Source organism: Gopherus flavomarginatus, chromosome 2, assembly GCF_025201925.1.
Source record: "Gopherus flavomarginatus isolate rGopFla2 chromosome 2, rGopFla2.mat.asm, whole genome shotgun sequence".
Lineage (NCBI taxonomy): Eukaryota > Metazoa > Chordata > Testudines > Testudinidae > Gopherus > Gopherus flavomarginatus.
In genome coordinates this window covers 198365042-198509220 of record NC_066618.1, presented here as the reverse complement: position 1 = coordinate 198509220, position 144179 = coordinate 198365042, and the positions used below count along the sequence as shown (strand labels likewise).

At 43.1% G+C, this 144179-nt stretch overlaps 1 protein-coding gene across 1 annotated transcript; it reads right to left on the bottom strand.

The window, feature by feature from the left end:
- Positions 1-64280: 64280 nt before the first annotated feature.
- Positions 64281-125216, bottom strand: LOC127045598 (uncharacterized). The gene is made up of 2 exons (XM_050941843.1): positions 124689-125216; positions 64281-65213 (listed from the first exon to the last, which is right to left on the bottom strand). The coding sequence occupies exons 1-2, from the start codon at positions 125017-125019 to the stop codon at positions 64309-64311; spliced, it is 1236 nt and encodes a 411-aa protein (XP_050797800.1). The 5' UTR covers positions 125020-125216; the 3' UTR covers positions 64281-64308.
- Positions 125217-144179: the final 18963 nt, after the last annotated feature.

The window sequence follows — 144179 nt, the reverse complement described above, 5'->3', positions numbered from 1 at the left end:
GGTGAATACCCACTTCCTCAGATGCATGTAATGGAAATATCCAGGGGCAGGTATATATATGTGTGCTAGCAAGCAAGCTAGAGATAACGAGGTCAGTTCAATCAGGGAGGATGAGGCCCTGTTCTAGCAGTTGAGGTGTGAAAACCAAGAGAGGAGAAACTGGTTCTGTAATTGGCAAGCCATTCACAGTCTTTGTTCAATCCTGAGCTGATGGTGTCAAATTTGCAGATGAACTGAAGCTCAGCAGTTTCTCTTTGAAGTCTGGTCCTGAAGTTTTTTTGCTGCAGGATGGCCACCTTAAGGTCTGCTATAGTGTGGCCAGGGAGGTTGAAGTGCTCTCCTACAGGTTTTTGTATATTGCCATTCCTAATGTCTGATTTGTGTCCATTTATCCTTTTCCGTAGAGACTGTCCAGTTTGGCCGATGTACATAGCAGAGGGGCATTGCTGGCATATGATGGCGTATATTACATTGGTGGATGTGCAGGTGAATGAACCAGTGATGGTGTGGCTGATCTGGTTAGGTCCTGTGATGGTGTCGCTGGTGTAGATATGTGGGCAGAGTTGGCATCGAGGTTTGTTGCATGGATTGGTTCCTGAGCTAGAGTTATTATGGTGTGGTGTGCAGTCACTGGTGAGAATATGTTTCAGGTTGGCAGGTTGTCTGTGGGCAAGGATTGGCCTGCCACCCAAGGCCTGTGAAAGTGTGGGATCATTGTCCAGGATGGGTTGTAGATCCTTGATGATGCGTTGGAGGGGTTTTAGCTGGGGGCTGTATGTGATGGCCAGTGGAGTCCTGTTGGTTTCTCTCTTGGGTTTGTCTTGCAGTAGGAGGCTTCTGGGTACACGTCTGGCTCTGTTGATCTGTTTCCTTATTTCCTCTTGCGGGTATTGTAGTTTTGAGAATGCTTGGTGGAGATTTTGTAGGTGTTGGTCTCTGTCTGAGGGGTCAGAGCAGATGCGGTTGTACCTCAGTGCTTGGCTGTAGACAATGGATCGTGTGATGTGCCCGGGATGGAAGCTGGAGGCATGAAGGTAGGCATAGCGGTCGGTGGGTTTTCGATATAGGGTGGTGTTAATGTGACCATCACTTATTTGCACCGTGGTGTCAAGAAAGTGGACCTCCCGTGTAGATTGGTCCAGGCTGAGGTTGATGGTGGGGTGGAAGCTGTTGAAATCATGGTGGAATTTTTCCAGAGTCTCCTTCCCATGGGTCCAGATGATGAAGATGTCATCAATGTAGCGTAGATAGAGAAGGGGTGTGAGTGGACGAGAGCTGAGGAAGCGTTGTTCCAGGTCGGCCATGAAGATATTGGCATATTGTGGGGCCATGCGGGTGCCCATAGCAGTGCCACTGATCTGGAGATATATATTGTCATCAAATTTGAAATAGTTGTGTGTAAGTATAAAGGCACAGAGTTCAGCAGCCAGTTGTGCTGTGGCATCATCAGGGATAGTGTTCCTGACAGCTTGTATTCCATCTGTGTGTGGGATGTTTGTGTAGAGAGCCTCTACATCCATGGTGGCTAGGATGGTGTTTTCTGGGAGGTCACCAATGCATTGTAGTTTCCTCAGGAAATCAGTGGTGTCGCGGAGATAGCTGGGAGTGCTGGTGGCATAGGGTCTGAGTAGAGAGTCCATATATCCAGACAGTCCTTCGGTGAGAGTGCCAATGCCCGAGATGATGGGGCGTCCAGGATTTCCGGGTTTGTGGATCTTGGGTAGTAGATAGAATAACCCTGGTCGGGGCTCTAGGGGTATGTTGATTTCTTCTGGTGTTAGTGTAGGGAGTGTCCTGAGTAGATGCTGTAGTTTCTTAGTGTATTCCTCAGTGGGATCTGAGGGAAGTGGCCTGTAGAATTTGGTATTGGAGAGTTGTCTGGCTGCCTCCTTTTGATAGTCAGACCTGTTCATGATGACAACGGCACCTCCTTTATCAGCCTCTTTGATGATAATGTCAGGGTGGTTTCTGAGGCTGTGGATGGCATTGCGTTCTGCACGACTTAGGTTGTGAGGCAAGCGATGTTGTTGTTCCACGATTTCTGCCTGTGCACGCCGGCGGAAGCATTCAATGTATAGGTCCAGGCTGTCATTTCGACCCTCAGGAGGAGTCCATGTGGAGTTCTTTTTCTTGTGCTGTTGGTGGGAGGGCACCCGTGTATCAGTGCACTGTTCAGTGTTGTCCTGGAAGTATTCTTTGAGTCGGAGACGGTGAAAGTAGGCTTCCAGATCGCCACAGAACTGTATCATGTTGGTGGGGGTGGCAGGGCAGAAAGAGAGTCCCCGAGATAGGACAGACTTTTCTTCTGGGCTGAGTGTGTAGTTGGATAGATTGACAATATTGCTGGGTGGGTTAGGGGTACCACTGTTGTGGCCCCATGTGGCAGGTAGGAGTTTAGACAGCTTACAGTCCTTTTTCCTTTGAAGAGAGGTGAAGTGAGTAATGTAGATCTCCTGTCTTATTCTAGTGAAGTCCGTTTGTATAGAAGTTTGGTTATTAATGAGAGTCTCCAGGTTGGAGAGCTCTTTTTTGATGTTTTCCTGTTTGCTGTATAGGATGCTGATCAGGTGGTTCCTCAGTTTTTTTGATAGAGTATGGCATAATCTCTCACTGTGGTCTGTGTAGTATGTAGATAGCAGTGGATTTTTTACCTTTAGTCCATTTGGTATGATGTCCATCCGTTTGCATTTGGAAAGGAAGATGATATCTGTCTGTATCTGTGCAAGTTTCTTCATGAGGTTGATGGATTTCCATTCCATACGGCTAAATGCAGTGCCTTGCATGGTGTCAAGTATCAGAGGGTAGCCGTGTTAGTCTGGATCTGTAAAAGCAGCAAAGAATCCTGTGGCACCTTATAGACTAACAGACGTTTTGGAGCATGAGCTTTCGTGGGTGAATACCCACTTCCTCAGATGCATGTAATGGAAATATCCAGGGGCAGGTATATATATGTGTGCTAGCAAGCAAGCTAGAGATAACGAGGTCAGTTCAATCAGGGAGGATGAGGCCCTGTTCTAGCAGTTGAGGTGTGAAAACCAAGAGAGGAGAAACTGGTTCTGTAATTGGCAAGCCATTCACAGTCTTTGTTCAATCCTGAGCTGATGGTGTCAAATTTGCAGATGAACTGAAGCTCAGCAGTTTCTCTTTGAAGTCTGGTCCTGAAGTTTTTTTGCTGCAGGATGGCCACCTTAAGGTCTGCTATAGTGTGGCCAGGGAGGTTGAAGTGCTCTCCTACAGGTTTTTGTATATTGCCATTCCTAATGTCTGATTTGTGTCCATTTATCCTTTTCCATAGAGACTGTCCAGTTTGGCCGATGTACATAGCAGAGGGGCATTGCTGGCATATGATGGCGTATATTACATTGGTGGATGTGCAGGTGAATGAACCAGTGATGGTGTGGCTGATCTGGTTAGGTCCTGTGATGGTGTCGCTGGTGTAGATATGTGGGCAGAGTTGGCATCGAGGTTTGTTGCATGGATTGGTTCCTGAGCTAGAGTTATTATGGTGTGGTGTGCAGTCACTGGTGAGAATATGTTTCAGGTTGGCAGGTTGTCTGTGGGCAAGGATTGGCCTGCCACCCAAGGCCTGTGAAAGTGTGGGATCATTGTCCAGGATGGGTTGTAGATCCTTGATGATGCGTTGGAGGGGTTTTAGCTGGGGGCTGTATGTGATGGCCAGTGGAGTCCTGTTGGTTTCTCTCTTGGGTTTGTCTTGCAGTAGGAGGCTTCTGGGTACACGTCTGGCTCTGTTGATCTGTTTCCTTATTTCCTCTTGCGGGTATTGTAGTTTTGAGAATGCTTGGTGGAGATTTTGTAGGTGTTGGTCTCTGTCTGAGGGGTCAGAGCAGATGCGGTTGTACCTCAGTGCTTGGCTGTAGACAATGGATCGTGTGATGTGCCCGGGATGGAAGCTGGAGGCATGAAGGTAGGCATAGCGGTCGGTGGGTTTTCGATATAGGGTGGTGTTAATGTGACCATCACTTATTTGCACCGTGGTGTCAAGAAAGTGGACCTCCCGTGTAGATTGGTCCAGGCTGAGGTTGATGGTGGGGTGGAAGCTGTTGAAATCATGGTGGAATTTTTCCAGAGTCTCCTTCCCATGGGTCCAGATGATGAAGATGTCATCAATGTAGCGTAGATAGAGAAGGGGTGTGAGTGGACGAGAGCTGAGGAAGCGTTGTTCCAGGTCGGCCATGAAGATATTGGCATATTGTGGGGCCATGCGGGTGCCCATAGCAGTGCCACTGATCTGGAGATATATATTGTCATCAAATTTGAAATAGTTGTGTGTAAGTATAAAGGCACAGAGTTCAGCAGCCAGTTGTGCTGTGGCATCATCAGGGATAGTGTTCCTGACAGCTTGTATTCCATCTGTGTGTGGGATGTTTGTGTAGAGAGCCTCTACATCCATGGTGGCTAGGATGGTGTTTTCTGGGAGGTCACCAATGCATTGTAGTTTCCTCAGGAAATCAGTGGTGTCGCGGAGATAGCTGGGAGTGCTGGTGGCATAGGGTCTGAGTAGAGAGTCCATATATCCAGACAGTCCTTCGGTGAGAGTGCCAATGCCCGAGATGATGGGGCGTCCAGGATTTCCGGGTTTGTGGATCTTGGGTAGTAGATAGAATAACCCTGGTCGGGGCTCTAGGGGTATGTTGATTTCTTCTGGTGTTAGTGTAGGGAGTGTCCTGAGTAGATGCTGTAGTTTCTTAGTGTATTCCTCAGTGGGATCTGAGGGAAGTGGCCTGTAGAATTTGGTATTGGAGAGTTGTCTGGCTGCCTCCTTTTGATAGTCAGACCTGTTCATGATGACAACGGCACCTCCTTTATCAGCCTCTTTGATGATAATGTCAGGGTGGTTTCTGAGGCTGTGGATGGCATTGCGTTCTGCACGACTTAGGTTGTGAGGCAAGCGATGTTGTTGTTCCACGATTTCTGCCTGTGCACGCCGGCGGAAGCATTCAATGTATAGGTCCAGGCTGTCATTTCGACCCTCAGGAGGAGTCCATGTGGAGTTCTTTTTCTTGTGCTGTTGGTGGGAGGGCACCCGTGTATCAGTGCACTGTTCAGTGTTGTCCTGGAAGTATTCTTTGAGTCGGAGACGGCGAAAGTAGGCTTCCAGATCGCCACAGAACTGTATCATGTTGGTGGGGGTGGCAGGGCAGAAAGAGAGTCCCCGAGATAGGACAGACTTTTCTTCTGGGCTGAGTGTGTAGTTGGATAGATTGACAATATTGCTGGGTGGGTTAGGGGTACCACTGTTGTGGCCCCATGTGGCAGGTAGGAGTTTAGACAGCTTACAGTCCTTTTTCCTTTGAAGAGAGGTGAAGTGAGTAATGTAGATCTCCTGTCTTATTCTAGTGAAGTCCGTTTGTATAGAAGTTTGGTTATTAATGAGAGTCTCCAGGTTGGAGAGCTCTTTTTTGATGTTTTCCTGTTTGCTGTATAGGATGCTGATCAGGTGGTTCCTCAGTTTTTTTGATAGAGTATGGCATAATCTCTCACTGTGGTCTGTGTAGTATGTAGATAGCAGTGGATTTTTTACCTTTAGTCCATTTGGTATGATGTCCATCCGTTTGCATTTGGAAAGGAAGATGATATCTGTCTGTATTTGTGCAAGTTTCTTCATGAGGTTGATGGATTTCCATTCCATACGGCTAAATGCAGTGCCTTGCATGGTGTCAAGTATCAGAGGGTAGCCGTGTTAGTCTGGATCTGTAAAAGCAGCAAAGAATCCTGTGGCACCTTATAGACTAACAGACGTTTTGGAGCATGAGCTTTCGTGGGTGAATACCCACTTCCTCAGATGCATGTAATGGAAATATCCAGGGGCAGGTATATATATGTGTGCTAGCAAGCAAGCTAGAGATAACGAGGTCAGTTCAATCAGGGAGGATGAGGCCCTGTTCTAGCAGTTGAGGTGTGAAAACCAAGAGAGGAGAAACTGGTTCTGTAATTGGCAAGCCATTCACAGTCTTTGTTCAATCCTGAGCTGATGGTGTCAAATTTGCAGATGAACTGAAGCTCAGCAGTTTCTCTTTGAAGTCTGGTCCTGAAGTTTTTTTGCTGCAGGATGGCCACCTTAAGGTCTGCTATAGTGTGGCCAGGGAGGTTGAAGTGCTCTCCTACAGGTTTTTGTATATTGCCATTCCTAATGTCTGATTTGTGTCCATTTATCCTTTTCCGTAGAGACTGTCCAGTTTGGCCGATGTACATAGCAGAGGGGCATTGCTGGCATATGATGGCGTATATTACATTGGTGGATGTGCAGGTGAATGAACCAGTGATGGTGTGGCTGATCTGGTTAGGTCCTGTGATGGTGTCGCTGGTGTAGATATGTGGGCAGAGTTGGCATCGAGGTTGGCATCTGCCCACATATCTACACCAGCGACACCATCACAGGACCTAACCAGATCAGCCACACCATCACTGGTTCATTCACCTGCACATCCACCAATGTAATATACGCCATCATATGCCAGCAATGCCCCTCTGCTATGTACATCGGCCAAACTGGACAGTCTCTACGGAAAAGGATAAATGGACACAAATCAGACATTAGGAATGGCAATATACAAAAACCTGTAGGAGAGCACTTCAACCTCCCTGGCCACACTATAGCAGACCTTAAGGTGGCCATCCTGCAGCAAAAAAACTTCAGGACCAGACTTCAAAGAGAAACTGCTGAGCTTCAGTTCATCTGCAAATTTGACACCATCAGCTCAGGATTGAACAAAGACTGTGAATGGCTTGCCAATTACAGAACCAGTTTCTCCTCTCTTGGTTTTCACACCTCAACTGCTAGAACAGGGCCTCATCCTCCCTGATTGAACTGACCTCGTTATCTCTAGCTTGCTTGCTAGCACACATATATATACCTGCCCCTGGATATTTCCATTACATGCATCTGAGGAAGTGGGTATTCACCCACGAAAGCTCATGCTCCAAAACGTCTGTTAGTCTATAAGGTGCCACAGGATTCTGAACTACATGCTATTTTCCACTTCTTATAACACTGTTTCTCAGAAGCTTGTATATTAAACATTAAGGCCTAAGAAAAGTTTGGAACTGGGATAACTGTATCCACCTCCAGCCCCTTAGATGGTTGTAAAAATTTTCTGCTATAGAGAGCATAACTTCTTAAAAATTAAGCTACATTAACGGAATGCTGGACTCTCAGAAATTCCATACCAAAGATAATGGTATGGTTAACATAGTAAGTGGTAGAAATCAGAAGCAGCCAAGCTAATGTATACTGAAATCAAAGGGATTAGGACCCTGAATTAGCACAGCAGTTTTTCATATGCTTAAATTTAGGCACAAGTGTAATTCCATCCCTACTGGACAGATGATTAAGTGCTTTGCTGAATAGGGATAGTTTTACTCAGATGCTTAAAGTTAAGCGTATGGTTTCCTGAATTGGGACCATAAAGAATGTGTGTGTAGCAGAGTGGAAGGTATTTGAAGGAGAGTGTCGTGGGTCAGGTATACCTCATCACCCCTGGGGGAACAGGAGAGGGGCAATGTAGTCCCATGACCAAGTCCAAATAACCTCCCTTTTCTTCAGAGCAATATAATCTAATGGTCAGAGTCAATAGCTTCGGATTTCAGTACAGGATCATAAAGCCAAATGGCCAGTGTTTGTGGGCACCTGCCCCTAGATTCAGGGCAGTGCAGCCCAGTGGCCAGAATCAGTAGGACTGCCCTTGGTCTCAGGGCAATATGACCTAATGGCCAGAGTCAGTAGGATCACTCTTCGATGCAGGGCAGTATGTGCCAGTAGCCAGTGTCAGTATGGCTGCCCTTAGCCTCAGGGTAGTATTGCCTAATGGCCAGAATCATAGAACGACCCTTCTAAGTGGGGCAGTGGGGCCTGATGGCCAGACAAGGTGGTGGGCTACTACCCAGGGCTGGGTCAGCAACCAGGATAGGGGTACCTGGGCCTTTCCTACTCCACCGAGTCCCAACTCAGGGCCCTGATAGCAGTGATTAGGTCAGTGGGGATCCATCTGAAACACGCTGACTCTGTTTCCAGTTCTACAACCCAGAGCAACATAGGGTTCCCCTAGGTTACTTCCTATGTGGTCTTCCAGTGCTGTAGTCCACAGGTCCTCTGGGATCACAGGCTGGTGAAGCCCCTAATGACTCCTTCCCCTCATGGGCTTCAGCAGGCAGCCAGGTATCCACCTGGGTTTCGGCACGTTTGGGCTCCATGGTCTAGGGCTCCAGCTGCTCTCGGGAGGGAGCCTGCAACACATGTTCTCTCCCCTCAGCAGTCAGCCCAGACTCAGCTGGCTGCTCCTTTTATATATTGTGGTTCCAGTTGAAGCATGCCCAGCAGGGATGAAAGGGCGTGGCTTCTTCAGCTGACAGTATGGGGTTAACTCATTCTTGTCCAGTGTGGGCATCTATACCACATCACAGAGAGAGATTTATGTGTTGACAGTAGGGTTCTTAACTTTGAAACACACAAAAGTGATCTAAGCTTATAGTGCTTGAAATACAATATTGTTGTCCTTTTGCCTGAGCAGCTATACAGGATGTTGTTTCTGTTAGGAGTAGAAATTCATGGTAGGGCCAGGTATTTCTTTGGTGCAGTTCTATTTCCCTCAACACGTTATGAACAAACAAAATTCAATCACAGATGGATTTTTTTTCTAAAAGATATGCTCTAGGAATTATTTTTGCAAAAGTTCTATATCCTTTGTTATAATGGAGGTCAGATTAGCTGGTCACAATGGTCCCTCTAATTCATAGATTCCAAGGCTAGAAGGAAGTTTCTTTGTTCATAGCCTCCAAACCTTCGTTTAGAGCCTGCCTATGCTCCAAGGATGTCTGTATCTGTTCGTGTCAGGTCCACACTCATACCTATTTCTCTCATTGTCTGCTGTTTCCCGCCCGCCCCCCTTGCTTTCTGGATTGCTTTCTTCCTCTGACAGCAACAGATACACAGCTACAAGCAATCCATCTCCTAGCTTCAGTGTTTGCAGTCAGTCACCATAGAAACAATTCTGCCCTAATGACATAGCTGCTGATTGGCCTTGCATGTGGCTTACTGCCTTGGGCGATGGCTTCTATTATCTCCAATTATCTTATTTCATAGAGGTGGTTAATCACTTCTTCTATGTATCCTGAAGGATGGATGGATAGCATGCCCATGAGCTTTAACATGGTCTGTAATTGCCTTGGCTCGAGATCAAAGACATTCTTGGTGGCAACCATTAACACCTTCCAGTACGACAATATACTTTATTTCTCCTTACCGCACAATGGATTGCAAACTGTACCAGTAACCAAATGAAAATAAAAAACTAATAGAACTGGGCAATTTATATGCTGCAAATAATTTCTGTCATGAATTTTTCCTCACACAAATTGCCATTTAACAGATTGTTTTCCTTGAATGTATTTGTGAGAGGGTTCACTCACTCACCTTATGGTGCCTCTCGCACTGTCTTGTCCTGCAGACCCGCCTTAGTCCAAATACCTCAGCATCCTCTTAATGACTCTGCCTTCTGGTCATGCCACCATCCATATTTCCCCCTTCCGGTGGAGAAGGTATCAGTCCAATTCTTGCCATTTCCCCAGTGGCAAGTAGTGGGGACCTAGGTCTGCCCACTATTCTGGGCAGCCTCCTGCTGTGCCTTTAACTTCTATCTCCACTGCTTCAGTTCCGTGGACCACTTCCCCAGCACAATTCTTCGCACTCTTCTCAGGGCCTTGAGCTAGCTAGTCCTAGCAGCCAGCCAGGATCTCCCTTTTGCTCCCCAGGTACCTGTTAACACCTGCTCTGTTCAAGGTACTCCTATTTTCTCAGCTTTTCAGGGACACAGTCCTCACTCAGAGCACCCACTGACCCTGCTCTGCTCTGAAGATCTCTTTTATGTGAGCCTAATTGGCCCTGATTGGCCACAGTGTGCAGCCTTCCTCCAAATGACTGCTTCCTGTGAAGCCTCCCTAGGCTGCTTGGAGGATTCATTCCTACTGCTTCTCTCTGAGGGTAGGGAGAATTTGGGAATTATTTGCAAGCAGTTTGTTGTGAGTAGAAAAATTATGAGAAACAGCAACATTCACTGTCTGAAAAGCAGATGCTCACTTCGTTTATGATCAAGTTGCCACTTCCACCTTTCCCTTCAAGTTCCTATTTCTAGTTCTAATTTTTTATTTGTAAGACAAGTAGAGACATCAAGGGTAGGGCATTTTACTTCCATGAAAAAATATAACTGAGGAAAAATTAAATACAATTTAGTTTGGCATACAATTTGAATAATTGCCTGTATAGTTTATCTTTAAACAATCATTCATATTCCATTCCTTCCCCCATGTATTAACAAAACAAATCAGATTTACAGCTCTTGAAACAGCAGCAGTTCACATCACCTACAAATTATAATCAGGCCACCATTACATGACAAGTTTGGTATGAGACATAGGTTTGAGAGTAAAGAAACGTGGGTTCTATTTTCACAGGTTCTGCCACAGAATTACCATGCAATCTTGGGAAAGTCACACTGGTGCTGCAGATTACAATGCAGGGGGAGACCTGAGTGCCCTTTGGACTTGATGGAGAAGGGTGGCTTAAAACAATGGACCATGTTCAAAAGTGACATAACCAGGTGTTTTTTTGCAGGAGTACTTGGGCTGCGTTGAGAATGGATATAAATTGTTTAAATTAACAGTCAGAATTAAGTAGGTCAGAAAATGGGTGTTTGAGTGTTAATCTGAGGCTTCACAGATTCACAGTGGGTGTAAAACAAATTAATTTAATGGACACACCAAGAGGGTGGAGATGTGGAGTGTTGTAGCTGTAAAAAAACACCTGAGAAATGGGTGAAGTATAAAGTCAGGAGAACTTGTATTTTCAAACAAACTTTCAGACCCAACATTTAAATGCTATTATGGTGTGCTTCTCTACATAAATTGGTCATTGTCATAACCTAGTCCCAGATTTGGACCTTAGTGTCCAAAATATGAGGGTTAGCATGAAAACCTCCAAGCTTAGTTACCAGCTTGGACCTGGTAAAGCTGCCACCACCCAAAAAATTAGAGTGTTTTGGGGCACTCTGGTCCCCCCAAAAACCTTCCCTGTGGACCCCAAGACCCAAATCCCTTGAGTCTCACAACAAAGGGGAATAAACCATTTCCCTTCCCCCCTCCAGATGTTCACTCCTAATTTCCAGTCCTGGAAACCGAAGTGCTTCCCTCTTCACCCAGAGGGAATGCAAAGTCAGGCTAGTAAATCAAACACACACAGATTTCCCCCTGACTTCTTCCTCCCACCAATTCCCTGGTGAGCACAGACTCAATTCCCTGGAGTTCCCCACTAAAAAAAAAACTCCAACAGGTCTTAAAAGAAAGCTTTATGTAAAAAAGAAGAAAAAATACATAAAAATGGTCTCTCTGTATTAAGGTGACAAATACAGGGTCATTTGCTTAAAAGAAATATGAATAAACAGCCTTATTCAAAAAGAATACAATTCAAAACATTCCAGCAACTATACCATGTAAATACAAAAGAAAAAAACAATAACCCCTATTGTTTTATGATCTCTGTACTCACAACTTGGAAACAGAAGATTAGAAAGCAGGAAACAGAAATCCTCTCATAGCCGAGAGAGAGACAGGCAGAAGACCAAAGAACAAAGGACTCACACACAAACTTCCCTCCACCCAGATTTGAAAAAGTCTTGTTTCCTGATTGGTTCTCTGGTCAGGTGTTTCAGGTTACTTCTTTCCAGGTGTAAGAGACATTAACCCTTAGCTATCTGTTTATGACACACCCCCCAAATTGCAGACAGTGGGGAAGCTCACTGGTGGCGATTTCCTCCTAGAACTTTAAAATAAACAGATTAATACAACACATGCACCTTTACATATACCACTAAGCATATAACTAACAGACTTCTACATTTTAAGAACACTTTTTAACTACTGGATTGTGGGAAACTCTCACGGGAGAGTGCATCAGCTACTTTGTTAGAAGCTTCTGAGATGCGCTGAATTTCAAAATTAAAATTCTGGAGAGCTAAACTCCAACAAAGAAGTTTCTTGTTGTTCCCCTTGGCAGTATGAAGCCATTTTAGAGCAGCATGGTCAGTTTGTAGCTGGAACCGCCGTCCCCAAACATATGGGCGTAGCTTTTCCAGGGCGTACACAATGGCATAGCATTCCTTTTCACTGACTGACCAGTGACTTTCCCTGTCAGACAGTTTCTTCCTGAGAAACACGACAGGATGGAAGTTGTGATCCATTGCTTCCTGCATGAGCACTGCTCCTATACCACGCTCAGATGCATCCGTGGTTACTAGGAATGGCTTGTCAAAGTCCGGGGCCCTGAGCACAGGGTCAGACATGAGCGTCGCCTTAAGCTGGGTAAAGGCCTTTTGACACTCATCAGTACACTTAACTGCATTTGGCTGGGTCTTTTTGGTCAGGTCGGTCAGTGGGGCAGCGATTTGGCTGTAGTGTGGTACAAATCGCCTGTAGTACCCGGCCAAGCCTAAGAAGGATTGGACCTGTTTCCTTGACTTTGGGACAGGCCACTTTTGGATAGCATCCACCTTGGCCTGTAGGGGGTTTATGGTTCCTCGACCCACCTGGTGCCCCAGATAAGTCACTCTGTTTTGGCCTATTTGACACTTTTTGGCCTTAACAGTTAGTCCGGCCTGTCTGATGCGCTCAAAGACCTTTTCCAGGTGTAGTAGGTGTTCGGGCCAGGAGTCTGAAAAAATGGCCACATCATCGAGGTAGGCAACTGCATATTCTCCCAGTCCTGCTAGTAGACCATCTACCAACCTCTGGAAGGTGGCGGGTGCATTTTGAAGCTCGAAAGGAAGGACATTGAATTCATACACCCCCGCATGGGTGACGAATGCTGACCTTTCCTTGGCAGGTTCATCTAGCGGTACTTGCCAGTACCCCTTGGTTAAGTCTATTGTAGAGATGAACTAGGCACATCCCAACTTCTTCAATAGCTCATCGGTGCGTGGCATTGGATAGTTGTCCAGATGAGTTACCGCATTTAGCTTACGGTAGTCCATGCAAAAGCGTATTTCCCCATCTGGGTTGGGTACCAGAACCACTGGAGATGGCCATGCACTGGTAGATGAGCGGATTATACCCATCTGTAGCATGTTCTGGATCTCCCGTTCTATAGCAGCTTGGGCATGAGGAGACACCCGGTAGGGTGGGGTTCTAATTGGGTGAGCATTACCTATGTCAATGGAGTGGTATGCCCGTTCAGTCCGTCCTGGGGTGGCTGAGAAAAATGGGGCGAAGCTAATGCACAGCTCCTTGATTTGTCGCCGCTGCAGATGTTCCAGGGTGGTTGAGAGGTTCACCTCTTCCATGCCATCGTCTTTTTTCCCTTCGTAGTAGACACCGTCAGGCCACTCAGCATCATCTCCCTGGACTGTAAACTGACAAACCTGTAAGTCTCTGGAATAGAAAGGCTTGAGAGAATTAACATGGTACACTCTAGGCTTTAGTGAGGAATTGGGAAATGCTATGAGGTAGTTTACAGTTCCCAGGCGCTCTTGGACCATGAATGGCCCTTCCCGTGATGCTTCCATCTTATGGGCCTGTTGCGCCTTCAAGACCATAACCTGGTTTCCTACCTTGAACGAATGTTCTCTGGTATGTTTGTCATACCAGGCCTTTTGCTCTTCCTGAGCATCCTTTAGGTTTTCTTTAGCGAGGGCTAAAGAGTGTCGGAGGGTGCTTTGTAGGTTGCTTACAAAGTCCAGAATGTTAGTTTCTGGAGAAGGCATAAACCCCTGCCATTGCTGCTTCACCAACTGTAATGGCCCCTTAACCTCGTGACCATACACAAGTTCAAACAGTGAAAACCCTAAACTGGGATGTGGTACAGCCCTGTAGGCAAACAGCAACTGCTGCAACACTAGGTCCCAATTATTGGAGTGTTCGTTGATGAATTTACATATCATGGCCCCCAAAGTTCCATTAAACCTTTCCACCAGGCCATTGGTTTGATGGTGGTACGGGGTGGCAACCAAGTGGTTCACCCCGTGCGTTTCCCACAGTTTTTGCATGGTCCCTGCCAGGAAATTAGATCCTGAATCAGTAAGGATGTCGGAGGGCCAACCTACCCTGGCAAAAATGTCTGTTAGGGCCAGGCACACAGTGTTAGCCCTGGTGTTGCCTAGAGCTACTGCTTCCGGCCATCGGGTAGCAAAGTCCACGAAAGTCAGTATGTACTGCTTTCCTCTGGGCGTCTTTTTTGGGAAAGGGCCCAGAATATCCACAGCTGCTCGCTGAAATGGGACCTCAATTATGGGGAGTGGCTGGAGAGGGGCCTTGACCTGGTCTTGGGGTTTTCCCACTCTTTGGCATACCTCACAAGACCGGACATACTTGGCAACGTCCTTGCCCATCTCCTCCCAGTGGAAGGACTTCCCCAACCGGTCCTTGGTTCTGTTCACCCCAGCATGGCCACTGGGATGATCATGGGCTAAGCTTAAGAGCTTCCCCCGGTACTTAGTTGGAACCACCAACTGTTTTTGCGGCTGCCATTCTTCCTGGTGTCCACCAGAAAGAATCTCCTTGTATAAAAGTCCTTGGTCTATAAAAAACCAGGATCGATTAGAAGAGCTGAGAGGCGGTGGGGTGCTCCGTGCCGCCGCCCAAGCTTTCTGAAGACTGTCATCTGCTTCCTGCTCAGTCTGGAACTGTTCCCTTGAGGCTGGGGTTACCAGTTCTTCCTCAGACTGGGGACTTGGACTTGGTCCCTCTGGAAGCGATGTAGGTGATGGGGTTGTTTCCGTTGCTGGTGAACCGCTCTCCGCTGGTGCACCTGAGGGTATTTCAGGCTCTGGCTGAGCCTTTTGGGTATGGGTGTCTGTTGCTTCTGCCAGTTCTGGCTCGCTGGTGCCCACTGGCGTTGAGTTTGAAGATGTGGTTGCAATTGCTGGTGCTGGTTGCTGTTCCAGTTCCAGCCCTGGGACTGGAGGTGCTGTGGCTGTTTTAGTGGTTGGCATGGAATCCGGGTCAACTACCTCTGTCTGGGTCTCTGGTAACACAGACGGGGCGCCTGTGGATGGCTTAGGAACAGGAATGGGTTTGAAAGCTTGCCTGATTTGGCTATGTGTAACCATTCCCACTCTCTTGGCCCGCTTCACCTGGTTGGCCAAGTCTTCCCCCAGTAGCATGGGGATGGGATAGTTGTCATAAACTGCAAAAGTCCACATTCCTGACCAGCCTTTGTACTGGACAGGCAGTTCAGCTGTAGGCAAGTCTACAGCTTGTGACATGAAGGGGTAAATTGTCACTTGGGCCTTTGGGTTGATGAATTTGGGGTCGACGAAGGATTGGTGGATAGCTGACACTTGTGCCCCCGTGTCTCTCCATGCAGTAACCTTCTTTCCGCCCAGTCTCAAATTTTCCCTTCGCTCCAAGGGTATTTGAGAGGCATCTGGGCCTGGGGACCTTTTGGGTGATGGTGGTGTAATGAACTGCACTCGGATGGCGTTCTTTGGACAGTTGGCCTTGATATGTCACAGTTCATTACACTTAAAGCATCTTCCATCTGTTGGGTCACTGGGTCGAGGTGAGTTACTGGAGACTGGTGAGGTGGAAGAATAGTGTGTCTGGGGCTTTACTTGGGTTGTAGGTGGGGTTTTTGGCTGCCCTCGGTTGTAGGGTTTATGGTCGGTGTGCCCTCTGGGTATTCGTTCCCCTTGACAGTACCTTTCTTGCTTTCTGCCACTTCCATCCATCTGGCTCCAATCTCCCTCGCCTCGGTGAGATTTTTGGATTTTCCATCTTGTATGTACCGTGTTATGTCCTCAGGAACATCATCCAAGAACTGCTCCATTTGAATGAGGAGGTGCAGTTCTTCCAAGGATTTAACATTGTGTCCTGATATCCAGGCCTCATAATTTTTTCCAACGTAGTAGGCGTGTTTGGGAAATGACACATCTGGTTTCCACTTTTGGGTTCTGAAACGCCGACGGGCATGATCCGGGGTTATCCCCATTCTGTATCTGGCCTTGGTTTGAAAAAGTTAATAGTCGTTCATGTTCTCCTTAGGCATTTCAGCTGCCACCTCTGCTAAAGGTCCACTGAGCTGTGGCCTCAATTCTACCATGTACTGGTCTTCAGGGATGCTGTACCCAAGACAGGCTCTTTCAAAATTTTCCAAGAAGGCCTCGGTGTCATCACCTGCCTTGTAGGTGGGAAATTTCCTGTGATGTGGAACCATAATTGGCGAAGAGTTGTTAGGATTGGCTGGAGCATTCAGCCCAGCTTGCGCTAAGTCCAGTTCATGTTTTCTTTGTTTTTCCTTCTCTTCACTTTCTTTTTCTTGTTTTTCCATTTCCCGGCGGTAGGCTACCGCTTCTTGTAGTTTTCTGTGGTGGGCTGCATTTTTGGCTTCTTCTTGTTTTTGTAGCCTTTCCATCTCTTGTTTGTGAGTTGCCTCATCTCTGGCCATCTGTGTTCTGAGCAGTTCTATCTGTTTTTCCATTGCTTTGAGCTGTACTGCGTCTGGTTTTCGTGACATCTTGTTTTCTTGTGTTGGGGTGCCCTCCGGTGTTTGTTGTCTGAACTGCAGGTTCTCTGTTGCCTCCTGGGGTGTGCCCAGCAACAGTGCCTTTTTCCCTTTCTTCCTCTAGCTAATCTTTTAAATGTAAAGTAAACCAGAAAAACCACTTTATTTGCATGTGTATTACTGGATACTTGTCTCACAATGGGAGTGCTATTGTGTGACAAATGACCCGTAATAGTCCCTTAATGGTTCCTTGCTTAATATGCAAGCCAAAAACTGCAAGAGAGAGCAGAGAAAAAAAAATTCTCTCTGGTTCCTTTTGAAACCAAACTGTTTCTCTCTGCTTAAAAGCCTCTAGCAGAGAAAAGAAAAATATAATATTCCTACTGGCTTCTGGATTCTATCTATCTCACCACTGCCACTCATGTCATAACCTATTCCCAGATTTGGACCTTAGCGTCCAAAATATGGGGGTTAGCATGAAAACCTCCAAGCTTAGTTACCAGCTTGGACCTGGTAAAGCTGCCACCACCCAAAAAATTAGAGTGTTTTGGGGCACTCTGGTCCCCCCAAAAACCTTCCCTGGGGACCCCAAGACCCAAATCCCTTGAGTCTCACAACAAAGGGGAATAAACCATTTCCCTTCCCCCCTCCAGGTGTTCGCTCCCAATTTCCAGTCCTGGAAACCGAAGTGCTTCCCTCTTCACCCAGAGGGAATGCAAAGTCAGGCTAGTAAATCTAACACACACAGATTTCCCCCTGACTTCTTCCTCCTACCAATTCCCTGGTGAGCACAGACTCAATTCCCTGGAGTTCCCCACTAAAAAAACACTCCAACAGGTCTTATAAGAAAGCTTTATGTAAAAAGAAAGAAAAAATACATAAAAATGGTCTCTCTGTATTAAGGTGACAAATACAAGGTCATTTGCTTAAAAGAAATATGAATAAACAGCCTTATTCAAAAAGAATACAATGCAAAACATTCCAGCAACTATACCATGTAAATACAAAAGAAAAAAACAATAACCCCTATTGTTTTATGATTTCTGTACTCACAACTTGGAAACAGAAGATTAGAAAGCAGGAAACAGAAATCCTCTCATAGCCGAGAGAGAGACAGGCAGAAGACCAAAGAACAAAGGACTCACACACAAACTTCCCTCCACCCAGATTTGAAAAAGTCTTGTTTCCTGATTGGTTCTCTGGTCAGGTGTTTCAGGTTACTTCTTTCCAGGTGTAAGAGACATTAACCCTTAGCTATCTGTTTATGACAGTCATATTGGCAGAAATTCATCAGTGAGGTAAACAGGGTAAATTACATCATGTATCAGAGCGAAAGTAATCACCTTTTCTCTTGATGGCCCTATCCACTACTAGTGTCCGCTGTCATCACGACATAGATAGTTCCCATATTTACCTCCCTTCCACCCACCACGCTGTCCTGCATCTCTCTCTCTCTCTCTCTCTCAGAGCTTTTCTTCGATATCTCTTTGTCATCTTTAAACACAACATAACAAAAACAGAACTCTTCATCAAATCCTTCCAACCCTTCTCCCTTGCCCACCACAACACAGCTCCACAATCTTCCCATTCTCTAAGCCTGTACATTCAATTTACTTCTTGACTTTTTCCCCTCCTTTTCCCTCCACATTCAGGATGTTGCTAAATCCTACCACTTCTTCCACTGCAATATATTCAGAACCTGTCTTTCCTTTTCACTTTGACTGCCTAAACACCTTCCCAGGCCCACCTGAACTACTGTAACCTCCAGTCTGGCCTTCCTGAAACCCACCTGGCCTCTGTGCACATATTGCAGAACATTCTACCATCTCTCCTGGCCTTCCTGAGACCATTTATAATGAATTTTCAAAACCTGCAGCACAACATTGGCCCACTGTGGGGTGGGAGGGGGGAGAGAGAGCTTTGATTAAATTTCCCGTAACTCCCTTAACTTCTCAAAATTTCCCACATAAAGAAATAACTTCTTTGTCGTACTCCATAAATCCCAGTTCTAATTCTTTTCATCCACCTATGCAAGGAAGCAGCAGGGTATATGAGAAAAATAGCTCTGGGGCCCAGACTATGTCAGATAAGAAGTAAGTAAAAATCCTTAACTGAAAATGCTGAAAAGGGCCTTCATCCCTTTTCCAGTCCATGATGTGTTTTTGCAAGTGGTGGTATTGGAGGTGGGGGGTCTGCTCCGTCTATGTCTTACCCCATCCTGAGTCTCTCATCCATTCAGATTGTGAGCTTTTGGGGGCAGGGATTTTCTACGACTCTGTGTGTAAAGTGCCTAGCACAGTGGGGCTCCATTCTGATTTGGTCCCAAGGAACAAGCAAAATAAACATAATTAATAATGATTATGATCTACTTATGTTGGGGGAATTCATTTCCTGCCCCATTTAGTCATTGTCAATGTACCAAGGCACTTTTTCAAATATAATCAGGAAAAAAAATACTAGAGAAAAAATGGGACTATTCATAAATAAGGAGGCAGAGGATGTTGAGCTTCTGACCTGCTTTTCAAAGCTGATCTTTAACAAGGTAAATAAGAACAGGTAAGGACAGCTTGGAAGTAATGATGATTTTGCCAATAAAGCATTGATATAAAGCACATGTGGGACTACTTGAGAAAAAATGATGCTTTGCAAATCAGTATGTCTAGGTAGACTGAAAGAGAGCCAGCGTGGTACATATTTTTTTTAAAGGAAACAGTCTGGGTATCACTGCTCATTAAATATAACTCCAATTGCAAATAAAGTAAAACAAATACTACAAGGAAGAATCTGTATGCATCAGGAAGATAACTAGTCTATGAGCAAACAACAGTATGGATTTATAAAGAATAAATTACAGCAAAAAAAATAAAAGAACCCTTTGAGATTATTTTTTTGCTCAGTTGACAAAAGTAATGGACAAAGGAAATGCAGTAGACATATTTGAACAGTAGTAAAGTATTAAAATACTGTGCATGTCAAAAAGTTTATTAGAACAATATAATCCAAAGTGGCTTGATTGTAAGCACAGAAAACTGGCTGAAGGACCATAAACAAGCGATAGCAATGCATCAAATGGGGTATGGATAGGGGGATAGATATGTCCACTGGAGTACTACAGAGTTTTCTGTTAGGCATCATCTGGAAGGAGTAAATACCACATTAATTACATTGACAGCTGATACTAAATTGAATGATGTGGTAAATACCAGAGAGAACAGAGGAATAATACAAAAGAACCTGGAGAAATCAGAATATTAGAAAGATAGTCAGGAAATAGCCAAATGCGAATCAATTGGGCAAATGCCAGCAACTACATAAATATTTATATGGGGGGGCAGGGAGGGGAGGGAGAGACACACTTAGCAGTAATGGCAAAAAAAAGAGAGAGAGAGAGAGAGGCACCTAAATATGGTGAGAAAGACAGGGAAACAAAGTGCAATTTTATACTGTGCTCCCAGGAGCATCACATCACAGTCAAGGAAGCATTTTAATTTATGTCTTTGTAGCCTCCAGTTACAATAAGTAACCTCCACTTTCAGAGATTTTCAGATACTTGGGCTAAAGCCTAGGCATCTACAACACAATTTTGCAGCCCCACAGCCCACACCCCATTCCCCTTGAGACCAAGTCTGCTGACTCAGGCCATCTGTGGATGTTTAACTGCTGTGACTAAGGGTAGGTCTACACTAACAGTAGGCTCTGGTAGGTACTCCTGTTACTGTTACATGACCGCACAGTCTCCTCCTTGGTAGGTTAGCACATGCAGGCAGAGTGTCTGAAATGATGACAGAGGCATGAGCTTAGTAAACATGTATTGATTACTGGAAGGGGTATGACAGCAGCTTCCCTTTTTCTGCTGGTCCAAAACAATTTCATTTTCTCCTCCCAGCAGAAAACCCACCCACACTCTCAATTTCCACTCAGTTACTCCAGAGCCAGGGATCCTTTCTGTCTCAGAGAAGCCATCCCCTTAAAGGGCTGTTTGTGGATGTGCCACAAATGCAGATCTAGCCAGCACATGAACTGCTTGTATTTCTTGGTGCTTCAATACCAGAAAAACTATGGTCATTCAGAGTGAATTCACAGAATAAAAACTAAAATGAAGATTCTGAAAGGACCACATGGTGAGGAAATGTCGAACTATATATTCAGTTCTTTTGATTAAATGTTGAGGAAGGAGATATAACTGTCTAGATACAGCTCCTGGGGATCAACCAGGATGTCTGCTTATCTTAGAAATGGAAGGAAACTGAGATATGGAATGTATACCATCAGTTATCCTAGGTGGGAAAAATGTTCATCAATGAGTAGTAAAAGCCCCTTTTCTAGAGTGGTTTAAAACCTGACAATCAAACTCAGATTTTCAAAGCCCTTTAAAACATGAAAACCCAATTGCTATTAAAATGTATTTATCCTTTCCAGCTTCTATGGGATGGGCAATGGATTTAATAATGCAGCATTTCGACAGGTCCATAGGCATTAAGATCAGTGATTTCTTGCTCTCAGACGTTGACTATGCTGATGACACTGTTCTTCTAATACAAAGCCCTGACAGGTTCTGAGAGGCACTCCAGCAAATGGAGGAGTCGGGTAAGGTTGGCCTTCATGTTTCAAGGTCAAAGACAAAGCTGCAAAACCTAGGATCATGTCTACCTACAATTCCAATCTCTTTGAATAATGGATCTGTTGAAGCAGTCTGCAGCTTTTGCTATTTGGGTTCTATACTCATCAGTTCCTCTGACTCTCATACAGAGCTTTTTTACGAGATTGGCATTGCGGTGTCTGCCATGGGTCATTTACAATGAATATGGAGTCAACATCATCTCAGTATGACAACCAATTTCAGGATTTATTCAAGCTGTATCATCTCTGTACTGCTGTATGGTTGCAAAACATGGACACTATGCTGCTCAGCCTGGGCAAAACTGAAGGCTTTCCACATAAAATGCCAACATTGTGTATTGGGCATAAAGTAGAATGACTTAATTTGTAACAGACTTTTACAATCGTTCTGGTCTGTAGACTACTGGGGTTATTGTCTGCAGCCAGCATCTTATGCTTTTTGGAAATGTCGCCAGAATGCTGCAAGACATTAGAAGCCACTTGGAGAATGGCATTTGCTGGAATGTCCAGGATAAAATTCCAACAACCGAGGGGTGGAGGCAGCTCAGAGGCAGACCCTCTATTACATGGATGCATCAAGTCTGTTCTAGCATTGGACTATCAGTCCATCAAGCCCTTTCAAGCCACACAGGAACAGACCAAATGGCGAATTATCTCTATGGCTAATTGTTTGGAGAGGAGGAGGAGAAGAAGAATATGTAAGCAGGGTTAGTAGAGCCATCAATTATTAAATTTGGCTGACACTAACCTTTATAAGATCCTGTTTTCTGTTACTTATAACATGGAAAATTTCAGCTAGGTGTCTGCCTCAGGCTGAATTTTTGCTTGTTTTGGTTTTTTGGGTTTTTTTGGTTTGGAAAATTTCAGCCAAAATGGTTTACTGTGTCAAAGAATGAGACTAGGCATAGATATTTCCCCCCTATATAAGGAGTTCTGGGAAAGTTTTCTTTGAAAAGAGCTAGCACCCCCATGCTTTGGAACAGGGGCTCGATATTTGGCATGGGATAACCTGTGTGTCAGGAATGTACATTTTGCCCTCCCTGAGAAAATCTGTCCAAATGTCACTACCTCTGGGCGGGGGCAGGGAGAATCATTTTGCACATGTTCAGTAGAGATTTCTCAGATTTTAGTAATTAAATTCCCTGAAGATTCCAGTTGCACTGGGAATGCTCCAGCCAGACAATGAGCAAGACTCTGGGCTGCTGCAGGCTTTGCTCAGTCTGCGTCTGGGCACCTGAACTGAGAGCAGTGAGCCTGTGTCTCTTGTGCTCACAACCTCAGGCAGCATGAAGGTGTCATTGACCTGTAAAGGAAGATTGATATAATGATTCTAGGAATGTAGGAGGAGAGGAAGAAGCTGGAACTGGAGGCAAGTGGAGGAGTGAACGGGAAACAGGGAACTCGTGGATAGGGAGACTGGATAGACGGAGACTGGGAGCAAGACCAGTGAGATGATGTGGGGAAGGAAAACAAATCTGACAAGGAGCTGGGTGCAGGGGGGGAAATGGGAGTAGCTAGGAAAAGAGATAGGGACAGGGAAGACACTGAACGTGAATGAGACTCAGGGGGAGAGATTGGGACTGGGAACCAGTGTAGATGATGAATGTGGCCAGGGTGAGGTGGGGAGAGGAGAGAGGAGCTGGAATGGAGATGGAGAAGAGACAGGACAGGACAGTCTTGGTGATTGACTTGAGACCCTAGGATCTGATTTGCAGAAGTCCTGAGCATCAACAGCTGCAACTGAAGTCAAAGGGAGCAGTGCTGTGAACCTATAAAGTCAGGTATAATGCTAGCTACTGTAAAAAAATCAGGTTCTCAAATGGGCCCCAAAATTAGTGGATAATTTTGACCTTAACTGCTCTCTGCTACAAATGCTTCTGTAAAATGCCGACAATGCCCACTCATCTTACAGGAATGTAGTAAAAATAAATCCTTTAACAGCTGCGATGCCCTCCATTACTATATTGACAAGTGCCATAGAAAAGTCATAAGGAAAAGCTAATAATTCGAGGCTTCCGAGCAGGGTTTGAATAGTGTACAAAATAAGGCCTGGGGCCACATATTGAACAAAAAAGAGAAAAAAAAAATATCGAATTGGTGCTCATTACTTTAGCATCTTCCATCTTGTGCACTGAATGAGACAAGGTCCTACGGAAAAAAACAAACCAAAATATATATGTGATTTCAAAATGTGTACACACAAGCGGGCCAAATTCATGTTCCACAAGAACCTTAGTTCTAGCATTTCTTAAAGAGTGAGTGCTTGACATTGCAACCTTAACAATGTTGTTTTAATGAAAGTTTTTTTCCCCATGAGTATCTATAAATGTTTTACTTTTTATACCATAGGTGTAATGTGTGCTTCACAGTAGTGAAAACAAGCAGAAGTGGGTCCCTGTTCTTCAGTCCTTAATTAAACAAAAAACTCCCATTGATATCAACATGCCCATAGCACATGGGAAAATCCTTTGTTGGACATAAAAAAAAAACAAAAAAAACCCCACACCTTTTTCATTTCTAACTTATATGATTCACCACAACATGACTCAAGCTTTAACAGTGTTCGTTTTCTAACACTTCACAATATAAAGACAGCCATCCTTATGTTGCCACTGAAGGGTCCCTAGTGTTAAAAGGATTTCTATTTGTATGCAATAAAAACAATTTCAAGATCTTTAGTTAATTCTCTTTCATGTTTACGAGTGGTTCCAAGAAATCCTGATGCTAAAGTTATTTGCTTATACCACTGTTAATCTGAAAATTACATTTTGAGTGCACCATTGACACAGAATATATTAAGAGCAAAACAAACAATAGCACATCTTCCCATCAACTCTCTGTAGTACTGACAGCTTTGGATAGGATGAAAAATGCAATGGGATATAGAAATAATACTGAATGGTCTCTTTTCATTTTACATGTTTTACTTGTTCAGCCAAGTGCAATAAAGGCAAGATGAGGCAAAGTGACCCAGAGTTCAGATTTATTTCGTACTTTTCAAAGTTCTGATTTGTTTCACATCTCTCTATCAGAGAAAGAATAAAGGGGAATGAAACAATGCTTCACTATGCTAGGAGCTAGTCCCTAGATCATAGCATCCTTCTTTCATAAAGCTCCATTAGAATTGCTGTTTTCTCTATAGTATGTAATAAGACAAATCCTTATGAGCACGTTTTCAAAGCACTAACCAGAGATTCAGTCTGAGCTATGCAATTGCCACTAATGTTAATGGAAGTTGTTTACGTAATTTCCATTAATGTGCATCTGGAGGGGATGGGGGGATGGACCCTAGACAAGCATGACAGTAAGCAAGATTATGGGAATCACAGCCCTAACACATCCATAACTTTTATAGTTTTTTCCTGTATGCAAGACTATTCCTAGAGATACGCAAACAGTGTCAGCAGCTCCTATATGTCTCAATGGCTAGATTTCTGGATCTTGGAGCAGATTTGATTTCTCAAAAAGATGGAAAAAGTAAGAGCAGCAGAATGTTCCCAGGGAGGGGAGTGAATAAGGGAGTGCTGAGGAAAGGGAGAGGTTGAAGAAACTGGAGAGTCTATCTGAATCATCCTTGGTCAAGCTTATCAAACCCATGGACCTGATTCTCAGTCAGTTCCATCCCTGTAGAGGAGTTAAAGATAGGCCTAAGAGAGGGGATAAGTTAGGTTAAAACACCTTTTTGCTCCAGTTATTCTAGTGATGACGAGAACCCTGCCTGCCCTTCCTATAATTTAGAGCAGCTTCAGGGCTGCTCTAACTCATGATGTGCTTCCCATGGCTCTCTGTGAGCTCTAAGAAGCAGAGAATAACCATAGTACAGGGCTCTCTCATCACACCCTGTCCCTGTTTTTGGGGTGGCCTGCACACATCTATGCCTGGGACTTTTAATAAGACTCTTATAAAGACCTTAAGACAGCTCTATACTGACTAAGGAGACCCACTACACAGGATATATTCTCAGGAGATTTCTATCACCTTTAAGTGTGCTTTACACTGCCAGAATGGCACAAAGGAACCATAGCATAATTAGGAATCAAGCCCAATGTGTTTAGTTAAGGATCCAGAAGCACACACTCTTGAAAACCATTGCTATGCTTATAAGAAGAATGTGGGATCTTTTTCAGGGGAAAAGGCAATCCACCGCATTTATTGAAGGTACATCTCTCACACACACACACACACACAGAGTCCCACCAGTCGAAATTATAGTTACCAGTCCAGAGTTCAGTTCAACCTAGTGGCCAGCTAGGTTGATCATGGGTAGGGAAGAGCCGGGTTCTGTCGGTCACGACACAATGCTCCAGGGAAGTCTCGGTAAGGCACCCTGTTTATATAATGATTTTCCTTCATTGAGACCAATGAGTTTTGCTCCATCATGTTTTTTTAAAATTGTTCTTCTTACTCATTATTCTTATTTTTTTTATTAAGTTCCTTAGGGAGTTATCCCATGCTGGTATTGTTCACAGCTATCTTTTCCCCATTGATAAGTGCCTGTCTTATTTTTAGAGTTGTTAATTTGCCCTTCTTTGACATTTCCATGGGGCATTCCACCTCGACGCCCTTCTGACTGAGAACCAGGATCGGCAGCAGGCGGCGCAGGCACGACGGCAAGAGGAGCAGCAGGCTGCCCAGCTTCAGCAGCAGCAGCAGCTCGTCGAGCAGCTGGGGACTCAACAACGCCAGCTGATCCAGGACCTGGTTCAGCAGCAGCAGGAGTTCCAGCTGAAATGCCTCCAGCACCTTGCAGCGGAGCGGAGGCCCCGAGAGGGGGTCCAGTCGGGAGGCACCGATGGCGGCCCGGGGCCCCGCCCACCGATCCGACTGACCAAGATGGGCCCGGGTGATGACCCGGAGGCCTTCCTGGTCACCTTTGAGCGGGTGGCCACCATCGCGGGGTGGACCCCTGACCACTGGGCCTCCATCCTGGCGCCGTACCTGACAGGAGTGGCTCAGGCAGTCTACTGAGGCCTGTCTGCCGAGGCCGCTCAGGACTATGGGCAGGTGAAATCCGCCATCCTGGATGCCCTCGATGTGAGCCCGGAGACGTTTCGACAGCGGTTCAGGGGCCTGACGTATCCCACGGGGGCCCGGCCTCGTATGGTGGCCCAGGAACTGCGGGAGACCTGCCGGCGGTGGTTGCAGCCCGACCGTCGAACGTCGGAAGAGCTAGCCGAGCAGGTGATCCTCGAACAGTTCACCCACATCCTGCCACCACAAGGAAGGGCCTGGGTCCTCCGTCATCGACCGGCAACAGTGGCCGCCGCTGTCACCCTGACGGAGGACTTCCTGGCGGCAGAAGCCCCGATGGGCCCGACAGGCCGACCAACCCCACCAGGACCAGAACGCCCCGACCCCGGGAAGAAGGTGACACCCACCCGGGCTGCAGCCCCACCAGCACGGCCGGCCCAAGCCCCAATGCCCGCTCCCCGGAAGGTGCCCTGGAACCTCGCCCAGGACTCCCCGAGGACCCGGCCCCGAGTCGGACGACCCGACCGTGGCCCTCCTCGACTCCGGTTGCGGACAGACCTTAATCCGCAACCACTTAGATCCACCAGCGGATGCACGCCTGGGGGAAATTCGTTTACAATGTATCCACGGCGACGTATGGCCGTACCCCAGCACCTGGGCCCAACTGACAATAGATGGGGAGACCCAATGGATGGTGGTAGGTCTCGCACCGAGTCTGGCGTATCCAGTAATCCTGGGCTGGGACTGGCCCGGGTTTCCGGCCATCCTACGCCGACATGCCGGAGACAGAATGGGTCCTGTACCAGCCTTGGAAGGAGAGGCCTCAGAAGAGAAGGACGATGAGCGGGGGCCCCCAGAAACGGAGGAGGATGAGCTGGACCCCCCGGAGGACCCCGCCACCGAGGATGGGGACGATGTTTCCCCGGGCGAGGCCAGGGATCCCTCGGCCCCCACAGACTTCTGCCGGGACCAAAGAGCTGACCCCACCCTCAGCGAGGCATATGAACAGCTCGCCGCCGTGGATGGAACTATCCTCGATCCCGGGCACATTGCCCAGTGGCCACACTTCGAGTTGCGCCAGAACCGCTTGTATCGGGTCGAAAGGGACCCACACACCAGGGAGCCCCGATCACAACTCCTCGTACCCCGCTGTCATCGGCGGGCGGTCATGAAACTGGCCCATGACGTCCCGGCTGCCGGACATCTGGGTACCGAAAAGACCCTAGCCCGAATATTGGGGCGCTTCTATTGGCCGGGGATATACCGCGAGGTGAAGGACTATTGTACCTCGTGCCCGGAGTGCCAGTTTACCGCGCCGGCGAGGACACCCAAGGCATCACTGGTCCCGATGCCATTAGTCGAGACCCCTTTCGAGCGGGTGGCCATGGACCTGGTGGGACCCCTCCCCAAGAGTGTTGCGGGGTTCCAGTACATACTCGTGATGCTGGACTACGCCACCCGGTTCCCCAAGGCGATCCCGCTCTGTAACATCACCGCCCGCACCATCGCAGGCGAGCTGGTTAAGGTCTTCGCCCACGTTGGCTTGCCCCGGGAGATCCTCACGGATCAGGGGACCAATTTCACCTCGCGGCTGTTGGAGCAGGTGTGCAGGCTCCTGGGGATCAAGCAACTGCGAACCTCGGTGTACCATCCCCAAACCGACGGCTTGGTAGAGAGGTTTAATCGCACCCTTAAGGATATGTTGCGAAAATTCCCCCCAGAAGACCTCCGCCGGTGGGACCAACTACTCCCGCCCCTGCTCTTGGCGGTGCGAGAGGTCCCCCAGGCCTCAACCAAGTTCTCGCCGTTCGAGCTATTATATGGCCACCAACCGCGGGGCCTGTTGGACCTGATGAGGGAGACCTGGGAGCAAACCCCCTCACCCGCCCAGGGTCTCCTGCAATATGTGATCCAGCTCCAAGAGCGTCTCAAGCAGGCTGGGACCCTGGCACAAGCAAACTTAAAAGCCGCCCAAGAGATGCAGGCCCAGGCGTACAACCGGGATGCGCGCAACCGGGACTTCCAACCTGGAGACCGGGTCTTACTCCTCCTCCCCTCCAGCAAGTCCAAGATCCTGGCTCGATGGCAGGGCCCGTACGAGGTGGTGCGAAAGGTGGGCCCCGTCACCTATGATATTCGTCAGCCCGGCCGGCGGAAAGAGCTTCAACGATATCACGTTAACCTCCTTAAACCCTGGTGGGAGCGAGAAGGATTGCTGATCAATCCCTGTCCACCAGAACCTGAACTCGGGCCCCAGGTACACACTACGGAAGACCCCGAGGGACCCCAGCTCGGGGAAACGCTGACAGAAGAGCAGCTGGAGCAAACCCGCTGCCTCCTTCAAGCATTCCCTCGCACTTTTACGGCCCAGCCCGGGTACACCTCCATGGCCTATCATCAGATTCAGATGGAGCCGGGAATGGTGATCCGGGCCACGACCAGACCCCTGCCGTATCACCGAAGGCAAATCGTTGAAAACGAGGTACGGGCGATGCTAGACCTGGGAGTAATTGAGCCGTCACAAAGTGAGTGGTGTAGTCCCATCGTCCTGGTGCCTGAACGCGATGGCTCCCAGCATTTCTGTATCGACTTTAGGTGCGTTAACGCCATCTCCAAATTTGACGCCTACCCTATGCCCCGAATAGACGAGCTGCTGGCCCAGTTGGGAGAGGCCCGCTATATTACGACCCTGGACTTAAGCAAGGGGTATTGGCAGATTCCCCTGGATCCAGCCTCCCAGGAGAAAACCGCGTTCGCCACGCCGACCGGCCTGTACCACTTCACGCGGATGCCCTTCGGCCTTCATGGGGCACCCGCAACGTTCCAGCGCTTGATAGACCGCCTCCTCCAACCACATCATGACTACGCCGCAGCCTATCTAGATGACGTGGTCATCTACAGTCGGCAGTGGGAGACCCACCTGGACAAGGTTGCCGCCGTCCTAAGGTCCTTGCGGGAGTCTGGGTTAACGGCCAACCCTAAGAAGTGTCGCATCGGCTGGCGTGAGACCACCTACTTGGGGTATACCGTTGGCAATGGACAGGTGAAACCTCTTGTGGACAAGGTTCAGGCCATTGCCGCCTGTCCACCGCCAACTACGAAGCGCCAAGTCTGCCAGTTCTTGGGGCTGGCGGGATATTATCGGAGGTTCATCCCCCAGTTTGCAGCGGTGGCCGCCCCCTTGACCGGGCTCCTTACCAAGGACAGCCCGCGACACGTATGCTGGACCCCCGAGTGTGACGAGGCTTTCCAGTCACTGAAGGCAAGCCTCTGCAGCAAGCCAGTCTTGTTTAGCCCGGACTTCCAGCGACCATTCGTCCTACAGACAGATGCGTCAGAAGTCGGGCTCGGGGCTGTTCTCTCACAGGAGGTGGATGGGGAGGAGCATCCGGTTCTTTATGTAACCCTTCTGCCCCTCTAGTTGGCAGCAACAAGGGCCGGGTTCAGTATCCAGGGGTTCCGTTTCAGTAACACAATGCATAACCGGCTCGAGCCCCCACCCAGTGACCTGGGACACTCACATACCACACCCCCCTGGGCGCCTCTAGGAGGCAATACTTCCCCTCTCGCAAGCACGGAGTCTGAGTGTAGCAAAATCTTTTTTAATAAAGGAAGGAATCAATGCGGCATCCCATTGGAGAAACACCACAAACAGGGTTATAACACAAACCATAAACAAAAACCCACCTCCAAGTACGTTTGGCACTGTCCTTTTTCCGCTTAGGGTTTTAAGTCCAATCACCCCAAAGTCCAACAACCCAAAAGTCTCTGGTCAATGCCACCCCAGAGTTCGAGAGTCTATCTGTAGAGGTCCCTCCCCCCAGCCTGGGTAGAAAGGGGCACCTTACGTGGTCCAGGGCCAACTGCCCTGCCTCTCCGTGGGTTCGGCTTCCGCCTTCTCCACGAACTGCTCCGCTTTACCAGCTGCTCCACTCTGCTCCTCCAGCCGTCCTCAGGAACTGCTCCGCTCCACCAGCTGCTCTGCTCCATGAGCTGCTCTGCAAAACTGCTCGGCTCCGCTCACTCTGTGGGCTACTCCACTCTGCCAGCCGCTCTGCTGGCACCAGCTGTCCCGTGATCCACTCCAGCCATCCCCACAACTGCTCCACTCCACCAGCTGCTCTGTTCCACAGCATATCTTCAGGCTCCCCCACTAGTTAGCACAGTGCTCTCAGCTCAGTCATTTCAGCTTTTTTGTGATTTCAACTCTTAGTGATCTCAGCTCTTAGTGGGGGAGCCCCACTGCTAGTGCACCATTAGCCCAAAGTGAGTTCAGCTCAGTAACCTGTATTTAGATTCTTGAGGGAATAAAAAAATCAACTCTGACATTCCACAGTGGAGAGAGGAGGGGGTGCAACTGGTGCTTCTGGCTCCACAAGGAGACTGCACCACCAGGCACAGATACCTGTCCCCAGCCTCTCTACTTCACTGGGTTTTGGAACCCATGTCCCTTGTCTAGCAAGTACCACCCAACTGAGGGTGAGTCATTTGTCATCGAGCAGTCCCACCGCTCAGCAGCATGGGATAGGGTAGGCGTGCCTATGCAAATACACTCTCTGACATTCTTTCCACCAGATGTCAGGGTAGAGCTTATCCTGACTCTGCTTACATTTACATCAGCCGGAAGCTGTTCCCCAGAGAACAAAACTACGCAGTCGTCGAAAAGGAGGCCCTCGCTGCGAAGTGGGCCTGCGATGCTCTGCGTTACTACCTCCTTGGGGCCCCGTTCACTTTGGTCACTGACCACTCCACCCTCCAATGGCTATACCGGATGGAAGACCACAACGCGCGGCTTCAACGGTGGTACCTAGCCATGCAGCCCTACGCCTTCACCGTCCGCCACAGAGCAGGAGAGGACCACGCCAACGCGGACTTCCTTTCCCGCCTGGGGAGCATGGACGATCCTGGCCCCGTTGCCCGGGAGCCAGCCTTGAGGGGGGGGTGTGTAAGGAGGTGCCCTGGCTCCCCGCCGCGCCTGAGAGGGATGAGCCAGAACAGGTGCCTCAGTGGGCGGAGTCAGCATGGCCTGTCCCCGCCCCTCGGAAGTCAAGGGGCAGGACAGGAAGTATAAAAGCCCGGCCCCAGCGCTCAGTTGGGCGCAGGCTGCCGGAGAGGACAGACGCTGGTGCCCGGGCTCCCGCTGGGCCGGACCTGCCCCGCGCCCACTACCCGGAGGAGCACTGCCCGGACCTGCCTCGTGTCTACTACCCAGAGGAGCGCTGGCCGGACCTGCCCCGCGCCCACTACCCAGAGGAGCGCTGGCCGGACCTGCCCCGCGCCCACTACCCAGAGGAGCGCTGGCCGGACCTGCCCCGCGCCCACTACCCAGAGGAGCGCTGGCCGGACCTGCCCCGCGCCCACTACCCAGAGGAGCGCTGGCTGGACTTGCCTCAGACCCGGTACCCGGCGGAACGTCGGCCTGACCTGCCGTGTGCCCGATACCCCGAGGAGTGGCCTGAGCTTCCCCACGACCGGTACCCGGAGGAGCCGATGGTCTGGGACCCACCAGACGACGCTAGCAAGGACCAGGTACCCAGAGAGGGGGAGGTTGGAAGCAGCCCGGGGATAGCCGACCCTGGTTTGGCTCCTGAAGAGCCCGAACCCATGTCAGTGTGTTGCGGCCAGGATCCCCACTGACCGCAGCGGGTCTTGACCGCTGCTAGGGCCCCAGGCTGAAACGCAGTGGAGTGGGAGGGCCTGTGTTCCCCCTGTCACCCGTAAGCGGGTGGCAGACTCCCCCTCTTCCCGCCTATTGCCACTGCTCTGCCCTGACCCAAAGGGCCAGAGCTAATTAGACTTGTGTTTGGTGCCCCGCCCGAACCAAGGGCCCGGGCTGATACTGTGTTTGCTCAGCCCCTGCTAGAGGCCTGAGCCTGAACTATTACTGCCCGCCCTGTCCAAGGGCCTGGGCTGATACTGTGTTTGCTCAGCCCCTGCTAGAGGCCTGAGCCTGAACTATTACTGCCCACCCTGTCCAAGGGCCTGGGCTGATACTGTGTTTGCTCAGCCCCTGCTAGAGGTCTGAGCCTGAACTATTACTGCCCGCCCTGTCCAAGGGCCTGGGCTGATACTGTGTTTGCTCAGCCCCTGCTAAAGGCCTGAGCCTGAACTATTACTGCCCGCCCTGTCCAAGGGCTGGGGCTTATTTACTTTGAGAGCCCCGACCCCGGCTAGAGGGCCGGGGCTCTACCTTGTTTACAGACCTTGTACCCCGCTCAACACCTGCCGAGGGGCTAAGCCTACCCGGACTGCAGTGCGTAAGGAGGCGCCCTGGCTCCCCGCCGCACCTGAGAGGGACAAGCCCCGACACGACCGGCTTACAGGCATGTTGCAGCCTCCTGGCACCCTTCCGTCTGTCTCCAGTTCCTCCCTAGACCATTTGGTTCTGCGATGGCCTTCACACTTATCTCTTAGTACATACACTTCTCATTCACACACAAAACATAATTAATTTACACAGAACATTTTGAACAGGAACATCAAATTGCAATGCAAGAGAAAACAATCGTGGCATTCTTTTACTTATTTTAAAATGCTAAATCTACAACAAATTGGTGACCCTCAAAGGTCTGTCACTGCCTTGAAATCAGCACAGACACAAATTCTGGTTGCTGTATCTCTGCCAAAGGCCCATTAGGCCATTCCTTTCTGCTATTCAGGAAGGGTGGCTGACCGGATATGATCATATCATACACCAATATATTTAATACATGCTACATTATTCTTCTTCATCCTTCATTCTAAATTACATAAAATATAACCATAAAATCCTACTACTACATCATCACTAAACATAGCAATGAGGCAAGGCCTGCTGCCTTCTCTTAGATAGGCCAGGAGTGACCTGACAGTTCAGTCTCAGTCCCGGGAGAGCGAAATGAAAAATGCACCAGCACAGAATACCATGTCATGAGCTCATCACCAAAGTATGGATTGCAGAAAAGAACTGCATGGTAAAGCATGGACTAAGAAAAACTCTGCTCTCAAGAATCCCATCTCAGTAATGAAGTGAATATGTCTTCCTTCTGCAAGCTCTTGCAAACTCTGTGGTTCATAGCGGTGCGCAAACCTGGAACCTGGATATCTCTATGTTCTCGCCAGATAATCTGGAGACAAAAGCACAGGTCAGCTGAGTTATCAGCTACGCCTGAGCACAGGACTGATTACATAACACTGTATTCTTTTAGATCACACTTCAGGGAAGTATTTAAGAACGTGCTTAAAATTAAATACATACTGAAGTGCCCTCCTGATTTGGGGCCTTCATACACTTTCACTTCATACCAAATAATTCACAGCTTGTTAAAATATTCGAGAGAAATTAGCAGAATTTCAACAAAAATTATAGACTCTTTTTTAAAGCTAGACATCTCACTGTAACATCACCCACTGAATAGCAAAGCCATGCATCCATCTTATAAAGCAAAGATAACACAACAGAATAAATATAGTTGCCACCTTAAATTCCATTGGAAACCAGTTTCTCTAACAGTGCCAGAGAACCAGGGGTGCCATTTATGGGGCTACAAAGGGAGATCCTACCCTCCTCCCGCAAGTTTCATACAGGAGATCTGCTAGCAGCGCACATCCTAGTCCCAGGTGGTACTCTGAACTGCTGCACAGCCTGAGGGTGGAATGTGAGTTCTGCAGAGAAGCGATACTGCTTCCAACTTGTGCCCCTGTGGCAGGGAATCAGTATTTTGTTTATAAATGGAGGCAGTGTGATTAAGATAAGAAAGGGCTAGTAATTAAATTAAGGATCTGGAAGGCCTTAGACGAGCCTGTAAAACAGGAATCCCTCTGTGGAAGGGGAGCTGGGGGTTGAAGACAGAACACAGGGGACTCAGAAGAAATACAGCCAAGGTTACATTCACTGAAGAGGGAGATATGAGGGGAGAGGTGAAAAGAAGGGGCCAAAACCAAGGAAAGAGATAGCAGTGATATAGAAAAGTTCCCACTCTACCTGTGGTACTTATGTGGCCTCATCAGCATAGTATCTGAGTGCCTCACAATGTCTCCTCACAGCGCCTCGGTAAGGTAGACTGGTGCTGTTATACCCATTGTACAGATAATATCTCTGTGCCTCAGTGCCCCAACGGCTAGATTTTCAAAGGTATTTAGGCATCTAGTGGGATTTTCAAAACCACCTAGCAGGTTAGATGCTTTGTAAACCTCACTATCTGTCTAGCTTTTTCTTTGGTTGCCTAAAAGGCTTTGAAACTGTTCCTAAGGCACTGGCCTGAGGCGATAAAGGAAGTCCATGGGGGAGAGCGGGGACTAGAACCTAGATCTCAGGGCTAGCTCCTGTCCACTGGACCAGCCTCTCTCTCTCTGCTGCATGCTGAAGGGGGAAAAAAAAAGACTCTGATAGCTGGAAGCAAAACCAAGAAGGCCAGTTCTCTGAAACTCCAGCAAGCAGTCCCAAGTAATGGGGAAGGGTGTTATGATTGATAGCATGAAAAGCAGCACAGAGATCAGGAAAGATGAAGAAAGAGAGAGAGAACTAGAATCAGATGAGAAGAGATCATTTAATCCCCAGTGGGTGGCAGGTTGAGCCCCATGCTAGGTTGTAGAGCAATGGCTGCTGTGAAATTTTACATTTTACCTGAAAAACATTTTGTTTTGTCATTTTTTGTTCTGAGTTCGAGAAAAGGAAGGAATGAGGAAGTGTTGTATGAGTATTAGATGTGTTTATGCCTCAAATTCTTAGCATTTCACTGTATCCAGGTCAATTCCAGAATGAAGAACAGACATTGCATCCACAGAGTCCATAAAGTGGATGATTATTGTCATGATTTGTACTATTCACTGGGTACCGTCTGTGTGCTCAGCGCTGTTCAGAATATGCCAGATAATGTAGTCCCCAAGCCAATGCGTATAAGATGTGTATCCCTGGATAAGACGGCTCAGATATTTAAGAACAGCCATACTGGATCAGACCAAAGGTCCATCTAGCACAGTATCCTATCAGTGGCCAATGCCAGGTGTCCCACAGGAAATGAACAGAACAGGTAATCATCAATAATCCATCCCTGTTGCTCATTCCCAGCTTCTAAAGTAAGAAGTGTATAGTTATGTTAATATCTATGAGTGGAGGTGCTGATGGCAGAAGAAGTTTTACTTGAGTAGGGACTGACAGATTTAACTCTCTAACTACTCCCTCCCCCCCTTCCCAGATGTCCTGTGTCTGTTGCCTGTTTATATTCCTTTCCTGTCTGTAGTGGCCCTGAGATACCTCAGAAGTTTCAGGGTTGTTTTTTTTGCTCAACTTTAAAATGTGGAATTTTCTTAGTGTTTGGTTGTATATATTCTCCTGTGAGAACTGCAACTCAATCACTGTAGTGTGGTGATCAAGAGCCTTCTGAAAGTACCTAGCCTTTTAACAGAAGTGAAAGCAATTATCAAGGTATTTCTCCCACAATTTGAACTTTAGCGTCCAAAAGTGGGGACCTGCATGGACACTTCTAAGCTTAATTCCTAGCTTAGATCTGATAGCGACACCACAAGCCAAAATATAGTGTTTGGCACACTTTCTGTTCCCCCAAAACCTTCCCTGGGGAACCCAAGACCCAAACCCCTTGGGTCTTAAAACAAGGAGAAATAAACCATTCTCCTCCCAGACTTTCTCCTCCCTGGATTACCCTGAGAAGCTACACTGATCCAAACTCCTTGGATCTTAAAACAGAGAGGAATTAAACTTTCCTCCGCTCCTTTCCCCCCACCAATCCCTGGTGAGTTCAGACTCAATCCCCTTGGGTCTTAAACAGGGGGAAAAAAATCAATCAGGTTCTTAAAAAAGAAAGCTTTTAATCAAAAAAAGAAAAAGTAAAAATTATCTCTGTAAAATTAGGATGAAAAATGTTTACAGGGTAGTCAGATTTATATAACCTAGAGGGACTCCCTCCCCCCTAGCCTGATATTCCAAGTTACAGCAAACAGAGGTAAAACTCCTTCCAGCAAAATACACATTTGCAAGTTAAGAAAACAAACATAAGACTAATCCACCTTTTCTAGCTAGTACTTACTATTTTGAACATGAAAGACTGTTTCAGAAAGATTGGAGAAACCTGGGTTGCACGTCTGGTCCCTCTTAGCCCCAAGAGCGAACAACGAACAAAACAAACAGCACAAACAAAGACTTCTCTCCACCAAGATTTGAAAGTATCTTATCCCTCCATTGGTCCTCTGGTCAGGTGTCAGCCAGGTCACCTGAGCTTCTTAACCCTTTACAGGTAAAAGAGACATTAACCCTTAACTATCTGTTTATGACAGCAATGTTGCCAATTCTCATTATTTTGTTATGAGTCTCACAATAATGGTTTTCCTTAAAGCCCCAGCTCCTGGAGTCAAGTAGATATGCGATGATTTCAGCTTTTATTCTTAAAGACAAAAAAAAGGCTTCTAGCCCTCATGGCTGCAGAGACAGCTTCAAAATGTGACCCCAATGCACCCTAAAGACTCAACAAGCAGAAGGCAAATAAAAAGAACACCAAATCTATTATTTTTACATAATCTGATGAACAAAGAGCAGGCCTTAGTTATTCACACCTTCATCATATTTCAGAGGGATTACAGCAATGCAAATATATCTGGGCATAAAGCATTCAGCACTTAGGAAACCCCAGCTGATATAGAACACTTAGTGAATGTTCTCAGCAGCACAGGCTACTGTGAACATATCAGACCTGTTCTCTACTCTCTACACTGGCTTCTCATAGAATATCAAATCAAGTTCAAGGTCTCAGTCCTTATCTTCAAACCACTCAAAGGTTTGGGCCCAGGATATCTACAATAATGGGTTGAAGACCATGCTCGACAACTTTACTCCTCTAGCACATTGGAACTTCCTACACAATAAGGGTAAAGCTCATCTGTGCGGGAGACATGGCTTTGCTGAGAGCCAGTCTGAGACTGTATAATGAACACCCAAAAGAACTAAGGAGCATCACAAACCTCACCACCTTCTAAACCAAGTGCAAGGTGCATTTTTTGACCTTTACTTTTCTACGAAAGCTTAACAACATATGTACACTTCGTCGGATGGCATAATCTCTCACTGTGGTCTGTGTAGTATGTAGATAGCCATGGATTTTTTACCTTTAGTCCATTTGGTATGATGTCCATCCATTTGCATTTGGAAAGGAAGATGATATCTGTCTGTATTTGTGCAAGTTTCTTCATGAGGTTGATGGATTTCCACTCCATACGGCTGAATGCAGTGCCTTGCATGGTGTCACGTATCAGAGGGGTAGCCGTGTTAGTCTGGATCTGTAAAAGCAGCAAAGAATCCTGTGGCACCTTATAGACTAACAGACGAACAGTGCTGCACTATTTGATTTGGAAACGTTGAAAGGAAATATTTAAGTGCGCATTAACACCACCCTATACCGAAAACCTACCGACCGCTATGCCTACCTTCATGCCTCCAGCTTTCATCCCGGGCACACCACACGATCCATTGTCTACAGCCAAGCACTGAGGTACAACCGCATCTGCTCTAACCCCTCTGACAGAGACCAACACCTACAAAATCTCCACCAAGCATTCTCAAAACTACAATACCCGCACGAGGAAATAAGGAAACAGATCAACAGAGCCAGACGTGTACCCAGAAGCCTCCTACTGCAAGACAAACCCAAGAAAGAAACCAACAGGACTCCACAGGCCAGCACATACAGTCCCCAGCTAAAACCCCTCCAATGCATCATCAGGAATCTACAACCCATCCTGGACAATGATCTCACACTTTCACAGGCCTTGGGAGGCAGGCCTGTCCTCGCCCACAGACAACCTGCCAACCTGAAGCATATTCTCACCAGTAACTGCACACCGCACCATAGTAACTCTAGCTCAGGAACCAATCCATGCAACAAACCTCGATGTCAACTCTGCTCACATATCTACACCAGAGACACTATCACAGGACCTAACCAGATCAGCCACACCATCACCGGTTCATTCACCTGCACGTCCACCAATGTAATATATGCCATCATATGCCAGCAATGCCCCTCTGCTATGTACATCGGCCAAACTGGACAGTCTCTATGGAAAAGGATGAATGGACACAAATCAGATATTAGGAATGGCAATATACAAAAACCTGTAGGAGAACACTTCAACCCCCCTGGCCACGCTATAGCAGACCTTAAGGTGGCCATCTTGCAGCAAAAAAACTTCAGGACCAGACTTCAAAGAGAAACTGCTGAGCTTCAGTTCATCTGCAAATTTGACACCATCAGCTCAGGATTAAACAAAGACTGTGAATGGCTTGCCAACTACAAAACTAGTTTCTCCTCCCTTGGTTTCCACACCTCAACTGCTAGAACAGGGCCTCATCCTCCCTGATTGAACTAACCTTGTTATCTCTAGCTTACTTGCTTATATATACCTGCCCCTGGAAATTTCCACTACATGCATTCGACGAAGTGGGTATTCACCTACGAAAGCTCATGCTCCAAAACGTCTGTTAATCTATAAGGTGTCACAGGATTCTTTGCTGCTTTTACAGATCCAGACTAACACGGCTACCCCTCTGATACTTAACATATGTACACATATATTTGTTTTGGATTTTTATAATATTTATAGGATATAAAAATATCCATAAGGAAACATGATTCTATAGGTTTCTGCCCTGGGGAGACAATGGGAGAATAAATATGTGACAGTGGTAGTCATGTTGCCTAATCTATTGGAAAGCACTCACATACTATGTGAGGAGTGCCATATAAAAACCTGTAAAGTATTTTAAAGTACAGTAGTCACAGAAGAGGGAGGAGTTTCCTCTTAAAGGGGGCTGTGAGACACACCCTATGACATTACATGAGTAATATACATAGACAACCCAGTTACAGTAACTTTTCAATTAAGACAGCTTAATATTTAAAGGAACAGAAAATACCCATAAATAGGATTGACAGAATTCAATTTTTATATTGTTTAAAGTTTCAACAGATAATAATCATTTATTTTTAAGCTTTTCTTTCGATTTCTATCATTTAAATTTTCACAGTTGAGGGAAACTTTATGAGGCATGTCAGAAAATTATTTAATGACCAGCAGACGTTCAGATCCAAAAAATTAAAGCTTTTTTGAATGCTGCCTATTTATCTGCAGCTTCAGCTGAGCTAGTGCTGGAACCAGCTGTTTTATCAGAGCTGTAACTATGTGCTTAATGCAGCTTTCATTACAACATGTTCTGTACATGTTCACATGGAACCCTAATAAGTCACAAGCAGCAATTTTCTTACTTTGCTGTGTGTAAATTTTGATCATCAATGGAATTATTTTTTCACCAGTTTGTGTGTTTACGGTGAAATCCATGTTAACTGATATCTATTGATAAAAATCTAATCCTTCCAAGCCTACCCATGAATAATGGTGAAACACAATTGGTATGATGTATTTTTTGTAAAGCAAAACACCATAATTAAGTAATGAGAAGTGTTCAAAATTATAAGAAGCCCTGAGAACAGTTACTATTGACAATGTTTAAGTTGAAACATATGTATAAATCAATTATTCACTGTTAGGTATTCAGTAGCATACACTGAATAAAACATGTTATTCAAATACGGCATGTGTACGTATATAGATTAATAAAAATAACACACACATTAGTGATCATAATTATATTACGTTGCGGCTTTACTGTAATGCTCCTCAAAGATTTAATGTGACTTGTTATATATCTACTTACATCTTTTACTGTAGAACAATTTATATCATTTTCCATTGCAAATACATCCAGAGTGAAAAATGAGGTCAAGCTGAAGGTTAGTGTGACTAACCTTTTACACATGACCCTTTTCATCTTCCACACAGCCTCTGATTTATTCCCTTTCTAATGTAAGAGACAGTAAAAGATGCATGCAGTTGCCACAGTAGGTCAATGTTTTCCTGAAACTCAAGGTCATAGCTTGGAACTTCAAACAACAAACTTTCTTTGTTGGCCTAAAGAGAGGCCACTTATTTAATATAGAATAAAACAGTTTAACAAATCTTGCCTTTACCATCCTACTGCATTTTTTTCCTACTATTTCCAAAACAATGACCCAAGGTTACATTTAGATGCCAAAGACAATGACATATTGTTTTATGCCACTGAAGTATAAATACATGAACATTGCTTTGTTGGTCACCAGTAGTTATCTTATCTTTGACTCTAGATGGGTCAAGAATGTTTAGATTATCTTGAATGACTACAAACATTGGGACAACAACTTTCAAAATGGAGGGAGGAAGGATGGTTTTGTGGTTAAGGCACAGGATTGGGCTTCAGGAGATGGAGATTCCACATCCAGCTATGCTACAGACTATTAGTGTTGGGCAAGACTCCAAGGCCTCAGTGCAGAACGATCTTGGGCACATGCTTAACTGTAAGCATGTACTTACATGCTCTCCTGAACTGAGGCCTTATTGCATCAGTTTTCCCCAACTGTAAAATAGGGAGAACATTTCCTCTCACAGACAGATAATAAGAATACATTTATTAGAGCCCTATTCTCATTTACACTGAAGCTACTTCATATTGCTCTAGCAGCACCAAGGGCCTTAAAGTGGGTGTCACTTTAATTTGTACCCACTTCAAGTCCATTCAAAGTGCCAGAGAGCCATAAAGTGGCCTTAATATCAGCGAGGCTCTAGCCCATTAATGTTTGTGAGGTGCTCAGATGCTGTAGGGACAGGATCTGGTAAGTCAGTGAATTGACAGACATTGTTAATGCAGAATTCTATATGAGAGCACCACTTAGCTTCAGTGAATATACTCAGCATTACCTTGACTCAGGTCAGAGAAAATACAGTATTTTAAAATTAAATTTCCTGTTTTCTAAGTCATTTTGTTCTGTAATCTAGTAATAAAGATGATCCTCAACATGTAGAGCCCTCATATGGGATCAGGAGACAGGACACCGTGCAGCTTCCAGAGGTACTCAACCTCCCAAAGGATTAGGACAAAAATAACCTGTCCACATTAAAGGTAGCCTGATTAGCTCTAAACATGAGGTTCTCATGTTACACCCACTTCACAGATTTGAGACATCTTGACCCAAAATTGACCATTCGCAACCTTTAATTTGAAGACCTTCAGAATAAAACAACGATGACAACAAACCATGATGAGCCTGATTCTCATTTATGTTAAAGCCACTTTAAGGCTCCATTATACTACCAGAATGGGATGAAGTGGCCTTAATATAAATGAAAAGCAGGTCTGAGATGTCTGTGATTTTCAAGCCAGAGTCTGTTAATAGACAATTAGCTGCCCTCTTGAAACTTATCTGATTTTCTTGCTCCTCCTTGGGACATTCATAGTAGTCCCCGAACCCAGTAGAAATTAGTCCTCCTGTATAGATAATGGGTACCTTAGGGCAAAATTATTCCTGAAATAAAAGGATACGACTTCCACTGAAGTCAATGAGTGCTGCAGGCACTTACACCAGGCTTGAATTGGTCCTACAAATCTACATGGCATTAACTGCACCTTAATTATATACGCATCTTGGATTGCTCCAGTCTCAGAGATTTTAGTTCACAATTGCTGGAGGAGAAACAGGAGTGTCCTGTCAAGTGTTTTCACACTCAAATTTTATACAGACAGTGAAATACCTTAAGTCATCAACTGGTATTATTTTGGATCAAGGGTAGTACATGGCTCCAAGTTAATTCATTATCAAAAAACATGTGAACTGTTAAGTTCCGGCTAATGTAAGTTTCAAATACTAAAAAGAACCTCTAATAGCAGACCACATTTTAATTTTATTTTTAAAAACCCTTGTACTATTACATAGATCAATACTAATACAAGAACACCACTTCTCCTATATCTCTTTGCTTTAAAGAAGAGAAGGTATAGTTATTTTCCAGTACTGGTCAGGGATTTCAAAGTATCCTGAACTATGGTCCAAATCTTGCTTTAGCCAGGGTAGAAGTGAGGATCAAAGACACAGCATGGTGCATCCTAACACACAAGGATTCTGCCACCTTGGAAAAACTGAGGTGGGTGTAGTGAGATGCACTTGGCTACTCCTCTGAACAGGAACATCATGCATGCCCACCACGTGCTGCTTATGGTTTGAAGATTACAGCAGTATACCTGCTAGATTAGCCACCTCCATCAAATCAATGTGCAGACATCCCTCTGGGAGTCAAAGTGCAGCCTCTAGAATTAAACTGGGCTTATTCGCCGCTGCATTTCTATATTCTATAGGAAACCTATCCTGCTGTTTTAGTACTCTCTCTTCTCCTTTGTGCATCAAAGAAAGGTGGTGGATTACACACGCACATATTGTATCCACCGCTGATGTGCAGATACTCTGATCTACTAAAGTATAAAGCAGATGTGTACCGGAATTCAGTCTGTACTGAAAATGACTGCTGTATCTAATAGAAACTGCAAGTGGAATTAGCTGTAGCTATCCAAATTAGGATTTGCAAACAATGACTGGGAAAGTAATAACTTATTTCAGTTATATCTCATGTCAAGGATGGCACTTGTTGTAGTACAGTTCCCCTAATGCCACCATGTGGTAGAAATAGCTGGTTTGTGTTTTTCTTTCACTAATTATAAAAGTCCATTTCACCCTTATACTTGAATTATCCTTGTGTCTGTGGATTTTCTGACTGGCCTTACAGTGGTAGCACCAATCAGGTAAGACATTTATATGAAAAGATAGGACACTCACATCAAAAATTTCTCTCACCTCTGACAACCTGATTTAGATATTCTGACATAATAAAACAGTAATTCATGGAGAATTACATGCCAGCCTTAATGTAAGGAATAGCATAAACATGATGGAATGTCTAATTTAAGCAGCCAGTGAATACCTGTTTCCAACAGTTTCTGGGTAACATGAATTTTTATCCAATTGTTTTGCCTCCTTCTCTTAACTTCATTTTTAATTTGATATTTGCAAATAGCAGACATCCTATCTTTGGCCAGGGTCAAGCAAATTGCTGAAACTTTGAATTTCAGAAAAAAGTGTAACTGCCAGTAAAGCAAGTTAGATTTTATTGTGTCATTATAGGCTGGTAAGGCACAAAGTGATGTCATAAATGAGAGAAAATAAATAAATGTGATGTTCAAAAAGGACTGTTCTTCCTTTCAGCTACTGGGCTCATAGATCTCTGTTTATGATGATGGATTAAGGTCCACACTCTTCCAAAAAATACTGACTAGAACATGTACTCACTATTGTAATAAAGAAAACATATTGTCTACATTAGTAATAGATACTCCACAGAGCTGGCTTGTTGTATACCACTTCAAGTGATAAATGAATAATTAGTCATTAGGTAAACTATCCATCCAGTAAAAGTATATTATTGAAATGTGTATATGCTAATCATATGAGTGAGGAATGTATTTCTCTTAGGATATTGTTGCTACAATTTATTTCTATTAAAGTGTGGTGGATTACACATAAGATTGTGGGTAGCAGGAGAGACAGATAAGGAAAAACATAAAATGTGCTGCTAAAAATTCATTATGCTTTACTTTCATTCACGAAATACAGACACATATCTTCCTGTGAAAGTTTGAGTAGAGTAGTCCAAGAGGTTTTACTTTACTAAATATTATGATTAGAGGTTCAACTGGTAGAGGATATTCAGAACATAATGGATAAAACTCATCCATCATTGGATTGAAGGCAAAGGAGGGAACTTCATAGCTATGGAGTTGGTCCAAGAGGCTAGAGCAATTCACAGAGTCAATGGCTGAATAGGAGCCAAGGACAATAAAGAAGGAAAACTAAGCTGTTAATGTCTTTAGGAAACTGGTCTCTTCACCAATGCCAGAGTGAAACCAAAGGTATAGCTAAGGATCTTCCTAGATGAGAGGTGGGTGGAGAAATGGAGATAAGGATATTTTCTCAAATATTCTGAAAAGGAGAGGGTTAGGGATCTGCTCTGTTTATCCTTTTAAAAAGGTTTTTTAAAAGGCGCTACTCCCATTCCACACTCCTCCTCAAAAAAGTAAAAAATCCCATGTAGGGATGGGACCCACATGAAAGACCCCCTAAACTTATCTCTACCAGCTTAGGTTCAAAACTCCCCCAAGGCACAAATTCTTCCTTGTCCTTGGAACGGTATCGCTACCACCACAAAGTGAGTTGGATAAAGATTCAAGGAAAAGAACAACTTGGAGTGCCTGTTCCCCCAAACCTTTCCAAGCCCCTTCACCCCCTTTTCTGGGAGGCTTGAGAATAATATACACCAAATAGGTTAACAAAGTGGTCACAGACCAGCCCTTGGGTTTTTAGGACACTAAAAACCAATCAGGTTCTTAAAAGCAGAACTTTATTATAAAGCCAAAGTAAAAGAAGCACCTCTGTAAAAATCAGGATGGAAGGTAATTTTACAGGGTAATCAGATTCAAAAACACAGATGATTCTCCTCTAGGCAAAACTTTAAAGTTACAAAAACAAACAAGAAACAAAAAACAAACAAACAAACCCCCCAAGAATATCTCCCTCTTAACCTAGGGAAAATTCATAAGCTAAAACAAAAGATAAACAATCTAGCATTTCCTTCCTATTATTTACAATTTGTAATCTTATATGCTTAGTTCAGGGAGGGCTTTAGGAGATGTATTTTCCCTGCCCTGGTTCCTCGCTGACCCCGAGAGAACACACAAAGAGAGACAAAACAAAAAGCTTCTCCCACAGATTTGAAAGTATCTTCTCCCCTTATTCATCCTTTAGGTCAGGTGCAACCAGGTTATTTGAGCTTCTTAACACTTTACAGGTAAAGGAGGGATTTTATGCTACCCTTAGCAGTATGTTTATGACATGCCCAACAAGTGGCAGTGGGTGAGTGGTACAAAGGCTGCAATATATTAACCAGAACCACATCCAATCCATGTTTACTGGCTGAATTTTCTCCACTTTTGTCCCTCAGAGACATGTCGAGTAAGCAGACAGGGCTGACAACTGCTATTTAAGGAGTGATATTGACCATTCTGGAACAGCTGCTTGACTGTTCCGCCCACCCCATAAAGAGATTTTAGTTTTATTTTTTACGTATTTATTTTTGGTAAAGACGTGCTATTTGTATTGACCTTAAAGGAAAAGTTTAGACTTGTAATTAAGCAGAGTGAGGCAACAGCATAAATTCAGCTTTCAAAATTCTTGCAAGTGGTTGGTTGCAGCATTATCTACTTATTTCCATGATTTAAACTAAAGACTTTATAATCAGACAGTACATAAAAGTATATTTTTAAACTACTAATACACTGTAGGTTAATATGAACTGACTGGACCACAGCCATATTTATACAGCATGGGCCTGATACAGTTTTTCCATTGACTTCAATGGACTTTTGGAACAGGCCCTATATAGCTATAACACGACAGCTTAGGATTTCACATTTAAAGTGCAGGTAGGTTTGGAAAGATTATGTTTTTAAATCAGTAAATGTCAGTAAAAGTAAATTTCACTGTATGCTCTTTGGCATATCCAAGGTTCAAGCCAGACTAATGAGTAGTTGTGTCACCCCTGCCCTCTAACCCGGGGAACCTTTTAAACTGCTTTGCTGCTGTAGGCTCCAGCACAAACAGCACACAAACAGCCTCCAGGATGCAAGTAACTTCCAGCCATGTCTGTTTGTGTGCTGCAGCCAGACACTCACTCTTTGGCTCTCACTAGCCTTGGTTATATTGCAGGGTGACCCCAGCACACCCCCAAGTCCTAGACTTTCCCACAAGTGTATTGTCTAGTCCTGCTCTGGACAATACAAATGATATTAAGCAATAATGAACTTTATAGACATAACATGCATATAACTTGCCACCCCAATGGAGTTTCCCAAGCACTTCGATTTAAACACCCTGGATGAGAAAAACTAGTTTATTAAGTACAAAGAAAATATTTTAAGTGAATACAAGTAATGAGTCATAAAAGTCAGAAATGGTTACAAGAAAAATAAAGATAAAACACTTAGTGGTGCCTAACTTAACAAACTTTGTTAAATTGAAAGCAAAGTTTTCACCACACCATTTCAGCAGTCTTACTGACCAAACTTCTTCAGTCAGGACCCCTTCTACAGTTCAATGGTTGCTTCCTTTGTCCTGTCTGGTTCAATAAATCAATGGAGAAGAGTGGGGAGGCTAGGGGGATGGAGAGCAAAAGAGAGAGAGAGAGGGAGGAGGGGTACCTTAGGTTGTCTGCTGCTTCTTTTTATAGTCCTGTCCCAACTTTAAGAATCATTTCCAGCTGGGAGCAAGGTGATAGGCAGTCTATGTGGAAGGGAACTTCATGCTGTTTTATTTGCTAAAATGTAGATCTTTTGCCCCCGCCCCCTTTTTTGCCAAACAATGGCCATATAGCAGGTAATGGTCCTTGTTTACACCTGGCTGAGGTGTCAGGTTGCCTTTTGTCTCTGAGGAACAGGTATGGCCACTCCCCCGACTTTTTACTCCTGGCCTCAGTTTATGTTTATCATTTCACATATAACACTGCTATGCGCATTTTGCCATATTATTAATCAGCAAACTATGAGTTTTAAATCACTTCTCACAAGGCATAATTTGTACAAAGAGTATTACAATATTTTCATTGATAAGCAAAATTTACAGATTAGGCAAAAAAAATGTTGCTTGAGAACTTAGAGTTTGATTTAGAGATATTTACTTTGTATATTTTGAGATGTGATGTTGATCATTTGTTTTTAATGATAAAAAAAACAGAACTTTATAAATGTCAGCACTAAATCATTGTTGTCTGACCTCCTCCTTTGCCTGACCTCCCATAATTTTCCACAACTGTGAAAATGTAAAATCAATAAAATTGACAAAATAAGCATTGATATCTGTCAAATTATATATAAAATATTAATTCTAACAAACCTAAGTATAGGCTTTACCTTGCTTATGCTTTCAGTCTGCTCATCTGCATTATGATCGGTTTATATTCCCTTTTTTTTTTTTAACATATTCTTCTTAAATTCACTGCTGTGAGTAAAGCATAGGTAGAGCCAGGTAGAGCATAGTGAACTATGTGGCAGGACCAGAACCTTCCCTAGAAGTCACACAACACCCCTCTTTGTGAACTGATTGCAATTATTTATTATGATCCAAGTGAAATGCTCTGCCCCACATTACTACTTTTATCCTTTGTGTGCAACAAATAGTTAACACAAACATAAGAGCAAAACCCAATGAATATTGACTTAACTACCATGGGATTAACTCAGGGCACACCAGGTTTATTTCATCTCTTTACTCACATACAGTCACTCTCATCTCTTTTTACTGAGGGGAAGCAAATTCTTTTTATGAGCTCCTTACTGGCAATGGGTTACTTCTGTTCTGATTGAGGTCATAATCAAAACCAGCTTTCCCTCTGTTTCACAGAGCTCATCTTCAGGAGGCGTTCCAGTTTTAAGGACCCACAGGCCTCGCCAGGATCCGACATTTGAAAACATTATCTTAAAATCATCATGTATTACCTTAACATCATAATTTGCCTAGGAGTATGTTCCCACTGTCCATTCACAGTATTCACAGAATCACTGCTTCCAAAGAAACAGTATACTCCAGCGTATCAATTCTTTCTCACATCACTGCTCCACTTAACACACAGCACTTAGATATGTTTAGAGTGACATCAGGTATACTTTTATTTAACAAAGCACAGAAATTGAAGTAACAGATAGTATTAGAAATATTGGAAACAAATGGTCACGTATGAAATAAAAGCATAACACGTTCTAGAGCCTAGACTTAACTAGATACTTTCATGTCTTGTAGAGCAATGCTCACCCAAAATCTTTGCAGTGCTTTACAGCCAGGTTGTCTGTGACCTTCAATTCATGAGACAGACATGCTGTCAGCTAGCCTCCTAGGTGAAGGATCCCACTTGTTTCTTTGCACCCCAAGATATACCAAAATAATCCTTTTCTTTCATCATAAACAGGAGTTCCTCCTTCCCTCCCCCTGCAAGAGAGGAAATCTTCAGGGATAAATAAACAAACTCATTTTTTGCTTGTGGCTCAGGATACAAATAGGTACATAATATACAAATAGACAGGAAGATAGATGCCTTCTACCTCAAAGACCCTTTTCAGGCAGAAGGTGCATCACCGCCTGATGACCTGCCTTATCAAGACCTCAAGAACATATTTTTAGCATAAATAAATAACTCTTTGAATATTATATATACATACATCTTGCAATGATTATTGTGACCAGTGGGCTGTTGGCAGGGCTGGCTACAGGCACCAACTCAGCAAGCAGGTGCTTGGGGCGGCCAAGAGGAAGGGGTGACACATGGGGCTCTTTGGCGGCAATTCGGTGATGGGTCCCTTGGTCCATCTCAGAGGGAAGGCTATGCCCCCGAATTGCCACTGAAGAAAAAGTGGTGCCAGGGAGCTGCCGCCGATCGCAGCTTTTTTTTTTCCTGCCACTTGGGGCAACAAAAACCCTAGAGCTGGCCTTGGCTGCTGGCTCTCAGCAGAGACCTCACATGCCACCCTTTGGTGAACTATTATGAATATATCCGACCCAGAGGATCCCTCTAAAACACTATGCATCCTGTGTCCTGTGCCAGTTGGCACCAAGGGGGTCCCTGGGGTACAAATTAATAGCAGGTTCACAAATCTACCTAGTAGAAAAAGCAGGTCAAGGATAGTCAGACCCTCCACCCCCACCAGTCATCTGTACACCCCATGGCAAGCCACAAGTACAATTTTTCTTATGACACTCTGCAAAAACACCTCAATGCTGACCTACAGCATCCCCTCCTATGCCAATGCTGAGCTTATCCTGTCCATAGAGGCTTTATGCCAAGTGTGGTGGTGGAAGAAAGAGGACACTAAGGCAGAGTGAAAACAATGAAGCCCATTTTACCTTATCAGAATTTGAGGCTATATTTCCAGAAGTAAAAAGGCAAGTGTTACATAACTCTGGGCTAGCCAGCTTAGCTTAGAAAATCATTCTTTATGAGTGCTGGGGCACAGTGTAAAGAGAAAGATAAGGATAAAAATAACCTTCCCCGTCCCCTCAATATAAACAACTAGGTAGAACAATACACTAGATTGCAGTGGACGATAGGTCTACATAACAGGATACATCATGACCCAAAGTAAGGGAAGGGCTGAATGGGAAAAAGGGTCAGGCCAGGGCTACAGCTGACTAGCATGCACACTACTAGCTCCTGCAGCAACCGGTTCCTGGTAACAAGTCAGGATGTGCTTTATTCTTGCATGGAGGAGTAACAAAGTTCACCCACAGAATATACTCTTGGCTCACATGGAAGAAGTTCTGTTGCAGGGGATACATCTACCAGTATCCCTGCTCATTCTTGTTGCATGGACTGCCTCCACCAAGAGATGGATTTGAGTCTCAGTTCTGCAAGCCCTTCAGACTTCGAGCTTCCACAGAAGTCAACAGAAGTCCTGTGCATGCAAAATTTGCTTAACAAGGTCCTTCACCATCTCAATTCATAAAGACAACCTACTCAAGAAAGTCTTGAGTTAACTGCTACAAAAAAAGAGTTCAGTTGTGGTCTATATTTTTCACAACATTACTTCAGCACAAACGGGACTTCAGTCAGGCATTAGGACAGCAAGGTCATTTATAAAGAGCCAACATATGAGTCTGATTTGGAGATGCGTGTAAGCAATTGGGTCTCCTTTGGCTGTTTACAGAAGCAGACATTTTAACCACCATATTGTCCCTCTAGTTCCAGCTTTCCAGACTAACTGAATATTGAGTCATTTCTCAGGATCTGCAAGGAACAGTTTAGCAGATGCATTCAGTCAGCCTTTTCAGCTTTTCCCTTGTGCAAATCTAGATGTATCAATGTTTGATTAGCACCATAGAGGAAAAAAAGGCCATCTGCTACCTAACACTTATGTTCCATTTCAAACAAGGAGCAAAGAGCTATCTGATTCCTAAACTTCCTAACTCTGTGTTTACAGATGTATACATCAAGTAGTATGGAAAGCTAGAAAAAAGTCCACTTAGCATGGGCAATGTCACCCAGTCAAAACACTTTTCCGGGAGCCCATTTTTGACATGTAAAAATACTACAAGTTCTGCTATTGCATCCAGTTTTAAATCAGATTAAGGAAATCCATTATTCACTGGATAAAATGATCATGATTATTTTTTGTAGTTAATCCTAAACAATTTAGATTAAAGTCCTAATCCTGTATATACTTAAATTCCTGTGGAAAGATTTGGGAACACACTTTACAGCCATCTGCTTAAGTGGATGATGTAAGGTCACATGGAGTGAAATTCTTCAATGAAATATAAAGTAATCTTTTCATAAATTCTTGATGCCTTGAACAAGTTGGTTTGAGATAGGAGGGAGAAGACAAAGATTAGGATAAATATATATAAAATTGATGTCCAACACTCATTACTCCAAAAAAGATTTAACATCATACAGAAGGTTCCTAGTGATATTTCATTCATGCTTGCCATACCCATTACGATGTGAAATAAATGACCAGGAGAAAAGTCAGTTTTTAATTTTTTTAACAAGTTTTAATTTAATCTTGTTGCCACAGCTGAGAGCAATATCATAATTCATTATGTGAAATTGCTTGCTATTATGTCATTACACCCAGAGATGTCACACTGAATCAAGTTAAACTAGCTACTAAAAAACAAAAATAACCTCTCCGCACCCCCCAACCAAACCAAGAAACCTCACAGAACTAGAATATTGGGTATTATAGATTCATAGACTCTAGGACTGGAAAGGACCTCGAGAGGTCATTGAGTCCAGTCCCTTGCCCTCGTGGCAGGACCAAATACTGTCTAGACCATCCCTGATAGACATTTATCTAACCCACTCTTAAATATCTCCAGAGATGCAGATTCCACAACCTCCCTAGGAAATTTATTCCAGTAATATACTCACCATATATCAAGTACATCTTTGACAGGCTCCAGGTACAGATTAAATATGATCCAGGATGATCAGATTTGATAAGTGCTGGTACAGAATTTCAGGGCTTGTCTACACTAGAAGTGCTACAGCAGTCCAGCTTCACAGATGCAGCTGTGTTGCTGCAGCACAATTGGTGAAGAGGCTGTAGTTATGTTGGTGGGTGATGCTCACCCAGCAACATAGTGCTGTCCACACTGCTGCTTATGTTGGTGTAACTTGTGTCGCTTATGAGGGGTGGTTTATTCACACCCCTAAGCAACAAATTCTGCCGACATAAGCGGTAGTATAGACATAGCTCAAAAATGCCAACAAATCAAGGTCTGTGCATAAATCAAGCTATTTATTTGCTTCACGTGACCTACTTCTTTTACATCTTTTCACACTCTTGGATATTCACAAGCGACTCTCTCTTAAAGCACTAGGCACTGCTAATTCACCTGAACTGTGATGTCATTTCTCAAAGTTGAAGCTTATGGGTAATTTTGCAAAAGAAAAAAACAAATTACACTGCCATGGGCACCTTATTTGGAGAGCTATCTTTTTTCCAGGTCTAAATAAAATGTACTATAATTACATAGAACCAGGCAGAGCACCAGGCCACCCAAAGACATTCATGGAAAAGTGGTAAAATCTGTGAAAGTAAGGAGGTAAGGCAGGTTTCTCCTTTAAAGTTCAACATGATTGAAATAGAGGTAAATTTGCTGCTATCCTTTGCAAGCCAAACTGCAGGGAGTTCAGCTGAGAGTCTTCTGTTTCCCTTGCTGAGATTCTGAAGTAATGTCCAAGATATTTAGCAGCAATATCGTATATGAAGGGAGGAGTAAAATGTTATTAGAATAAGAGTTATATACTGCTTGAATCTCTCTCTAACTATACAAAAGCAGCAGCTACTCAGTGAACAAAGAAAGCAGGTTTGCATAGATAAGGAGAGTGTACTTGCAGGAGGAGTCTGTGACAGGCATTTTTAGTATGTATTTGTCTAGAACCAGCAGTGTGCTAGGCACTTTATAGACAGACAGGAAAACAAGGACCCTTCTTCTGAGGTGCTCACAATCTAGCCAGACAATATACAAGCAAGGGCAAGGAAATGGAACAGTGAGAAGCAATCTGATTGAAAGGCGAAGTTAAGCATGTTGTGTTAGTTCCATAACGTTGGGGGTTATTTTTCCTAACAGTATCTGTGGCAAGAAGCTAACAGAGTGGGAGTAGGCAGGCAAGAGTTTGTAAGAAGTGGGTTTTCAGGAATGATTTGAAGGAGTGTGCGCTTTCCCCTGAAAATTCTGCCTAGCAGGGTCACCTTAAATATTCCATAGGGGCTCCATTTAAGCACCGTGCATGGAGGCTGCCCAGAGGCTTGTGCTCTATTACAGCATCCCCCATTTAAGATAGCAGCACACATTTTGGCAGCTGTGTTGCCTCTTAAACCCTTTCCAGCAGAAGGGAATTCACTTCTGCCTTGCATCACCACTTTTATCCCTTCCTGCTGCCAGCTCAGGCTTCCCACTGCCTGGGGCTGCCATCATAGTTCCTTTATTTAAAAATGCTAATTGTATTCCATGTATTGCAAGATGATATTATGTGTACTTGTTTGTAGTATGATTGATAATCTATTTTGTTTAGTTTTTTAATGTAATAGTGATGGAGATTGAAATATCAGACCTCATAATGAGCCGTCAATGCTTTAAGGACATGAACAGCTGTCCTTAAAGTCCAACTACAATACATGTTTGGTTACCTTGTAATAAATAAAAATATAAACAAACTTGTAAAGAAGTAGAAAACAGCTGAGCTCAAGTCTACTTTGATGAATCACTCCTTTTAAAAAAATAGAATATAGGTAAAAATGTGTGGGAGAGGGTTTTTATTAGTAAAAGTTCCATTTCTGGAGAGTTTTCTAGTATTAAATTTATAAATTGATTATGTCAGGCAATTAGATGATAATTTGAGGTGCTGCTTTTATTTCTAAGATTCCTAGTGCTAAATTTATAAGTTACCTTGATGTTAATTAGATAATAACCTGAGGGTTTTTGCAGCTTTTGAGGTAACAACTAACCTGCGTTAATCAACCCCCAGGCTTTCATACTGCAAGTGGATTAACCCAGAATCTGTTCCATAGTAAGTTAGCAATAATCACAAAAGTTCCTGTGCTGAAATGTTGCTCTCTGTCACCTTACCCCGGTGCACTGAAGGCATTAGCCAATTAGAATTCCCCATGCAAGAGCATCACGTAACTATGACTTCCTCAGTTCCTGATCCGGTCCCAATATATACCTGAAATGGTCACTGTTTCTAATAATATCTCCCCACCTGCTTCTCCTTTCCCCCGGAGGAGCACATGCTCACATATCCAGAGTGGCAATATAATAGCCCCATTGCTCTCTGTTGGGCTATTCAAGGGGTAAGGCAATACTCTATATTAGTAAGGGTAGCAGGATCTAGCTCAGAGTAAGAATTCTGCAGTTACTTTTAACTGTATTGTATTTAGTACCTGACAATAGGATGAGGCAAAAGTCAAATGCTGCAAATAAATGTATTGTAGGCATATGGATAAGGAATTCTGAGGGCAGTAGCCAGAGTCAAGAGTTTTATAGTAGACATTCAGAATAGGGATATTTTCATAATCAGGAAATAAATCAGTAATTATGTAAAATCAAACCCCTCAGTCAGCAAACAGGTATTGGCAGAATGGAGAACATAACACGTAGTTAAGGGGAAGTAGCTGTTCAACATCCCAGTACTTTGACTGGCTGAGACAATGCCAGTGTACTACACAAACAATGTAGAAAAGCATGATTCAGGACTACATTTTTGTTGTAAATTATAACATTCTTGTAAAGTTGTTTTACTGAAGAATATAAAGGAACTTAGAATCTTGAGTTTGATGAAAATTCTCTAAATAAAATTAACTTCTTGTAAATTCCACACCACAGGTGGTAGGGGGAAGAGATTTTCAAAATCACAAAAGGGATTTAAAAAAAAATGGCGCGGGGGGGGGGGAACTTGTGCTGCTAACTTCCGTAGACGCTTTTGAAAAATCCCACTTTAAAATTGTTCTTGCAGAGTGCACATTCCTACATGTAACCTTTGTTAGCACTTCAAATTGTGGGACTTCTGACTCAATAAAACTACTTCAAGAGCCTGACACTGCATTTCTTATTTAGGCAAAGCCATCACTGACTTCAGCTGGTGTCACACCTGAGTAGCTGGGCAGGCATAGACCTCACATGATTCCAGTAAATTCTGTGAAGATGTATTTTCTTTCCACTCTTTTGTCCTTGTATTTTCTATTTATTCATGTTCCACCCCACTTACAAAACATTGCTAAAACTAAGTGGGATTGTTGACAAGCAAGTTTTACTCAACTTGCTTCCCCCAGTGGCCCATATTTTTTAGTGTATGGCGCAGGATTCTTGTCTCCATTTTCAAGTCAATCTTAGACGAGTACCATTTCTCCCACTTTCCAGACAGGTGGCCAGCCCCGAGATTTTCCAGCATTAGTGCTCAACTCATTTAGACTTACACCAAGGCTTTGGTAGGGGATTGAACCTCTGTGACCTCCCACTTCACTGTCCTTTTTTGCTAATCACTCCACCATCAGTCCCTGGAAAGCAATTTTACATAATCTGCACCAGGCAAGAGGAATTATTTTTGTTTGCTGCTCTACTGCTCTCATCAAGTTACAAAACAAAATGCGAACACTAAACTTTTACAACAACCAGTATAAAAATATATTTAAGGGACTGAAATGACCATTCAGACAACAAACGATGGTGCTAAATAAGACGTTCAGCCAAAGAATGCTAACGCAGTCAGGTCATGTGATAATTTACAATATCATACAAACTTCAGCTACTCATGCTCAGCAGAAATATATCCATATTCAAAATGTCACATATGGTATGATAAACTATACTAATCCTAAAAAGAAGAAAACAAAGATGGCAGTAGCCACTTGTGGGGAAATTGTACACACATGTGAGTAATATTTTGATAGGTTGAGATTATTATACAGTCATTGCACCAGAAATGGTTTGAATTTGTTTGCAGATGTTGTTTCAACATGACAGTGCCATGTGATGGACACTAGATAAGTTTATGGGATGTTTGATTTTAAGGGTAACATGCCTGTGAAAACAGTAAGATGACAAACCCATAGAGAAAAGAAATGCAGAAAATCCATCCTAATTCCCTGGCTACCCTCAGTAGTGGTTTTTTTGTTTGTTTGTTTGTTTGTTTTAATGTTATTGTCTAGACCAGTGGTTCCTAAACTTGTTCCACTGCTTAAAGGCACTGGCAGGCCGGGCTGGTTTGTTTACTTGCTGCATCCACAGGTCCAGCCGATCACAGCTTCTACTGGCTGGGGTTTGCTGCTCCCGGCCAATGGGAGCTGCTGGAAGTGATGGCCAGTATGTCCCTCAGCCCATGCTGTTTCCAGCAGCTCCCATTGGCCTGAAGCAGTGAACCGCAGGCAGTGGGAGCTGCGATCGGCCGGACCTGTGGATGCGGCAGGTAAACAAACCAGCCTGATCTGCCAGGGGCTTTCCCTGCACAAGCGGCAGAACAAGTTTGGGAACCACTGGTCTAGACAAGCAAAATCAGAATCTAAAAGTAAATTCAGAATATAGGTTCTATTATTCTGTAACTACTAGAGATAGGCCTTATTGTTCCTCTCTAGCTTCAGATCCAAACCCATTCACAAGAAGATGTTTAGATCCAGGGTTTTGGAGAATGAAAGGAGTAGGCCCATAGACTGAACATTCCAAATTCCACAGCTGAGCCCCAGATTCACTGCCATGCAATTGCAAACAGGAAGGGCCTCTATCTTTTAGCCTTTGGTGTGGGTTAGCTTCTGAAATCCAGGACTGTGCTAAGTGAAGAAATCTATTTGGTTACAGTTGCATTCATATTCCAGCCACCTTCTTTTTCCAAAGCAAAAAAATAGTGTTTTGACTTGAGTTCAAGAGTCTGACAGTCAGTCACACATAAGTGCTTACATGAAAAGAATTTTGCAGTTAAAACTGTCAAGAAAATATGGGAATTGTCATATAGCTTTGGACGGGTAGTGACAAGGGCAGCAGAAGCATGTGTAACCTTCCACTTTGACATTCCACAAACCTAACAGAGTAAGGCAAGAAAGAGAATCTCTGTTTGGTCTGGAAAGACATGACTGGAGGAAAGCAACTCTATTTAGAAGACAGTAATAAAAATATATTTGTAATATATGCTGGTAATTAAGGAACCGCTGCTTAACCCTGCTCATAGATTTAATGGCTTCTAAGGGATTTTAAATAAGTTAGGGAGGTTTGAACATTCCTCGGAGAGATGAATCCATGTTCAACCTTGTATTGCATAATTAAAAATCTCTTTGATCTTCAAGACCCAGAAAATTGATTATAGTAAATTACAGTCTGAATAACCGATCACTTGATGCTATGAAGGAAAACTTCAAGACCAAGAGATTTACCATGTCTGGATATTCTAAGTGCACAGAGAAATGGCAGCCTTAATCACCTAAAATAGAAGCACCTGATATACAAGAACAGGAATAGTCTCTAAGGTGCCACAAGGACTCTTTAGGTTTTTTTAAGAATGACATGTTATTCTCCACCTCATTTAAAATCACGTTTAGTGGCACCATTCACATAGTTTCAGCAATAACATGGATTCTGTAGAAAAATTAGAAAGTGAAAACCAAGCTGGGATGAGGGTCCATAAAACCCCCCATAAAACAAAATTCATGTCAAAAAGCATTTGAAATAAAGAGTAGCTGCTGGAAATGAAAGGTTAAAATGGTTAGACATGTACAGACTTTAATGTGGTTAAAAGGAATAGGCTACTTAAACTGTTTATACTAGATCAAGAAAAGGGCAAGGTAATTGAAAATAGATTTATTAGGAGAGAGTAACAACCTTTTGTGACTTCAGTGTCACTATATTCATTTATTTGCATTATACACTGCACATATCAGTGCAGTAGCTATTCTGGTGCATACAAAAATTAAAATTACACTGTCCGAAGGACAGTAAGAACAATTTCCTTAATAAACAAAAATGCTTTAATAGTTAACTCAGATTACATCCCTATCTCTAGCCTTCCTTCTGCCCAGAAATGATTATTTAAATTATGTGACTATTGCAGCATCCCATGAAGATCACAGATCCTGACTATGTTGAATCAAAAAGCAATGACACCGGGGAATAAAGAAGAGGTAGTTTCAAAGCTAAGGCTGTCTCACTGATAATGCCCAACCACCAACCTTTTCCAATTTAAACCAGTGGGCTTTTAGCCTCAGCTATTCACAGCTGCATTGTATCACACAAGGAGAGCATTAGTCTTTAAGTCCCAAACCATTATGGGTCTGCATATATTAGTGCAGTAGCTGCATGGATGCATACAAAATGTGATCAGAGAAAACAATATCGATGCTTCAAACTTCTGCCAGTAAATCAATGGCAATTACAAGCCAAAAGAGATACAGTGTCATATATAAAGATGTACTGCTTTATACAATGATAGCAGCATTCAGAATTAGCTGCAATCCCAGAATGGTTCACTGTCCCATGTCAAGTGCAACTTGCTAATCCAAGTTTGAGATTTGAAAGGCATAGATGAGGATGGCGAGATGCGAGGGAAATAGTGCATATGAGATACTGACCTTATATAAACTTGAATTGTTTATAATTCTTAAATGGGTTTCATCATGAGACGTTGTAAAGTACCTTTCCTCTACCAAGATGAAACCTTTCAAAGATAAGCTTGATTGATTTATGGCCTAGTTCCGAAATGTAAAGATTACTAATCATCTTGTTTGGAAGAAGAAGACAGTTGGTTGTAAGATGTTCAAGTTTATTTTCAGCCTTGCTGAAGGATGAATGTTGAGTTGCTGTTGATTTCCACGATCTTTTCAATCAGTTATTCTTCCAGGATTTTGGTAAAGCTTTCTGCAAACTAATGACATGGCATCATCTCAAAAACTTTTCATCCAGATGAGGCCATGTCACTACTTCACAAGTGGCCTCATTTTGTCTATTTTACAGTGGGTGGGGAGGTCACAAACTTACAGTCTTTGTGGGATGCAAAACATTGAATATTTTTTTAATTGCAGGCTTAAGTGGAACTCTTCCAAGTTCATGCTGGCAAAGGATGACCTAACACAAACCTGATTGGACCAAATTTCATGGCTCCAAGGTATGTTTCACATGTGATTTGCTAACAGTTTTTGGAGGAAGACATTGCAAGGTGGAGTAAGCAAAGGTCACAAACCATAAGTATCAAGGGTAAGACTGAAAGCCCTCACCTTTTGTGCTAACAAATTGTCTGAGGGAAGACTGAATCTAGAACCCTGAGATTGATCACCTCACGGAGAAGAAGTCACATCAGCTAAAGGGCTACACCTCATTATGACCAGATTCTCTCTTCAACTGACAAAGCCAATCATCAAGAAGCACTGTGCCAGTCACTTGGCTCTTTGACAATAGTTCTCATCCTGTTTCATCAGAACCCAGGGCAGAACTGAAGAGTTCATGAACCCATTGTTACCTTATTTTTATTTTGTGTTTTTATTAGCTGGGAGATGTTTCTGCCCTTTTATTCGCTAGTTTTAGGGTGTGAAAGTTTGTGTGCATGCATATATATGTAAAGCACCAGAAAAGACCACATGGGGAAACAGTCAGATAGAAAGTTTCCCAAATTTAAACAGTCTCATACAGATCCTCCATTAAACATAAAGCTGTTAGTTCAAAAAGATTAATCAAGAGTTCTCAAAATTCCACTTATGTGACACTGAGCCAGAAACAATTAAGCAACCAGTGGGCTAAAGTGACCCAGATGAACCTTTAAGAATATATTAAAGAGGCGTTGAAGGGGTAAAACAGAGCCATTCCCTGTAGATAGTTATCAAAGCCATCTTAGAAAGACCAGAGTGTTTGAAATTAAAGTTTGCATGGTCAAAGAATTAGAAGTAAATACTAATTGTTTTTGTCTGTGTTTACCTATATCTGTTAGAAGCTTCACAATGTGATCTCATTAACTGGCAGATGATAATTTGTCTTCCTGTCTTGTTACTATGTTCTATCGATTCGGAGCTCAGAAGGGAATATTAACATTTATATGAAACTTGGATGTAATATTTTCTATATGTCTCTTTGAAGTTTGTAGTAAACTGTATATGAACTCCTTGCATGAATAATTACCTTGTGCTGATGAATGCAACTAATTACCTGTGTATACATAGGAAATAGGAGTATTGCTTCAAAAGCCGCAATGTATATTATCTATTCTTCATATAAGGGATACCTGTTGTCAAGAGGCTGTCAGAACTTGCCAGACAGCTACAAAGGACTTTTGGACCTGATCTTTTTTTCATCTCAGATCTGTTTAATTCACAGGACTGAGGCTGGATTACCCTGCTATTTCTCACGGAAGAATTTAAACAGACTCTACAAATGGACTGCCTATTGGACTATAACCTAGAAAGTTCTTCCAGAATCAATTTCATAAAAATCAGCAGCTCACCATCTCTACTATGAAACTGACAAGAACTTTATTCATATCTGTATGTATAATGATCTTTTAATCACAATATTCTCTTTTCTTTTTAAGTAGATCTTAATCTAGTTAATAAGAATTGGCTTTTAGTGTGTTTTGGATCAGATCTGAAATATTCATTGACCTGGTGGGTAATGTCCCTTGGGATTGGCAGAACTTTGTATACGATGAACAAGATTTTAAGTAATCCTCACCATATTTGACTTGACTGTCTGGGTGGGAACCAAGGAGCTGATTGCTTTAAAGAAGCAGGTTGCTTTGAAAGAGCTGTGTTTTTAGCTTCTGGGTCACCCGTAAAGTATTGTAGAAGCTGGCTTGGTGAATCTAATTATTAGATTAGCCACCAGGTTTGGCAGTTTGCCCTCGTTGAGCAATCTCAGGTGGCCTTTTGCAGGCACCATGGTCACAGCTTATCAGAGTGTTTTGTTAAAGTTTCTATGTACTGTCATTGTTCTGGGGATGAGGCCTAAGGGTGGGAAGAAAAAAAATCAGTATTATATACAGTAGCTTCATTTCAGTGATATTTTCTTGATTTTATTTTGTTTAAGTATTAAGTATTTGTTTAAGAGTACCTGAGTGGGTTTTCACAAAGGAGTGCTTCTTAAGCAAAAGGAAACGCCCTTCCTGCCATCAATAAAGGATAAAATCTCTAACGCCTTATTTATGCAAAGATTGAGACTGCCAGGCAAATTGTTATTTTTTTCCTTTCCTGTTACAGCAATCGTTTTTAAACTACTAGTAATGGCAACTGCATAGGTTGGACTTTACCATAGGTACAGAAAATAAGTCATCATCATGGCGCCACCTTTAAAAATTGGTTTGCGTTAAATAGAAAGAAGTGCCAAATGAAATAACTCGTAGAGCTCCCCACTCCTCTCCCTCTCACAACAGATCTTGTAGAGTAAATGGAAACTGTTTTGCATTCTGATTGGATGTTTCCTATATTACACTGAGATTCTCTACAGGATGGAGCACCTCATTTTCAACTACTTAATTGTTTCAATGTTTAGCACTAAATGAAGCATGCACTATGATATGAATACTAATATAGGATCCCATTCATACAGTAGAACCTCAAAGATATGAACACCAGAGTTACAGATGGACCGGTCAACCGGACACCATGTGGAACCGGAAGTAACCAATCAGGCAGCAGCGGAGGCAAAAAACAAACAAACAAAAAATTCAGCAAATACTGTATTGTCCCTGTATTGTATCTTAAAGGTAGGCACATCTGGGCTGCCTGTCTCCACCCACACTCCCTACTCGCCACATGGGGGTCAGCCACTTACAGGTAGGAGGTAAAGACGCTGAAGTTCGCAGGCATCTGTTCCAAGCAGTCTGCTCTGAGGAGCACTCCATAATGTCTTGCTCAGAGTTCTGAACATTTCACAGTTATGAACAACCTCCATTCCCAAGGTGTCCATAACTCGGAGGTTCTACTGTATTTTATGAACTCAGCTGACCCAGACACAATATAACATTTTCCCAATAACCTACAACTGGGTATGTTCCATATACATTACTGGAACTCTCCACCAGACAGACTCCCCAAAGTCAGACTCCTATTGCAACTCTGCATTTTCCTGTGCATCCTTTGCAGTGATGTGACGCTAGCACACACAAATTGTGTTCCAGTCAAATAAATAAGGATATCATTAAGCAGAACTCAGATAAGACTGCAGAAAGCTGCAAACTAACAACTTTTTTCTCTTCTTTCAGCAATATACTCAGCAATATACTTGTTATACAAAGAGCAGCAGATAACCACCATCTTTTCATATAAACCCCAGCAATGCTAATTATTGTCACAGAGCTACACTTTTATTTGAATAAATAGTGTCTACTGATTTCATTCTTATCCCCTTTAAGAAAGTTGAAAGCAGTGGCTGCTCTTTCATAATCTTTTGACATTGCAAAGCTATGCTTGCCCATACTGGGTCAATTTGATAGCTTTTCTAATTGGGGCTGTTTGTATGGGAGAAGTGGTTGAAGTTCAGGGACTGCAAAAACAAACAGGCATATTTTCAGTGCAAAGCCAGGAAAAAATTGAAGCAGAATTCCAATTATCAATGACGGGGAATTGTGTGTCTAATTCCCCCTGCATTACAATGAAAATTTACAACATTTTGCTATACAAGTATTTTAAAAATATTGTATAATTATGCAGTTCAATTCTATGGCATCTCTCATCCTATGATCTCAAGGCAATCATTAAGATAAATAAAAAACAAACCTTACAAGACTTCTAAGTAGTATGTAAATATTTGTTTTACAGCTGCTACTATGGCACAGCTATGGTGCTGCAGCTGTGCTGCTGCAGTGCCATGATGTAGATGCTTTCTGCATTGACAGAAGGGGTTTTCCCATCACCATAGGTAATCCACCTTCTGTTGACCTGGTCCATCTAGGGTTAGGTTAAAGTTAAGAACATAAAAATGGCCACCTTTGGTCTGATCTGTATGACTGATGCCAGGTGCCCCAGAAGGAATGAACAGAATAGGTAATCATTCCCAGCCTCTGGCAAACAGAGGCTAGGGACATCGTCCCTGCCCATCCTGGCTAATAGCTATTGAAAAGGTTGACCTAACTATAGTGTTCAGGGTGTGAAGTTTTGTTTTAGGTGTAGACCAGGACTAAGGCACAGCAGTTAAAGGATTTACCAGAGGTCACAGAGGTAGTCTGAGGCTGAACTCTGAGTGTAATCCAGAGTTCCTTACTCCCCTCTAGCACTGTGACAGGGGGTCAAGTGTTACAACTCTGCACAGAAACAAAAAGCCATTATGCTGACTCACTAGGCTGGGAATTGTGTACCACATGGAGGAAAAGAAGGTCATACACCTTTTAAAGTGCATATGGATTCACACCTGGTGCAAATAGCTAGCGAGCAATCCAAATTTCATTCAACACTAGACAATTCATATTTACTGGCTAGTTATGCCACTTATGGGCCTGCACCCAAATCATCCACCTGAAAAAATTACATGAAATGATTTTCCATCACAGTCTGAAATGTTGATCATGTTCCATATTTATGAAACAATTTCCGTTTACAATATCCAATCTTGCGGAATAAGTATTTGTTCTAATTGCTATGGAAAAGTTATGGATCTGGTGTTGGAAATCTGGAGAATTTAGATGAATGACTCAAGCATCCAAAGATCAAAATTAAGCTAAAAAGAAAGTTTGGGGTGAAATCCTGACCCTATTAAAGTCAATGGCAAAACTCTCATTGACTTCAACAGAGCCAGGACTTTACCCTTGTTATTATAAGCAAACAGTAAGTAGACAGAATATTTTACACCAATCTAAATGACCTTTTCAATGAGAATTCTCGAAAAATAAAATAATAATAATAACACATCTAATCTGCAGCTACCTTGTTCAATGTCTTTTAGACTGCATCATATAGTTCAGGAATCAGCAACCTTTGGCACGTGGTCTGCCAAGTGGTGGGCCAGGCTGGTTTGTTTACCTGCCGCATCTCCATGTTCGGCCAATGGCAGCTCCCATTGGCCACGGTTCACTCCTCCAGGCCAATGGGGGCTGCGAGAAGTGGCACAGGTCAAGGGATGTGCCAGTGGGAGCTACAATTGGCCAAACCTGCAGACATGGCAGGTAAACAAACCAGCCTAGCCTTCCAGCATGCTTACCCCGGCAGGCCACGTGCTAAAGGTTGCCGATCCCTGAATAAGTGTTTACTTTAGTCATGTAATTTCTGGTATATCACCTAAAGAAGAAAGGAAAAGTTTTGTCTGTGCCTTGTAGAGCTGGTCAAAAAATGAAAATGTATGTGTGCAAGTGTCCATTTTTCATAAAAAAAGTCTTAAAACTTTTTGACCAAATTTATTGCCTTGTCATTGTAGATACCCACAGGATCATCATGAATGTTTCTGTGCACAAAGATTTCCATGAATGCTTTCATCACATTTTCCATTTTTACTGGGGATTAAAATAGCTGTAACACACTATGAAGTTAGTCACAAGCAATTAACAAGCATTTATGTTTGTACAGGTGTTTCTGAAAAGGGCTTTATAAAGTCAACTTCAACATACTACTGAGGTGTAGTTGATAATGGCATTTCAGAAGAGAAGCTGTCAAGTCTCTTGTGTGGCATCTTGCGGCACTAGTGGGATGCACGGAACTACTTGCTTCATTGGATTTCCTTCTAGCTTCTTGCTAATATGATAGTAGTCTGGTCTTCTGGAGAGTATCACTTTTACTTAAAACAAAAATTTCTCAATTTGAGCAACAAAGTCTCATTGCTGCCTAGCTGCTCCTGGAATTGCTATTTCAGACAAGTAACTTTCAAAAGCAGCAAAATACATATCAGGACAGTAGCTAGTCTCTTGGGGAATCCCTCCTGTCCTGGTCCCAGCCTGCATTTATTCTGGCCTAAGATTCTTAGAAATTTTAATTTTTAGGTAATAGATGGATTGTCAAAATTAAAATTATCCATTGGGACCTCTTAACACTTCTTAGATGTATTTTATTTTATTACTTAAAAGAATTCCCATTTGTAGACATTCTGCTTTAAAGAGGCAAAGAAAACTAGAACATTCATCTTCCTTCTGTCGTGTATGAAGTGTATAAGGCATTTCAGTGTGTGTACACAGATTCATTTGGGAGATGTCGATATGCATAGCTTTAATGTCTGTAGCACAAAACTCATAGACTCATAGATTCTAGGACTGGAAGGGACCTCAAGAGGTCATCGAGTCCAGTCCCCTGCCCTCATGGCAGGACCAAATACTGTCTAGACCATCCCTAATAGACATTTAACTAACCTACTCTTAAATATCTCCAGAGATGGAGATTCCACAACTTCCCTAGGCAATCTATTCCAGTGTTTAACTACCCTGACAGTTAGGAACTTTTTCCTAATGTCCAACCTAAATCTCCCTTGCTGCAGTTTAAGCCCATTGCTTCTTGTTCTATCATTGGAGGCTAAGGTGAACAAGTTTTCTCCCTCTTCCTGATGACACCCTTTTAGATACCTGAAAACTGCTATCATGTCCCCTCTCAGTCTTCTCTTTTCCAAACTAAACAAACCCAATTCCTTCAGCCTTCCTTCATAGGTCATGTTCTCAAGACCTTTAATCATTCTTGTTGCTCTTCTCTGGACCCTCTCCAATTTCTCCACATCTTTCTTGAAATGCGGTGCCCAGAACTGGACACAATACTCCAGTTGAGGCCTAACCAGTGCAGAGTAAAGCGGAAGAATGACTTCTCGTGTCTTGTTTACAACACACCTGTTAATGCATCCCAGAATCACGTTTGCTTTTTTTGCAACAGTATCACACTGTTGACTCATATTAAGCTTGTGGTCCACTATGACCCCTAGATCTCTTTCTGCCATACTCCTTCCTAGACAGTCTCCTCCCATTCTGTATGTGTGAAACTGATTGTTCCTTCCTAAGTGGAGCACTTTGCATTTATCTTTATTGAACTTCATCCTGTTTACCTCAGACCATTTCTCCAATTTGTCCAGATCATTTTGAATTTTGACCCTGTCCTCCAAAGCAGTTGCAATCCCTCCCAGTTTGGTATCGTCCGCAAACTTAATAAGCGTACTTTCTATGCCAACATCTAAATCGTTGATGAAGATATTGAACAGAATCGGTCCCAAAACAGACCCCTGCAGAACCCCACTTGTTATACCTTTTCAGCAGGATTGGGAGCCATTAACAACTACTCTCTGAGTACGGTTATCCAGCCAGTTATGCACCCACCTTATAGTAGCCCCATCTAAATTGTACTTTCCTAGTTTATCTATAAGAATATCATGTGAAACTGTATCAAATGCCTTACTAAAGTCTAGGTATATCACATCCACCGCTTCTCCCTTATCCACAAGGCTCGTTATCCTATCAAAGAATGCTATCAGATTAGTTTGACACTATTTGTTCTTTACAAATCCATGCTGGCTATTCCCTATCACCTTACCACCTTCCAAGTGTTTGCAGATGATTTCTTTGATTACCTGCTCCATTATCTTCCCTGGCATAGAAGTTAAACTAACTGGTCTGTAGTTTCCTGGGTTGTTTTTATTTCCCTTTTTATAGATGGGCACTATATTTGCCCCCTTCCAGTCTTCTGGAATCTCCCTCGTCTCCCATGATTTCCCAAAGATAATAGCTAGAGGCTCAGATACCTCTTCTATTAACTCCTTGAGTATTCTAGGATGCATTTCATCAGGCCCTGGTGACTTGCAGGCATCTAACTTTTCTAAGTGATTTTTTACTTGCTCTTTTTTTATTTTATCTTCTAAACCTACCCTCTTCCCGTAAGCATTCACTATACTAGACATTCCTTCAGACTTCTCAGTGAAGACTGAAACAAAGAAGTCATTAAGCATCTCTGCCATTTCCAAGTCTCCCTTTATTGTTTCCCCCTCCTCATTGAGCAGTGGGCCTATGCTGTCCTTGGTCTTCCTCTTGCTTCTAATGTATTGATAAAAAGTCTTCTTGTTTCCCTTTATTCCCATAGCTAGTTTGAGTTCACTTTATGCCTTTGCTTTTCTAATCTTCCCTCTGCATTCCTGTGTTATTTGCCTATATTCATCCTTTGTAATCTGACCTAGTTTCCATTTTTTATATGACGCCTTTTTATTTTGTAGGTCCCGCAAGATCTCGTGGTTAAGCCAAGGTGGTCTTTTGCCACATTTTCTATCTTTCCTAACCATCGGAATAACTTGCTTTTGGGCCCTTAATAGTGTCCCTTTGAAAAACTGCCAACTTTCCTCAGTTGTTTTTCCCCTCAGTCTTAATTCCCATGGGACCTTACCTATCAGCTCTCTGAGCTTACCAAAATCCGCCTTCCTGAAATCCATTGTCTCTATTCTGCTGTACTCCCTTCTACCCTTCCTTAGAATTGCAAATTCTATGATTTCATGATCTCTTTCAACCAAGCTTCCTTCTACTTTCAAATTCTCAACAAGTTCCTCCCTATTTGTTAAAATCAAGTCTAGAACAGCTTCCCCCCTAGTAGCTTTTTCAACTTTCTGAAATAAAAAGTTGTCTGCAATGCAGTCCAGGAACTTATTGGATAGTCGGTGCCCCACGGTGTTATTTTCCCAACATATATCTGGATAGTTGAAGTCCCTCATCAGCACCAAATCTTGGGCTTTGGATGATTTTGTTAGTTGTTTGAAAAAAGCCTCATCCACATCTTCCACCTGATTAGGTGGCCTGTAGTAGACTCCCAGCACAACATCACGCGTGTTTTTTACCCCTTTTAGCCTAACCCAGAGACTCTACACACTTCCGTCTATGTCCATCACCACCTCAGTCCAAGTGTGTACATTTTTAATATATAAGGCAACACCTCCTCCCTTCTTCCCCTGTCTATCCTTCCTGAGCAAACTATACCCATCCACACCAACATTCCAGTCGTGTGTATTATCCCACCAAGTTTCAGTAATGCCAATAATGTCATAGTTGTATTTATTTATTAGCACTTCCAGTTCTTCCTGCTTATTACCCATACTTCTTGCATTTGTATATAGGCATCTAAGATACTGGTTTGATCTTGCCTCCCAGCTTTGCCCTGACCCTCCTTCCTCTCTGCCATTATAGCCCGTGCTCCCTCCTGTTTCCAACCCATCTCCCAGGTCTTGTTCCTCACTTACCTGTGGGCTTTGCTCACCTGTGCCCGTCGAACCTAGTTTAAAGCCCTCCTTACTAGGTTAGCCAGTCTGTGCGCAAATAAGGTCTTTCCCCTCTTCGAAAGGTGAAAGCCATCTGTTCCTAGCAGTCCTTCCTCGAATAGCATCCCGTGGTCGAGGAAGCCAAAGCCCTCCTGGCGACACCATCTTCGCAGCCAGGCATTCACCTCCACAATGCATCTGTCTCTGCCCGGACCACTACCTTCAACAGGAAGAATCGAAGAGAATACCACCTGCGCTCCAAACTCCTTAACCCGTACTCCCAGAGCCCTGTAGTCATCTTGATCTGCTCAGTGTCACACCTCGCAGTATCATTTGTGCCCACCTGGATGAGTAGCATGGGGTAGTAGTCAGAAGGCCGGATAATCCTCGACAATGCCTCTGTAACATCTCGGATACGGGCCCCTGGTAGGCAGCATACCTCCCGGGATGAACGGTCAGGGCGACAGATGGGTGTCTCCGTCCCCCTCAGCAGAGAGTCTCCAACCACGTTTCTTATCAGTGGGGGCAGCAGACCTCCCAGCCTTAGGGGTACGAGGCTTCACCTCCTTAACTGTTGGGGGTGATTCCTTCTCTCCTGTATCAAGAAGAGCATAACGGTTATCTTTTACCACAGCAGGAGGGTTCGCAGCAGGGGTGGAGCACTGCCTGCTGCTAGAAGTAACCAGCTGGCTGTGTCCACCCTGAGCCTCCTCCTCCACTGGTGTGTCAGATACACCCTGAGGCATCTCCTCCTCCACTGGTGTGTTGGTAGTCCTGTGAACTGGGACAGCTACGTCAGCTGTCTCCACATGGATACTGTCCAGGAATTGCTCATGGATATGGATGTTCCTCAGCCTAGCCACCTCCTCCTGTAGCTCTCCCACCTGCTGCCTGACAGATTCCACCAGTAGGCACCTTTCACATTGGATGCCACCTCCAGCCTGGATATCAGTAAGTGGAAATTGCAAATTACAGTCTTTGCAAGCCCAAACCAGAATCTGAGTAAAAGCATCCATGCTTTGGTGCTCTGTCTGGCTACAGGCGCAGGTGGAGGAGACAGAAGCAGTGCTGGCACAGGTGTTGCGGGTCCTCGTCACCATTGTAAGCCTCCCTCTGTCAAACTTTCTCAAATTCCCGTCTGCAGCTCCCTGTCCGCTCTGCTCTGCTGTAAACAGAAAGGTTTTGGATGTGGCTCAGTTTATAGGTTCAGGGGACCAATGGGTCACAGATGAGACCAACAAGGGACCCCCCCTCCCTTCCTACTCCTCTTCCAAACTCCCTCGCAAAACTCCCTGTTAGCAGCTCCTGTTCGCTAAGCTCCCTGGTCGCTTGTGCGCAGCTTTGTGAATGCCCCGCCCACTGGTTAAGGCTCAGCCAATTACCAGAGGCTTCTAGCTTTCAAACCTTCCTGGTAGCTCTGCCTCCAACTGCCAGCTACAGCACACGGTCCTTCAAACAAACAAACCAAACAGACTGACAAACACAAGCTCAGCACACAGCCAGTAACCCCCAAACACAAACACAAACACTGCAGACAGTCACTTACCCCACAGATGCTGTATGTGCTCCTCCTTCACCTGGAGAACTCCCTTGCAAAACTCCCTGTTAGCAGCTCCTGTTTGCTAAGAGCCAAATCTTCCTTGTATTTTTACAAAAGTGTTTCTAGCTGCACAGGAATCTTCGGAGAATAAAGCTTCACTTATGCCTTGAAGAAAGATGATTATCAATTTGTATTACCTATCCTATCACAAATCTTGGAATGGCATTTAATAATTATTGGTATTGTATCTGGATATGTACCATCTGTGGGAAGATATTTCGCCATGGGGTCCTGCGAGCCTCTCTGGGTTTTCGGGCGGCACTTCGGCGGTGGGTCCTTCACTCACTCCGCGTCTCTGGCCGCTGGTCCTTTAGTGCAGCAGAAGACTTGGAGTGAGTGAAGGACCTGCCGCTGAAGTGCTGCTGAAACCTCGGAGCGTCGTCTGGTGAGTACAAGTGCCACAAGTGGCAGAAAAAAAAAAGCTGCGACTGGCGGCGCTTGGGCTGCTCTACCACCACCGCTTCATTCTTCGGTAGCAATTTGGTGGCGGGTCCTTCCCTCCGAGAAAGACCCGCCGCTGAACTGCCGCCGAAGAAGCGGCCCTGCCCCAGGCCCCCTGAATCCTCTGGCCAGCCCTGGAGAAAGGAGGCCCATTTTAGTAACTGCCTAGCAGCTCACACTTCAGGATCTTTAAGAGATGATGCCAGAGTGAGTAGATTTAATGACTCTGGCCCAGTCTCCTTCAGAGGCATCCAAACCAGTCCAACAGCAGCGAACCAGACAGAAACTGAAAAACTCACAGGAGGATCTGCGCTTGCTAGAACAGTACCAAATGGTTATGTTCTGCTCCAATAACTTATGAGGAAAGCCCACCTAACTTATCTTATAGAAAAGCATCATGGGTCGAGGTGCTACAGCAATACAAGTGTCAAATACTAAATAATAAGCAGCAGATGGAGAGAGAAATTGAGAGAAGAGATGGAAACTGATTTGAAACTACACAGAGTCAAAGAAGCAGAGAGATAAAGGCAGGTTGCTTGGGTGGAGGAAGCTGGAAGTGGGAAGGTTCTTACCAATATATTTAAAATTGAAAAATAGTAAGCATAAAAGATAAAGAAAGAATATGCTGTTGTGACAGGTCTTATAAATTCATTTTTTAAACAGAGCATTAATTTGATGGACTAGAATGGTTTCATTGTGTTAGTGTGGCGACCAAGCAATGAGATTCTGCCTAAGGGCTAAGAAGCTCCATATGGAAATTATTTTGCAGCATGCAGTAAAACCTTTGTGAAACAGAATTACATGGAGATATTTTTGTTGGAGAAAAGTCTGCACTTACAATGCTGCAACACATGTGGTGAAGACCCTCTATGACAACAGCAGAGAGCTCTCCCATCCGCATAAAAAACTTACCCCCAGCGGGAGAAGAGTAACAGTCATTAGCCAAGATTTTTAAAATTGACTGTTGATTTTAGGAATCCCACTTGAATGCCCGACTTGAGATTCCTTGAGGGACCTGAAAATCAGGCCCTTTTAAAAATGCTTCAAAAAATCTCAGGCCCCAAAAATCACTATTCACTTTTGAAAATCTTGGCCAATAAGTCCTAATTATGAATTAGTCATCCTCCGGCCAATAAGTCCTAATTATGAATTAGTCATCCCCCGGCATATTTGTTTAAAAGAACATTCTGATCCTGAAAATGCTTTGAACATGTTTCAAGATAAGCATGAATGGCTGCAGAAACAAGGTCAAAATTATAGTTTGGTGCAAAAATGTATAATATCCAGAAACCACATAAGTTTCATATTTCTGCTTTATTTCCCCCAAAGAATTACATCTGTGAACATTTTGTAAGCCTTTAAAAAATAAGGAAAAAGTACTGCTTTTGTTTGCTACACTTTGCCAGAAGCAAAATGTACTTGTAATAGAACTACTAGATCTTTAACACTATCATACAAATGATGACATATTGCATAATTAAATTGTTCTTGATGAGAAAATGTAACAATATAAATCCAGACATTTGAAGAACTTCCCTTAATAATTAAATTATGTTCATTATTATTTTAAAATTAATTGTGCCTTTTTTCCCAAATACAATATACAAAGAATTATTATTCCTTTGTACGAAATAAATTTTTCATGGCTTATATACTTTAGAAAGCCAATTAATCCAGGACTAATCTTGTTTTAAAACAGTATGGGTGAAATCCTAGGCCCACTGAAGTCAAGATTTCATTCTAAAATCTCAAACAAACCATTCATTTTAAATGGGGTTTCATTAGCAACACCAAGTACACCATTCTCTTAATATACATTTGTGACTCTCTTGACTTGGGAAGTAGTTCACACCAATTTGCAAGATTTCTGATTACAGTTTTTCAGCAAAATTATGTTCTTCTTATAGGGGTGTTCACATCTTTTGTGTAAATTAACTGATATTTGGGATAATGTCATGTTTCTTATAAGGAATATTGGATGTTTGTTGTTCTCATAAACTAAAACTCAAGGCTAGAAGGGACCATCAGGATCATCTAGTCTAACCTCTTGCATATTGCAGGCCACAGAACCTTACCCACCCACTCTGGATCACCATATCATTGATGAGTTGGCAGAAATAATCAAACGGTGACATTTTTAAACCCAAAAGAAATGTAATTCTTCCAGGTCATATGACTCTGATTATAGACTATTTCTAGTCCTCTCCCCAACCCCAATCACATAACATTAATCTATTGCTTAAATCTGAGCTCTTTGATCTGAGCAGAACTACAATATTAGTTCTGAATAGACATTTTGTCAAAGTCTGTTTTATTGATATCATTTGAGGCTTTTAACAAAATTATTTATAATCCCTTCTCAAAAAATGATTAGCATGGACTCCTGAGTCAGTCACTCTATACATAGCTCAAAAACAATGCTTAATGTCATCCACTCAGCCTACTGCAAAAAGAAGACAGGACACATGTATCAATCATAGCAAGTTATGGTAATGTCAGTTGGTACAGCAGTCATGTGGCATTATATAGAGTGATATGATTGATGCCAGAAGGAATAATTGACAACAGCATTAATGATCGGTCTAGGTGTTAAAAAGTCTGAATATGGAGACTAAAATTCCTTGTAAACATTGTTTGTTTTTAAGTAATAGAAAACAAATCAGGTCCATTAATTTCAATGGATTTGGCTCATTACTTAAAAGAACAGGCATATGGCCAGTACAATGATAGACTATAATGCTATCTAGTGCAGTATTGACTGTTAGTGGGATCAAGTACTGAAGTAAAGATTATTAGGTATATTAGCAAAAGGAATTTTGGCATCAAAGTCAATTCAATAAAGCAAAACAAGCCAGGCTAGAGTAACAATTCCACTAAAAACATCTGACCTAAACATTGATTCTGTGTTAGTAAATTTAATAACTATATGATAAAGGGTCTGTTCCTGCTCTCATTGTTGTCAACATGAAAGTTTTACCATTAGGAGGTCACTGCTAGTGTTATTTTAACTTTCATCCCAGTTTGCTGAGTGTTTTGCATTCCAGCTGTGCCCCAAGTCCCACATTCCATTTGTGCATTACAGAACAGAATAGGAGCAGAAGTCAGAGTAAATTTTTGTGCATGAAAAAAGTTCTACCTTGCCTATTGGTATTAAAAGGGCTATTTGCTTCTAAGGTTGAGAACAGAATGAAGTGTGCCCAGGATATACTCACTGCAACCATGGTAAACTCACACTCAATTGTTGCATGTTATCTGCCTCCACTGCCTACAAATGAAGGGAAATTCTGTTCTCACCTCCATGCATTTGTCATGGTAAGAAAGAGGCCTGATGACATGGGAGTTTGTCCCATCCCTCTGTATCCTCACCCCATCGTCACTATTTTTGATTTCTCCTGTACTGTATGTACATATAGCCAAAAAAATATTTCTCACCTCATCAATCTAGAGGCTGCAAGATAAAGCTTGGGGCTATTTGTGTTTGTTTGGTTGGTTTGGGGTTTTTTGTTGGCATGTTCTGACCCTTCTTTCTTTAGAGCTTCCCCAAAGAACTTTCCAGAGGGACATTTAGCCAATGCCAAAAATCATCTTAACATAAAAGTCCTATTTCCAGGGTCTTCGCCCCAGCTGGCATCTGGATAAAGCTTTGGTGTCGAGGGATCTCACACAAAATATTACAGAATACACTGATGCTTCAGAAACAATGGAGGCTGCTAAGGAGATCTTCCTATTAATGTATTTAACAGATTAGGCACTAATCTTGTCCCAACAGCTTGTTACTATTGAGGATACAGAGGTTAGCATAGCTTACATCTCAAAATACCTTCTCAGGTATTTTTCATTTTTTCCAATCCCCTGGCTCCTTGAAGGGAAAGAAAGAGTGTCCCTCTGAGAAGACAATTATATTGTCTGCTAAGGATAATACTGCAGGTTAGGAGATCAAACGTAGTGCTTCTCTTTGGCATTCTGTATCATGTTAATGACTGCCTGTTTAATCTCCAGCCCCTGATGGGGAAATCTCACTTTGTCTGAATTACAGCCTCTAAATCCTCACCCAAGCAACAGCTAGTTTTTAGTGAAGTCCTACAAAAAAAAATGTGCTGCCTAGGATTTGCTGTCTCCTTCTGTGACTCCTGAAGCTCTCGTGTGAAAATCACCTTGGCTAACATTGATACAAAGGTCCCTCAAGCAAAAAAAAACCCAAACTTCTCCTGTGTTTTTGAGTGAACTGTTTTTGCCCTACCTCCTGGCCACACTCCACATGACATGGGGGGACAAGGATACTTTCTCAAAGTTTTCTTTTTTGGGAGGAGGGGAGGAGTGGACAAAGGTGGGGGTTTATGGGGACTTATTGCAAACTTAAATGAATAATGAGTTCATCTTGACTTCTATCCACTGGTTTGCCGGCTGCCTTCTTTGTGGCTATAGCAGAACAAGTGATCAATATCTCTATTAGCGGATTTTGAGAACTGTTCCCTTCCCTGCATGAGCTGACAGGTCCATGCCCATAGACAGAAAAGGCTGGTTTGCTGTATCTGCAATAGATGAGTGGACAATATCTTGGAAACCAGCCTAGTGTTCCACGGTCTACAGAAGCAACAGGGACCTATACTGCCCCCATGCAAGATCCCTGCTTATCCACATCTTATTGCTAGAAAAAACTTATCCCATTACCACTGGGGAACTGTGGTGGGTGCTCATTAGTCACAAGCCTATGTCTTCTAACAAAAGCAAAAGGAAGATTAATGGTTACCTCTTCCAATGTATTTCTCCTAGCTTTATTGCTGGAGACTAAGGTTGCAAGTGAGGGTTCTTCTTGTGCATTCCTAAGCAGGAAGACTTGCTTTGGTATCTTGCAGACAAGGGACCTAGCCACTTTAGGGTTGCCAACTTTCTAATTGTACAAAACCAAACACCTCTTTCCTGCCCCTTCCCCAAGGCCCCACCCCTACTCACTCCACCCCCCCATCACTTGCTCCCTCCGACCCTCACTCACTTTCACTGGGCTGGAGCAGGGGTGTGGGGTGTGGCAGGGGAGTGAGGGCTCCAGCTGAGGGTGCGGGCTCTGGGGTGAGACCTGGGATAAGGGGTTTGGGATGCAGGAAGGAGTTCGGGGAGAGAGTTTGGGTATGGGAGGGGATTCCCAGGCTGAGGCAGGCAGTTGGGATGTGGGAGAGGGTTCAGAGTCCCAGCAGCGCTTACCGTGGCTCCAGGGAAGTGGCCACCAGGTCCCTGCAGGGCAGTCCCTAGATGCCTGGGTGGCCAGGGAGGCTCCATGCACTGCTCTCGTGCCTGCAGGCACTGCTCCCACAGCTCCCCTTGGTCACAGTTCCCGGCCAATGGGACTTGCAGAGCTGGCCTTCAGGATGGGGGCAATGCACAGAGTCTTCCTGGCCGCTCATACATCTAGGGGCTTCAGGGACCTTGCAGCTGCTTCCAGGAGCTGTGTGGAGCTAGGGCAGGCAGGGAGCCTGTCTTAGCCCTAAGCCCCCACTGCACCACCGATCGGACTTTTAACAGCTCATGGTCCCTTTTTGACCGGGACACCTGGCAACCCTAAGCCACAGTGAAAATGGGCAAGGTTCTAGAGTTCTCTGTAGGAATTTAATGGCAGCACAGACTTGGCTTTGGCTCCCCACCAGGTCATCAGATTTGCTGCATTTCTTTGGGGGTTTGCATTTCTGTTGCTCTGCCATAAGTCCTGGCTGAGAGGTGGAGACACTCACAGACAAGGCCCTCCCTTACAGATATGGTCATTTACTCCTGTGCCAGTTGGTTGTACAATGCTAACCTGGGTGTGAGGGAATGGAGTGTTTCACACATGTAAAATGTTTCACACATGTAACTAGCTAGTGTTTCACACATGTAAAGTGAGCATACATGTCTACGTAACGTTCCAGGCAATGGACAATCAGGCCATAAGAGAGGCCGAAAGATCCCCCACGGTTTAGAGAGCAAGGGCAAACCTAAGCTAAGAATATTGTAAGGATAGTATCAGAGGGGTAGCCGTGTTAGTCCGGATCTGTCAAAAGCGACAAAGAGTCCTGTGGCACCTTAGATGTACTGGAGCATAAGCTTTCCTGGGTGAATACCCGCTTTGTCAGATGTAAGGATAATCACTGCTGAGAAAACACAAAAGAAAAAGATGTAAAATTAAAAGAAAAGCAGCTCATTCAAGGTAGAAACTGTTATTGCCTGCTGGTTAGCTTGAAAGCAGAGAGGTTAAGTGACTCTCTCAAGATCACAAAGGGAGCCTTAAATCATTCTGGTTTAGCCAACTCACACACACTTACATCTTTTCAACCCTTCTGATAAGTTAGTCCCTCCTATTCCTTCTCAGCTCAAGTTAACAGATAATTGATCCTACTATTTAATTTTCCTTTAATAGATTGTAAAATGGGAACTTTGCTGTATGTTCCAGTTTGAAAGAAACTCTTGCTTGCTCACATCTTTATGACTTCCTGAAGAAACACAAAAAAGAGAGGGCTGACAGAGTGCTGAGAGATGGAGCTTGAGCCAGCATTCTGGTCACTATTCGCACCAGTTAGGTTCCCTCAGAGAAGGCCTAATTGGTCAGGGGTGTACCTCATTACAGGGTCAAATTGGGGTTAGGAAGTTAATGAGCCAATTAGCCCACTAACAGGCTCCTAGTTTAAATGGAGCACAGGAAACAAGTGCTTGGAGAGGAAGAGGAAAGAAAGAGAGAAGGGGCTAGGAAAGCCTGACAAGGGGTGCTTGGAGTAGAGACATCACCACTCCCACCAGAAAGGACCCAGAAATCTGAAATGATGTGGATGAACTGATATGTATTGATGAAGGGATTGAGATACTGTAAGTAAGGCACATGCCAATGTTTACAAGCAAGGTCTGTGTTCACAAATGAGGTGGGACTTGGGAGCACAGCAGCCATGCCCACTCACAAGATGTTGTTTTGACACACAGTAGATCTGCAGCTAATTACTGCATGCAGCAAGAAACCATTAGGCAGATATTACAATGTTTAAAGTAAATCTGCATTTACTAATTAGTGTAAAGTGGCTTGAGTCAATATCTGTAATCATTGGTCCATGTAAAAAGTAATGCAAAAATAAGTTTTTTTTCTTCCTACTAGAGAACTAAAGAGCTGCTGAGTTTAAAATCTCTTGTTTTAGCTCTACAATTTCAGTGATTAGAAAATAACCTGCCTTTCCTTTAAGTGTATGTGGATAGTTTCCATTTCTCATCCCTGTAAAGGCCAAGATTTAAAAAAATTCTTGGAAGAATGGGTGCATCCTGTTACTGTACTACATTAAAGCAAAGGAGGGAACTTTTACTTGAGCACTAGCTTGTCTGGGTAGACCTAGCTGGTGTGAACACATTTGTGCACTTTAGAAATTGCACTGCATCATGGGTATTGTTCTGTGTAGACAAGCCCATACATTAGAAGGTGAAAGGAATCATCTGCTCTGACCTCCTGCATAACACAAACTATAGAAATTAATTCAAGGAAGTTCTTCTTAAACTAGAGTGCAGCTTCAGCAGCCTGCCAAGTTGCTTAGTTAAGAAGAAGACTGCTCCTCCCATATGAGCCAGCTAACTGAAGAATGCCTTCTTTTTGTTTATTCTAGCCTTAATGAGTATCAGATGGAGAACTTTCCCTCCATAAGGGTAGCATTGGCAATTTGTCCTTGCTTCCCCAAAGACTTCTTAACCTTGCCTATCTACCAGTCAATAGTGCAGATGTACATCCCAATATGCGACCCTTGGAGCATCAGAAGGTAGACATAGAAGTAATGGGATAAGATTATGAGAAAAATTCTCTAGGGCTACCCGGTAAGAACTCCCTGATAGGGAAATGAATTAGACTGTACAAATCTCTTGGGGGAAGTCCCATCTCAAGACTTAAAAAAAATTAAAAAACCAAAAAAAACCCACTAGAGCAGACAGACAAAACTAGAAAATACATTGTTGGGAACAATCGTGCACTGGCCAAGAAATGGATATGAGCTATGTTCTATGACTCTCTAATAAAGAGGAGATGCAACTCTCCAAAAAACTGAGCAGCATAGCCTCAAATTTTTAGGAATAAAATATTATTCCAATTTTGCAAGCATGTGTCTGGAAGTACCCTTGAGTTTCTGTCAAGTTAATAGTGCAGATGCTATGTTAGTAGATTTCATGTTTGTTTAATGAGCAGCTAGGAAAGATTATTATATATATCTGATGTGTGTCAAAATGCTTGTCAGGAGCTGAACACCATTTGATTGTCTCTTAGAGTTGTTAGAACAGTATGAGAGTTCCTGGAAGAATTATCTTGCAATCCATTTGGTACTGTGGCCACAGGAAGAGAAATAATGAAGAGCTATCAGTACTAAATAACATCAAACATTGTTAACAGGGGTTCTCTCTTTTATTTGTCTGATCAGTATGTCCGTCTCAACTCCAGTTGAAGACTTATTTATATCTATCACTTTGCTCTCAGCAGAGAATCACTTGAATTTCTGATCTTTTTGTTGATCTGAAACTACTAAATACTAGACCATACTTGGGCTTGAAATTCACTATTCCCTGAAAAATATTTCAGTGCATTCAGCCATAAGAAATCATTGACATACTAACATAGAAACAAGAATGCTACAGGGAAAATAAAAGATGACTTAATTATTTGCTTCATGAAGTACATCAAGGATTACAGATCAAGTGGTTGTTTCACTCAGTATGCTGACACAGAACACCATTTGTTACTCATCACACTTTCTTTCCCACTATATTTCCTCTTAAATCATTAGATTCATCCAGAGACTGTCAACAAGATGTATCTGTGGCTCACTGAAGATGCAAGAATAACTCAAACTGTTTTAAAATTGTTTATGTACCCTTCCATATATCAAAATAACACTGGGGCCTTGATTTGCAAAGCTGAGCACTTAGACCTTATGTAAAATTGTGATAAAAATAGGACTACAGGAAATTATACCTTTATGTTCTTTATCTATCTTCAACCATAGATCTGCTCTGCCATACAAAAAGTTTTTTAAAAAGATGTAACGTAACAATTAAGTCTCTGAAAATTAGGTCTTTTTTTCATTCCCCTAATAAGAAGTAGGGTGATTGTTGTTTTGTTAGTAAACTAAACTCATATGACTGAGGAAAACAGGGAGCTTACGTCTATAATATCTACATATAATGTTTATAGTATCAATCTCCCTCCCACTCCCCAAAAAATTAATGAGCACTAACTATTCTAGGAAGGTAGCATTAGGAACACAAGAAAATAAAATGGTATACGTAAGGAATGCTTTCAGACTCCCATCCGCTTTTGGACAATCAAAACAGGATTTATCTGTCATTGCAAAGCCTAAATATCAAGGGAATAGTATGTGCTGCAACCCCATTACTTGTTTAAATCAAAGAACACAAACAAAAGGAGACCCAAATTATGACACTTTTCTGCTAATATGTAATACTGTTTTGTGGCCAGGCTGTTAAAATGACAGAATGCACTGAAATCACTAAATACGTATGTGACAATCAGTACCTGTGTTCACAAGATTATGATAAATTTTGTACAAAGTATGCCTTGTGAGGTATCATTTGAAACTTCAGAATTTGACTAGTATTGTCCTGGTGAAATGTGTGGCAACATTGAATGTAAAGTTGTAAGATTCTACTGTATGGTATTACTGAAACATGTTCCAAGTCTGGGGAATGACCACAAACGAGTTCCCCAGAGAGAAAAGGCAAGCTGACTCCTTGGTTGTTGTGTCAACAAAATCAAATGGACCATCACCTGGTTAAGTGGCCACTCTTTGGCAGGAATGAATGCATGGATGCCAAAAAAAACCCACAACAACTACATCTTGACAAAGAAACAGCTTGGGTTTCCCATCCACATAGACTTTCTGTCTCCTGAACCTCAGCTGGATACACTTCTCGAAGAAGAGAAAGAATTATAACAAGGGACAGCAGACGCCCCAAATTATTTCTCCCTTTCTCTCTGCCCACAGCACCCATGAGACCTGAAGAACAAAGGAGGCAACACTGAACTGGGAGAGGGATCCTGTCTGAAAGAATTTCAGACAATAATAAATTGTTTTGTTTTTTGTTGAAAATGTGGTGAGAGAGACTTTTGCTTTGATTTCATTCTAGTTTGTTAACATAGGCAACTGCTGTTTTTTGGTTTTTTTTCCTCTTATTTTTCTGATAGCCATTCTGATTTACCATAAGTCTCATGACTTGTATTCACTTAATCTCTTTGTAGTTAATAAACTTGTTTTATTGTTTTATCTAATCCAGTGTGTCTAGATGGAAGTGTTTGGAGAAACACCATTTGAGATAACAAGATCTGTGCATATTATTTCCATTGATGAAATAAACAACCTATATACATTAGTATTGTCCAGGTAGTATAAGATATATATTTCTGGGGGAAATCTGAGACTGAGAGGACATTGGAATAAGCCTTCAGTGTAATTCAGGCTAGTGAGAGCCAATGTGAAGCTGGCTGGCTGCAGCTCACATACAGACATAGATGGGAGTGACTTAGGCCTGGTCTACACTACGGGTTTATCTCGAATTTAGCAGCATTAAACTGAACTAACTCTGCACCAGTCCACACAAGGAAGCCCTTTATTTTGATATAAAGGGCTCTTAATATCGATATCTGTACTCCACCGCCATTGAGAGGAGTAGCACTCAAATCGATATTGCCATTTCGAATTAGGGCTAGTGTGGCCGCAATTCGACAGTATTGGCCTCCGGGAGCTATCCCACAGTGCACCATTGTGACAGCTCTGGATACCAATCTGAACTTGGATGCACTGGCCAGGTAGACAGGAAAAGCCCCACAAACTTTTGAATTTCATTTCCTGTTTGCCCAGCGTGGAGCACTGATCGGCACAGGTGACCATGCAGTCCCAGAATCAAAAAAGAGCTCCAGCATGGACTGTATGGGAGATACTGAATCTGATCTCTGTATGGGGAGATGAATCTGTTCTATCAGAACTCCGTTCCAAGAGACGAAATGCCAAAACATTTGAAAAAATCTCCAAGGCTATGATGGACAGCAGCCACAACAGGGACACAACACAGTGCTGAAACTTAAGGAGCTGAGACAAGTGTACCAGAAAGCCAAAGAAGGGAATGGATGCTCATGGAGGGAGCGGCGACTGACGACTGTAGCTATTCCACAGTTCCCGCACTCTCCAAAAACCACTTGAATTCTTGGCTGAGCTCCCAAAGCCTGAAGGGTCAAAAACATTGTCACGGGTCGTTCAGGGTATATGTTGTCAGCCCTCCACCCCCGCCCGTGAAAACAAAGTGGAAAAAAATCATTTCTTGCCTTTTTTCAGTGTCACCATATGTCAGCTGGATGCTACTGGCAGACGTGGTGATGCAGCGCTACACAACAGCATCCCACTGCCTTTCCTTGCCTTGTGGATGGCAGACAGTACAGTAGGACTGGTATCTGTCATCATCGTCACGTGCTCCTGGCTGGCCTCGGTGAGATCGGCAGGGGACACCTGGGCAAAAATGGGAATGATTACAGGTCATTCTATTCTTTAAACTTTGTCTAATGGAGATTCACTCCTGCCTGGAATATCACAGCTGCTGGAGGCTGCCCTCCCCTCCCCTCTTTGATCTGTCCTTGCAGAGACAATAAAGTCAGTGTTGTTTCTTATTCATGCATTCTTTATTACTTCATCACACAAATGGGGGGATAACTGCCATGCTAGCCCAGGAGGAGTGGGGGAGGAGGGAAGCAACAGGTGGGGTTGTTGCAGGGGCACCCCTAGAGTAGCATGCAGCTCATCATTTCTGTGGGATGTCTGGGGCTCTGACCTGGAGTGGCTGTTTGCCTCTCTGGTTCTTTAGCAGCCTTGCCTGATATTCTAGGCAGGACTGACTCTCCATTAGTCAAAACTTAAAGAAGAGAATGACCTGAGAAGTTATTCCCATTTTTGTCTATGCGCCCCCGAGGCCAACCAGGAGCACCCATGACAGCAGCAGATGGTACAGTATGACTGGTAACAGTCATTGTCAAATTGCAAAGCAGCAGAGGGTATGGTAGGGCTGGTAGCCATCTTTGATAACTTGCAAAAGACAAGGGGATGTTGCTGTGTAGTGCTGCAGTACCGCATCTGTCAGCAGCATTCAGTAGACATACGGTGACAGTGAAAAAAGGCTGAACAGGATCCATGGTTGCCATGCTATGGTGTCTGCCTGGCAATCCAGGGAAAAGGGCACAAAATGATTGCCTGCCATTGCTTTCATGGAGTAATGATTGACTGACAACATTTACCCAGAATCACCCACGACACTGTTTTTGCCCCATCGTGCATTGGGATCTCAACCCAAAATTCCAATGGGCGGGGGAGACTGCAGGAACTATGGAATAGCTATGGGATAGCTACTCACAGTGCAATGCTCCAGAAATCGACACTAGCCTCGGTACATGGATGCACACTGCCGAATTAATGTGCTTAGTGTGGCCACGTGCACTCGACTTTATACAATCTGTTCCAAAAATCAGTTTCTGTAAAATTGGAATAATCCCATAGTGTAGACATAGCCTTACATGCTGGAGGCTGCTTGTGAGCCATCCAGACTGGAGGCTACAGAAGCAAAGCAGTAAAGGGCACCCCAGGTAGGAGGGCTGAGATGACACAGCTACTCATTGGTCTAGACTGTACCTTGGGTAGGTCGCAATGCGATTCACTAAAATTTAACTGCAAAAGGAACATTCTCCCTTCAAGGAGATCTGAGGTCAGCAAAGTTGTCATGAATAAGATAATAGCATTGGTTGAATATCAAGCAAATGCAAAATCCTACAGTGTTAATGGTACTAGATGAAGAAAAATGTCATTGAAATTGGATTTCTTACAGACTAGATCCTATACACGCAGAACTCTTATTGATGTTCATTGGAACTGTGGTTATGGAATGAAGAAGGGATTTGGCCCTTTTAAAAAGTGATCTAAATCCAAAGGGATAGTTCTCAACAGAACTGGGGAAACTGTATGGCATATAAAGTAATACATTTATTGTGGCTGTGACCGTTTATTATGGAGGATTCTTTGTTCTTTTTCTTTATATCACATTATATTGAAAAAGCAAATTTTGGTCAATGGACCAATGAACTGCATGTATGTGTGTTGTGTATATTAGTAGCTGTATGCATTGACGGCTATTCTGGGATTTATTTATTTTTTGCATATTTATAGTCTTGTCAAAAGATTAATCCTAAATAATATACCCACTTAAGATATTGTGTTTGATTTTAATGGAAAGTATCTGACTGAGCTCCCATTAGTAGCTGACAGCTCTAAAAGATGTTCTCTCATCTTTTGTGATATCTAAATAGTGACAGTCTATGAAAGGCCTCAATGCATATCTTCTGGGTGAGGCTTAATATAAATTCTATTCAGATAATGGTATTGATGCCAATCAAATACTCAGAAAACTTAGAACATGTGCAGAGATTCCTATAAATCAAGTAAAAATAAACCAAAGACTCTATATCATCTATAAATGGGCTTATCAGATTCAAAAATACTGGTGCAAATACATAAAAATGCCAACAATATTCAACAAAACAGTATGACAGTTATAGCAATATGTGGGCTGCCATTTCAGGAGTTTGTATTCATTTGTCCCACTACACATATACACTTCCTTCTTTAAACTCAGAATGATGTTAAGATAATGTCCGTAAAAAGTAATGGAGGGACTAATGCAGAGTCACATCTGCAAGTATGGCAGAGATTGTAGGTAATACACTGAACTTGGAGGGAGGAGCACAGGTTGCAGGAGGGAAATGTTTGGAGGAAACCCCAGCACAGTAGTCTGTTTGAGCATGGCTGGAATGTTAGCTGGAAGTGCAGCATCTCTGTAAATAGTTTTCTTAATAAAAAACAGTTTAGTATGAGAAACATGGAGTCATCTCATGTTATTACCTACCATACAGTACATGAACTAGATACTGTCTATATTTATTACCAAATTCTCTAGGGTGCTAGTAGGATTTTAGACCTGGAATTACTGTCCTTCCTTCCCCAGAAGTACAATATAAAAAGTGTCAGTGGTTGTGGGGTTTTTTTTAAATATATATACACATTTTTTTAAAGGATACATTGGTACTTAGAGTTGGTCAAATTATTGATTACAAATATTTTTTTTTCAAATGTCGCTCTTTTATAGTTTTGTTGGAGTTTTTTTTGTTAATTAATCCTAATTCCTCTTATAGTCATTATTTTAACTATTTGCTGAACAATTTTCAGACTGTTTTGCATGAAATGTTGACTTTGACTAGGATTAGTCACCCAAGTCATAAGGTACTATCGTTTCTGCTTCCTGATTGGACAAGAACACTTTCAGAACCTGATCCAGCAAAGCACTTAGACATATTTTGCTAATTTGAGGCCTAGAAGTATTTCTGACTGATAGGATTAGAACCTCACATATTCCAAAATTCACAGTACATTGCTGGGTATGAACGAAACAAACAGTTTGTCATTATAATTTTTATAAGAATGAAAAATATAGAGGAAAAGGTATCTAAAATAAAAATATGCCTGCTGGTAATATTTCGTCCAACTCAGTTATTGTTGCACTACATGTGTCATGTTCTTATTTGTTTTGTAAACATTATAATAACTCTTGAACAGACAGCCATTCTCTACCCTCAGAATTGAAGATAAATTATAGTAGTATTAGATCACATAACCAAAAAATGTGACTATTTTAGAATGTAGTTTTCTGTATTGATACACAATTACAGATTTATGGACATTAAAAATATGGTCCTATTCACCTTTAAAAAAAAATACTTGAGGCCTGCAAACAAAACTAGCCCTAAACCAATGGGATTTTTGACCAAGTAAGGACATCAAGACTAGCCCCTACACTAGTCCAAACCTTGTCAGTTCAGAATTGTTCTAAACACTGTATCTGCTAATGTTTTGTCCAGTCTAATTTTAAATATTCAAAACCCCAAAAGATGAGGCTTTCACCACTAATCTAGGGAGCCTGTACCATAATCTTTCTATTTAAATGTTTATATTTGTCATCACTTTGGTATACGAGCACTTCACAATAACTGTATCGAGTTAAGTAATGGAGCAGGTCGAAATTTATCAACAAAAGCTTTTTGTAGAAATTGCCTTTGTTCTAACTTTTTTTTGGTTAAAAAATTGTAAATATTCTTTCCCATCCCCATTCTTTAATTGAAAAATGTATCAAAAGAGTTATGGAATTTTTTGGTTTATACAAAACCCGCTTTTCGGCTAATGAAAAGTTTCAGTAACGTATTAAATACAAATTGTCCAAAAACACCGCCACAAAAATTAGAAAGAAAATTTAAAAGTGAGAGTGTTTCAAACCCTGTGGAGTAAAAACAACTTCAAATTTTTGAATTTTTTGTTCCACAGTTTTTTTCGTTTATGACCAGGTCTAATAAAATAGATCCTTCTTTGGTTCATTCCCACTTTTCTATAAGTACATGTTAAGATATTTTTCCTCCTCTCCCCCCACCGTTCTCTTTTTTTCCCCTTTTCCTTGTGGCATATCTGTATTGAGAAGAAGTGGTTTTACATTTCAATCCTGAATTTTGTAAGCTCAACTCTTATGGCAGCAAGGATACTGGATGGGGTAGAGACTAGAGATGGCTTTGAATCAAAGATCCCATCCACATTTTGTGAAAGTACAGATCCTCCATTGGTGATTCACACACATAGCACAGCAGTAAAACAAATTATATTACTAACTATTAGCATTCAAAATCATGAGGTGAAACCCCTCAGAAGTCGTCAGATTTGTGAAAATAGGTTTAGGCTTCTTTTTCTTTGCCATGGACTTTTAGAATACACTTGGGTCATATTTTCAAACTTTCCTCTGCAACCGCAAGGACTAAAAGCTTAAGGCTTGTCCGCACAGCAAGTTACCGTGCTGTAAGCTGGTGCACTGTAGATTCACACCCTGGCTTGAAGTGCACTAACTGGCCATGTATACAAGACTTCTTTATTTAATGAACGCTGAGATTTTTAGGACTTAATGAGCTGAGGCCTTAAGGGAAAACAGATCACAAGTCTTGTGATATAGACACAAGAATAGGCAATGCCATAATTTATGCCATAACTGCACTTTTCCTTAGAGTATGTCCATGAATTCTCATATTTCAAACAAAGCTATTTCATGTTAACACCAAACTGCAGCCTCTTTCCCTCTCAATCCTCCTCAAAATATAAAAGATGATAGGAAGCGCGAAGGTCTATCATTTCCCCTCCACTTCATAATGAAATTGACCATTTCATTGGCCTAACAAAATTAAATTTCCTTTTATGCATCTCAGATGAAGTCCATGAAAACTTGCCCATTAAACGTTATTCCCCATTTAATCATGTGCTTTATGCCTAAGTGTGGGATATTGTAAGAGGCCTACAGGCTTGAATTGCCCACCTCCAGTGGAAAATTTCCAGCTAACTTGCTTAAGGGCAGAATTTACCATCCCCACATGAGTAACTACAATACAATGAACTTTCAGCTTCCACAGAACTATCTGCAAGAAAGAAAATATAAAAGATAGATATTTACTTTTAATGATAGACTACAGTTATACTGTTCTGGTAAAGGCATACGAGTCAGTGAAAGTCTATACAAGATGATTTGACAGTTTCACTGAATCATTAAACCAAAGGCGGGGCGGGGGAATGTTGTGGCAATGTGTGGGCTTCAACAAGTTCAAATGGGTTATCACAAATACATGCTGGAAATAGAAAATAAAGTTAGCAAGGAATTTATTTTCAGCATGTACTTGAGATAACTTTTGTTCCAATTAGTGAATCTCATTGCTCTGCACATGATATTGCAGAATTTCCCTCCTTCACATTAGCTTTTCTTGATAAAGACATTTTATCTTCAACTCCATACTTCCAAGCTCATTTAATGTATAAACTCAGACACTGTGTACTGTTGTATTTGCAAAATGAATTATTAGAATGCAGATAGCAAATTGCCCACTTCCCACAGATTACTTGACCATCACCCTAAAAAGGTTTAGGTCAAATATTCAGTAGTAACATATAAGAACTATTTCCCTTTTACCTGTGGCACCAGACTTTGATTATTAACTGATGCTAAAATATACAAAATAATAAATTAGTGTTGATCATAAAATTAATTGGATATGGTCTTCAAAAGTTTTCCAAGTGTATGCTCGTGACTTGAAGTAAAGGACCATTTAGATAGCTTGTACCAACAAGGATGATTTCTCCAGATTGTAATTGCTTATCTACATACATAACTAGCCTTTATATAATTGTTTAAAAAAAAAGCCATCAAGGAAATGTTTACTTCTCTAATTTTTAGAGTTCTGCAAATAACTGATATTTTGATTCACTCACCATTCCAATTTTTTTTTTAATATTTTGGGGTTGCTCAAACAAATTTTTTAAATATTTTTAGTGAATTAAATGTTTTAAGTCAAACAAAACATTTAGTTTGACCTAAAATTAAATATTTCATTTCAGCTTTTTAAAAATTTGGTTTAATAAAAGTAAATTTTGAAACAAAATGTCACTTCCAATCAAAAATCAAAATGATTTGTTTAAAAAATGTCAAAATGAAACAATTTGAGGTGTTTTTTTAGGGTTCCCTCTGTCCTCAACCAAAACGTCAAAGCTGACATGAATTCATAAAATGCTTCTGTCAATCTGAATTTTTTGGTGAAAAGTGTTCACCCTGCTCTAGTAATTTTTCCTCTCATTTTTTTCATGCCATTAACGGGACTGAAACCTGGGTATGTTGATTTTCCATGTGAGAATCTCTCTCAAAATGGGAAAATGTTGCTATCTGTTGTATAATCACATGAATCCTTTGTAGCACACTTCTATGCAATTATTTTAGTTGTATTATTCAGTCTTTCCTTATGGTACTTTTCCCTCTCATTCTGTCTCCTTTTGTCACTGCATTGGGGTATCTACGTTTTAACATCTCCTAAACCATGACAGTAGTAGAGCAAGACCGTTGACTAACCATCCATCCCTAGGGTTTCTGCCTCCTTGAAGTTTCTTCAGTCCATAATATTTTGTGACATTGTTAAAGGGATAAACCTCTACCTCTCTTGATGTCCCTGACTAATGTTGAAGCAGTTACATAATACTATACAATTAATTGCTAATGTGGCAACACATTATCATTAAACATATGATGTGATGCAAGCCATCCAATACAAACAAAAAACAAAACAAAAAAGGATGGAACCAAGTATGACAGAACACCACCTACAGGAGAAATCAAGATACTCACAACATGGACACTATACAGCACCTCAACATCACAACTACTCCTAACCAGAACTGAAGCATCTGTATTTTCCAAGGGACTGAACTTCTGCTCCACCACGGAACTGGACACCTTACTAACATGTGGAGAACTGGGAGAATTCTTCTGCTGACTTCACCTTAAGGAATTCCTTCACAACAAAAATGGCATCACACACAACCACAACAGTCCACCAACAGTCAAAAGAAAAAACAAACTGTCATCTAATTGGTAATCCTTCAACAGATAAAACCACCACAATGGATTAGTACATCTATTGCTTCAGGTGAAAAAAAATAAAGCTGGAAAATCCTCTACAAACAGTATGTCCACCATAATATCTCTACCACTGAAAGGATAGCTACACAGTCCCTGAAATCCAACCACCAGATACTGGTGAAACCAGCAGACAAAGGAGGCGTTATCATAGTCTTCAATCACTATGACTATATTAACCAGGTGAACAGCCAACTCTGACAACACCTACTATAAAGAACCAAAAGAGCCCACACCACAATTCACACAAGAATTCAAAGATGCCATCAAATCCTTCCCCAACCAACACCAAGAAAGAAAAACTACAACTTCATCTCCTATGAACCCACCCCCAAGGACCTTCTACATGCTTCCTGTGATACACAAATAAGGGAACCCTGGCAGACCCATCATATTTCACCATGGAACCCTTATTGAAGGAATAACAGGATTAAGAACCCATCCTCAAACCACTCACCACACAAAGGGACAACTTTCTCCAAGCTCCTACCAACTTCTTCCATAAAATCCACATTAACAACCTCCCACAGAACACCATCCTTGCATCAGGGAAGTCCTCTCCCTTTACACCAGGGGTCAGCAACCTTTCAGAAGTGGTGTGCCGAGTCTTCATTTATTCATTCTAATTCAAGGTTTCACATGCCAGTAATACATTTTAACATTTTTAGAAGGTCTCTTTCTAAAAGTCTATAATATATAACTAAACTATTGTAGTATGTAAAGTAAATACGGTTTTTGAAACGTTTAAGAAGCTTCATTTAAAATTAAATTAAAATGCAGAGCCGCCAGGACCTGGGCAGTGTGAGTGCCACTGAAAATCAGCTTGCGTGCTGCAGGTTGCCTACCCCTGCTTTACACTAACGTCCATGACTATGATGGCATCATTGCCTGCTTCAAACACCTACAAAATAATTTACAGTGCTCAGAAATGCACTCAAAATATTGGAAAACTCATCCATTTCATCCTCACCAGCACCACCAACAAGATTTAACACCAGTTGATCCAAACCATGGGAACAGCCATGGAGACTAGGATGACTCCCAATAAGCCAACGTCTTCATGAGACACCTCAAGGAAGAATTTCTGGGAAAATGCACCATGAAACCAACAATATAGCTGAGATACATCGATGATATTTTCATCCTCTGGACAGAAGACAAACTCCATCAAAGGTTTCCACCATAACTTCAACAATCAACACCCATCCATCAAACTCTCTCTAGAACTCTCCCACACCAGCATCAACTTCCTGGACACCATGATTAACTTAAACAATGGAACCCTACAAACGACTATATAAAAGAAACCCACCAATTACATCACTTACCTCCACAGATCCACCAACCACCCCAGACAGATCAAAAACCTATTACCTACAGCCAGGCACTCTGAATAGAGTGTGTGGAATACACATCTGCCTGACCTTTGGCAGCAGGGGAATTGCAGTTGCTATGGAAAAACCATCCTGAGGGATGGCTGGAATAAGTTTTTTGTCAGTGGTTTTGTATGGCTGAGGACCTTAGGGAGGACGGCAATTTAAATGACAATGATTGAAACCAGGTGTTGAAAGGCGAATTGGGAAGATTATACCCATGAATTGCTTGATGTGTAAACACTCCCCAGCTCCATAGCAGATTAACTAATTTTTTTTTTTTTTTTTTAGTCGATCACATATAAGCAACATGAGTAGGTTACATCTTTTGCCTGGGAAAAGCCCCACAGAGCTAAGCAAAAGAGCTCTAAATTATTAGAATTTGGGTCATGGGCCAAATGATCGAGTGGGAAGAAACTCCCAAGAACATACTGAATTGCTGTTAATAGTACTACTAGATGAGGGTCAATTGCACATCCTACAGTTTTCCCACCATGCCTCTGATTATGAGGCAGTTCTGGAACTTTGGGTGAAAGAATTAGAGAAGAAGACTGGAAACCAAGCCCTACAACAGGAGACCCCTTTCCTGAGGCTAACCATCAACAGGTTTGCACTGTTAAACCAAATAAATGTGGTGGCCTCATGTTCAAACATATATTGAAGGGCAGGGGGGATTAATATTAGTAGATATTGGAGAAGCAATTTGCATGACATACAGATTTAGGGAAGGAAATGCTCAGGGGATTATGGGTGTAGAAAAACCCACTGTTAACACTGGGGTTTTAATATAAATGGGAAACTTACAAGTACAAGCTTCCACGGTAGTAAATGCTAAGGATGAGATTGTCAGAAGCAGTACTTTGAGCCTACAGGCTTTTAACAGATCTCTCTAACCTCTGTGTCTGGCAGCACCCACAGCAGGAGGGCAGAAAACACAATGATAACTAGTAGCCCCACTGGTCTGGATGTGGTTAAACACTACCAGCCTGTAAACCAAATGGAAGTAACAGTTAAAAGCTTTTGATGCTGTGTGGGCGGAGCACAAGAGGCGAAGGTGGCAGAACACATTTTACAGCTAAGATAGAGGGTCTTGATCCACCTGCACAAAAGCAATATGCTGTGCCCCAGGGGACTGTTGCAGACATAATAGAGACAGTGCAGCAGCTGAGTGTCTAAGGGAAATTTGAGCTACCTGTAATCCACCTGCATGGCTAGTGCAGAAGAAGCCTTGTGGCAAGTGGAGGCTAACTATAAACTATAGAGCCCTGAATGAATGTGCAATAGGAGGAGTGAATGTAGTAGCAGCACATTCCCTGATTCTTATTTTCTGTTCCCAAAGTCAAAAATGGGAAGGTCCATTCCAGGTGGTAGACAGGATAGGACCTGCTGTATATTTGGTGGATAAAAGGAACAAAGGTGGGTACATTGCCAGTCAACAGAAAGCTTATAAGGGAAAGAGATAAAGATGGGACGAAAAAGGCATCCTTGTTCTCTCTCCATCCCTTCTTGTCATTTCAAAACCAAAGCACAACATGAATTAACATTATGGAGGACGTTCAACATAGATGGTGGGAGTGCTTAACTGTGCCAAGGACTGCTTACAAATTTTTATAGCTGATGTTTACCACATTTTTTGTCTTAATATGTGGACATTTGTTCTGGAGTGTATCAAAATTTATAAAAAAAGAAGGCATGTAATGTGATTTTAATGCAAGTAACTTGATCTATCAGGCTTAACAAGGGAACCTGTCAATGCCCACAAATGCCTGGCTGGGTGGAAGGAAATGTAGGGGAGAGTATTTCAGTTGTTTGTGAGTTCAGGAATTTAACACACCTGGAGGTAACCATTAATAGGGAAAAGTACTGGAATACCATCCCTTATATGGGATGACAGGCTGGGGGCTTTGAGCAGGTGAATATCGCAAAATGACTAATGACCCATGGAAAGGAAAAGTACAATGGACTGTAAAGAATTTGAAACATTGGTTTAATTGAACTTTCCCAATAAAGAGTTTGACTATAGGCCTCCACGAAGTAAGGTGACATTGTACTGCAACATTGTATGGAAAAGGACATAATATCTGTACAGACAATTATAATACCACATGGGTGGTGGGCACAGAAGCCAGATCCATATATAACAAGGGTGGTCCTTGGGAGATGAATTGGGAAAGGCACAAAGAAAATAATTGTAAATGCATCCATGACTGTTATATAGATTACCTGGAGCCCTATAATTATAAGTATTACTCAGACCTATCCAAACTGCTCAAATGCAGTACAAACAATTCAAAGAATGGGGGAATTATGGATGAGGAAGGCATTTCAGAGAAAGAAAAGGTTGGGGGGGGAATGATTGGCAGAATAGGTATTGGAGTTGGAATATTAAATACAGGTGACACAGAAAATCTGCAAAGGAAATTAGGTTATGCCATGAACAGAGGAGCCAATCTATGGAAGATGGGTCAAAGGCAGGTGCAATCCCTAAAACCACCACTATCCTTGAGGAACATTTAAAAATTTCTCTCCTTAAACTAACTCAGACTGCGATCCTAACTGGGGAAAAGGCTGTGCTAAATGAGACATTGCCCAGACAATGTAGTATGGTTGAATTATATTTGTTGAATGATACCCAATGTATAATTAGGAGCTTATTACATGGACACCTGCCAGTAGAATGGAATCTTTTCTATTGTGTAAAATTAAATGTTAGTTCTCAAATAGATCCCAGGTGCTGGAAAGTTACAACTTTAAATTGTGAATGGACGTAATTTAGTGTTCTGGCTTGCAGTCCCTTGAATGGAACTCAAAAATACCTATCCAATTTTTGTTATTGACATTTTATATAATGATTCACTTATGTACCCTATGAAAGGACTAAATTGGCAATAAAGGATGAGGAGGGAAGGCTGGATAATGTGGATTTCTCTGGATGTGTAATGGAAATTCATGATGGTTGGATTTTTCAGCCAGGGGAATTGCAGTTGGTGAAAGGTGGGCATTGGAACACAAGTGAGTACTGCCATCTACAGGAAGTGCACCTGACACAAAACCATGTTACACACTTAGGGAAAGGAAAGGTCTGCTATCATTTAAACAATACTAATAATGTTTCAAGTTGTATTGTGGAATGTTACATAAATTGTATAGTGGGCTCAGAAGGCACCTGGTGCAGCAGAGTCATGAAACAGTATAAAAATTGGGAAAGGAATATTGGCAAATTGTGCCCCATGTTATCACTGAAAATGTAATCTGATTAGGGAGAGATTTGTTTCATAACATAAAATTAGAGATTCCACAATCAATGCATTGGAAAGCCTTGCTGATGTCAGCAGAGGCTGTATGAAACACAGCTCAGGAAACAAGCAAGACGTCATATCGTCAGGGTAAGCGTGGATGAGGATGGGAAAACAATCATAAGGTTGGGAAGAAACATTGGAACAGCAGGAGCCAGTAACTAGTGAGATGACTTAATGCATTCTAATATGAAGACTTGAATACAACAAGTGATCCTGCATCCAGCAGTAATCATGTGTCTTATACAAGGGTTAGTTATATGTGTGTTCTGCTTGGTAAGATGGTGTGTATGTGTGCGTAGATAGATGAAAAATGCAAAGGGTGTATATTGCAAAATGCTCAGCAAGACTTGCTTATGTAACAGTACTGAGTGTGTATTCCAGGCCAAAGATCCCCAGGACCATGTATGAAACATTCATTGGCAACAGTATCTCATGCCGTACGGGGGGGGATGTGCAGGCATTCTCAAGATGTGGGCCATGGATTTGGGTTGTCTGTAAAGATGCCACCAAAGCAGCCTAGCCCTGCTGGTTGACATCTTACAGCTCAAATCATGTTTTCTGAGGATAGCTGGTAGGTGGCCCACAGCATAAAAGTGAATTAAATGCTGAAACCATATGTAATATTACTTACATAGGTATCTAACAACTAGCATTGAACCATGTAAGGACAGAGTGAAAAATAATCATCGAACTGATAGTCTCCTGGATCAAAAGACCTCCTCATGGAATTATTCAGGCATGACAGAGGAGGAAGACAGCCGGTGGTGCTACTGTGATAATGGACATCCCATATGGAAGCATTGGATAAAAGTGGTAATAAACAGTTGGCACCTTGTACTGCAAAGCCTACAAATTTTGCAAGCATGTTAATGTGAACCAAGCAAGGAGTATTTTTTGGAGACACTCTGAACTGGAAGAAATTGGCAAATACATAAATAGAGGACTGAAACAAGTCATAGGATAGCGGATGCCTGTAAAGCAAAAAAAGGAGGGAATATGTAGGATGCAATATGTAGAATGTATATTTTAGGTGTTGGGACATGTGAAAAGATGGCTGTGTGTGTCACAAGGAAAGAACAGCCAGGTGAAAAGCTGAGCCAGCAACCTAATCAGGTATATAACCGAGTTAGCAAACTAATCTTAGTGCTAAGTAGAAAAAGATTTATATAATGCCTTAAATATATTGTTACAAAATTATTCAAGCACCTGAGTGAGGGGGCAGGCTTGCATTTAACCCTCTGTTATGCTCTGTGTCACTGGACTGATCACTCACTGGAGCACTGAGCAAACAAACGTCTTCAGCACAAGAGTGCCTGTGAACCTGTGCATTCTGGGTAGCGGGGGAAAGAACTGCTCAGTGATACCCTTTACAATACACCTTTCAAGGTTCATCAGTCCTACATGTGCCTCTCTCAACATGTGGTATACCTTATCCAGTGTATCAAATGCCCCAATAACTACTATGTGGGTGAAAACAGACAATCACTACATTTTCAAATGAACTCACACTGAAAGATGATGAAAGACAAAAACACCACATCATCCATGGGTGAACACTTTTCACAAAATTATCACTCCATATCTGATCTTTCAATACCTATCTTCAAAAGTACAAGCACAACACTTTCAAAAGGCAAGACTGGGAACTTATCATAACAATACTAGATACTAAGAAGCATGGATTTAACAGGGACACTGGTTTCATGACTCTTTACAATTATCTGTAACACAAACCTGCCTGCTAATGGTTAATGTCCTACTTCAAATCCCTTTTACATAACAATGTAACCTTTATTGCCCACTCCATCTTAAAGATCTACCCTTTATGCTTATCTATTCCAACTTGTATTTCACTCAGACACTGGAATTTCTTTCCCCAGACCTGAAGCACAACTCTATAATTTGAAAGCTTGTACATTTCACCACCAGCGTTTGTTCCAATAAAAGATATTACCTTACCTCTCTTGTCTCTCTAGAGATAAAATTAACTCAGTTTGATGGTGAGTAACCTACACAGTTCAAATTCAGGTGAGTCAGGCCTGCTTGCTGCCATGAAGCAAAAGACCAAACTGCATCTTCTGTACTTGGGCTTGGCTACACTAGAGAGTTGCAGCGCTGGTGAGGGGGTTACAGCGCTGCAACTTAGGATGTGGCCACACTTGCAAAGCACGGCCAGCGCTGCAACTCCCTGGTTGCAGCGCTGGCTGTACACCCGGTCGAGCCTCGGGTGTAGGGATTCCAGCGCTGGTGATCCAGCGCTGGTCAGCAAGTATGGACGCCCACCAGTGCTTTTATTGACCTCCGGGGTATAAGGAGGTATCCCAGAATTCCTGTCCACAACAAACTGGAAGAAAGGGAGAGCTCGGAGTTCAGCCAAACTGCTTATTTAAAAAACAAACACAGCTCCTGTTTGCTGAGCGAGCTGAGGCAGGCAGGGGAATTACTTTGGAATGTTCACAGCTGTTTGCTTGAAGAGAGAAACAGTACTCTCACACGACAGGGGGGGGAGGGGGAAGTCCGTGTTCAGCGGTTGCTGATCTGGTCTGACGGGTATTTAGCAGTACATAATTTGCATTTAGTGAATGAGAGAGGAGTGGGGGAAGGGAGTTAGAACTTTTAAAATGATTGAAGGTAGGCACTGTGTGTCTTCCAGTCCTTAGAACTTGCAAGGCAGGGAGCTGAGAACAGTGTCAACTCCAAAAATCCATTCTGTCTGTCTCCTCCACGCTCCCTGTCACATTCCACCCCACCCCTCTCTTTTGAAAAGCACGTTGCAGCCACTTGAATGCTGGGATAGCTGCCCACAATGCACCACTCCCAACAGCGCTGCAAGTGCTGCAAATGTGGCCACACTGCAGCGCTGGTAGCTGTCAGTGTGGCCACACTGCAGCGCTGGCCCTACACAGCTGTACGAACACAGCTGTAACTACCAGCGCTGCAATCTGTACTTGTCTAGTAGGTTTGAGATGGATGGTCATTCTGCTTCAATCTCCTCTCCATCTAATACAGAAGCTTTAGAAGTAATGGCTAACACAAGGCATACTGTATTGATCAGTGTGGTATGAAGGAAAAATTATAAGCATGTCAATGCAAATTCCCACATCACCTGAGACATGATAGACCCATACAGAAGAAAATAGTGCATCTCCTTTTTCACATGAGCTAGTTTGATATTTGTTTAATCAGAGATTAATTGTCTGCATATTGAGTGTACTGGATTCTGTTTCCAAAATTAGTTTATTTTCCATAGGCCATTACATTAGTAGAAATGTCAACAGCAGGTTTTCTTATGGGAGACTGAGCCCTCCAGTTGTATCACCGGAAATCCAACCCTTCTGGAGCTATCAAAAAGAAAACAGAAACTGAACCCAAGGGCATGGCAGGCCCCTCTTCCTTCAGAGAGCCTTTGCGAGGACATAGCCCAGTTCAGCACCTGCAGACGAGTCACTAGTATTAGTCCCAAAGTTAAGGTTTAGCATCTGGCCCTCCTCTTCCCTCAACGGGGGTCTTGACAGGCAGAGGATACCTGTCCAGCTCCTGCCTTCAGCCAGGCCCACTCCAGGAGCTAAGAACTTCAGGTCTGCCTTCCAAGCTCTGCCAACCTCTGAGTTGGGCTTCTCCCTTTTATATTCCCCCTCCATGACTGACATACCTTGCAGATGTGACAGGGAGGGCTGCTTGAGGGCAGAACTATTCATGCCCCATTACAAGATCCCAAAGCTTTATTTTGGTACAAACTTGATTTCAGAAAGTATTCAGGGTTATCACGAGATAATATATATGCAGCTTTGAAAATGTGTTCAAGAGGTATTTTAAGATAAATGAAGTTCACAGCACCTAACTCTGGAAATTAGCCAAATACATATTTATTCTTGTAGAAAAACAACCTCTTCTAAATTAAATGTACATTTCTTGATTGTCAGGATCTATAATTTTCAAAGTGTCAGCATATGCAACTTCCAAGTTTTGAGATGGGATTACTTATTGAAATACTGACATCTTTGAGAATTCAACCCCTATCAGCTTTAGCTTCCCACAGCAACTAAATTGGTTATTAGAGAATTCCTCAAGCAGAAAAGTCCTCAGTAGTTATGACATTAACTCAGTCAACCCCCGAAAAATAAACAGTTGAAAAACTATAGTGGAGACTCCCTGGTTTAATTCCTTTGGAGCCAATCAAGCTACATCAAGCATGAATTTGGACTACTGATTTAAATCAGTCCACATCGATATTTATTAGGAGAAAGGCAAAGCACGTCTTACACGGAAACAACTTCTGATTGAGCTTTATCAACCATTCACATTTATTATTCCATTATATTAATATTTCAACTGAAATAATCCTTTAATTTAAAAGGTGCAATAGCTCTTGAAGTCTCCAAGTGAGAAGGTTCATTTGTTTCAGTGAGGTGGGACATGTCAAACAGGTCATTTTTTTCTGAGTGGATTTAATGCTTGTAGAAGTTGCTGGAACTAAAAATTGACACCCAGGAGAAGGTTTCTTCCTCTTCTCCTCAGCCTTGGTTTCTGGGATGGAGAGAGGAAGAGTGCATTACATAAATTCCTTAATTTCTTACCCCATCTTTCCCTGTCTCTCTGTAGAGTATTACCTTTTTTGTTTCATTTTCAGCTTGCCTTGGGCTGCTGAATTTTCCCAGAGAGCAGAGATGAGAAGGTATTCAGCTGTGCTGTCGAGATTCTCTTACCAGATTTCTAGCACTTCTAATGAGATTGGGGGTGGGAGAGTGAGGAAGGAAGCCTCTTTTGGTATTTGTGCTTCCAGATCACAACCAAAACCATAAAAATGCACAGGGACATTGTGAAAGGTAGTGCCAAATGGCACTGCCTGCTGGTGGTTCTGGTGATTCACTCAGTCAGGCCAATCCCACTTCCAGCATGTTCACCCTGTCCGTTTCTCCTCTGCAGCCCCTCTCTCACTCTCAGGAGCCACAGCTGTCCTCTTCATTACTCAGCCCTCCAGGTCACTATTGTGGTTTCTCCTTCCATGGGAGGTATATAAAAGTTCCTGCTCTCTAGTCTCAGGCAGTCTTCTGCTTCATTGCCTCATGATGCTATTTGTACAGTGGCTGGCACAGGAACCTGGACCCACCGTCTGCTCTGTGTTCTGGCTCAGGGACCCTCTACACAGCAGCCAAAGTCCATTCTCTGCACCTTGTTGCCTTTCCCTGAGCTGCTTCCATACCCCCCCACTCCTGTGAGTTTTCCAGTCTCTTTACTCCCTCCTCCCAGGGAGTAACTTTAGGTGGCACCCTCCCCAAACACATCTGTCTTCTCACAGAGAAGAACTGCAGACTCTTTGACTACTACCCTACAGCCTGCTATCAGCTCCCTGGCTTTATAGAAGCCCTGCCTGTTTCCACACAAGTGAACTTCTCTTAATTAGGACTTTCCTCTCAGCCTTCAGCCTAATAGGTTCATTGGCCCATCTGGCCTCCATTATCCACTTCAGGACAAGCTTGTACTGGATACCCTACCAAAGGCATTAACATGAGATAGCATTAGCTGAACTTTTGCAAGCTTCACCAAAAAAAAAAAGAAAAAGAAAAAAAAAAAGATTATAACAGAATAGAAACAATCTATTTTGGGGAGGATGGGTTATTTTCAGTTCACAATTTTTTTATTCTTATTTTTTGGTGATTTTGACTTTATTCTTCAGGATAGGAAATTTTTCTGAAATATCAAATATTCTTGCAAGATGGGAAAACTATTTCCTGGCCACCTCTAGTCAGTAAGAGCTTTGCCATTGACTTAAGTGGCCCAGGATTTCACTCAGTAGTAGTAGTAATACACAGTACTGTTCTCAGAGGTCTGAATCCGATCTATACTGGGCGTGACAGGTATTGCAACAACATGGAATATCTTTGGGGAGCTTGTGACACAGAGACCTCTTGGTGCCAACTGGCAAAAGGCACAGGAGGTGTATAGGATTTTACCAGAATCCCCTGGATCAGATATATGCATAATAGCTCACCAAAGGGTGGCATGTGAGTTCTCTACCAAGAGCTAATAGCCCACTAGTCTTTGTATTAATTGCAAAATCTATGTACAGATAATATTGAAGGAGTTATGTATCTATAGTTCAAATTATGTTCTTCAGGTTTTAGAGTTAAGGCAGGTCTCCTGGTGACACACCACAGACATGTTCCTTTCAGGGAGGAGGTACCAGTTGCTTATCTCCCTATCTGGCCATGTGTGTATAATATGTCTCACAATGGATACTTATTTGCATAGTATCAGAGGGGTAGCTGGGTTAGTCTGTATCCACAAAAACAACAAAGAGCAGTAGCACCCAAAAGACTAACAGTTTTATTTGGGCATAAGCTTTCATGGGTAAAAAAACCACTTTTTCAGATGCATACTTATTTGCATACTAAGCCAAAAGCCTGTTAAAAGATTGTGAATTCTACAAGACAGAAAAGCAACAAATAGAAACAAAACAAGGGGGTGGGGGGTCCTGTTTATGACTAAAGACTGAGGCCTGGGCTACACTGGCGCTTTACAGCGCTGCAACTTTCTCGCTCAGGGGTGTGAAAAAAACACACCCCCTGAGCGCTGGAAGATACAGCGCTGTAAAGCTCCAGAGTAAACAGTGCCAACAGCGCTGGGAACGCGGCTCCCAGTGCTGCAAGCTAAACCCCATCAGGATGTGGAGTACGTGCAGTGCTGGGAGAGCTCTTTCCCAGCGCTGGCGCTGCAACCACACTCGTACTTCAACGCGCTGCCGCAGCAGCGCTTTGAAGTTTCAACTGCAGCCATACCCTATGTATTATCAGGGTATAGCTGGAGGTACAAAGAAACACAGAATACTTCACCTAGAAGTCAAGCTGACAGTGTGTCTGTCTCATAGACAGAGGATCAGTCAAGCCTGGTTATAAAGAGCTGCAAGGATTTGGGGTAAGTGTTACTCTACAGGACATGAGAGTATCTTGGTAATTACGTCTAGGCTCTACAGTTCATGTTATGATTTTTTATATGTAACCATTTGTTTCCAATAGTTTTACTTGCTGTTAATTGAATCTCGATGTCTTCTTAAATAACTTATACTTGATTGCATTATAAATATAGCTAAATGTTGTAAATGAAACAGAGCAGTGATCTGAGGTGGAAGTGGTAAGCTCAGGTGTATTGTTTCTTTGGAAGCAGTGAATCTGTGCATACTGCAAGTGTCCAGTGGACACTCAAGGGAGATACTTGGAGAGCTCAGGGGTTGGAGTGTGTTTATTGCTAACCCACAGAGAGACAGCTAAGAGAGGAGTGCTTGTGTTGCCCCTGGAATGTGGGAGCTGACCCATAGGCAGGCACAGACAAGGCTTCCTCACACTGAGAGCAGATGGTAGCCAGGTGCCTCACATCCCTGGGTACCACCACAGTGCCCCAAATAACTTTCAGATCTATGGCTTCTGATCCCGCATTGAGCTCTATGCAAATGGACTCCTATATCTGCACAGCCTATCATTCACTCTGCTGGGGCTTCATGGGAATGCAAAGTCTGCCCATTTGGATCTCACTGCAGGATTAGGGGGTAATTGTAATCTGAACTCATTCTAGGAACAGCCAAAAAAGCCTATATTCCATTGAAAGTGTGTCAGTCCCAGAGGCTAGCAAATCTCTTTTTGGAGTATAACACACAATCTATAGCTTAAATTATGCCATTTCTAACCACACTATTACAGGTAGTCTTCTAGCCCCTGTGTGTCCATGTCCAATATCAGCATTAATTCCATGTGTAAACTGAAAACCACCCAATACTGCTAATAGATTTTAATCAACACATTTGCTTTAAAAAAGATATTCTCTCCCTTGCTCCTCCACAGGACTCCATGATCATTCAAAGGCCCCCTACTGTTATCACTACATTGGGTATATAAGTACTAGGTGCAAACTTTATTTAAGTAGCATCTCTATAATTTTCTGAAGACTAAACTTTTCTAAAACTATGTCTACCTTGGAAAATCCACTTGAGTTTGCACTAAGGTTGCAAAAGCAATTACATATCGGATTCCTTCCTTAGGCAATTCAGTTCCTGTTACAAAATTAAAACATCTAACATTGTGGAGCTCAGTGTTATTTGGAGACTTGCCAAACTGCCTACATGCAGCTGGCTAATTGCAGTATCAATCATTTTAGATACTGCAGATTCCGTATTTTAGTTTTGTCACATTCTTATCATCTGACCTGTGATGTGGGTTCATGCTATTCATGTCACAACATTTTTGTGCAGCTGTCTTCAGAACCAGTTGTCAGAAAACTGCATGAATCAATTAATTCACAATGTGTTGTGAAACAACTGAAGTTGCTATGAAAACCAAAGACATCGGCTAGTACCAATGTTGCCAGATCTTGAAATTTATTTGGGGTGGGGGAGGGGTGGAGTGTTTTTTCCCCCTCAAAGTTCCAGATCCTGGAGTCAAGTGATTATATAAGAATCTCAGCTTTCCTTTTTTTTTAAAAAGTATTTTCTATCCCTCATTGATTCAGAAAATTTGACCTGAGTGTAACCTAAAAGCTGAAAGCCAGAAGACAAATTAAAATAACTCAAAATGTATTATTTACAAATAAAATCTCATAATTTTAAGTCAGTCTCATGCTGTTTTTTGGGACCTGACAGTTTTTGAATGCTCAGAGTTGGCAATATCTCAGTAGTATCTCTATTCTGCTTCCCACTGAATGTACCCTATCCCTCTCACCTTGACATGACACCACATGTCACAACCTTAACTCTTACCCCTTAGATATGTCAATTGCTTATTACACCTTTTACCAAAAACCACCAGATTACCACTCAACATTACTTTTTTCATATTACCTTCATCACAGCACCCCTTTCCAACATTGGCGGCTGTCAGTGAACAAGGGCAGTTTGGTAAAGGTGGGGGAAGGGAGGCAGAAATCCTTGGGAGGTTCATATTTGCTAAAAGCAACCTCAAACTTCCTCATGCACAAGCTGGAAGGCACTGTTTGAGATCTTAATTGAGGAAATTCTATGGCTTCAGATCCAAAGGAAACAACTGGCCATTGTGGGCATTTTGAAAAGGGACAATTCTTGTAAGTTACTCTGAAGCCAAAAATTTAATGTGCCAGCCTCTTCTGAAGGATAAGATGTCAGCTATCCATAATAATGATGGGGAAAATTATCCTTCATCCTAAATATTTTTAAACTACCTGTTGTACCACATCTACTGAAGATACGCTTCTCCACCAATTTGGTCATAGATGCAAATACGTTTTTTTTAAAATAATCAATCAACCAAATGTCTTTTGACTAAAGAATTTCACCTAGAGATTGATTTCAGAAACACTCACTATTAAACATTTAAGAAGAGAATCCAAACAAATAACTGTTGTAAGGAAGATGGGTCATATTTGAATTAAGGTCTGAATGATTTTGGTTGGCTAAATGTTTGTTAGCATTTTTAAGAAATGCTTGAAGTAGTTTTCTGGCTTGTAGGCAAAAAGTTATTAGGGTAAGGTCACTCACTTACATTAGACTCTGTCTCCACCTCTGAGTCTCTTTTTCCATGCTGCTTACTAACTGTCATGAAGATGTGTGAAAAATGAGTGAATGTATAATCATTCACTGACTAGTTAAGAATTATATTTAAACAATTAAGACACTTACCTCTGGCCTAAGTGGAAATCTGTCATTAAGTCCTCACACAGGCCTCTCACATGTCCACTTCAAAAGCAGGACATCTGTATAAAGAATATCTACTATTAAGAAAATCATTCCAAAAATGTTATACTTCCTTAAAACCAAAAAAGCCATCTTCTCTCTTTAGCAGACTCTTAGCCCAATTGATTAGATTAAAAAAGGGCATACTTCCTTAACTTTCCTGTGAAGTATTGAAGTAATATGTGTAAACATTATAAACCTTATAAATTCAATTACTTGTTATAGTAATTGGTTAGTCAGCTAAATTGAGTCATTGGTTTATTGATTGAAATTCAACTGTAATTTTGAATTGATCTTTGCATTGTGTTCTATTTGATTAATTTAGGAGAATTGGAAATAGTATATATTTTTGTTTAAACTTATATTTGATTCATATTTGTTTTTCTTTTAATAAATTCTAAAAGCACTCTAGACTGGTTCCTCTCTCAACCCATCAGTGCTGGAAAACAACTTATGTAGAGGGAAAGGTAAGCATACTGAGTTGTTCTTAAATCCATATTTTAATTATTTGATTAAAGTCCTATTAACGTTACACTCTACAGAAATTTAAAGGGTATCAAAACTGAGCTCAACCTTAACTATGGGCTGACTGGATGAAAGAGCCCTGTCCCTTTAAATTGCTGACAGAGCCCCGGGGCTCCTAGCTGCTGCCACTGCCCCGGGGCTTGGGGCTCTGGCAAAGATTTAAAGGACTCAAGGCACCACTGCGCTAGCGGCGGCTGGGAGCCACTGGTCATTTAAATCACCACCAGAGCCCTGCTGCCGCTACCCCAGGGCTCCTGCAGTGGGGCTCTGGTGGCAATTTAAAGAGCCTGGGGCTCCAGCCTCTGCCGGGAGCCCCTGGCCCTTTACATCGCTGGCCTGGGGAAGCCAGTCAGGTCCGGCTTTTGCCAGTACGCTGGACCAGACTGGCTTACTTTCACCTCTGAGTGTGACTCAACCATTAGTTTTTTGGGTTTCTGTTTAAACATAAAGATAGGTCATTTGAAATAATTTTTAAAAAAAAAATCCAAACAAAAGCAGGAAGTTAAATGTAATGTTGCAAATACTGAGGCCACCTTTTTTAATGTGACCACTTTTGCCCTGATACTACCATAAACTCCTTTATTTAGTAACATTGGTCAAGTTTTCAAGGTTCACCACTGAGGCTATATATTGTCAGCAACTTCCTTTCCTAGATTAATGTAGAACTTTCCAATTTGTCATTTTCACATCTTGGTGTAGAAAAACTTCAGAAAATGAGTTTACGACACTTCCTTCCTTTTTAGGAGCATGGTACAGCAGGAACCATCTCAAAATCATACTAGCAGTCTTTCACCCTTGGGATGAGGTATTTTACCCTGATATCTGGTAGTGTGCACTACTGAAATGAGAACTTGTAGGAATGAAAGCTCAGCACCAGTGACTCAGTATTTTGGTGACTAAAAATTAGTTCTAGAAATATTATTTTTGAAGAGGTTGTTCATTTCCTATTTGAGTGATCAGCATAGTCCCTTTGCATAAGCAGAAAGGCAATGAGTAATTTCCCTCAACTCATCAGTTGCACACTTGTTCAGAAGGAGTTTATGGTAGTATCAGGGCAAAAGTGGTCACATTAAAAAAATTGTATATGTTAACGCATAGTGGTATCTGGTATTACTTTTCACTAGACTTAGAACAGAAAATAATAGCTTTCTTTCACAAATGTTTCTAATGCCAACTCATCTTATTTTAGAGATGAGAATTAGCCAGCTAACACCACGTACATCATATACATTTAACACACACAAAAATGTCTTAACAGTGTATAAAATAAAAAGTTATTTTGCTGTTGCTGTTACATGCTAGAGTTAAAGAGCAATATGTTTTCAAAGTCAAAATAAACATCTTCCATTTTCTCTGCTTTATCAGCAGCATCCTTTATTATTAATTATTAGTCTGAATTCTGTTAGATGTTGAACTACTTCTGAGAAATTTAATTTTGCTCATGTTTTCCTACTGGACAGAAACACAAACAGGTTAGGGAGATTAAGTATTTTGTATAAAGTTAAACCCACATTATCCAATAACTAATATTTACACATCTCATCAGCAAGGTTTTAACCACATGCTACCCAAAAACCTTAGCAAAATAATTCTAGTGAAAAATGGGATTTTTCATTAAAATTTCATATTTATTTACTTATTCATATTTATTTCATTTAGTATGCCCACTAAAAATCATTCAAAACAGTTTAATTCTGCCCACTGAAGAACTGAACAGTCTGTTAAACCAACTGCAGACAAAAATAGTTTGCCAGATTTATCCAGAATATATGATAAATTGTTCTAACTACAGGGTCTTGAGAATAAAGGTTGCCAAAGCCATTCAGATTAAAACATTTTTCCACTCCTAATTTTGTCACAACAAATATTGAGGTTGAAATTGCTTATGCTTTGTCTCAGACCGAAAACAGATGTGGAAGATTGGACAAATGACCAGGGAGAAGTATAAAAATATTGCTCGGGCATGCAGGAGTGAAATCGGGAAGGCCAAATCACACGTGGAGTTGCAGCAAGCAAAAGATGTTAAGAGTAAAAAAAAGGGTTTCTTCAGGTATGTTAGCAACAAGAAGAAAGTCAAGGAAGTGTGGGCCCCTTACTGAATGAGGGAGGCAACCTAGTAACAGAGGATGTGGAAAAAGCTAATGTACTCAATAATTTCTTTCCCTCTGTCTTCACAGACAAGGTCAGCTCCCAGACCACTGCACTGGGCAGCACAGTATGGGGAGGACGTGACCAGCCCTCAGTGGAGAAAGAAGTGGTTCAGGACTATCTAGAAAAGCTGGACGAGTCCATGGGGCTGGATGAACTGCATCCGAGGGTGCTAAAGGAGTTGGCAGATGTGATTGCAGAGCCATTGGCCATTATCTTTAGAAACTCATGGCCATCGGGGGAGGTCTCAGATGACTGGAAAAAGGCTAATGTAGTGCTGTCATAAACAGATAGCTAAGGGTTAATGTCTCTTTCACCTGAAGCACCTGACCAGAGGACCAATCAGGAAACCGGATTTTTTCAACTCTGGGTGGAGGGAAGTTTGTGTCTGAGTCTTTGTTTTCTGTCTGCCTGCTTTCTCTGAGCTTTGGAGAAGTAGTTTCTGCTTTCTAATCTTCTGTTTCTAAGTGTAAGGACAAAGAGATCAGATAGTAAGTTATATGGTTTCTTTTCTTTGGTATTTGCATGAATATAAGTGCTGGAGTGCTTTGATTTGTATTCTTTTTAAATAAGGCTGTTTATTCAATATTCTTTTAAGCAATTGACCCTGTATTTTGTCACCTTAATACAGAGAGACCATTTGTATGTATTTTTCTTTCTTTTTATATAAAGCTTTCTTTTAAGACCTGTTGGAGTTTTTCTTTACTTCAGGGAAATTGAGTCTGTACTCACCAGGGAATTGGTGGGAGGAAGAAATCTGGGGGAGATCTGTGTGTGTTGGATTTGCTAGCCTGATTTTGCATTCCCTCTGGGTGAAGAGGAAAGTGCTTTTGTTTCCAGGACTGGGAACGGAGAGGGGGAGTCACTCTGTTTGGATTCACAGAGCTTGTGTCTGTGTATCTCTCCAGGAGCACCTGGAGGGGGGAAGGGAAAAAGGATTATTTCCCTTTGTTGTGAGACTCAAGGGATTTGGGTCTTGGGGTTCCCAGGGAAGGTTTTTCAGGGGGACCAGAGTGCCCCAAAACACTCTAATTTTTTGGGTGGTGGCAGCAAGTACCAGGTCCAAGCTGGTAACTAAGCTTGGAGGTTTTCATGCTAACCCCCATATTTTGGACGCTAAGGTCCAAATCTGGGACTAGAGTTATGACAAGTGCCATCTTTAAAAAAGGGAAGGGCAAATCATGCCTGACTAACCTAATTGCCTTCTATGATGAAATAACTGGCTCTGTGGATGAGGGGAAAGCAGTAGATGTGTTATTCCTTGACTTTAGCAAAGCTTTTGATATGGTCTCCACAGTATTCTTTCCAGCAAGTTAAAGAAGTATGGGCTGGATGAATGGACTATAAGGTGGATAGAAAGCTGGCTAGATTGTTGGGCTCAATGGTAGTGATCAATGGCTCCATGTCTAGTTGGCAGCCAGTATCAAGCGGAGTGCCCCAAGGGTCAGTCCTGGGGCTGATTTTGTTCAATATCTTCATTAATGATCTGGAGGATGGCGTGGATTGCATTCTCAGCAAGTTTGCAGATGACACTAAACTGGAGGGAGTGGTAGATACGCTGGAAGGTAGGGATAGGATACAGATGGACCTAGACAAATTAGGGACGTGATCATTCCCCTCCATTCAACATTGGTGAGGCCTCATCTGGAGCATTGTGTCCAGTTTTGGGCCCCACACTACAAGAAGGATGTGGAAAAATTGGAGAGAGTCCAGTGGAAGGCAAGAAAAATGATTAGGGGGCTGGAGCACATGACTTATGAGAAGAGGCTGAGGGATTGTTTAGTCTGCAGAAGAGAAGAATGAGGGATGCTTTCAACTACCTGAAAGGGGGTTCCAAAGAGGATGGATCTAGACTGTTCTCAGTGGTACCAGATGACAGAATAAGGAGTAATCATCTCAAGTTGCAGTGAGGGAGGTTTAGGTTGGATATTAGGAAAAACTTTTTCACTAGGAGGGTGGTGAAGCAGTGGAATGTGTTACCTAGGGAGATGGTGGAATCTTCTTCCATAGAGGTTTTTAAGGTCAGGCTTGACAAAGCCCTGGCTGGGATGATTTAGCTGGGGATTGGTCCTGCTCTGAGCAGGGCTACCCAAGGGGGTGGGGGGCAAGTGGGGCAATTTGCCCCAGGCCCTGGGCCCCACAGGGGCCCTGTAGCAGGGTGGTTCCCTGCTCCTGCCCTGAAGGGCTTAAAACAGGGCAGGAGAGGGCTGTGGCTGGGGCAAGAAGCCTAAGCTGATTGGCGAAAGTAGGCTCAGTTGTGGCCATGCCCCAATCAGTCCCAGCTGGCCCCTATAAGAGGCTGTGAGCCAGATGCCCAGCCAGTCTCTCTCTAGCTATAGAGGGAGATGGGCCTTGCTGCAGGGAGCTGGAACAGGGTACCTGAGCGAAGTAGGGCTGGGGAAAGGCAGAGGAGCTGGGGAGCTCCAGCCTGAAAAGCCCCAGGCTGTGGCCTAGCAGAAGGCCAACAGGTACTGGGGGTTGCAGAGGGCAGCCCACGGGTAGGCCAAGGCAGCAGGTCCAAAACCTCCTTGCCAGAGATGAGTAGGCTGATACTGCAGTCTGCCCCAGGGCGTGGGGGCTAGACAATGACTGGCAGTAGCCATATACTGAGGTGAGGTGGGAATAGTTGGTTAGGGTTCCCTGTGGAGGGGAGCCCCTAAGACTGAGGGGTTACTGCCAGGGGGCAGCACCCCATGTAAAAGGGCATTGGGTCCAGGGAGGGACATGGGGGCCAGAGGACAGGCGGATCACCAGCCTGCAGAGGGCGCTCCAGAGCTGAACACAGCTAATTCCCAGAAGTCACCAGCAGGAGGCACTGCCGCAGGGGTGAGTCCACACATCTACAGGCCCCCACGAGAATATAATATTCTAAAGTATTGCAATTTTTTTTATGGAAGGGCCCCCTGAAATTGCTTTGTCCCAGGCCCTTGAATCCTCTGGGCAGCCCTAGATCTGAGCAGGGGGTTGGACTAGATGACCTCCTGAGTTCCCTTCCACCCTGATATTCTATGATTCTTTTGGAAAGTTTCAGCAAAATCTACTGAGCTCATATTCAGCCAAATTAGTTGCTAATAAATTTAAAAAAATTGACCAATATAATTAGTCTATTACTGTATTTCCAGTATGCATTTTTCTAATATGTATATGAAATACTGTACATTTCAAAGCTACATTATATGCTACGGTGTTAACAATAATTTTGTTATGTTATTGGTTGCTTTTGTTTTATTTTATTTAAACACTGGCCACTGTGTTATGCATTCTGCATACTGTATTATGGGGAGCTATAACAGAAGTGTATATTTTTCTGTTTTGAAAAAGTGGTAAGACATCTTTTCACATTTCTTTAATTAAGAATGACTTACTGTTGAAAGTTCAATTTTGACATAGTTTAACTGAAATGATGATTGAGAACACTCATGATCTGTTTGAGAGTAGCTCATTGAGAAATAAGAAAGGTGATACAAGAATTTAAGTACATTATTTTTTGCTGGTTTGCAGTGATAGATCAACTAATGTTTGCAAGGGACTTAATCCTCAGGTTCTAAGCCCTCTGACCTTGACCTAGAAAAGCACTTAAAACAAACACATATTAACCTTGATCATGTGAATAGATTCACTGGGAACTTCAATGGGACCATTCATGCACTTAAAATAAAGCATATGCTTAAGTCTTTAGCTAGATCAGGATTAGAGGGCTCAGCATCTCTCAGGATCAAGACTCAGGTATCCACACCCCTTTTCCCAAGATTCCATGCTGCGTATCACTTAGACACCAACCCCACAAACATTTACACATGTACATAACTTTTTGCATGTGTATAGTTCCATTGAAGTCAATAGGACTGCTGTCATTAGAGTTAAGTACTTGCCTCAATATGTTGCTGGACTGGGGCCTATATCTTGTATTCAAGGTCCAAAACCCTCCACACCCTTTGCCAATATTTCAGTTGCAATGGTATAAGAGCATCCTGCATAAATTAGAGGATGTACATTCAGTTGCAAATGAAGAGGCAGCAGCTGTACGCCTCATATTTGAAAGGGTGTTTTGCTTACAGAGGGACAGGATAGCAAGTTAAGCATTTACAGTGCGGGACTGGGAATTAGGATTGTTTGTACAATTGACAGAAATACTGGCTAGAAATCAGAGCCTCCCATATCCTCAGGAGGAGAAAATGGTGGTAGTGGTGCCAGCATTGTGCCCCAACAGCCCAGTGGTTAGAACTCTCACCTTGGATATGGGAGACTGTCCAATTCATAGTATAGACTTGAACCCAAATGTCCTACCTCCCAGGTGAGTGCCTTAACCACTGAGCTATTGGGTGTAAGGGAGGCCTTAGTAGGCTCTTAGGGGTGAGGGATAGCCCAGTGGTTTGAGCATTGGCCTGCTAAACCCAGGGTTATGAGTTCAGCCCTTCAGGAGCTAGTTAAAGATCTGGGGCAAAAATCTGTCTGGGGATTGGTCCTACTTTGAGCAAGGGGTTAGATTAGATGATCTTCAGAGGTCCCTTCCAACCCCAATATTCTTCTTCTCAACTATCCTTTGTGTGAGTCAGGCATGATCTGAGCACACCTACTAGATCAGGCTCTATAGGAGAAATACGTGAGGAATGCCCAGTTTGAGGTTACCTCTGCAGTTTAGATATAAGTTGGGTGCAGAATAGGTCAGCAGATCAGCACTTAGGTAGCTGTGTGCATGTGCACAACATTTAGGCACCTGGTGGAATTTTTTACCGTGGAAACTTAGGTGCCTAGAGACTTTGGATGCCTGCAGAGTTACACAGCAGCTGCGTGGTGGTTTTGTGAACACCAGTGGTTTCTAAATATTTGACTAAGGCACTTACCTGTCATGTTAGGCAACTAAGTCCCCCTTGTGAATCTAGCCCAAACTAACTACAGCTCTAAATAAGACATAGTAAATCAAGAAATTAAAGAGATCTTGCAAACACAGCAATAAGGGTGAGATTTTCAAAAGAGCTCAGCATTGGCCTAATTCAACTCATACTCAAAATCAATTGCAGGCCAATGATGAGTGCTTGTCAAAATCACATCACATAATTGTATTTTTCTAGAATGCAGCTTGGAAGATAAAATAATAAACAACTGCTTGAACCTGAATTTGTCCCCAATGAAAAGAGTAATATCCTGTCTGAACGTGAAATTAAAATACTTTCCTTAAGGAGAACACTTTTTTATTTACAAGCTCCGAGTCAATAAGTAGATATTTGAACATTGTGAGGATTAAATTATTTCAAGTGAAATGTATAGTGAGCTACATCAGTAGGAAAGGTTATAGAGAAAAATGGTATGATGTGATATTGTATTTTTATAAATAGTACGTGATCAGGTAACTAAAGACTGTATAGTAATGCCAAAACAGAAACGTGTCATATTCATCTTTAACTCTGGCTTTTTCTCATTTCTGAGTACTTAACTTGTTAATCTTAACATTGACCTTTTTTATACACATATAATAGAACTGTGGTATAATATACATGTGACACAACAGCAGAATCTAAGACCCTATAAAGGCATCAAGGAGTCTGGTGGCACCTTAAAGACTAACAGATTTATTTGGGCATAAGCTTTTGTGGGTAAAAAAACCCACTTCAGATGCATGGAGTGAAAATTACAGATGCAGACCTTATCTAATGACACATGAAGAGAAGAGAGTTACCTCACAAGTGGATAACCAGTGTTGACAGGGCCAATACGATTAGGGCGGATGTAGTCCACTCCCAATAATAGATGAAGAGGTGTCAGTTCCAGGAGAGGCAAAGCTGCTTTTGTAATGAGCCAGCCACTCCCAGTTAATGGTGTTAAATTTGCAAATGGATTATAGTTCTGCTGTTTCTCTTTGAAGTCTGTTTCTGAAGTTTTTATGTTCAAGTATAGCTACTTTTAAATCTGTTATAGAATGTCCAGGAAGATTGAAGTGTTCTGCTACTGGCTTTTGTATGTTACCATTGCTAATGTCCGATTTGTGTCCATTTATTCTCTTATGCAGAGATGGTCTGGTTTGGCCTATGTACATGGCAGAGGGGCATTGTTGGCACATGGTGACATATATAACACTAGTAGTCATGTAAAAGCAGCAAAGAATCCTGTGGCACCTTATAGACTAACAGATGTTTTGGAGCATGAGCTTTCGTGGGTGAATACCCACTTCTTCAGATGCATGTGGTGGAAATATCCAGGGGCAAATATATATGTGCTAGCAAGCAAGCTAGAGATAATGAGGTCAGTTCAATCAGGGAGGATGAGGCCCTGTTCTAGCAGTTGAGGTGTGAAAACCAAGAGAGGAGAAACTGGTTCTGTAGTTGGCAAGCCATGTAGTCATGCAAGTGAATGAGCCCCTGATGGTGTGACTGATGTGGTTGGTTCCTCTGATGGTGTCACTGTGTGGACTCCTCCTGACGGTCGAAATGACAGACTGGCCTGCTACACAGAGTGCTTCCGCAGATGTGCACAGGCTGAAATTGTGAACAAACAGCATCACTTGCCCCATAACCTCAGCCGTATAGAATGCAATGCCATCCACAGCATCAGAAACAATTCTGACATTATAATCAAAGGGGCTGACAAAGGAGGTGCTGTAGTCATAATGAATAAGTCGGATTATGAACAGAAGGCTGCCAGGCAACTCTCCAACACCACATTCTACAGGCCACTATCCTCTAATCCCACTGAGGAGTACCAAAAGAAATTACTTCATCTGCTCAAGAAACTCCCTGCAACAGCACGGGAACAAATATACATGGACACATCCCCAGAGCCCCGACGAGGGGTATTCTATCTGCTACCCAGGATCCATAAACCCAGAAACCCTGGACACCCCATCATCTTGGGCATCGGCACTTTTACAACAGGATTATCTGGCTATTTGGACTCTCTCCTCAGACCCTACACTACAGCACTCTTAGCTATCTTCGAGACACCACCGACTTCCTGAGGAAATGACAATGCATTGGTGATCTTCCTGAAAACACTATCCTGGCCACCATGGATGTAGAAGCTCTTTATACCAATATTCCACATGAGGATGGACTACAAGCTGTCAAGAATAGTATCCCTTATGAGGCCACGGCACACCTGGTGGCTGAGCTTTGTGACTTGTCCTCACCCACAACCATTTCAGATTTGGGGACAACTTATACCTTCAAGTCAGTGGCACTGCTGTGGGTACCCGTATGGCCCCACAGTATGCCAACATCTTAATGGCTGACTTAGAACAACGCTTCCTCAGCTCTCGTCCCCTAACGCCCCTCCTCTACTTGCACTACATTGATGACATCTTCATCATATGGACCCCAGGAAGGAGGTTCTTGAAGAATTCCACCTGGATTTCAACAATTTCCACCCCACCATCAACCTCAGCCTGGACCTGTCCATACAAGAGATCCACTTCCTGGACACTATAGTGCAAATAAGTGATGGTCACATAAACACCACCCTATACTGGAAACCTACTGACCGCTATGCCTACCTACATGCCTCCAGCTTCCATCAAGGACAGATCACATGATCCATTGTCTAAAGCCAAGCCCTAAGATACAACAAATTTGCTCCAATCCCTCAGACAGAGACAAACATCTACAAGATCTTTATCAAGCATTCTTAAAACTACAATACCCACCTGGGGAAGTGAAGAAACAGATTGACAGAGAGAGACAGGTACCCAGAAATCACCTACTACAGGACAGGCCCAACAAGGAAAATAATAGAACAACACTGGCCATCACATACAGCCCCCAGCTAAAACCTCTCCAGCACATTATCAGTGATCTACAACCTATCCTGAAAAATGATCCTTCACTCTGACACACCTTGGGAGGCAGGACAGTCCTTGCTTACAGACAGCCCCCCAACCTGAAGTAAATACTCACCAGCAACTACACACCACACCACAGAAACACCAACCCAGGAACCAATCCCTGTAGCAAATGTTGTTGCCTACTCTGTCCCCATATCTACTCTAGGGACACCATAAGGGGACTCAGACACATCAGCCACACCATCAGGGGCTCATTCACCTGCATGTCTACTAATGTTATATATTCCATCATGTGCTAGCAATGCCCCTCTGCCATGTACATTGGCCAAACCGGCCAGTCTCTACGTAAAAGAATAAATGGACACAAATTGGACATCAGCAATGGTAACATACAAAAGCCAGTTGCAGAACGCTTCAATCTTCCTGGATATTCTTTATAACAGATTTAAAAGTAGCTAGGATTTCTTGTGGGAAGCATGTCAAAACTGTAAAAAATGTAAATGCTTATTGTGTTCATCTTTGTCTGTGACATAATCCAACACCACATCTGCATGGCAAATGATGCCTAGCAAACCTGACGATTTGAGGCCTGGCCAGTTAGATTGATACAAGGCAGCTTACGGCGACCTAAGTAAGTGTAACCATCCTGCTATGCTGACTTAATGACTCCATCTCCACAAGAGGTGTAGAGTGCTGATAAATTTGTGCTGATAAATTTGTGTCTCTTTTGCCAACAGCTATTCTATTTCTTATCAGTTCTTCTTTTAACATTTTATATTTGTAATTGTCAGACTACGAACTGCAGTAGTAAGTCTCAGCTGTTTCCCCTTGCTCCTTGTACACCCTGTTACATTTGGTCCTTTCATATATCATATTCTGTCTGCCTATGAAATATACACCAAAAGCTTGTTTCACTTTTGAGTAGTCTCTCTTTTCCTCCTCAGTGAGGAGTAGGGTATTGTAAAGGGATCCATTTACTGCAGATGTTCCTCCTCATGGCCTGGCATTGGGTAACAACTCTCTCCTCATATGATGCCCCCTTCCAACAGTTGCTCTGTAGCTGTGGTGGTCTCTGTTCCCACAGCTTGGCCCTCCCTTCTAGGGTAACAGAGGCCAACCAAAGTATAGTTCAATGACCTTTTGGCTCCATTGTCCTCACATCCCATTCCTCAAGGAGTTTCACAACATCTTCCTTGTCAGCACCAACTATTTATGCTAAATAATCTGTTCCACCTTACATTTTTCTATGATGCTGGGAGTACCTTTCCCAGACATGAAGTGTTCTATGTGACTCAAACACTTGTCTCTCTCACCAACAGAAGTTGGTCCAGTAAAAGATGTTACCTCACCCTGCTCTTCTCTCTAATATCCTGGGACCAACATGGCTACAACTACTTGGCATAGGGCACCATGGTGATGGAAAACCAATATGCTGCCCTGGAAAAGAGCGATGAGGAATCAAAGGTGGAGGTGGAGAAGCCATATACCCCCAATGCTGGAAGGATCACAGCCACCACTCCTCAGAGGAAACAAAGGATAGTGGTAGTTGGAGACTCTCTTCTGAGGGGGATGGAGGCACTCATCTGTCACTCTAACATGGCATCCTGGGAGGTGTGCTGCCTGCCAGGAGCCCATATCTGAGATGTTACGGAGGGATTGTTGAGGATCATCCAGCCCTCTGAATGGGGATGCTACTCATCCATATGGGCACTAATGATACCGCAAAGTGTGACCCTCAGCAGATCAGAAGTGACTACAGGGCTCTGGGAGTAAGCATGAGGGAGGTGGGATTGCAGGTGGTCATCTCTTTGATCCTTCCAGTCAAGGAAAGGTACCCAGGCAGAGATACATGCATTCTGGAGGTGAATGCCTGGCTGCGAAGATGGTGTCACCAGGAGGGCAGCAGCTTGTTTGACTATGGTATGCTATTCCAGGAAGAAGGACTGCTAAGCAGAGATGGGGTCCACCTATCAAGGAAGAGGAAGAGCATATTTGGATACAGACCCGCTAACATAGTGAAGAAGGCTTTAAACAGGATTCAAAGAAGGCAGGTGACCAAAGCCCAAAAGTAAGTCAAAAACATGGAGACCTGGGAGAAGGATTGGAATCTGAGGGGTTATAGCAGGGATAAAGGAGAGACGACAGAACTGGAGCGGGGGAATCAAATCAGTATCTTAGATGTCAGTCTGCTAATAAAAGAAGTTTGGGTAATAAGCAGGAAGAACTCAAAATGCTAGTAAATAAACTCAACTATGATATAACAGGCATCACAGAGACTTGGTGGGATAATACACATGACTGGAATATTGGTATAGAAGAGTACAGCTTGCTCAGGAAGGACAGGCAGGAGGAAAAAGGGAGGAGATGTTGCCTTATGTATTAAAAATGTATACACTTGGACTGAGATTGAGATGGAAATAGGAGACAGACTTGTTGAAAGTCTCTGGGTAATTATAAAAGGAGCAAAAAACAAGGGTGATGTCATGGTAGGGGTCTATTGCAGACCACCTAACTAGGAAGAAGAGGTGGGTAAGGATTCTTTTAAATAACTAACAAAATCATCCAAATCTCAGGACTTGGTGGTGATGAGGGACTTCAACTACTCAGACATCTGTTGGGAAAATAACACAGCAGGACACAGATTATCCAACAAGTTCTTGGAATGTATTGAAGACTTTTTTTTATTTCAGTGGAGAAAGCTATTAGGGAGAGGCTGTTCTAGGTTTGATTTTGACAAATAGGGAGGAACTAGTTGAGAATTTGAAAATGGAAGGCAGCTTGGGTGAAAGTGATCATGAAATGATATAGTTCATGATTCTAAGGAATGGTCGGAGAGAGAACAGCAAAATAAAGACAGTGGATTTCAAGAAGGCAGACTCAGGGAGTTGGTAGGTAAGATCCCATTGGAAGTAAGTCAAAGTGGGAAAACAATTGAGGAGAGTTGGCAGTTTTTCAAAGAGACATTATTAAGGGCACAAGAGCAAACTATACCACTGCATAGAAAAGATAGGAAGTATGGCACAAAACCACCCTGGATCTACCCAGGCAGAGATACATGCATTCTGGAGGTGAATGCCTGGCTGCGAAGATGGTGTCACCAGGAGGGCAGCAGCTTGTTTGACTATGGTATGCTGTTCCAGGAAGAAGGACTGCTAAGCAGAGATGGGGTCCACCTATCAAGGAAGAGGAAGAGCATATTTGGATACAGACCCGCTACCCTAGTGAAGTAACAGTAGCTCATCAATGATCTAAAAATAAAAAAAGAGTCCTACAAAAAGTGGGAACTAGGTCAAATCACAAAGGATGAATGTAAACAAATAGTACAAGTATGTAGGGACAAAATTAGAAAGGCCAAGACACAAAATGAGATCAAACTAGCTAGAGACATAAAGGGTAACAAGAAAACCTTCTACAAATACATTAGAAGCAAGAGGAAGACCAAGGACAGGGTAGGACTGTTACTCAATGAGAGGGATAAAATAACCAAAAATGTGGAAATGGCAGAGGTGCTTAATGACTTCTTTGTTTTGGTTTTCACCAAGAAGGTTGGTGGTAACTTGACATGTAACATAGTGAATGCCAGTGAAAATGAAGTAGGATCAGAGGCTAAAGTCAGAAAACAACAAGTTAAAAATTACTTAGACAAATTAGATGTCTTCAAGTCACCAGAGCCTGATGAAATACAACCTAGAATACTCAAGGAGCTGACTGAGAAGATATCTGAGCCATTAGTGATTATTTTGAAAAGTCATGGAAGATGGGTGAGATTCCAGAAGACTGGAAAAGGAAAAATATAGTGCCCATCTACAAAAGGGAAATAAGGACAACTCAGGGAATTACAGACCAGTCAGTTTAACTTCTGTACCCGGAAAGATAATGGAGAAAAAAAATTAAACAATCAATTTTCAAATGTCTAGAAAATAATAAGGTGATAAGTAACAGTCAGCATGGATTTGTCAAGAACAAATCAAGTCAAACAAACCTGAGCTTTCTTTGACAGGGTAACATGCTTTGTGGATATGAGGGAGGTGGTAGACATGGTATATCTTGACTTTAGTAAGGCTTTTAATACTGTCTCGCATGACCATCTCATAAACAAACTAGGGAAATGCAACCTAGAAGGGGCTACTATAAGGTGGGTGCAAAATTGATTGATAACTGTTCTCTGGGAATGGTTTTCTAGTGCTTCACAATCATGCTGGAAGGGCACAACGAGTAGGTTCCTGCAGGGATTGGTTCTGGGTCCGGTTCTGGTCAATATCTTCATCAATTATATAGATAATGGTATAGAGAGTATACTTATAAAGTTTGTGGAAGATACCAAGATGGGAGGCAGTTGCAAATGCTTCGGAGGATAGAATTAAAATTCAAAATGATCTGGACCAACTGGAGAAATGGTCTGAAGTAAATAGGATGAAATTCAATAAGGACAAATGCAAAGTACTACATTTAGGAAAGCTCAAGTAGTTGCACACATACAAAATGGGAAATGACTGTCTAGGAAGGAGTACTGTGGAAAGGGATCTGGGGGTCATAGTAGACCACAAGCTAATTATAATTCAACAGTGTAGCACTCTGCAAAAAAAGTGAATATTGTTCTGGGATGTATTAGCAGGAATGTTATAAGCAAGACATGAGATGTAATTCTTCCACTCTACTTCATGCTGATTAGGCCTCAACTGGAATATTATACCCAGTTCTGGGCACCACAGTTCAGTAAAGATGTGGACAAATTGGAGAAAGTCCAGAGAAGAACAACAAAAATGATTAAAGGTCTAGAAAACATGACCTATGAGGGAAGACTGAAAAAACTGGGTTTGTTTAGCCTGGAAAAGAGAAGACTGAGAGGGCACATAACTGTTTTCAAGTACATAAAAGGTTGTTACAAGGAGGGAGAAGAATTGTTCTGCTTAACCTCGGAGATTAAGAAACAAAGGTCTTAAACTGCAGCAAGGGAGGTTAGGTTGGACATTTGGAAAAAAACTTCCTGTCAGGATGGTTAAGCATTGGAATAAATTGCCTAGGGAGATTGTGGAATCTCCATCCTTTTTAAGAGCAGGTTAGACAAACAGCTGTCAGGAATGGTCTAGATAATACTTAATCCTGCCATGAGTACGGGGGACTGGATTAGATGACCTCTCAACATCCCTTCCAGTCTTATGATTCTATGATTCATCTAGTACAGTATTTTTGTGTTTTCTCTGTTAAACTGGAAGTCATCCAGACACATTCAAATCTATGGATCCAGCATGGCCAACTGCCTGAATTGCAAAAATTAAATTTCTCTAACAGAGTCATTTGTGCTGTGGGCTCCATTGCTCTGCTGAGACAGTGCTGTGTCTCCTTCTTGCAGCAGCTTTCACAGGTCTCCTTCCTGATTTCCCATTTTCCCCACTCGCTCACCAATGGGGGGTGAGTGGGGTCTCTTTCCTTTCCTTCTTATGAGAGATGGATTCACTCACTTCTGGCACCATGTAGTGTGAGGACATAAACACAAAGAACCAGTTAGAAATGTGAATTTGGGAAGGAGGAGATAAAATCTGTTGGACACACAATTATCAAACAGGGAATTCAGCCAGATTTAGACAAACTGAAGGCATTACTTGCCACATCCAAACCCAAATAGGTTTCTCCTGTAAGAAGATGCTTGAGCAGGTGTGACAGTTCTCACCAGCCTTTCAGCCACTGTGCTCTCGGCTAAACCTAACTTCACCTTGCAAGTTAATAATAGGTGCTCCCTAATTCCTGAGACCCTTTGAATTATTCCCCTATGATATGCAGCCTCTGACACTGGCTACTCACAGAAATTCCAGATTCTCTGCACCCAAAGATGCAGTGTACCCCAATTTATTAGTTTTACCTTAAACCACACAGCACTTCCAATGACTTACAATAAAACAAAAAGCATGTGTATTTAAGAAAGACTAAAGATATAACTGAAAGTGAGAAGAAGTGATGGAAGCAACTGGTTATAACACAACAAAATCATACAATGCAAACCTGGGTCTTTTATTATAAAGCAGCTAAAAACCTAATTTCCTATATAATAAAGTATGTTTTCCCTCCCAAAGTCCCATCTGTTGCAGAGTTCTTCTAAGAAAACCTGGAAGAGATCTCCTTATGGTCACAGTATGTACATCTGGGGGAGCACAAAACAAAATGTGTTTAATAAAAGAACTACAGACATCCCGCTAGCAGACCAGGTGTAGGGCCGGAGCTTCCATTAGGCGACCCTAGGCAGTCGCCTAGGGTGCCAGGATTTGGGGGGTGGCATTTTGTGCGCTCCCCACGGGGCGCACAAGAGCTTCCGGTTCCACTCCCATCGCACCGCTGAAGAAGAACCTTCTGCCGACATGCCGTGGAAAACACAACAGGCAATTGAGCAGCTCAATGACTGCCGCTGTTGCCTGCGGCGTTTCGGCGGAGGGTCCTTCTTCAGCGGCGAGATGGGAGTGGAACCAGAAGCTCCCGCACGCCCCGTGTGGAGCACACAAAATGCCGACCCTGAATTCTGCCTAGGGTGCCAGAAACCCTGGCACCGCTCCTGACCAGGTGGCAACTCATGCCAAGGCCTCAGGCCTTACTGAACATTGACAAATGCATTGCTGAAAATCTGTCTTGTTCACTTATGTGTTAGTATTGTTAAATAGAGTTATAAGTGTGAGGTGTTTAGGCCTTATGATCAGCTTGCATGTATTAGTATAACTTATCTGTACCCCATGTTATAAAGAAATAACAAATGTTTGCATTTTAAACCTCTGTAATTGTGTAAAGAAAAAAAGAACTAGATAAATTCATGGAGGATAGCCTCTGTTTCTCAGAAGCTAGGAATTGGCAACAGGGGTTGGATCGCCTGATGATTGCCAGTTCTGTTCATTCCCTCTGGGTCACCAGGAATTGGCCACTGTTAGACTACAGGATACTGGGCTAGATGGACCACACACAAAGCACTCATAGCACCAGACATTCTATGTAATGCCCCAACTGAGCAGTCACCAATAGAAAAAGAAAAGTCTATGTTGACAGCAACTCTAGCAGAAATTCCAATATCTGCCAACCAACTTCAATAAATTAGAGATGAACTCTTAAAAGATGAGACTTGGCAGAAACTGTGTCAACTCTGCCAAAAAAGGTGGGGTTGAAGGAGTCAACTTTCAACAGACCTAATACCATATTGGCAGGACCAAAAAGACCTTCACTTGGCGGATGACTTGCTTCTGAAAGAATGGCATGTTCTTATTTCTATGGTACTTCAGAAAGAGATGCTCTTCCAAACCCATAAGGGACACCAAGCATAAACAAGAGGAGGGCATGAGTACAGCAATCCGCATGGTGGCCCAGTTTGAATAGGCAAATTCAGACCTTGGTAGAAGGCTGTGAGATAAGTAACAAGAAGGTATGAGGGGAGGGTGAATAATCCCACAAACAGTCACTAGAACCATTACTCTCTACAACACTAACTGACAGACCTTGGTGATGGGTAGTCAAGGATTCTTTTTTATGGCTATACTTAAACAGACTTAATCGGCACAAGTCATCCAGAAATCAATGTCAACATTTGCAAGACAAGGAGTTCCTGAAGTCCTCATAGCTGATAATGGCTCTCAATTTACATCCACAGGACTTTGATCATACTAGTAGTCCATATTACCCTCAGAGCAATGGGGAGGTGGCGAGAGCAGTGCAGAATCTAAAAAGACTTTTGCAAAAATCAGTGGCCCCATCTAAAGCACTCCTGGCATATCAATTAACCCTGACTGCATGTGGACTAACTCTGATGTGAAGGTGAATATAGGTTAAACCTAAGTGGCCTGACCTGAAGAAATTTTGAAAATGGGATGCTGAAATAAAAATTAGGCAGCAACAAAACTTCAATTTCAGCACGTAACAAAAGCACTTCCTGAACTGAGGCCAGGGAACAAACTTTGGCTCAAAAGTCCCCAGACATGTACAATTGTTCAGAATGTGTCAAACTCCCAGATCCTACATACTTGGAGTGCAGGCTCCAAGAGGACTTCTCTGGAGGAATCAGGTTCTTCTTCAATATTTCCCAACATAATCATGAAGATCTGGAACCTGCAGGAACTCAGAGAAAGTGAGGCCACCTCCACAGGAAACTGCACACACAATCTTAACAGAAGCGAGAACACAGTCAGGAAGACTGGTCACACACCCTCAAAGACTTGATATTTAGAATACTGCTTAGGACTATTTCAATGTAATTAATAAGGAGATACAGTACTGTAGATAGTTTGAAGGTTATTTTGAATTGCAGTGTGTATGTACATTGATTTAAAAAGTGGTCTAATCTTTTATTATACAGAGAAAGAGATGTGGAGTGGTCAGAGTTCCTGTTCCTCCATTTTTACCAGAGAGGACCAGGATGTGTTGCAGCAGGAAGCTTAAATGTAGGAACTTCCTAATTAGGGAGTTTTCTAGTTGCTGCTTAAAGCAAGTCTCTTTGTGTTTATATTCTCTAATGGTATTACAGTGTGAAACCCATAACTGAATTACAACATTGTGGTGTACATTTGAGTATAAACTATTCCATATGTTCTTATTAGCTGAACAGCTGTGCAGCTAACTTTTACAATTAAACAATGTTAGCTGGTGCTTTAAAGATAGAGAATATGTTTAAAAAGATATAATGTGGGAGGAAGAACAACTTTGAAGATTCAGTATATACTGGTTCAATTCTGGATCCACTACAGACTTTCTATGTAATTTTGGTCAAGTTATTTAATCTATCAGTGACTTGGTCCCTTGTTTGAAATAAAAATACTTCCTTTCTCCTAGCCTTTGTCTGTAAGGTATTTAGATTGCAAGCATTTTGAGGAAATTACTTTTTCTTATTATGCGTATGTACACACCTAGCACCAGAGGGGGCCAGTGAGACATCTATGTGCTCCTGAAACACAAATAATTATTATACAACATCGTCATACTTTCTCCAATGCTGCCCCTCATGCTTGTGAGGAGCGACCATTAATATCAGCAAAACTGTCTCCTTAAAACTCTCCTTTTCTTTGAGGCCTACAAAAATCTTGACAAAGGCTAAGCTGCCAGTGTGCTGAGGCTATTGCCTGTCATGCTAGTACTCCCTAGTCTGCAGACATCTGTTGTCTCTTGCTTTATAGTTAGATTGTAAACTCCATGGAGAAGGGGCAGTCCTTTTGCTTTGTGTTTGTACAGCAACACCACCATGGGGTCCAGGTCCATGACTAGGCTCCTAGGCACGATGGTAATATAAAAAATAAGAAATATGACACTACAGTACATATTCCTATCTCAGGTTCTTCCTCAAGAGACAAGTATAAAAAAATAAGATGAGCACCCTTTATAAGTTCAATGGCTCTGTATATTTTTCATTCTGCACAGAGGCCACTTTCTCTCAACACTTCACTGCTTGGCTGTCAAAATATTGCATTCTACAGATCATAAGGAAGAAGTCATCCAATCACTAAGGGGCTGCTGATCATAGGTCTGGGCAACCAATGGATACTAACTGGTGACACAAATAACCTCAAGAAAACATTTTTCTGACAAATTTTGGTATATCTCAGTACTGTTCTTCATTTAGTCAGGAGGCAGATAGACCAACGTCTACTTTGATTTGGATGCTCGTAGTATCATTTTGTTATATATGCAATGATGGATGAGGGGAAAGATGGCTAGAATTACAACTTTCTAATCAGCAGATAGTGATGTTGTTTATGATATTGAGAATACTCCAAGATTAAATTACACGGTTATTGATTAACTTTTTCATTCTGTACCAATTAAGTTTTCTTAATACACAGACAGAGTTTTAAGAGATTCATAACCTTATGATACAAACATGTGAAGCAGGTTTTTCAGTTTGAAGTATTCTTCTATGTTTAAGTGGAAAAAATACAATTTAAAACACCGAAATAGACATTTATTGGGCTGATTGCTACAAGTTTTCCTTCATTTGGTGAATGAAAAATCATCTCCCTATATTATAGAGCAGTAATCGTTACTTTCCTCCCATTATTATCAGTCATAAATTCTGCCACAGCAGGAGACATAATAAAGTATTATTATCCTCCTAATTTTGAGTTGGTTATGCTTGTGCAGTCCTGAACATTGCTTACTGATGACAATAAATTCTATCCTTACTGAAGAACAAAATGCACATAACTGAACTGGTTTCTTTTTATGTCAGATTTTGAAATAATATCCAAAGTAAATAGACAATATTACATCAGTTCCAATATTTACCATATTTTCATTAAATTCTTCACTTGCCTTCTTACACAAAGATTAGCAATCAACTACATTTTATCCTAACCCATAGAACACTAATAATTAATCTATAACATTTCAAAGTATCACTCCACCTCACTAACCTACACTATCTGCCTATTAAGAACTTTATTAAACTGCAGAAAAAGTGGGCTGCTGATTAGGCAGGTAATAGCAATTCCAAGGTGTTAAAAGTTATCATACAGTTTCAATGCAAATACACAGAATAGCGAAGCTGTGAGTATGTAAGAAATTTGCAAACACTGCTCTAGTCTATTTAGATTTCTTTATTTCCATTCCAACAAATAGCAGGAACAAACTACCCCAGGATAACTGGAAGGTCTATGCCATATAGCACCTGTAATTATCATTATTTTTGCCTGATTTGAGAGACCAGTTCTAATTCAGGTGTAACTGTGAATTACCAGGAATAGAGGTTTTACAGACATTTTAATCGTTTAAAAATAAAACTCTCCAACAACCTATAATTATCATGGAGATTGTACCTAAATTTTCATCAGCAGCTACTCTAAGTTTTTCTCCCACTCTCTGGACTCAGTTGATTTTTAAATATGAGCCTCGTTCTCATTTGCACTAAGACCACTTTACACTAAGATGGCAATGTAAAAGGGTCCCCTTAAAGTGTGTGCAAATGTAACTTACACTCCAGAGTGCTATAAAGGGGATTTAGTGTGTGCATGGGAAACAAAGCAAAATACAACACAATGCCAGTAAAAAAAAGAGTGAAATGATCAAGAGTTCAAAACTAGATTTAATTTCTTTCAGGTGTTTTGGTTGATTGGTTTATAGACTCATAGACTCCAGGACTGGAAGGGACCTCGAGAGGTCATCGAGTCCAGTCCCCTGCCCTCATGGCAGGACCAAATACTGTCTAGACCATCCCTAATAGCCATTTATCTAACCTACTCTTAAATATCTCCAGAGATGGAGATTCCACAACTTCCCTAGGCAATCTATTCCAGTGTTTAACTACCCTGACAGTTAGGAACTTTTTCCTAATGTCCAACCTAAATCTCCCTTGCTGCAGTTTAAGCCCTTTGCTTCTTGTTCTATCATTGGAGGCTAAGGTGAACAAGTTTTTTCCCTCCTCCTGATGACACCCTTTTAGATACATGAAAACTGCTATCATGTCCCCTCTCAGTCTTCTCTTTTTCAAACTAAACAAACCCAATTCCTTCAGCCTTCCTTCATAGGTCATGTTCTCAAGACCTTTAATCATTCTTGTTGCTCTTCTCTGGACCCTCTCTAATTTTTCCACATCTTTCTTGAAATGCGGTGCCCAGAACAGGACACAATACTCCAGCTGAGGCCTGACCAGTGCAGAGTAAAGCGGAAGAATGATTTCTCGTGTCTTGTTTACAACACACCTGTTAATGCATCCCAGAATCATGTTTGCTTTTTTTTGCAACAGTATCACACTGCTGACTCATATTAAGCTTGTGGTCTACTATGACCCCTAGATTTCTTTCTGCCATACTCCTTCCTAGACAGTCTCTTCCCATTCTGTATGTGTGAAACTGATTGTTCCTTCCTAAGTGGAGCACTTTGCATTTATCTTTATTGAACTTCATCCTGTTTACCTCAGAACATTTCTCCAATTTGTTCAGATCATTTTGAATTTTGACCCTGTCCTCCAAAGCAGTTGCAATCTCTCCCAGTTTGGTATCGTCCGCAAACTTAATAAGCGTATTTTCTATGCCAACATCTAAATCGTTGATGAAGATATTGAACAGAACCGGTCCCAAAACAGACCCCTGCGGAACCCCACTTGTTATACCTTTCCAGCAGGATTGGGAGCCATTAACAACTACTCTCTGAGTACGGTTATCCAGCCAGTTATGCACCCACCTTATAGTAGCCCCATCTAAATTGTACTTTCCTAGTTTATCTATAAGAATATCATGCGAGACTGTATCAAATGCCTTACTAAAGTCTAGGTATATCACATCCACCGCTTCTCCCTTATCCACAAGGCTCGTTATCCTATCAAAGAACGCTATGAGATTAGTTTGACACGATTTGTTCTTTACAAATCCATGCTGGCTATTCCCTATCACCTTACCACCTTCCAAGTGTTTGCAGATGATTTCTTTAATTACCTGCTCCATTATCTTCCCTGGCACAGAAGTTAAACTAACTGATCTGTAGTTTCCTGGGTTGTTTTTATTTCCCTTTTTATAGATGGGCACTATATTTTCCCCCTTCCAGTCTTCTGGAATCTCCCCCGTCTCCCATGATTTCCCAAAGATAATAGCTAGAGGCTCAGATACCTCTTCTATTAACTCCTTGAGTATTCTAGGATGCATTTCATCAGGCCCTGGTGACTTGCAGGCATCTAACTTTTCTAAGTGATTTTTTACTTGCTCTTTTTTTATTTTGTCTTCTAAACCTACCCTCTTCCCGTAAGCATTCACTATATTAGACATTCCTTCAGACTTCTCAGTGAAGACCGAAACAAAGAAGTCATTAAGCATCTCTGCCATTTCCAAGTCTCCCGTTACTGTTTCCCCCTCCTTACTGAGCAGTGGGCCTACCCTGTCCTTGGTCTTCCTCTTGCTTCTAATGTATTGATAAAAAGTCTTCTTGTTTCCCTTTATTCCCATAGCTAGTTTGAGTTCATTTTGTGCCTTTGCCTTTCTAATCTTGCCTCTGCATTCCTGTGTTATTTGCCTATATTCATCCTTTGTAATCTGACCTAGTTTCCATTTTTTATACGATGCCTTTTTATTTTGTAGGTCACGCAAGATCTCAAGGGTAAGCCAAGGTGGTCTTTTGCCACATTTTCTATCTTTTCTACCCATCGGAATAGCTTGCTTTTGGGCCCTTAATAGCGTCTCTTTGAAAAACTGCCAACTTTCCTCAGTTGTTTTTCCCCTCAGTCTTGATTCCCATGGGACCTTACCTATCAGCTCTCTGAGCTTACCAAAATCCGCCTTCCTGAAATCCATTGTCTCTATTTTGCTGTACTCCCTTCTACCCTTCCTTAGAATTGCAAACTCTATGATTTCATGATCACTTTCACCCAAGCTTCCTTCTACTTTCAAATTCTCAATGAGTTCCTCCCTATTTGTTAAAATCAAGTCTAGAACAGCTTCCCCCCTAGTAGCTTTTTCAACTTTCTGAAATAAAAAGTTGTCTGCAATGTAGTCCAGGAACTTATTGGATAGTCGGTGCCCAGCGGTGTTATTTTCCCAACATATATCTGGATAGTTGAAGTCCCCCATCACCACCAAAACTTGGGCTTTGGATGATTTTGTTAGTTGTTTGAAAAAAGCCTCATCCACCTCTTCCACCTGATTAGGTGGCCTGTAGTATACTCCCAGCACGACATCACCCGTGGTTTTTACCCCTTTTAGCCTAACCCAGAGACTCTCAACACTTCCGTCTCCTATGTCCATCTCCACCTCAGTCCAAGTGTGTACATTTTTAATATATAAGGCTACACTTCCTCCCTTTTTCCCCTGTCTATCCTTCCTGAGCAAACTATACCCATCCACACCAACATTCCAGTCGTGTGTATTATCCCACCAAGTTTCAGTAATGCCAACAATGTCATAGTTGTATTTATTTATTAGCACTTCCAGTTCTTCCTGCTTATTACCCATACTTCTTGCATTTGTATATAGTCATCTAAGATACTGGTTTGATCTTGCCTCCCAGCTTTGCCCTGACCCTCCTTCCTCACTGCCATTATAGCCCGTGCTCCCTCCTGTTTCCAACCCATCTCCCAGGTCATGTTCCCCACTTACCTGTGGGGTTTGCTCACCTGTCCGCGTCGAACCTAGTTTAAAGCCCTCCTTACTAGGTTAGCCAGTCTGTGCGCAAATAAGGCCTTTCCCCTCTTCGAAAGGTGAACGCCATCTGTGCCTAGCAGTCCTTCCTCGAATAGCATCCCGTGGTTGAGGAAGCCAAAGCCCTCCTGGCGACACCATCTTCGCAGCCAGACATTCACCTCCACGATGCATCTGTCTCTGCCCGGGCCCCTACCTTCAACAGGAAGAATCGAAGAGAATACCACCTGCGCTCAAAACTCCTTAACCCGTACTCCCAGAGCCCTGTAGTCACTCTTGATCTGCTCAGTGTCACACCTCACAGTATCATTTGTGCCCACATGGATGAGTAGCATGGGGTAGTAGTCAGAAGGCCGGATAATCCTCGACAATGCCTCTGTAACATCTCGGATATGGGCCCCTGGCAGGCAGCATACCTCCCGGGATCAACGGTCAGGGCGACAGATGGGTGTCTCCGTTCCCCTCAGCAGAGAGTCTCCAACCACCACTACCCTACGTTTCTTATCAGTGGGGGCAGCAGACCTCCCAGCCTTAGGGGTACGAGGCTTCACCTCCTTAACTGTTGGGGGTGATTCCTTCTCTCCTGTATCAAGAAGAGCATAACGGTTATCTTTTACCACAGCAGGAGGGTTTGCAGCAGGGGTAGAGCACTGCCTGCTGCTAGAAGTAACCAGCTGGCTGTGTCCACCCTGAGCCAGCTTTGTTTGTTTGTTTAAGTAAGGGAGGAGAGAGAGAGAGAGATGCTGCCCACTTACAAGATACCTAACTGGAACATGTGTAAAAAAAACCAGTCATCACTGGAATACAATGAGAGATATCAGAAACAACTTGAAAGAAAAGACGGTTACTCACCTTTGTAACTGTTGTTCTTCGAGATGTGTTGCTCACATCCATTCCAGTTAGGTGTGCGCGCCGCGCGTGCATGCTCATAGGAAACTTTTTACCCTAGCAACTCCAGTGGGCCGGCAGGTCGCCCCCTAGAGTGGCGCCGCCATGGCACCCGATATATACCCCTGCCGGCCCACCCGCTCCTCAGTTCCTTCTTGCCGGCTACTCCGACAGTGGGGAAGGAGGGCGGGTGTGGAATGGATGTGAGCAACACATCTCGAAGAACAACAGTTACAAAGGTGAGTAACCGTCTTTTCTTCTTCGAGTGATTGCTCACATCCATTCCAGTTAGATGAATCCCAAGCCATACCTAGGTGGTGGGGTCGGAGTGAGAAGTAGCGGCATGGAGCACTGCAGATCCGAAAGCCGCGTCCTCTCTGGACTGCTGGACCAGGGCGTAGTGGGAAGCAAAGGTGTGGCGATGACCAGGTCGCTGCCCGACAGATTTCCTGGATGGGCACATGGAAGAGGAAAGCCAGCGACAACGCCTGCGCCCTGGTAGAATGCACAGTCACACGGCCCGTAGGAACGTGGGCCAGCTCATAGCAGGTCCTGATACAGGATGTTACCCACAAGGATAACCTCTGTGAGGAAATGGGAAGCCCCTTCATGCGGTCCGCTACTGCCACGAAAAGCTGGGGGGATTTTCGGAACGGTTTGGTCCTCTCCACATAGAACGCGAGAGCCCTAAGGACATCAAGCGAGTGGAGTTGTTGCTCCCTGCGTGAAGAATGAGGTTTCGGGAAAAAAACCGGGAGGAATATCTCTTGGTTGACGTGGAAGGCTGAGACCACCTTGGGGAGAAAGGCAGGGTGTGGCCTCAGCTGCACCTTATCTTTATGGAAGACTGTATACGGGGGGTCTACCGTGAGAGCCCGGAGTTCCGACACCTGCCTAGCTGAGGTAATAGCTACTAGAAAGGCAGTCTTCCAAGAAAGATAGAGTAGGGAGCAAGTAGCTAACGGCTCGAAGGGGGGCCCCATGAGCCAAGACAACACCAGGTTAAGATCCCAGGTCGGGGCAGGGGGTCGGACGTTAGGGTATAGACGTTCCAGCCCCTTCAGGAATCTAGTCACCGTCGGGTGAGAGAAAACGGAGCGGCCATCCCCACCCGGGTGAAAGGTGGAGATAGCCACCAAGTGGACCCGCAGGGACGATATCACCAGGCCCTGTTGTTTGAGGGACCAAATATAGTCCAAAATATTGGCCTCCGAAACTTCCATCGGGAGGAGACCTTTCTCCACGCACCAACAGGAGAAACGCTTCCACTTGGCCGAGTATGTCGCTCTAGTGGAAGGCTTCCTGCTGCCCAAGAGTACCTCACGTACCGGGGTGGAGCAGCGCAACTCAGAACTGGTCAGCCACGCAGGAGCCACGCTGCTAGGTGCAGCAACTGGAGGTCCGGGTGACAGAGAGTTTCGTGGTCCTGGGTGATCAGGTCCGGGTGAAGGGGCAGGGGAACTGGGTCGGCTATGGCCAGGTCCAGCAACATGGGGTACCAATGCTGTCTGGGCCACGCCGGGGCTACCATGATCACGCGGGCCCTGTCCCTGCGCACCTTCAGAAGGACCCTGTGGACCAGGGGGAACGGGGGGAACGCGTAGAACAAGTGGGTCGTCCACGGAATAAGGAAGGTGTCCGCTATAGACCCCGGTTCCCGGCCCTGAAAGGAGCAGAACGCCTGGCATTTCCTGTTCCCCCTGGACGCGAAGAGGTCCACGCGGGGACAACCCCACCTCTGGAAGATCGAGAGGGCGACGTCCGGGCGAAGGGACCACTCGTGCGAGAGGAAGGATCTGCTCAGGCGGTCCGCCAGCGTGTTCCGTACTCCGGGGAGGAAGGAAGCCGTGAGGTGAATGGAGTGGGCTATACAAAAGTCCCAGAGTCGCATCGCCTCGTGACATAGGGGAGAGGATCTGGTGCCGCCCTGCTTGTTGATATAGTACATGGTCGTCGTGTTGTCGGTAAATACCGTGACACAACGACCCCGAAGCTGGTGACAGAACGTTTGACAAGCAAGGTGGACCGCTCTCAACTCCCGCATGTTGATGTGTAGCTTCACCTCCTGCGGGGACCACAGGCCCTGTGTTCTCAGGGTTCCCAGGTGGGCCCCCCAGCCGAGATCTGAGGCATCCGTCGTTAGGGACACCGAGGGCTGGGGCGGGTGGAATGGGAGCCCCGCACACACTACGGACTGGTCTAGCCACCAGCTGAGAGAATCCAACACCCCCTGGGGGATTGTGATCAGCATGTCTAGTGGTTGCCTTGCCGGCCGGTAATGTGCAATGAGCCACGACTGGAGGGGCCTCATGCGGAGCCGTGCGTATCCGGTCACAAATGTGCAGGCTGCCATATGGCCTAACAGGGTTAGACATGTCCGTATCGATGTCAAAGGGGCTGCCAGCAAGCGCTGAACGATCGCCGACAACGCCTGGAACCTTGGCAACGGCAGAAGGGCCCTGGCCACAGTGGAGTCCAGGACGGCCCCAATGAACTCCACCCTCTGCGAGGGAAGCAGGGTGGACTTGTCCACGTTGATCATGAGGCCCAAGGTAGCAAACAGGCCGGTGTTCCTGCGGACATGGCTGCAGACCTGCAGCTCCGACGTGCCCCGAATTAACCAATCGTCTAGGTAAGGGAACACGTGAATGCGACTGCGCCGAAGATGTGCCACAACGACGGCCATGCATTTTGTGAATACCCTCGGAGCCGTAGAAAGGCCAAATGGGAGGACTGCAAATTGGTAGTGAAGGCGGCCCACCACGAATCGAAGGAAACGTCTGTGGTGTGGCCATATGGCAATATGAAAATAAGCGTCCTGCATGTCGAGGGCGGCATACCAGTCTCCTGGATCCAGGGATGGGATAATGGTCCCCAGGGATACCATGCGGAACTTCAACTTCACTAGGTATTTGTTGAGCTCTCGCAGGTCGAGGATAGGCCTGAGGCCTCCCTTGGCCTTGGGGATCAGAAAGTAGTGGGAATAAAACCCCTTGCCTTTCTCGTTTTCCGGAACCGCCTCTATAGCTCCTTTGTTGAGGAGCGTCTGTACCTCCTGTCGAAGGAATTGCTCGTGAGAGGGGTCCCTGAAGAGGGATGAGGAAGGGAGGCGGGAGGGAGGAAACGATACAAACTGCAGGCGGTATCCCATCTGCACCGTGCGTAAGACCCAGCGGTCGGATGTTATTTGGGTCCACGCCTGGAGGAAAAACGAAAGGCGGTTGGAAAACGGGGGGGAAGGATCCGTGGGGGAAACTGGTACTGCGCCCTCGGGCGCACCTTCAAAACGAAGGTTTGGGTCCAAGCGGGGGTTTGGAGGAGCTCTGATTCTGCCCCCCTTGGTTCCCCGACTGTCTGCGCCTTCCATTCCTGCCGCGGCGCCTATTAAGGTCCTGCCGCTGGAGGAACTGGGGGTATGGCCGACGCTGCTGCTGTTGCTGCGGCCGGAAGGGTCTGCGTTGTGTCCCAGGCGTGTGCATCCCAAGGGAGCGCATAATGACCCGATTGTCCTTAAGACTTTTCAGTCTGGGGTCTGTCTTTTCCGAGAACAGGCCCTGGCCTTCGAATGGGAGGTCCTGGATGGTGTATTGGAGCTCCGGTGGAAGGCCAGAAACCTGAAGCCAGGAGATGCGGCGCATCGTTACCCCTGAGGCGAGGGTACGGGCAGCCGAGTCTGCAGCGTCCAAGGAGGCCTGCAACGAGGTTCGTGCAACCTTCTTGCCCTCGTCAAGAATCGCCGCAAATTCTTGACGAGCCTCTTGTGGCAGCAGCTCTTTGAACTTGTCCGCTGCCACCCAAGAGTTAAAAGCGTAGCGGCTAAGAAGGGCTTGTTGATTGGAAACCCTGAGCTGAAGGGCCCCAGCCGAATAGACCTTGCGGCCGAGGAGGTCCATACGTCTGGCCTCCTTGGATTTGGGGGCTGGGGCTTCCTGTCCGTGACGCTCCCTCTCGTTCACCGACTGCACCACTTCAGGGAACATGGTGTCGGGTGAATGTGGAGGTACTCATAGCCCTTGGAGGGGGCCATGTACTTCCTTTCGACGCCCCTCGCAGTAGGGGGGATGGAGGCCGGTGACTGCCAGATTGTATTGGCGTTGGCCTGGATCGTCCTAATGAAGGGTAGGGCGACCCTGGTGGGAGCATTTGGCTGGTAAGAGTCTCCGCGGTCCGGCACCGAAGATGTTCTCGGTGCCGGGGACCGGTACCGGGAGTCATACCGGTGCCGGGATCGGGACCGGGTTCTGTCTCGGTGCCGGGATCTGGACCGGTACCGGCCGCTGCTTCGGTGCCGGGATCGGGACCGGGACCTGCCACCAACGCGGTGTCGGGAGGTCGACCGGGACCGGGACCTGCCACCAGCTCGGTGCCGGGAGGTCGACCGGTGCGCTGATCGACGGCGAGACTGGCTCCTAGAGTCCCGGTGCCGGTATCGGCGGCTGGAACCAGACCGTGACCGTCTGGAGGCCGATCGGTGCCGCGAGTACAACCGGTACCGCCGAGGGGAGCGGTGCCGGGACTGCGAGCGGCGGCGGGATCTTGAGCGACCGTGGCGTCGGGACCTCGATCGCGAGCGTGAGTCCCGAGACGGCGCCGTCATCATGGGTTTGCCCCTGGACGCTACCCGCACCGGAGGTACCGGGGGTGGCGGCTGAGTTGACTCAGTCAGGGCAATGAGGTCCCGTGCCGAGGCGAAGGTCTCTGGAGTCGATGGGACCAATAGCTCAACCCCAGATCTTATGGGGGAGCTCGGCGGGACCAGACTCGACGGACCCACCGGGCCCGGAGTCGACGGTGCCGGTAGCGCCGCGGCAGATGTCGATGCCGGGCGCTCCACTCGAGTCTGCCTGGATGGAGTTGCAGACTTCGAGGGTCTTGTTTCTGCACCCGGTGCCGGGGAAGGTCGGTGCCGGGGAGTCTTTCCGGTGCCGGTGTAGAGATGACGGTCTGCGAAGCTGCTGGGTCAAGTGCCGCTTCCATTAGGAGAGTCCTAAGTCTCTGGTCTCTCTCTTTCTTTGTTCTGGGCTTAAAAGCCTTGCAAATGCGACACTTGTCCGACCTGTGCGATTCCCCCAGGCACTTTAGACACGCGTCGTGAGGGTCGCTGGTCGGCATAGGCTTCTTACAGGCCGCACATTACTTAAAGCCCGGCGAACCAGGCATGAGCCCGGTGCCGGGTGCCGGGAAGGGCTACGGCCCAAACCGGCTAACAACTATCTACAATATTATTTACACTATTAACTATATAACTAACTATACTTAACCACTAACTAACAACGGTAGTAACAAGGAGAGCTAGGGACGTGGAGGACAGCTATGCCGCGCTCCACAGTTCCAACGACCGACACGGCGGTAAGAAGGAACTGAGGAGCGGGTGGGCCGGCAGGGATATATATCGGGTGCCATGGCGGCGCCACTCTAGGGGGCGACCTGCCGGCCCACTGGAGTTGCTAGGGTAAAAAGTTTCCGAAGAGCGTGCACGCGCGGCGCGCACACCTAACTGGAATGGATGTGAGCAATCACTCGAAGAAGAACACTCATGTTTCAATTTCCTTTTCATGCTAAATTATATTAATATTTTCATATTTCTTATCCAGGCACATGGTGGGCACAGCCTCTCCATCTTGATTGGACACTTCTGCATTTCGGCTCTCAGATCAGCACTTACTGTATGATAGTAACCAAAAGTTTATGGACCAGGGGATGGATCCTCAATTAGTGTAAATGAATCTTGCCCTTAACTACCAATAGAAGCAGCCAAATGTGGTCTTAGTCCCTCTTTACTTTGGCACCCATTTTCAAATTTGGCTTCCATCGTGCCCTCTGACTTGTAAGCAATACAATATTACCTAATGAAATTAGTAATTTTTCTGAAGGTTGCTAAATATAGGTTTAATTAATGGGCTGTCATATCAATGCTCTGGAATTAATATATTTGTAAACTAGCATTATGTGAATAATTATATACAAGTTATGATGCACAGAGAAAATCCAGTCCAAGGACCAATTCCTGCTCACTTTACTTACATCAAAGAAATTCCATTCATTTCAATGAAACTACTTTCATGACCAAAGTGAGCAGGATTTGGCACTGACTGGACAGATCTTAGATCTGCATGAAGCATTTCTTTGATTTATGTTACCACTCAATAGATATATATCCATTTGTAAAAGCCAATAGCAAAGTTTTGATTTCCTGCTCACTGAGGATAACATTTCATTTTTTGTTCAGAACATTTGGTTACTGGAGTCAATGCTGAATTGAACTTCATAGCTCATTTTCATCTGTGACTCCTTTGATCATAGATTACTTACCGATGTAAAGATACCTGTCTTTCTTTACTGTTACATACTATCATAATCCTAGATGCTGACCTTCCTGGGGCAATGGCCAGGCTTTGTTTTACTCATTTCTAAAGTACTGGTACAACAGAAAGCACATTGGGACCTCTAGGTGCTACCACAACATAAAAAAAAAAATCATTCAAAGCCTTGAAGGCAAATACCAAGGAATGGAAATAGTCTGCTTATTTGTTTTAGTATTAGTTCTGAGTTTTAAAGAGGAGCCAAAAGACAAAGAAAGCAGTTCACAGAGATAGAGACGATCTATTAATATTATGTCTATCCATTCCTTCCTTACATGGAGCCAGGTCTGCAAGTGTCGTCTTTCAAAGACCTATGCAATGATTAAAGTACAACAACATCTCTCCTTTTCCTCCACTAAACCTAATCAGAATTGACTGACTGCTTCAGATCCTATACATTTTTTTTAAAATAGACCATTTAAATAAAATGTTAGTGCTTTTTAATGGAATTGGCAAAAAAGTTAAAATTATGGCAAAGGGCATGAGGAAAAAGTGGAACATGGAAGAAGATAAAGGTACAACCAAAGTCTGGAATTAAATTCAATCATTTTTCAAAGCAGGCTCACTTCCCATGTTCACATTTTGACTCATTATCATGCAATGAATCATTATCATGCAATATTAATATAACACATGGCTTTTTTACTTGTTAGGCAATGCAGTATTATAAACTTTTAATTATGGAAAAAGGAAATTAGTGTTAATGACTTCTTAATGTAAAATCCTTTAGTCAGAGAAGGAGCTTGTCATAAATGTTAATCAGTAATTTTTCAAAGCCCATGAGTCATTGAATCAGGAGTAAAATTGCACATAAATCCATCAGACCCACGGCCCATGTGTTTGTAGAAATCTGTGAAAGACAAAGAACAAAGTTGAAGTGTCCTAGGGTTCAATCCAGTCCCCACTGATGGTAATGACAAAAATGTCACTGACTTCTCTGGGAGCAAGATTGGACCTATTGTTTAAGAGGCTGGGAGAAGACTAGTTGAAATGAACTGATTACTGAGGGCCCAATTTTCAAACACATGCACAAAAAGTAATCCCACATTAATCCCAGGGTGCATAAAATAGGCACTTTCATGCCCAATTGGACCATCCAAATACACAATTTATTAAGAATTAGTTATTATTCTGTGCTTAACAGAAACAGAGCACTGCACAAACATTAATTATTCCTTCATAGCATTCGTGTGAAGTACAGGAGGTAAGTAAATAGTGCTGGGACCAAACTGCAAACTTCAGATCCAAATTTAGACCAACATTTTTGCATAAAAATAAGTGTTCAGATCTGGCCTTCTAAGCCAGACGCCTCTCTCTGCAACTATTTGCCATTTTATAGATAGGGAAAAAACACAGAGGATGTGATTTGCACCAAGTAAGTCAGTAGCAGAGCCAGGCATCCTGGATTCTAGTCCAATGCTCCGTGCACTAGAGTAGAACATGCTAACCCCTACCCCACCACAATTAATTGTATTTAGATAAACCCTTTGAAAATTAGACTGTCAGTCTGCACTGTTTCTTTGTTATTATAATGTTAACTATAAAATATATCTAGAAAATATCAATTAGAATTCCATTATTTCTGTGGTATCCAATAATTCCAATAATTACAAAGAAGACTGACGGGTCTGTATTCATTTTGGCTGCTTTCTGGCTTCTGTGAACTCTTGCCATTCTTGCAATACTGCATCTGACTACAGATGAACATTTGACCATCTTTTAAAACAGGGAGATTGCAAGTACAGGGACTGCAGCATATATTTAGACTTCATTTCTGAGTTCATATACTTCTAATTGTATTAGCAGCAAGACTGTTGTGAATGCACAGTGGATTTTCCTGGTTGTCAGCACAGGCCAGAAGTGGCAAATCACAAAATCTAACACTTATGGTCAAATATCCACAGTGGCCTCAAACCTGCTTCTGAGCTGGCATGCACAATTTGAAGTATCCAAGGTTTTGCACACCCTAAAACTAAGATCAGCACTTGTAAATCAGATAGGGAGATATCTGATTTGCCCATACAAAGAGCAGTCACACAGCTAAGATTACTGGCACACAAACTTGGGCGTGCAGTTCGGGAAATAGATTGGCAGGATGCTTTTGAACTTAACTTTATGAAAACCACTTTTGCATCCACCTAATTTTAGCATCATCTCTGCTGTAAATCTACCTTTAATAAAGTCAGGAGTCTTTGGGAGAAGCTAGTCATTATTGATCTTATTACTTAACCTTTCTGTGTGACCACCTGATTGCATGTACTAGCATAAATGTGGTATTTTTACCTATGAATCACAAATAGAATTTTCATCTTACCATTCAAGTATAGAAAAGTCGTGGCTACAGCATGACTTGATTATATAAACGTTACCTTATTTCCAGGCATGACGACAGAGCTGGTGAAAAGGTGGTTAAAAATAGTTCTGAATGAGCCCCACTCTTCTGTATAAAGCAAGACAACAAAAATCAGAGAGATACAATGGAAAGAAATTGAGGCAATGAAAGTGGAGAGACATTTTAGAAAAGCCTAAAAATAGGGCTTGAGAAACTAAGAATGTTCTGAAGCTGAAATCCTTCATTTAAAGGATGAGCAAAGGCAAGGAAACAAAAAGACTGGAAAAGTACAGACTGACACCAAGTTATATAGCAAAGTATTAAATCCATACACATTTCATTTAATGAAGAATTATTCCTTCAAAACTTATATAATGAAAAGTTAAAGGAAAAAGAAGAGAAACAATAGAGACTAGAATTCCAAGGCCACATATACAGTGAAATCTATACAAGAGAATCTTGTTAAGAAACCCCTTTAGTTAGAAACCAGCCCCAAATCTCTCTTAAAATTCCATCTGCAAATCTGTTTCACACATTAAAAAAATCACCTATTTTAACCTAGCAGTTTCTATTGGTTTCCTGAGACAGGTTTCACTTTAATTGCATTACCTTCAAAGCCACTTACTTCAAAACCCTTGGTGGTCAAAGCACAAAATAAAATAAAAACAAAACAACATTATTTGTTCAATTTCAAGAACAACAATGAAAAGTGAATCCAAAGAAGAACCTGTAATACATATTCATACAATATGTAGCAAGTGTGTGTGTCAATATTTTCCTTTCAAAATACTATCCTTTTGCATTGCAGCACTTTCTGAGCAAAAACTAAAATGGTGCGGTATCTTGTAAAGTTATTGATGGCCAGATTTTTGCCTTGCTGGAACATTTAAGTGCAACATTCTGCTTTATTTAGGATTTTATCTTGTATCTTGTGAAGGACATTGTGAGAGAATGCATAAATTCTCATCTGGATCCAAGAATCCAGAAAATCCATTGTCAGCCCAAGAGTTGTTTCACTACAGAATGCTGCCAACAAAAACATTTTTGACAGAAATCTATCCCTCTGCCATGTGTGGTGGCTGCTGTTCATTTTAAAGAAATATAAATTCCTTTAGTATGAGGGAAAGTCCTCACTGAAGAGACTTTAGACAATGCTAGGCCATTATTTGACCAAAGAACATGGATTGCAACCAGAATAAGAAAACATCTGAAAGATAGAGCTCGTGTTGAGAGGCTTTGAGACTAAATGATAAATTACTTACCCCCCTATTGTCCACATCTGAAGCTATGGAGCACATTCCTGAAGCACAATCTAGTGTGTGAAAGCTAGCATGTGATGGGTTTGTGTACATACACATCGTCACTGGGTACATACATGCATGACCCCATAACCATTCTATAGTAGAATGTGGATGGGACAAAGGGTGTATATGAGGTCACGGTTATCAATTGTCTTACAGGGCCATTCCTTCAATGCACAGATCCTTTTCCTGCCCCACCCTTACCTCACCCACACCCACACACACACACACACTGCACTGAGTTCTTTCAGTTCTCTCGTGAACAATATTGATCAACATCGGCAATCATGGAACATGTTCCAAGAGCTGCTGGTCTATGGAGTACACTCAGATGATGATCAACGTGTGGGCAGAGTACACCATCTTCCATGACTTTGCCTGTACTGACAGGAACATCCACCTGTGGGGGAGATTTCCCAGAGGCTGGAGGAGGCTGGCATTCACTGGACTCTAGTCCAGTGCCAGAAGCACATGAAGCACCTCAGGCTTCTGTACCAGAGGGTGAAGGACTCTAACAGTCACTCTGGGAGGAGACCTAGCACCTGCTCTTGCTTCTATAAGCTGGCCTAGGAGCTTTCCAGGGCTGCAAGTATGAATTCAGTTATGAACTCCTCCTCAACCCAACTGGCTTTATTGTATGGCAGGAGGCTAGCAAAGGGTAGGCAAAGGAAATCCCAGAGGTAGTCCCAAGAGACCAAAACGAAGAGACGCATGTGATTCTGCACCTCTACTCAGTAGACCCCATTGAGAAAGCCCCCTCTGAGGACCCTGATCCATGGCAGGAACTGGAGTCCAAGGCTGGAAAGTTACAACGCACCCCCACAGTTCTCAGAAATGTCCCTTCTTGCTCTGGTAGTAATGACTGAAGTTGGTCCCTCAACACACTCCACCCATGTGCCGTCTTGACATGGCCCCTAGCCAAGACATGGCTGGAAATCAATGCTTTTACCAAAATCCCAGGAGCCACTGTAAGAGTAAAGCATACAGCAGAAGCTATAACAGAGTATTAATGAGTAGACCCTGTATCCATCTGTGTCTGTGCACGTATTGGCCAGAAATAATCCTTGAACCATGACAACTATGAGGAAAATGATTGGGGATGGGGGAGGGGGTGAAGGTTCTGAAAGTAACCAGGTGGGGGAAGAACAATTTTATGACATATATGCTTGCTTAAAGACCCAAAGCCACCCTTCTGCCCAACAAGCCTTTCCTCCCCCTTGTGAATGGGAGCCAAGTGGAAGCAGGAAGTGTTTTGTGGCTTGGCTGGATGTCTGGGAAGAGAAAGGGAATCATTTGGTTCTCAGAGGAAAAATCATAGCAACCCATTCTCCCTGTGACTATTTCATACATTTTGTAGTGTTCTCAGTCCCTGGTGTCTGGCCCATCCCCGCACCAAGCAATTCTACAGAAGCTGAGAGCAGCGGGGATGGCTGAAACATCCACTCCATCTGTGGCAGAAACACAACAGCACATCCCTTATCAGTAGAGAGATGACTGGCTTGTGGTTTTAGTCCAAACGTTCAGGGAAGAAAATATACTTGGGATGATGCTGTGTTTCCCTGGACACATGGGTGAGACTTTCTGGCAATGCAGGGACGATAAGAGGGTGTGTAGGCATTTTTTATAGTTTTCTGTTCCTCTTCCATGGGTACTACATCTGCTATCTTAGAATAAAGTCAATTTCCTCTTGAATTGTCACCCAATCCTCTAAGCACAATTCAGCAAATGTTTGATGTAGTAGAAATTCAAGCTGGTTCTTCAGATTTAAGACAGGGTAAATGTGCTTGGTACAACCTTCTTAGCTCATCAAACCCTTCCACGCAGCAATATGTAGATGAGTCACCATTATCAGAAACCTCTCTCTGGCATAAGTGGCCAGGTGTCCTCCACATGACCAGAAAGCCACTTCTCTTTTCCATTCCAGTACCTTCAAAACTGCTATGTTCTCCAAGTGATGACCAGCCTTTAAAGAACACAAAGGTGACCTGGTAACATTAATCTTGAAGAACTGAATCCCACCCCAAGCAGTCTATCTATGCATTGTAAACATCACAGTTTAATATAACCATTACCATTTTTTACCCTCAGCTCCTTCCTCGCTCGCTGCTGTAGTAATATGAAGGAAAGAGGCTGTAACAGCTGTGTTACTTGGGTTCTAAAAAGTATCCATGCTATGGCCTTTGGCAGCATAATTGCATTACATGGAGGAATTTACCTTCCAAGGGAAAATGAACTATAATACTACCCTTGTTTTTGACTTGGCAGGACACTCTGATGCCAACAGGGAAAGCCTTCTGGTGGAAGGGCAGGAGTGGCACTGCAGAGGTAAAGGAAGAGGCCAAAGGACTGCTTGTTGGCATAGACAAGAGTCAGAAGCAGTTGGACTTTCTTAGGGAAATGGAAGATCAGGGTCTTAGACAGGATGAGGTATTCCTGCAAATGGAGAGACAACACAGGAAATGAGAGCGCTCACCAAGGAACAGGGTCATACATTCTTGTAGCCCTTAGTCCAACTTGTGGCAGAACACTTTTGGGGTCCACCTGCAACCATGGCTGCTTCTCCTCTATGGGACCAGGCACTACCACCTCCCACCTTCTCCTCCAGCAGCTGCCCAGGCTGCTGATGCAGTAGTGAATCCCTGCTCCCCATGCTGGATGCCCAGCACCACTTCCTCTTCAGTCACCTGCAACCCCTCTCAGGAGAACCCCCCAGAACATTCAGAAGTGGGAACAGTGAGTGGGATCCAGTCCCTGTATTCCAGCCTGTGTTTGGCCCCCAAACCTCATGCAGGACATGTTCTTGTTTGTCCCACCGCACAATAGTCTGTGCCGTTCCCCCTCATCAGGGTGAGGGGAGTGGAAGGACCAGGCACCATCACAGAAAGTAATGTTTTGCCCGTTTCTGAAGGAATTTGGCTTGTTGTTCTTGTTCATTTGTTTTTGTTACTTACATTGACTATAAAGCTGGAACAATTTGTATGTAAATAAAAGTTACTATTCATCTCACTTGTGTGTATACCCTGTTTTTGGAGTATGATCAACATAATACTTCCCAGAGGCTTGGATGGGGTAGCAGGATTCACAGTGCAGGACTGTGTGATTTCTGTAGACATCTGGTGCCATAGAAATGCTGACAATTTCACCCCTCCCAAAACCCCTAGCCCCGCTCCCAGCCATGAATTTGTTATTTAAAAAACAACGAAACAAAACCAACCAAACAAAACAAACAAAAAAGGCTCCCTGGGTTCATGGCAATGAAGTATGCTGTGAAATAACTGTTGCTGTCCAAAGCACCACAATGAAAAAACAGAGGAGAACTTTACTGAAAAAGTCTATCTCTTTTTTAATAATTAAGTGAGACTACAGACAAACCACACAAAACTAAACATCTGACACTGAGTGGTACTTTAACAGCTCCCACACTGCCACCTAACAGTTACCACTGACATGCCATTGGAGCAACTGTGCACAACACCTGAAAACAGCTGTGAGCTATGTCAGAAAGAATTGTGAGGAAGGAATGTATTAATTGCCTTCTAAAACCTTAGGGACTAGTTTTTTAATTACTTTAACAATGCTTAAGTGATCCCCATAAACCAATGTGAAACAGAGCAGTTAATATGCAACAACATTGCTCAGGGAAGGCATTAAAATGTGTTAACAGTCTCCACAGCACAAAACCATGGCCAGAGATATTAACCTTGAGAGTCCTCCTGCAATTGTCTGCTTTCAATTAGTACATTAACTACAGAGGGAATCAAAGCCCATCAAGGTGTTTTTCAATACTACTATGTGGCAATGCTCAACTGAGCTTTTCCAGAAGCTCCATAGTATCACATCCCTCAGCACAGTCCCAAGTAGGGTAACCAGATAGCAAGTGTGAAGAATTGGGATGGGGGTGGGAGGTAATAGGTGCCTATATAAGAAAAAGTCCCAAATATCAGGACTGTCCCTAAAAAAAAACAACAGAACATCTGGTCATCCTAGTCCCAAGCCACTTTTTGGCTCCCTATGTGATATAATTCAGCTTCCTGAGCATCATGAACTTTTCCCACGTGTCCAATATTTGTGCTCATGAACTGACCCATGTGGTCCACGAAGCCTTGCAGAACCAGTGAATAGTAACCTTTGTGGTTCACATATTCAGTGAACCCTTTTGGTGGGCAACATATAGAGATGCATGTTCCATCAATGGTTCACCCACACGCAGTTCTGAAACCTATCCTCTGAAATCCACTATAATTTCAGGGACTTGGGTTATGGCAACCATCTGTGGGTAGATGACAGTATTGGTAGCCTTGCAAACCTGCACAACTACTGCCCCAACCATTGATTTCCCAACCCCCAATTTGTTGGCAGCTGACCAATAGCTGTCAGGTATGTCAGCTTCCAAAGCACAATAGCCACCTGCTTCTGCACTAGGATGGGTTTACAAAATCAAGTGGTTTGGTGCTACAGTTGGTGCAAGCTACTCACTCAATCCCTCAAAGGTGCACTTTCTCATTTTGATGTTCGGTAGCCACCGGTGTTATCCCTGGTTCAAATGTCTGTTCACTCTCAACCTCAATCCCCCACAACACACACCTTCTCCACACACATTAAAATGCACTGCCTTATTCATCTCTCCTGCCCCTTCACGTCTATCATCCCCCCAAGATGATTCTTGTCCAGCACTAGAATAGAAAAGCAAAAGCTTACTGGAAAGTGTTACATGAGTCTCCAAGAGTGTTCTGGGCAGTGGTTGTTCACATTGTGTTTATCCTCTACCCAGCTAACACCTAAATCTCCCAGAATAATGTGGTTGGTTTCTTCTCTCTCCACGTACAAGGGTTAGAAGAGACACTCTTGCTGATTCATGTTTGATTATCTCATAGGCCTGGTTATCTCAGTGTGTGACCTATGAAATACATTGCCCCTTCCATTTGTGGCCTCTTGTTTTGAAGTCATACCCTTCTACATTGAGCATTATGGATGTCACCAATCAGACACACCTTACCCTCTGTTCAGTGTGTGTTACACATCCCCCTCGGTGCCCAGTCCACAGAGGATTCAGATAGGTTATAGTTCACAACTACAGGACTTGGTCCTTATTCAGCAAATTGCATTGCAATGCAAGAGTCCTATACAGATAAAAATAATAAAGTAATAACTAAAACCATGCAAGATTACTGCCATGATGTTCTTTGGCCAATGAAATAAATATCTCATGTGAGCTTGGACAATAACGTATCTAATATACAAAGAGAAAAAAAACTCCTGAATGCATTCTGTACAAAAACAAGAGCTTTGGGGATTTTGATGTGGAATGCAGAAATCCACTTGTTTATAAGAGACCAAGGTGAGCTCTATCATACAGGCTGTTGCCTAAAGCAGCAAAACATGAAACTTGGTCTGTTTTCCACTTTGTCTCCCTACGATCTCCCCTCTAGCCCTGAAGAACTCGTGTGTATGTCTGCTTCTCAAACACAATATAAAACAGAGGATGTTCTATTTTCTTGAGACAAAATATACTTACACATAGCTTAACATTAGAGTGGTTTAGAAGTTTAGGTTACAAAACTATGCAAATAGCATGCCAGCATTCTGTGGAATTCACTTAGAAGTAAAAGGCACGTTCGTGTATTTTAGCTGTGGTACATTAGTAAGGTGTCACATCCCTGAAAGAATTCGCATCTGAGGGCAGCCGCAGAGATAAGTCTTGTACTGGAAGTTCATGGAAAAATTGTATAATTTGTGGATTTGAAAACATCTTCGTCAATCTCTCTCAATGCTGTGCAATCGTCTTAGTTAAAAGATTTGGGGTAAAATTTTAAAGTCACTAAATTATTTCAGAGCTTAAGTCATATTTTCAAAGTAACTACGCTGGCACAGCAAAAGCAGCAAAAGCTCCCTAGTGTGAATGAAGTTTACCAGTATAAAAGTGCATGATAAAACTGAAATTGGGACTTAGCTCCTAAGTCACTCTGACACTTTTAAAAATTGTTACCCATTGACAATTGTTGACCTATTTCAAATATAAGTAAACTACTAATGCATTTGAATTTTCAGGCACTGCATACAGGATGCAATCTATTTTGAAAAGGGATATTAACATTTCTGTATATACCTTCTGAGCAGAGTCCAAGATATTCTCATGTTGTATAAAGTCAGCTCCCCTTACTCCCTCCTCTTAAAACAAGACCTCAAAAGTTTTATGTAGGAGGTCCTCTCCTCCCTTGCCGTACTTGTGTGTTATTTGGTTGCACTTGCCAACTTTAAAATGCCAACTTTAAAATGAATATGTTCTTTTTCAATCTTTTTTTTTTAAAGCATATTTCTCAGGGCCAAAATAATGAAACAGTAAATCACAGTGAGAGGGAAAGTTACTTGTGGTTCCTTTTGGAGTGAGCATCGGGATATTGAAAGGTGCTTTCTTCCACTAAAAGCTATTGATAGCCTAAAAATGTAAGAAATAGTTCTTTCCCCTCTCCCCTTTGCCTTTCTTATGTCCTGAATTAATTAATACAGGAATCATTACTAATAATTTAGTGAGACAATATTCCACTATCTTATTTAGCCTGTTTTGACATGATGGAAATTTCTTCAGATTAGTTT

Excerpts from the sequence above, each read along its gene's own strand:
- LOC127045598 (XM_050941843.1), bottom strand. The coding sequence starts at position 125,019 with ATGGAGCAGGTAATTAAAGAAATCATCTGCAAACACTTGGAAGGTGGT. Across the intron at positions 65,214-124,688 it reads CTCCCAATCCTGCTGGAAAG|GTATAACAAGTGGGGTTCTG; the intron begins GTATAACAAGTG and ends CCTGCTGAAAAG.